Here is a 144179-nt window from a genome sequence, read left to right as displayed (position 1 = left end):
CATGAAGCATGTTGATCCATCCAATCCAATGCAGAAAAGCTCCTGAACTAGCAGCAATGGTGTCATGTTTGGCACATAGAAAAAGTTTTGGTCATTAAAGGATGCCTTGGGTGATCGTCTTCAGCTGAGTAGCCAGTTCTTGAAACACGAACATAACTTGCAAGAAAAGTTGTGCACTCCCTAAGGGGTGTGTCTACCTCTCTGTGTAGTGCATGGTGCCCGTGGTAGTGGAACTGGGAGATGGGTCAACCTTGGGCAAGTCCTTGATAATGTCCCACACTTGAGGACCCAGTTCGTGTGTCGTTGGAGGTGCGGTGCAAGTCTTAGGGTGACAGGTCTGAAAGTCCTGCCCTTGATGTGCCCTGAATGTGAAGTAGGGAAGGGGCTAGGGATAACCCTAGATGTAGTGACTGTGGTGCACAACAAGGCAAAGGGAAGTTGCAAGCGCATCATGTGAAGTCTTCTCTCTCTCTTATCTTTGCTTAGTAGTAGATTCATCCCTTGGCTTTGCTATTCTTTGCTGTTGTCTCTTCGTCCTAGTTTACCTTTTCTTTTGTTGCCTTGTGGTTTTTTTTTTTTTTTTGAAGAGGTTATACATAGATGCATGTGATACAAGGGCATGATGGGAGTTTAATCCTCGTCATCCGAATGGTGGGTAGGGGATTGTGGAGGGCGAGGGGCTTTGTTAAGGAACCTGCGGCTCAGCAAGTAGCCCTTGAGATTGAGGCGGGTTTTGAGAGTGGTGGTGGAAAGGAAAGGGTGGTTGCACTGTGTGAATTTACTATCGCTCATATCCTCAAGCAGTGCAATACAGAAGGATGGCAAAAGAGTAGCGCCATCATGAGGCGAGTCATGGTGCTACTATCTATGGCATTGGGGTCAAAGTAAAGGGGTGGAAGGTGGTGTTCTTGAGGTGCAGGCTCCTGGTGGATTAGGACCCTAATTAATCTAAGATAATTACAGGTTGTTATGAAGGCGGGGTCAGCAGGACAGGATGTGAACTCACTAAGGAATCTATCTATGGAACTGTACAAATTAGGGAGGGTAAATACAAGGGCATCTTTATAGGAGGTGCTATTGGTATTATAGATGATAGGGAAGTCAAACCTGCCATGGATGGACGGATTAAAATCCATGCCTACCCTTTGAGGATATGGCATGAAAGTGGGGTCGTTTCTCTCAGAAGGAAGGGTGTTACAAAACGCCATCCAAGCATCAAGGTTGACATAAAAAATGTGTCTTCTCCAGGTGGGTTGGAAATTATAGCCCTCCACTAATCTAGGCACCTGGAGGACTTTATCATGCCCAAATTTGCGGTCCTCAGTTCCCCAAGCAGTTGGGTTGGCATCTCGCTCCACTAGCCACTTGTCCTTGAGCCTTGCACCCATAGCGATTACATCATTTACAACTTCAATGGGCATTACTCTATTTAGTTTAGTGGGAAGCTCGGAGCTCAAGTTGAAGGGGTTGCGAGCACATTCTTGCTGTTCACAGATGATTAGCTCTGCATGGAATCCAGCGGGGAGGTCCTTAGGGTGCGGTGGGAGAGGGGCAGGTTGTCTAACATTCAGCTTCTTCCTTGCCTTCTCCACCATTTCTCTTCTTTGCTTAGCTAGGGCTGCTTTCCTCTCAGTGGATGTGTCAGTGGGTTGCACTTCATCTTGTCGTGGAGGAGAGGGTGGTGGGACATAGTCCTCCTCCTGAGGTCCCAGATCAAACTCTGGTCCACTCCCTTCTGCTTGCACGTCTTCTTGCACCTTCTCTTCTGTGAAGCCAAGTTCATCGATTTCTTGAACCGTCAAGCCTACCTGTGTAAGGTATTTTCTTTGCTCCTCCAGGCTCTGCGGCGGGCCTCCTAGTTGCAGTGGTACATGCAGGCCTGCTGTTAGGGCTCTACATGCAGTGGCTAGCTTCTTTTGCAAGCTGATCATTGGCCTCGTTTTCTTCTGTTTTTGTGGAGTGCAGCAGTGTGTTGAGGAAAGTGTGCTGCTGGGCTATCATAGAGAGCTAGGTAGCCTCTGCCTGATTTTCAGCCAACACTCTATCTCCTTCTGCTTTGGCCAATCGGCATGCCAGGTCTCGCACCCTTCTTTTGTTGTGGTCCACCCATTCCTTCGCTCTCTTCTCCATATCTTCCAGGCTCTCCCCCTGATGGAGGGTCATAGCCATGAGTCATTTCTCTTGGTCTTCAAGCTCACAGTGTAGGCGGGACTGCTCCTGGTGTTCATTGGCGATCTGCGCATTGAGTTGATCCAGCTTCACCTGCATTCTTTGCACCTGCTCTTCTCTTAGCTGGTCTAGCTCTGTAATCTCTTATTTGATCTTCTCAAGCTGGTTTTGTGCCTCTAGGTTGACTACAGTGAGCTGGTCATTCTTGCGCCGCAAGTGAGCAGTGGTCTCCCTCTCTCCGTTGAGGTGATCCATTAGGATTTTTCTTCTTCCCTCCCGGGCAGCATCATGTTCCTTTAGGGATTTTGCTTCTTCTGCATCTCTATTGCTGGCTTCCTCCTTTAGCACAGCAATCTCCCTTTGGTTTTCTGCTATCTGTTTAGTTTTCTCCAGTTGGAGAGTGGCTCTTGATTCTTGCTCTATTGCCAACTCTTCCATGGCAGCTCTCTTTTCTTCCTTGGCCTTTTCTAGCTGCGAGAGCAGCTCTTTAATGTACTCATCGTACTGTCCTGCTAGAGGTGGGGGATGGGACATGGTGGTGGCAGTGGTAGTAGCTTCTGTTTTCTGTCTTTTAAGCTCAAGTCTTGGCTCCACATCAGCCGTGGCTGCCCTCTTCACTCCTGACACTGGGGTGGCCACGCCCGCTTCTCTTGCAACTCCCTTTCCACCAGGAACTACAGCCATGTGACCATATTGCTCTCATCGACCTTTGGCAAAGTTCGTGGGGCGGGGATGGTTTCTACGGAAGCAGCAGGGCTAGTTGGCACAAAACTGGTAGGGATAGGCGTGATGGCCTCCTTGCCCTTGCCCTCTGCGAGACCGGTGGTGGGATGGGATCTGGCACGTTCAAGCTCGTGTCCGGGTTCTCATCCTCCTGGGGCGGGGTTTGCTTTCCTTGTCGTTGATGTTGTTCCACAGATAAGCGAATTACAAGTTCTACATCTTCTTGTTCCTTCTTCCTCAACGCTTCTTCCTCCTCCTCAACCCTTCTTTTCCTCTCCTCTTTGGCCTTTCTAGACTCCTCTTTCATTCTCTGTGCATCCTCTTTTTCTTTCCTTTTCCTCTCTGCTTCCTGGGCTCTTGACACTCTTTGCACTTTTTGCAGTTCTTCTTTCTCTTCTTTCTCCTTTCTTCTTCCCTTTGCTGTTGGAAGCGCTTAGTACGCTGCTCTCTTTGCTGCTGCTGGCACTGTTCTTCTTGCTTTTCTTCTTCATCACTACTCTCATCAGTTTCTATTTCCTCATCAGAGCCAGAGGATTCTTCGTAGTGTGGTGAGGGTGGCGGTCTCTCCTGTTCCTCCTTTGCTGCTCCTGCATCCTTTACTGTTTCTTCAATGAGGGCGGTTAGTACACCTCCATATCCAATGAATGATGCTTTGGAGGCGGCCTTCTTCTTGTCTTTTGCTACTGGGGATTCACCTCCAGCAGGTTGGCTCCCCAGATCCAGCACTACGACAGCCTTCTCGATTGTGTGTCTTACATACTCATTCCAGTCGATCTCTTTTGGTGCATTGGCCACGAGGCTTTTGAGCACAGGCACATTTATTTTTCCCATATAGGTAGTGTATTGATGGATGGAGAAGAGGGTGTGCATGACTTTAGCATGCATGCGGATTTCGTTATCAGGGATGTCCTGGATATTGACTCCGTCGTTGGACTGCACCTGGTTCCTGTCCATTTTTAGCATGGCAAAGACATCCCTTTTTGGTCTCTTTACGGCCCTTGATTCTAGGCCCAATGCCTTTTCTATTAGTTCCTTGCTTAAGGGTACCTGACTTGCCCGGCAGCATCCCCCCTTCCCACAGTCATCGTGGCACTCTTGGAGGTAGAGTCGAAAGTTTGTAAGAACTCAATACACCTTGCATGATACACACTTTGCTCCACCTTCTCCACATACTTGGTCATATTGCACTTTTCTATGACCTGCTTAGCTGCTTCCTCCGTTTCCACGACCCTGGATAGGTTGTGGACAGTTCGAAAATTCAGCCAAAATTCAGTCGTCCGTAAGCTTGAATTTCTAGATTCAGCATGTATTTTTGCTTTTCTTCTTCCGTGAAGGGAAGCTTATGAGCACGATCATGATGAGCCATCTTGGGTTCCTGCCCAGCAAAAATACTTTTCATTAATCACAAGTGGAAAAGGAAAACATGGCTAAATGAAGCTAAGCATGAAAAATACGCAAACAGGAATGCAAGGAACTTGAAAAATTTTGCTAACTAGTTTTTATTTTGATCACTACTAAGTTCAACCTTTCAACAATTATTTATGCCTTCTTAGCCTTATTCCTCCCCCTCGGAAAGATGAAAATCCTTCCTAGGATTTGAACGAAGTGGTGAGGGTATCAAAGGTGATTGTGATGGGGTGTTCCAGCCAACAACCACTCATAAAATGCAGGGTTGTACTCACGTTGAGCGTGACGATCGAGTTCACAGGGTTGTATAGAAAATTGGGAGATATAGGTCAAGACATCGTGAAAAATATCTCCGGTATTAAGGCGGCTTGCAACGTGCAGTTCTTCTTCCGTAAGGAATTGGTCAATGTAAGGATGGGCTAGGACCTAGTCATCTAAGTGTTGGTTCCGGGTAATGGCCAAAACTCTAAATGAAAGAGGTGCCACATAAGTAGGATCGTACTCAATGGTCTTGATTTCCCTCCTTTGTTCAGCATTTGTCATGATAGGATAGCCTTTCTTTTCCCATCGGGTCCGCAAAGTGAACCACTGCTGTAAGAACGAGGAAGTTGAGCTTGCAAGTTGCGTGAGCTCATGTAATTCTTGTTCGGGAGCAGAACGAGGAGGCTTACAGTATGAGGTGATTAATCACCTAAGAACAGCTTGCTCCTTTGAGATTTCTTCATTTGCTATTAGTTCGGCAGCAATCTTGGGGAATTTGACGATCATAAACTCGTATTCCTCCCAAGTGCATGGTAATGCATGAACATCAGAAGCAAGTGGTTCATCAAGAAGACCTAGGTCCAACCACTCATAACTCCTAGTAAATGTGGTGAAAGTGTGGTTTAACACCTTAATGCAGGTCACCAGGTCATCTCCCAAAGTTTCAGCAAGGTCTTTAGCCAAGGAAAGGAAAGATTGTACCGCATAGGAAGGCCTAAGACCTGTTGGTGGTGATGGTGCAATTGAGTTGGACATCAGTGACCCCATTGCTGGTGTTACGGGTGTAGCTTTGCACTTCGAAGCACTTTGAAGTGTTGTAGGAAGCTCTAGTGGCATGGAAGTTGTGCTGGGTTCTAAGTACACAGTCCTGAAAGTATTCAACTCTTTTGAGGAAGGTAATCTTGAGGCTTTTAGTGATTGCTTTGGTCGATAAATTAGCTGGGACTTATTGGTCATAGTCGACAATGGTTTGCTAACTACGGCCCGGGCGCTAGGTTTGCAAGCCTCTCTCATTGGAGTGAGGTTGCTTGGAGATGATCCTATAGACTTGCCATTCTTAGGAACCCAAATCCAGGGGTTGCCTTCATAGTAGCCTTGCACTCACAAGAGATCTTTGGGGATCCATCGCGGCGTGGTTGTGTGCCTACGTTGATAGCGTCCAAATTGCCTCTTAGGCCGTGATGACTGATTGCTTTGGCATTTAGAAGCATGTTTGGGTGGTCTACCCGGAGGTGGTCTTTGCCACTTTGGCACCCATATAAGCTTAGACTCCTTGGGTTTATGAGCACTCTTGGGTGGGTTTGGGTCTAGAGTCTAGAGCTTGGCATAAGACCTTAGTGTCCTTCTGCGTAGACTTGAGCGTAAGGGCGATCGTAGTGATTTCTACCGGTGGCTTCACGATGTTGAAAGGGTCAGAACAGCCCTTGTTGAAAGTCGTCACTATGCGCACATTGCTGATAGCAAGATGGATGTGATGTAGATTATAATCCACATTACAATTCGTCTGCTTCTTAAAATTACGACCTAATAGTGACATATTACCGGCCCCTTTTGTGTTAGGAAACATGTGAAAGAAAGCTGGTATATGCTCAGACTCAATGGAAATGACCACTTTGCACTTCCCTAAGAGCGTGTAAGCATTGCCCCCAAATGGGGTGAGTTTGGTGTTGGTGGGCTGCAGTTTAGGTTGACCAATGTGTGTCCAATGGTCATGCATTAGGATATTGTAATCGGCACCTTCATCAATTAAAGCATCAAAAGAATAGGTCTTTTCCACAGTGACGATGATTCGTAAGTAGGCGGGTGCCACTGCTTCTTCATCTTGATCTGTTATTTCCGTAATAGTAGCCACACAAACGTTGACAGGGGCTTCCAACATAGGTGGCTCATGCAATGGGTGGGAAGGAGGATAGTGTTTTTTTATGCGGCTGCCATTGAAAAATCCGATTCCTTCGCCTTCGAGCATCTCTAATTCAACGTTTCCCGTTTGACTGATTGCACGTGCTCGGAAAGGTCCCAGTCCACGGAATTTCATTTTCTGTTTGTGACCCTTCACAGAGTATAGCAGAACGAGATCCCCCTGATCAAAGTTGCATTGTTTGACGTGCTTGTCAAACCACATTTTCCTCCATGCTTTCTCACAAATCAGCGCATGGGTGGCCAAGAGCCGGCGGGTTTCCGTGAGATGTTCTAGCTCCACCAAGCGATTTGTCCAAGCGTCTCTTCCCTCCCAGCGCTCCTGCATTGCTATCCTTAAGCTAGGGACAAAAAACTCTAAGGGAAGAATGGCCTCCGTTCCATAAGCCAACCTAAAGGGCATCTGGCCTATAGCCGTTTTATAAGCCGTACGATAGGCCCACAAGGCTGCCATTAACTTGTTGTCCTAGTCACTCTGAGATGTAGATACCACTTTTGTGAGTACATTGACTAGGATTTTATTGGTGGATTCTGCTTGTCCGTTAGCTTGAGAGTAATAGGGCGAGGATTTTCTGTGAATGATTAGAAAAGTAGAGAGCAGATGCGATATCACCTCATTAATGAAGTGTGTGCCCTGGTCGCTGACTAATTCTATTGGACACCCAAACTGTGAAATGACCTGCTCCCACAAGAACTTTGCAGTGGTTCTAGCATCGTTCTTCCTTATAGCTCTTGCCTCTGCCCACTTCGTTAGGTAATCAGTTGCCACTATGATGTAGTGATCTTGAGAGTATTGTGCCACAGGACTGATAGGTCCAATGAAGTCGATGCCCCATTTTTCAAAGGGTTGTCGAGCTATGACAAGAGTCATCTCCATTTTATCTTTGCACACAGGCACCTTTGTTCTTTGGCATTCGTTGCAGTACTTCACAAATTTAGTAGCATCATGGAATAGGGTGGGCCACCATAGTTGGGATTGCAGCACCTTTCGGGCTATTGTATCCCCGCTAAAGTGTCCTCCAGTGATTTCGTCGTGTGCTTCTTTCAATGCATCATACATCTCATGCTCACACACGCATCTGTGTAACAAATCGTCTTGTCCTAACCTATAGAGTTGGCCGGCTATCAATTGATATGGTTGGATTTTCAAAATAAGTCTCCTCAGCCTGGCCTTCTCAATTGGTCTCTCAGATAATTCGTTCTCCAACACTTAAGCTACATCATCAGCCCAATATGGCATCAGATCAGCTTTAAAAAATTCTCTCTCATTAGAGGTTAAAGAGATGAGCATCCGGTAAATCGTCAGGTATGCCTTGTCCAGCGGCTTCTCTTGTGGGTATGCGGGACATATGGTCAGCCATGTAATGTTGCTTTCCTTTGCATACAACCACAGAGAAGTCAAATTCCAATAGGAGAAGTAACCATCTAGCTATGTGTCTTGTAGCGCAAGGCTTGTTCACAAGATAGAGCAAGGCTTGATTGGTCAACAAAGAAAACGAAGGGAGTGGCCAACAGATAATGTCTAAATTTCTTTACAGCAAATACCATGGCCAACCCCTCCCTTTCTGTGGTGGAATAATTCATCTTGGTCTCTGTGAGAGCTGCCTGCTACTGCTGGCAAAACTCACTGGATAGTCTAAGTTATGTTCACCAGGCTAGCATAACACAGCCCCAATAGCAAACTTAGAGGCGTCTATGTGCACATGAAACGTTATGTTCCAGTCTGGGGCTCATAAGATTGGTGCAATGGTAAGAGCCTTCTTCAACTCTTCATATGCGCGCTGGCATTCCTCAATCCACTCGAACACGATCAACAGCTTGTACAATGGTCTAGCAATAAGTGCGTAATTTAGTAGAAAGCGGCGATAGTATCCAGTATGTCCTAAGAAACACTGAACTCCCTTGTAGTTATTGGGTGGCGGAAGGTTGATAATGACTTTGACTTTTGAAAAGTCCGTGGCGATGCCGTTCTTTGATACCACATGCCCTAGGATACATCTGTGTTTCACCCAGAACTGGCACTTCAAGGGGTTCAACGAGAGGTTGTATAACTGACACCGTTCAAAGATAGCTCTCAATTTCTCTAAGTGTTCGACCAAACTAGAGTGTACACGTAAGTCGTCTACAAACACCTCTAGTTCGTGCCTAAGCATATCTTTGAAGATAGTGCACATTAAGCATTGGAAAGTCGCAGGCGCATTCATCAGCCCAAAGGGCATGACAATGTAGGCGAATACACCCCATTCCGTGGTGAAGGCAGTCTTGTGCCTGTCATCGGGGTGCACTTGCACTTGATTGTAACCCGAGAAGCCGTCCAAAAAACTATAGACCTCTCTACCTGCTACCCTCTCAAGCATGTGCTCGGTGTATGGTAAAGGGTAGTTATCCCTCTTCGTAGCGGCATTAACTTTCTTGTAATTAATGCACACTTGGATTTTTCCATTTTTCTTCATCACGATCACAATCGGTGATACCCAGTTCGTGTGCTCAATCTCATATATGAATCCTGCCTTCATGAGCTTATGAATCTCCTCTTTTACTACATGGGCATGTTTGGGATTCATGGGGTAAGGTCGTTGCTTTGTTGGCACTGCATCAGGAACCATTGGGATTTTATGAGTCACAACCCTAGGGTCAACCCCTTTAAGTTCTTCCAATGTCTAGGAAAATACATAAATATACTCTTGCAAAACTGCAACAAGTTTGGCCTCCTCATCCTCAATCAAATCGTCTGCAATGAATACAGGTCTTGGCTTTTTGCCCTCCGTAGCCAAGTTGACTTCCTTGACGTTGGTGGGTCCTTCGATCGGTTCACTAGTTTGGTCCTGCCTCTTCACACCTGCAGAATCACTACTCTGTCACCCTTTTTAAATTTTGTAAACCGTTTGGGTAGATCCTGCGGTTTCTTTTGCCTCTCTGCTTCTGAGTCCTTCGCTCCTTCCTGGCCTCCTTTAATCTCCTATGCCTTAGGTGAACTGGCAAGTCCCCTTTTGTACATTTGACCTTAGAGGGTTAGGGTATTTCGGGATCACTCTCAATGTTGACTTCCGACTCCGAGTTAAACTCGCATCCCTCGCTCGAGGAAGGAGTTTTCCCAAGGGGTCGTAGTTCAGTAGGTGCATCCATCTTGAGCACTGGGATTACCCATGGTTGTGCTACTCCGGCTTGCTCGTAATCCACGGCTCCTATGTATTCCAGCCAAGATCTATCGCACTCCATCCGCATGACTCCTTTTTCACTCCAATTCGTATTTTCCTTCCTGGGTCTCGAGTCTGCCTTGATTTGTTCTATCATTCTCCCTTCTGTGTCATATTCTACTGTATCCATCTCTTCCTCACTTTCATCTCCTGTAGAGCGGCAATCCTCATATTCCTCGTCGTCAGAGTCTTGCTCTTCAGAATGTTCATCATCGCCTAAGATTTCCTCTCTAGTCTCCTTGTTGTCAGTAACTAAACCCCAATTATATAACAAATTCAGATTGTGGACTTTGGTCCATTTCCATTCTGGCTTAGTCAACAGATCACGTAGAGGCTTTAGGTTGGCAGCCAAGTTGCCCTTCAGTGTGTCTGTCAAATACTCTACGATTTCTTGAAGCTCTAGCTTATTGCTGGAGATATGGAACGAGACTGGTTTCCTTGGGTTGAGTGAGTTTCATGCCATCATGCAGAGTGGCACAGTTGGCTCCTCTATTGGCATGGTTGCGGCTTTAGCAACCTACCGATATAGTCCTTCCTCATCTGAGAATGGTAGGTCAATGGTTGCCAAGACGTGCATCCAATCCCGCTCATCCTCAGGGCAGGGAATATATTTAGTGAGTGATCTATAGGGTTTGGTCGTTTGAGTATCGCCTTTTAGCATGGCTGAGATGGCATTTAGGTCAACGGGGGTCATTTTCCAAGTGTCCATCTCTACCCTTACTGCTTCAGTTCTACTCCCTAGGAAGATCAAACCATTCCCCCAATCTTCAATTACTCGAGCATTTCTCATCCAATGTCGGCCTAGCAGTATGTCGTAGTCCACTCCCTTCATGACAATGAAGTTCACAAAAAACTGCACACCTGCAATCTTTACTGGCCAATTCTTTAAGACTCCAAATGGCCTTATCTTCATTCCATTTGATAACGTGACGTTGAGCCTCGTAGTCTCTACAGGAGGGTTTCCCCATGCCTCTAAAACTGCATGGCTTAGTACACTAACACCGGCGCCTGTGTCTGCAATCCATTTCCGCGTCATATCTCCTAAGGCTAGAACAGGTAGGACTGCATGCATTTCAGTGCCTTCCCAAAAAGCATTGATGTGCAATGACTTAGGAGTTGAGTGTAGAGTTAGACTTGGGATTTGCGTAACTACATCATGATCTTGCTGATCAGCACCCGTAAGTCCTATGTGTCCCTCCACCAAATCTTTTAACTCCTGCCATAAAGAAGGATTCTGCCTAAGCAGGTCTTCTACACTTAGAGTTACTGGGGTGGACAGCAAGGTTGCAAGGAGACTGTTGGGCTCTTGTCTTCTCCTAAGGCTAGCACTCTTGGGCCATGCATTCTGTCTGCCCTGGTAAGTCCCCCTTTGGCCCTACTGAGTTGCCCCCTGTGGCAAGGATACACTTTTAGTTTGTGGTTTTGTGGGTGAGACTGGTGTGCTCACGCTGGAAAAATCGTCCATTGGATCTTCTAGTATGGGTTCAGCATCCTTGAGTGCTCCTGGGCATCCTTGACCCACTCCTTGACTTTGGTTATAGCTTCGATTTGCCGTTTGGGATGGGGATATTCCCCTACCTTGGCACTCCCTAGCTCGGCTGTCTTCGGGGCTGAGGTCTCTGCCTCTGCATCCTAGACCTTCTTTCCAGCAGAGGCAGAGTCGTTGCACTCTCAGTTTTTAGTGCGACTTTAGCTTCTGTTCTCTTCTTCTTTCGCCTGTAGCTTTTCTTCCCTATCGAGGCTGCGTCAAGATTGCTAGGTCCTGGTAGAGAGATGCCTGCCTGCCTTGTTTGAGCTCACATCATAACCTATAGAGGGATAGGTGTGTCCTCACTATCAAAGGTTTCCACTCCAAACAGCCCCAGAGGTACTGATGGTACGTTGGCAGAGCTAGCTGATGGTTTCCTCCTAGGACAATTAGGAAACAGGTGAGTGATCCCACATTCTGTGCATCAGAGATCCGCTTTGTCCTTGTTAGCATGTTCCTTCTCTGGGCAACGTGATGAAATGTGGCGCGGATGATCGTCCCAGGTCCAACATGTGATCGGATCTTGGCTTGGCCCTCCAAAGCCTCTGCCTCTTCCTCTACCTAATGCCATCACCAACACTCGCCGGTAGTCCATCAGGACTAGGTTGCCCTCCTCATCATAGGATATGTACGGGTTGACATATGTTTCCTCTTCACTAGGCTCTTTCACATAGTGAACTGGAGCATCGCTCGGTGGGTGGGTTACAAAAGGCCCTGGTGGTCTTGATATACCTGTTGGGTTCATCTCTAGCCTAGGTACGGCAGGTCTTGAGTCATTTGGTGCAGGGAGTGCCAATTGGGCTCCCCTCACAAAGAAATTGGGTGGTCTATTATCTAAGTATGGAGGATTGTACTGCTGTGTGTATGGGAATCTCCTTGGCATCCTGCAATGCAATGCATCATGCCCGAATCTACCACAATTTGAGCATGGCCTAGATCTGGGATCTTGGCATTCAGCTGGGAGGTGATTGCCGCCATAGTATATACACTGTACATGCGATCGCGTAGGCTTCCTTATTATCAGCTCCTGCAGTCATGCAATCTCCATTCTCATCTCCGCCATCTCTTGGCCTTGGTCCGTACTTTTCCCTTTTCCTGCACACTAACGGTTGCTTTTTCTCCCGAAATAGTTGACCTCTCTGGATCCCTCTGATTTACACTTTCTCAGCTGGTAGTCCTCATGCTTCCTTCCCTAAGCTGATCATCTGCACGTATTGCCTCTTCGAAAACTCTAGCTAGCACATCTCGTTGCAAGGTAGAGTTACTGGCCAAAGCCTTGTAGAGCTCCTCACTCCGAATTCCATTCATGAATATTGTAGACACTGCCCTCTCAGTAAGTCGTTCATTGGCAGGGATCCTTTTGAATAGGCTACGCACATGAGTGACGTAGTCCCTGACGTCTTTCTTCTCCCTTTGGCTAATATTCATCAACCGGACGATGAGGTTGTGAGAATACCCTGCCTCTGAGGATCTCTTGATGAAGAGGCCCTTAAGGTGAGCAAAGTTTGTACATTTTGCATCATTGAGGCTAGAATACCAGATTCTCCCCTTATCGCCTAAGCACATGCCAAAATCTTGAGAGCGTTGCGCAAGGTCAGTAAGACCGTTTGCTTCACATACTTGCTCGAACTGCTCCATGAAGTTGTATGGGTCATTGCTAGGCTCATACTTCTCTAGCTGTTTTGCTACGATAGGGATTCTAGCATGCCCTTTAGCCCCTTGTGTGACTCCCAATCCCGAGAGTAGTGCGGTGGCTAGGGCTGTAGCACTCTACTCAATGGACGTATTGTCCATGAGTCGCTTGGCTACAAGTTCGCTCAATGTCATGTCAGCCTCTGCTGCCCGTTCCCTCTCGTCATTCGGTCCAGATGTGGCTGCCCCAGCTAGGTCTAGCACCCTTCTAGCCTCATACATATCTACGTCTTGCTGTAGCTTTCTAGCCCTTTGCTCGTGAGGTTGTAGGCTATTATGCCTTCTAGCGCTCTCCTGATTGCTCTTCTCTCTTCTTCGAGGCTTGCTACCACTTCTTCTACAGGTCTGCCCTAGATCACGGTCCTAGTAAGTAAATCGTAGTCATGGACTAGTTCGTGTACTGAGACTGGGAATTCTCCTAGTCTAGTCGGTCCTCTTCTTGCAGTCGCCTCTTGATCCTAACATTGTTTCTGCCTCCAATTCCACAAGGCCGTCGATCAGTTCGAGTAGTTCTGGCAGCGTCCGATCCTCTATGTTGTCATCTTCTGGATCCTCGCGTCCACTTAACATCCTCCTGGGTCCTAACCCTGTTTGTCTGCTAAGTCTTGGGGTTCACTCCTATTGGTGGGTTCTTTGAATGATTATGTTTGAGTGTATTCCTTGTTATTACAACCAATCCTCAAATTATGTACGCTCGATGTCGTGTCTGTGCGTTCGGTGCGAAATCAGGCTTTCTGCTCTTTCAGTGCACAAGCAATGTGGCCTAATGTGTGTGTGCGGGATTACAACACTCAAGTGCGATGTCAATGCTACCTTCAGCTCTTGGCCACTGGGCATGAGGTCAGAACCCGACTGCTTGGTTAAAATTTGGGTCTCTGCTGCATCTCTTAGGTATGTGGGGGTCTGATGTCTAGTTTGTTGTTGCGTCTAGGCTGTGACAACACACTCTGCTAGGTGTCCTAGCCACACGGCCAAGTTTTCTATGAATCTCTTGCACCTACAGAGTCGCACTAGTGTCGGCAATGCGGTCTGGGAATAAATTATTAAAATAATCTCAAAAATGCATTTGGCCAAAATTGGCCCAAATGGCAGGGTCCGAATCCTAGAATCGGCGTCCGAACCGCCGAAGTCCAAATGTCTTGTTCGGCCGAGGCGAAGGCCGAATGCCCAAGTCCAAGGGACGAAGGCCGAATGGCCGAGTCCGAGGGCTGAACTCGAGTTGGGGCCGAATGGCCAGGTTCGGGCGGGCCAATTCGGCCGTCCGAACACCAAACGGCCGAATCTCGAATTCGGAGGGGCCGAACGGCCGAAGCCCGAATGCTAAGGTCCGAATGGCTAGATGGCCCGAAGGCCGAATTTCGAAGCTCGAAGGTCGAATGGCATGTGGCCGAATACCCAAAGGCCTAACGCCAAACCCTAGATTTGGGGTAGCCAACTGCCCGATTCTGGGGTTCGGATGTCCAAACGCATCGGGGTCGGCGCACTTTCGACAATGAAAATGGTGTCGAATCTAGTGTTTTGTTGACGATTAGCTATTCTAGGTTGTTAAATACACATAAGGGCATGCCGGGGAAGAGATTTGTATACCTGTACCACCCCGGAAGTGTGCTCGAAGGGCGTCTACTCCTCTCCTATCCCTGTAGCTCTCTCACTCTCTCGATGTCTCTCAACTAAGTCAGAATGCAAATGAGCTCTTCTCCCCTTACCCCAGCCTTACATAGCATTGCCCAACCACTCTCTAACCTTAGAGCCTTTTCCCGTTGCGATTTTCCCCTTAAAAACACGAATTTTGCCTTCTTTTTCTTATTGCAACCAGATTTACAGCAACAAAAACCCTACCATTTCAGTTTTGAATCTTAACCCTATCCTACCTAATGCTAACAAAAAATCACAAAACCAAACATGAGTTGTATTTACCTACTCAAGCACTTCATCAAAAAACTCAAAATACTTACTTGTTCCAATGATTAAGCCTCCTACATCTCCTATCTATCTCAAGCACCATTTCGGGCAAAGGCCCTACTCCTATGCTCAATTTGATGCACGTGGCGCTCAAGGCCCGATTTCGTCCGTCCCGGCAACAGAACCAAAATGAAGGGAAACTACGAGCTCTACCCCGAGATCTATGGACCGCTTATTGATCAAGCATTTCAAGCAGAGCGGCCATGGCTACCTCTCACATAGCCGACGCCCCAAGCCTACCTTACAAGTGTAGTGAGCTTACCTTGATGCTCGATCGAGTACCCTCCTCTCTCTTGCACACCAGTAGCTCCATGATCCTTGTGGCAAGCTCAAGCAACCTCAATCCCTCTCCCATGAGCTCCATCCTCCATAGCCGCATGCGCGAGAAAAGAGAAGAGAAGAGAAGAAGAGAAGAGGAGATGGTGAAGAGCTTCACCCTCTTGATCCCTCACTCCCACACACTCACTCCCTCACACTCTCACACTCCCTCTCTTAAGAGCACACACAAGCAAGAAGAAGAAGAGAAGAGAGACACTTTTTGCCACACACAAGAATGAGCTTCTCATTCACTCTTGAACTTTATATACATGCCCTCCCTTCTTTGGGTGGTCATCCCCTTTTTTACAAGGCCGGGCATTGGCTAGCCCATTTCTCATTTCCCACCATTCTAATTTATCCTATTCCCAACTAATGCATACAATTTGCACAGGAGCAAGCCTGGCACTCTTTTACAAGGATTCGGGAGTGCTTCCACATTTAATGGTGCTCCTTTTACTCCTTTGCTGTCTCGGGGCGACACTGAGACTTTCTGGGGGTCGTGCCCGAACATTTAAATTTTTCAGGGTCTGGTTATCGGTCAAGGCACCTTTTCCTTCTTTTATCCTGCGTCTTGTTTGCTATTTCCTTTTTTCCATTTTTCCGCTCCTTTGCTCCATTTTCCCGCTCCTCTGTGCTGCAGTAAACACGATAAACAAGGATGCATCGTAATTTGGTTGTAACCTAAAAAACCATCCAAGAAGCTCTACATCTCATGTCCTACTCATCAAGTAGAGACTCAATGAATGGAATAGAAAATGGATCAATAATGGTAGCATCATTCAACTTCTTGTAATCAATAATACCTTGATTTTACCATTCTTCTTAGGTGCAATAACTATAGGGGATAGCCAAGTGACCTCATTATTTGTCTTGATAAAACCAAACCTCAATAATTTTTCGATTGCCTCTTTAACCAACGTAGAATAATTAGGATTCATGATATACTACATTTGTATGATAGGTTTCATATCCTTCTTCAAGTTGATTGTATGTTAACATGTAGTAGGATCAAAGTCTTTCATATCAATATAATCCCTTCCAAAGATGTCCTAAAATTCCTTACACATCTCTATCAAGTTATTCTTTAATTCTACTTCCACATAGATATTAACCTTAATATGTTTATGATCTCTTGACGTTTCCTAAAATTCAAGATCCTATACTCCTAAGATGAATACTCTACAAGATGCAATTCTAACTATCCTTAGACTATTGTTTGAGTAGTTTGGTTGATCAAGAACTCCACTTTTAGCATTGCTACATTGCCCTTTGTCACCATAAATAATATTTCCATATCAAAATCTAGCAAATAGAAGTATTTTCATAAAGAAATAGCTCCTCTCTTCATCATCCTCTACCTCATCAACTAAGCTTATAGTTTGCACCACTAATGGCCTAGACTTAGTCTTCAATATAACTTTAGTTGCTAATGATGGTTAACCTAATCTCTTTCAAGCCTCATGAATACAACCAAAACTAGCATCCCAATCTTGTCTCAGCTTACCCAGCTTGAACCATGGTTTGCCAAGAAACATACGATAAGATTCCCCAAGTTTCATCATTCTCTTGGCATTGCAAAACTAACTTTGAACTCTAAAATTGTAGCCTCAATTTGGTTATTCTTTAGAATATTTGATGGTTGTAATCTTCTTTGATCAACCATCTTGACTAGGAAAGGAATAGACAATAGTTCTCCTTGCTTTTACTAGCCAAATGTGTTTCTTTAGAAAATATATTTACCTTGATCATCTTGAAGGGAGTGAGCATGGAGTGGAAGCATGTGAACAGAATCTAGAGCTATGGTGGGGAGAGAGAGAGAGAGAGAGAGAGAGAGAAAAGATGTGGGAACTCCAATAGTCACAATGTGAGTGGCCTTTCCTTTATTCAAATGTCATTGAAAGAATAAAGAATGAAGTGACAATGATGGGCACCCACCACTTGTAGTATACAGGTGTGCGAATACTATTAGTGTAGTAATACACAACCAACTAGGCACATGCACCTTTACCCCCAACAACCTCTCACACAAAGGTGAATGTGCCCCTAGTGAGGAGAGGCTAAGAAAAAAGTGACAAAATACAAATGTACATAAGTACAACAAGATGAGAAAAGACATCATCTCATATAATGCCCATCAACTTCCTAAGGAAGACAAAATGATCCACTGATAGACTTTTCATGAGCATACCTGCATGATTTTGGTCAATTGAGATCTTGGAAAGGTCAACAAGCTTGTCCTCAATGACCTCTCTAATGAAGTGTTAATGCATCTCAATGTGTTTTGTCTTTGCATAAAAGACCGAATTCTTGGCTAACTGGATAGCACTCATAGAATTAGAATGCGGTGTAGGGATCACATCAGTAATACCAAGGTCTAGATGACCTAACCAAAGAGCCTCCTTGCAAGCTTCAATGGATGTAACATACTCAACCTCATCAATAGTAGAGAGGGCCGTCCATTTCTGCATCCTGGACATCCTAAAAATAGCACCTCTAGCAAAGGTGAAGACATAGCTAGAGATGGGACTTCCTACTATCTACATGTCTTGCATAATCAGAGTTAGTGTACCCACAACTCCTATATCCTAGCCACCATAATATATGCACATAGTTCTTATGCCCCTGAGTCAGGTACCTCATGATATTCTTAATAGCATCCCAATGTCGTCTGCCACGTATAGACATATAGTGTGCCACAACTCCCACTGTAAATGCTATGTCAAGATGAGTGCATATCCTGGCATACATCAACTTGCCCATGGTAGATGCATAAGGGATCTTGGCCATCTCGACCTTTTGCTCACCATCAATGGACAATCTTCCTCACTAATACTCATATGAGAAGGTAGAGGACATCCAACACACTTACCATCCTACATATGAAACCGCTCAATGACTTTTTGGATATACTCTTTTTGTGATAGATAAAGGAGTTAAAGCTATTACAACGTGATGCGCATCCCAAGAATATGCAAGGCTTATGCCATGTCCTTCATCACAAAGCTCTTCTTGAGCTGAGTTTTCAAGGCATCTAGCTCATCATGAGCACTCCCAAGAATAAGCATATCGTCCACATAGAGTACCAAAATCATTAGGCTACCATCATGAGCCTTCTTCATGTATAAACATGGATCCATAGCACTATGCCTATATCCCTATGATTTCATAAAAGCATCAAACTTGTGGTACCATTCCCTGAGTGCCTACTTAAGGCCATAAAGGCTCTTTCTCAACTTGCATACTAGGTATTCCCTACCTTTTTCTTCAAAGCCCTTAGGCTACTGCATAAAGATCCCATCATGCAAATCCCCATGTAAAAAAACCGTCTTTACATCCATCTAATAAAGGTTGAGCAACAAATGCTAGTACCAAGCATAGGGTCATCATTTTGACCACATGAGAAAATGCTTAATCAAAATCAACACCATATTCTTGCTTGAAACCCTTAGCTACCAATCTAGACTTATAAGCAAGCTTGGGGCATCCTAGGCTACTTTTCAACTTGTATACCCACTTGCATGGTAGTGCCTTCTTGCCATTAGACAAAGGAACAAAATACCATGTGTGGTTAGTCTGTAAGGAGTCAAACTCTGACTGCATAGCCCTATCCCATGAGTGACTATCATCTCTTTGCATGGCCTCATCATAAGAAAGAGACCCACCTACATCTATCACCATAACATAATTTATGGAGGGTGTAAAGTGCTCAAGTGGAAGTCTAGCTCTAGTAGAGTGTCTCAAAGTAAGATGATCTTACACAACAGCCAAGGATTGGGCCATTGGAGCATCAACTACTACTGCTGCATGCTGTCTAGCTAGTTGTACATGAGCAAGATGCTTCTCCGGAAGGATCATCCTAGGTACCTCAACCACCTGCTCATGCTGCTTATGCATATTTTCCTCATGTAAAATGACATCATGGCTACGGATAACCTTGCAAGCATGTAGATCCCATAGGTGATAGCCCATCTCACCTACATTCTCATAATCAAGAAAGATGCATTTCACGGACTTAGGATCAAGATTATTAAGATTGTGTCCTTGGGAACATGGCTAAACGCCTCACAACCAAAGATGCATAAATGAGAATATGATGAATGTTTTCTTATCCATACCTCCTTTGCAACCTAGCAATCAATAATAGTGTAAGGGGACTTGTTAATTAAGTGTACAACAATAGTAACTACCTCAACCCAACAGTGTTGGGATAAGCCTACCTGGCTAAGCATACTGTAGACTCTCTCATAAATTGTATTGTTCATGTGTTTGAAAATACTATTCTGGGGAGGGTGTAGGAGAAAAATCAACCGACACTTAATATCCCACATATCGCAAATCTACTCAAAAGTTTTGAGACATACTCACCCCCATTATCTAACCTTAGGCATTTCAACCTATACCTAGATTGGTTCTCAACAAGATCAAGCCAATGCTCAAAGGTAGACAAGACATCCAATTTTTGCTTAATAGGGAAAGCACAAATCTTATGCAAGTAATCATCAATGAATATAATAAAGTACTTTGTACCACCCAACAAGTGATAGGGCATGGGACCACATATATCCGAATGAACAAGAGCCAAGGGATCACCCATGTGCTTCATGCCAAACTTCTTATGCATACTATATGTCTACCTACCATATAAACAATGATCACAAGACTCAAAATGCTTATAGTCTAGGGGTAGAAGATGCAACTGCAAACTGGTAAGCATTTTAGTCTAGGGGTGGATTGCAACTGCAAATTGGTAAGCATTTTCATTCCTTTCAAAGACATGTGCCCAAGTACATGATGCCAAAGAGATACATGTGGAACTACAGCCACATCCAAAACAGCCCAAATACAAGTAAAGGATAGAGGGTACTAGACTTAGCACCACATGCAATAACAAGATTCCCATGGGAAATCTTCCATACCCTACATAATCTAAGGTGCCAACAGAGATAAGACTCTTCGTGTGAGAGCTGGTACATGATGTACATCATGAAGAGTGTGCATGCTATCTGGACCAAAATGTAGCTAGGCGTCATCAATACCAACTATCTCCAATGTTGGGTCATTACCTAAATGGACAGATCTAGTCATACTCTGTGATAGGAGTGAAACCACTATCTATGAGGGTTCACTTGGAAGGAAGCCTCTAAATCTATCAACCAAAATTGAGTGTATCCTGAAAAAGCATATGTTAGCTCTATGAATCATCCAAAGAAAAAGTTACCAAGATAGGATCATCAGGTACATCAGGCTAATGCACCACATTAATCTCCTTAAACTTGACAATAGACTTGTTAGACACAATGTTGTGATCATCATTCTCGTCTTGCCCTTTATCCTTCCCCTTTTCCTTGCACGTTTCTTCACACATTTTATGGCATTGTGGCTGAATTTTATGGCACTATGTACTGGACTAAGACATATTAGAGTCTCTACCATGGCCATTTCCATCCTACTAACCTCTCACAATCAATGCATGGGAAGTACAAAACAAAAATTATCCACATTCTTTCTATTCATCTCTTTTATCAATAGGGCACTCTCAACATCTTGCAATTTCAGCCCATCCTTAGCACAAAGAGCCGTACAAAAAGTGTCCCATAACTTAAGTAGAGTACCAAGCACAAATAAAGGATGCAAAGTATCCTTGAACTCAATCTCCTACAACAAAGCTAAATGGCTAATGATGGAGTGAAACTTGAATAGTGTGTAGACATAGAAGTCCCTTCCTTCATGCGAAGGTCCATCAAAATTTTCATCCAATATATTTGAGATGCACAACTCTACTTATCATAAAGATTCGTAATCTATGTCCAAAGCTCATATGTGGTCTGATTTCTAGTTACAACATTGTAGTGAACCTACTTAGAGAGTGATAAAATGATTGTGGACTTGTATAGCTCATCCAATTCATCCCAATCCTCTACTGTAATGTTTTCGGGTTTGGCACGTGCCATATATAGATCTTTCAATAGTTGTAAGTAGTCCTATCCAGTTTCCCAATATTGAAGATAGCATTGTCACGAGAACCACTAGCCATAATGAGACCAAGCAAGTGCATAGAAGAGCAAAACAGGCTACTATAATATCTTGCAAATCAGCCCCAAAACCACTACTAAATCAAGCCGAAAATAAGAGGTGCTGACAAAATAATGAGGTATCCACAAATGATAGTTAAGAAATTGTTAAATACAAGTGACTGCCCTCAAATAGAATGCATAAAACTAAATGGACAAGTTGCTGTAATAAATTGCAACAATATGCTAACAACCAAGTATGAGCAACAAATAGGGAAGAAGACAAGAATAACCAGCACTAAAGACTGTCACAATTGCAGCATGTCAAAGACCATATATGGAATAGGCATAGATGTCGTGCACAGGGTAAATGAAGAGAATTGCCATATCCATAACCCACTATGAGCAAAGGATCAATACATAACGTAGAAGCATATAAATGCCATTGGCAACACCCTGACAGACATAAGTACCAAGTCCAAGCCAAGAGATCAAATCATCCCACAAGTAGGGTAACTGCATCCAATAAATATCAAGAGAGCATGTATATATCACAATGAGTCCCACCATCTCACTGTAATAAGCTCAAGCTCAATTGCATAAACCAAATGCTTTGTAGTGTGTCCAAGTGCCAATGTGACTCAGTACATAAAGCCGAGTAGCTCCCACTAAAGAAAAAGTCAAATGCCAAATGAGCAAGTAAAGCTCAAAACATAATGTGAATTACACTCGAGTATCCAAGATCCATAGAGCATAAATCCAGAAGCATTGAACCCAAGTAGTCTGCAAGACTCTGATTGTAGCATATAAGGACAAGAATGACAGCCAATGACAAAGCATCCAATCTCCAATCTCAACTTAGGAACATGTCATAAACATATCCATATACATGACAATCAAAGTGTCATTACATCCAATATGTGGTACCCGAATAGCTTCAAAGCATAATGAGCACAATCTTTATCAAACAACTGCTTGCTATCCACTATGAATAACAAGGATATTATAGTCAAACCTAAGTGAATGAAAGCTCAATTGAAGCCCAAAAGCATTCTAAGACATGTAGCAAGCATCCCCAAGTGTTAAGCAAACATTCATCATCAGGCATCAATACCAAGCCCAAGAAGCATCAAGTGAGAAGAGGTATATAATTTTTTCAAATAAATGGCATTCATTCTTGTTATTACAACAATGAAATCTCTAAGAGAACTGAGCCAAATGTGTGCTCAAATCAGTCCAAAAGCATAACCATACCATCCTTGCAATGAAATAGCATCCCTGAAGCATCAAACACGCATTATGGAATGTATTGTTTATTCTACAAACCAGAACATTTCTATTTTGTGTAAAATAGAGAATAGAAAACTACACAGAATCAACTCTATGAGTGCCTAGATTTCTAGATCTCGTCTTGCTCTTTGTTTTCTAGCTATAGAACACCTAAATTTGATCTTGTATGCAAAAGTTATGGCCAAAATATGATAGTGATGTCAAGCTACCATAGCTATCCATAACTTCTACAACATGATTTGTTTCCACTCAAAAATGGATAAATTGGCTACTCCTTAGCTCAATAAGAACACAACAAGGCTCAACTAAGCCTTGGGAAGCTCCTCAACAAGCGCGGAGAAAATTGAAACAAGCTGAGAGAAGGAAATACTCAATGCATACCTCAAGAGAAAGAAACAATGATTACCATGAAATTGTGAGTTTAAGCTTTGAATTTGAGCTGAAGCAAAGGATGAAGAAGCTCATTGTATGGTTGGCTCTAATACTAGTTGAAGGGAGTGAGCCGGCTCAGAAGTGGAAGCATGCGAGCTGAAGCAAGAGCTATGGTGGAAGGAGCAAGTGCAAGAAGAGAGAGACACAAGATGTGGGAACTCCAACAACTACAATGTGACTAGCCTTCCCTTTATTTAAATATCACTGAAAGAATAAAGAATGAAGTGAGAGTGATGGGAGCCTTCCACTTGTAGTGTACAAGTGTGTAGGTACTATCGATGTAGTAATACACGAGTGACTAGGCACAAGCACCTTTACCCCCAACACATCTATCTAAGAGAACATCATCACATTTCTTTCCAATATATTCTACTTGAATATTTATTGGGAACTTGATGATCCACCACTTCCTTCTAAGTATAGCAATAGATGTTTGATAATTAGGAACTTGCTTCAATAGCAGAGGCTTCCCCTTCAAGAATATTTAGCTACTTTCTTCAAGAGAAGATTCTCCTCAAATCTCGGAATCTAGTATTCAATCCAATGTTAGTTGCAAAAACCACCTTGTTGAAGCTTGAAACAACTCATTAGAGGCTCCTTCCAATGGTCTCCATGTGTGCTAAACATTTCCTTACTTTTGCTACTTTTGCTTGCAGGTCTGGCCACACAAGGACTATCCTCTCCTAAAATAGTGGTTGCACTATCAAGATGCTCCTTTGCTCGTTTTGGTCCGAAAACTTAATGAAAACTGTTATTATTAGGATGGGTGGATATTGTTGAAATGAGGTGCTCTTACACGTCTTCAATCATTGTGGTTCCTTGCTAGTGGCATTTTTCTCTTAGTCCTATGCTTTGCCCCTAATTCATTGTTTGGTCCCATAAAGTATCCTTGACCTCCACAAGAATGGCATGCTCTTGATTGTGCTTTTTGTTGTTGTCCTTGAAAAGTATTTCACTGGTCTCTTGCCAAAATCCTTCTTGATCCCTGAAGCCTCATTGAGGTACTACAAGGAATAATTTGATTCATTGTATAGCTATTTGTTATTGCCTCACCCTTGGTTGCATAATTGGTTGCCTAAACATTAGGGTTATACAAACATTCCCTAGCTTCATGACCATTCATATGGTATATCTCAGAAAACTTACCTTTCTCTGTGTACCAAACAATCCTAAATCCTTAGGTTTTTGCTTGAATCTTTTTATCAAGCTTACTGTCTTCAACCCTTTTACTTTCTCTCTCCTTCCCTTGCTTTCTACTCTTTTTGGAATCTTTGCTTGAACATCCTTTCCTCATCCTCTCATGTTTTCTTTTACTACTCCTATTCTCTAATTCACTTGGCTCGTATTTAGATTGTAATTCGGAACCATTTTCTTCACTTTCAATTTTAGTTTCCAACTCAATGTCATCTGAATCTAAAGAATCCTCATCATTTCAACTCTTCAACCATCAGTCTCAATGTGAAGTCATTAGGACCGAAAAACGTTAAAAATGGCACTTTTGTTAATCCATGGATTAAGGAAAGGGCCAAAGAGATTTTGCCACGTGGACAAAAATATGGTATTCTTGTCTCCTCTGCTTTTGAGATAGTAGAGTTCGTTTTGTGGTTCTCCCCTCCTATTTAGCCAAAATCTTTAAACCCTAACATCTTGCAGGGGTTCTCATAGAGTGAAAAAAACAAAACAAGGGGATATCAAATATCATTGGAAGGGACATATCTTTGTCTTTAAAACCATGCCTCAAGGCTGGTTTGCTTTGGTGCAACATGTTTACATGGCTAGAGATATACACTTCGCTCCACGAGAATGTTTTTCCCAACAAGTACACTATAAGTTTGAGTTGTAAAGTATACGTGAGTATATGGTTTTATTTGAAGGATATACTAAATAATGGATTATTGGTTGTAGATATCTTTCCATCAACAAGTTTCGAGTGGCAACGTGAATGGAGAGCCTCAGCGGAACATTCCATGCCATTCATAAAGAATTTTCAGACATTATTTATGCTAATCAAACCATGATTTTTTTTCATGAAAGTAGAATTTTTGTGTATTATACACAATATGTGGTTCCTTCAAGAGCAGGTGTGTATGGATACCTTGAAGATCTGCCAGTTACCAAGCCTCTCATCTTTGGATTGGGAGATGCCTGATGAAGCAACAATGGAGAGTTTTAAACTCAAATTTTCTCAAGATATTCAAATGGCTATGACTCTTGGAAGGATCTCGAGAAGAGTACGCTTATCGTGGTTTTTACCCTTGCATGTTTTTGTAGCTTGCTTTAAAACAGTATGTTTACAAGGGATGAAGGTTTCATGGCTAAACAGATATTTTTCAGAGGAAGGTTTGGACAAAATTTTAGGTCTATGTTGGAAATTCAAGGAAATTGACCACAAAGGTGACTTTATAAGGTGCAATGTGTGCCCTCAATCATTAGGTTTATCCTATAATATATATTGACAATCTCTTATCATAGGTTTTGATTATAGAAGATACAAACTTAGATTGGGTGCTTGGGTTCCTTCAGATTCAGATATTGATTGTAAGACATTGAAATTTACACTGCAAGTTACCGCATAAGAAGTAAAAGAGGTGAACATTACTTTAAAGTGGAGTCTTAAGGATGTAAGAGACACCTTGGAGTTTCTAGACAATGTTACTCCTAGATATAAGTTCAAGGTAAATAGTGTTGTAATTGGAAAAAGAGCTGAGATCTCCGTATCATGTATCTCCTATCAAGATTGTGGGAGAGAAGGAAGGAGTCTCACTTGTAGCTTTCTTGCTTGCACAATGGGGGAATACACACAAAGGTGGAGGCTGAAAACAATTTTTCTCTTCTTAGTTGTGTAAGCCAAAAAGAACTCTCGTACAAAGAAATAGAAGAACCCTATATATGGGTCTCAAACCAAACTCAACTAACTAAGGTGGCATACTAACTGAGCCACGAACTAGAGTAGATAAGGATAGCTGTCATCTAGCTATTATTCATGGGCGGTGTACCAACCGCATCTGCAATTGACAAGTCAGTGACATAAATGCACAACAGTCACCCTGGCATATCACGAGTGGAGCTCGATATCTCAACACTCCCCCTCGAGCTCAATCCCAATTCCTGCACACCAAGCAGGTCTCTGAACTTGCGCAGCTTCTCTGCGCCCAATGCTTTCGTGAATATGTCAGCTACCTGATCCTCTGTGCTGACATAAACTAGATCAATAAGACCTAGTAAAACCCTCTCCCGCACATAGTGATAATGCACCTCAATGTGCTTTGTTCTAGCATGATAGACTGGGTTATTTGCCAAGTGTATGCTACTCATGTTGTCACAATAAATGACAACTGGCCCATCTGTAGACTGATGCATATCATAAAGTAGCTTATGCAACCAAGCTACCTCACATACAGCCATTGCTGCACCCCTGTACTTAGCCTCTGTGCTCGACAAGGCAACTGTAGGCTATTTCTTGCTGCTCCAAGTGACTGCAGCACTCCCAAAAGAGAACACATATCCACTGGTAGATCGTCTATCAAAAATACTACCAGCCCAATCAGCATCAGTGTATCCATGCAACTGTATCTGAACCCCAATCTCATAAAATAGTCCATACTGCAATGTGGACTTCACATACCTGAGTATGCGTCTAGCCGCATCCAAATGCGGTTTCCTTGGAGCCTGCATAAATTGACTTACCAATCCAACAGCATAACTCAAATCTGGCCTGGTAATAGTCATATAAATCAAACTTCCTACTATGCGTCTATACATAGTAGGGTCTTCCAGAAGCTCACCTGCATCTGTGCTTAGCTTCACATTCTGCTCCAAAGGAACTGAAATAGGCTTACAGCCTGTCATCCCATATTTGGACAGCATGTCCAATCCATACTGCCGCTGCAAGAGCAGTATCCCACTTGGTGATCTAATCACCTCAATGCCCAAGAAATAACGCAGCTCTCCCAAATCCTTCATCTCAAACTTCTGCTTCAATAGCATTTTCACATGAAGGATATCTTCATCACTGTCACCTGTCATAATCAAATCATCAACATAAATGACAAGTAGCATAATACCTTTCTCTGTTTTTCTCACATAAAGTGAGAAATCTGCCTTGGAAATCTGAAAGCCAATAGTGACAAGATATTGTCCTATCTTGTCAGACAATGCTCTAGGTGCTTGCTTCAAGCCATACAAGGCTTTCTTCAACCTGCAAACAAACTCAGGATGAACAGCATGCACATAACCTGGTGGCTGCTCCATATAGACCTCTTCTTGCAAATCACCATGCAAGAAGGCATTATTTACATCCATCTGATGTAAAGACCATCCCTTTGATGCAGCCATAGCAATGACTGCTCTTACGGTTGCCATCCTTGCAACCTGACTGAATGTTTCTTCATAGTCAATGCCATATGTTTGTGCATACCCCTTGACTACTAATCTTACATTGTATCTGTTCACAGAACTATCTGCATTGTGCTTCACCTTATAAACCCACTTACAGCCAATTGCATTCTTACCTTTAGGCAAAGGTACCAATTCCCATGTAGCATTTGCTTCCAAGGCATCCATTTCTTCATCCATGGCTTTCTCCCATTTTTCTTTTCCCATGGCTTGCTCAAAAGAAGTGGGTTCTGGTTCCTGTATCACTTTGACCATATATGCATAGTGAATGGCTATAAATCCATCATATTTCAGCCTATCCACAGGATACCTAGCTCTCGTAGACCTGCGCAAAATAGGTTCACTCCCAGGTGCTCTCAAAACATCCCTGGTCTTCCTTACTCTAGGTATAACAATAGAAAGAATACCCAACTCATCATCAATGCTTTGTTCTGAGCCACTGGATTCACCATCCACATAAGAGTGACCTGCATTCACATCAAACATGGGCTGATCAACCTTCTCTTTTCCTTTTCGTGATACCTGCATACCACTATCTGCATTGCTTTGAGAAGATTCTCCTGATCTCAATCTGCCTGTCCATGGCGAAAAATGTGAACCACTGCTAGAGAACGCTCCAGGTCCACTAATATTTTGTGGCTGCTGCTGTGAATTCTGTGCAGCATTACCATTTTGTGCATCTACATCATCAATCACATTTACTGGTTTATACCAGCTACTCATCTCATCAAAAACAACTTCTCTGCTCACTGTAAACTTACGAGTAGAAGGGTTATAGCATCTATACCCTTTTTGCTGCAGAGAGTAACCAATAAAGATGCACTTCTTAGCTTTTAGATCCAACTTGGATCTCAACTCATCTGGCACATGTACATAGGCAATGCAACCAAAAATTTTCAAATGAGAAATATCTGGTTTCCTACCAGTATACCTCTCCTCTGGAGTCATCCCATGTATTGCTGCAGTGGGATTCCTATTCATTATATAGACAGCTGTAGCAACTGCTTCAGCCCAGTAAAAATCTGGCAAGTCTTTTTCGTTGAGCATGGCACGAGATACCTCTCCAATATGCCTGTTTTTCCTTTCTGCAATTCCATTTTATTGTGGGGTATGACTGCATGAATATTGCTGCTTTATGCCATGCTCCTGCAAGAACCTTGCAAACTCATTTGAGAGGTACTCTCCCCCTCCATCTGACCTTAGGCATTTTATTTGCAGGCCTGTTTCTTTTTCAACCATAGCTTTAAGAGTTTTGAAATGCCCAAAAACTTCACTTTTCTTTTTCATAAAGTATACCCAAACTTTTCTGCTATAGTCATCAATAAAAGTGACAAAATAATGACAGCCTCCAAGAGATGCAGCTTTAGTAGTCCACACATCAGAGTGGATTAATTCCAATGGCTTCTCACTCTCTTGAACATGTCTAGGAAATGGTTTCCTTGCCTGTTTTCCAAATTGACAGGCTTCACATACCTTATGCATTTCTGCAACCTTAAATTTAGGCAATCCTGCAACAATATTTTGGGCCTGCATTGATTTAAGTCGCTGTACATTAACATGACCAATGCGTTTATGCCAGATATCAATATCTGCAACTACACCGGTCCCATGTGCAAACATTGCTGCACTCAATTTAGACATGTCTGCATCCAACGTAAACATTCTGCCCTTCTTCTTTCCTTTTGCTATCAAGCGACCTTTATTTTTCATATCCTCAACAAAGCATCCATGAGGATTAAATCTGACCTGCAAGCCCTGCTCAACCATTTGACCAACAGAAACCAGATTCTTGGTGATATTCGGGACATGAAATACATCGGACAGGTATTTCTTTTTCCCATCCTACATAGACAAATGAATTTTTCCAATCTGCACAATAGGATGTGCAGTATCATCACCAGTCTCCACAAATCCTGGTTTTTCTATTTTCCTTGCATCCTCCATCCATTCTGCATGACCTGTCATGTGGTTTGATGCACCTGAGTCAACATACCATACATCGTTGCTTTCTTCTGCACTTGTCACAGAATTGTTCATGTGCTGCACCATAAACAAATGCTCATTTCTGTCATCACCCTGTCTACTAGAAGATGCATAATTTCCTTGTTGCAATTTTCCATTCATGATGTCATTCTGCTTTTTATAGCAGTCTTTAGCCATATGACCCATTTTACCACAGTAGTAACATTCAACATTGCTGTTTGCATTTTGCCCTCTTTGCCATCCACCACGACCTCTTTGGCTCCCCCTGCCTCTAGAGTTACCACGTCCTCCTCCATAGGACTGGTTTTCTTGAGTTTGCTGCATATTTTGATTTCTACCACGGCCTCCAGATCGGCCTCCTCTACCTCTGCCTCTATCTCTTCCAGTATTTGAGTAGAAGACAGCTTCTTTTGAAGTTCCTCCTGAAGAAGATGCACCACCATTTCTCTGCTCCTCAGAAATTAGAAGAGCAATCAACTCCTCAAAATCAGGAAATCTTTCACGAACTTAAATGGATGTCCGAAACTGTGCATAATCCTTTCCTAGACCATTCAAGGTCACAGAAACTAAATCATCATCTTCCACTGGCGACCCAATGGAAGCAAGTGCATCTGCAATCTTCTTCACCTTCATGTGGTAGTCATTGATGCTCATACTTTCTCTTTGCACATTATGCAACTCTTGCTTGAGTTGCATTTTCCTGGCTTGCGTATTTGTGCTATACATTTTTGACAAAGTATCCCATGCCTCCTTTGGCGTACTTGCATCCTGAATATGCACAATCATAGAGTCTGAAATACTGATAGACAGCCAGTACATAGCTTTCCTGGCTCTCTCATGCCATGCTTTGAATGCTTGCATTTGCTGTTGACTGGGAACATCAGGAAGAACTGGTTCTTCTTCATTTCCTGCAACAAATTCCCAATATCCTTTTCCCATAAGGAAATTCGTCATTCTAAACTTCCATGCTTGGAAGTTGTTATTGTCAAGCTTTTCAGTTACAATCTGTGAAAGAGAATCAGATGCCATTACAGAATACTGCAAAAAAATTATGTCACTGCAGAGAACACAGCTTCAGTCTCACAAGGGCAAATCTGCAAAACTGACGAAAGTGGTATTTGACCACAGAGTCACTTCCTAGTGACGATTTTGCATCAACAGGCAACAAGGATGATTCTGTAACTCCCAATGTCTCTATACACAAGCATACGATGCAATTTCTACTATAACTTTTCACCGACCTGTAGAACAGTGGTCGCACAGCATAAAACTGGGCCTTTTCCTGAGTGCGTGCAGAAAACTTCCGCCTCCAAAACAGGCCCCGAAATGGCCTCAAATAAAAAAAAACAGGGTCACCGAGGGCTAAAGCCCTTGCCCGCAGCATATACTGCCCTCTTGCTTCACCGCAAAGGGCGTCTCAACCTAAGACAATGCACTCTTGCAATTTCTGGTTGTGCTACCTGCAGAGATCTGCTCCCAAAACAGAAAATGAAAGCAACACTACTCCTCTTACTAGAACATCGCGAGCTTGGCTTGCTTTCTTGAGCTCCTTACCACGAACAAGGCTCTGATACCATGTCAAGATTGTGGGAGAGAAGGAAGGGGTCTCACTTGTAGCTTTCTTTCTTGCACAATGGGGGAATACACACAAAGGTGGAGGCTAAAAACAGTTTTCCTCTTCTTAGTTGTGTAAGCCAAAAAGAAATCTCGTACAAAGAAATAGAAGAACCCTATATATGGGTCTCAAACCAAGCTCAACTAACTAAGGTGGCATACTAACTGAGCCACGAACTAGAGTAGATAAGGATAGCTGTCATCTAGCTATTATTCATGGGCGGTGTACCAACTGCATCTGCAAATGACAAGTCGGTGACATAAATGCACAACAGTCACCTTGGCATATCACGAGTGGAGCTCGATATCTCAACATCTCCTAGTGTTGTGAGTTTCAAACCATAAATATGCATGTACAAATAATTTTGAATCTTTCTTTTGCTCACAAATATTGCTACCAGAAACATGGAATTATACACATTGAAAAGTACTATTTAAAAAATCTTAGTATAAGCTTTGCAATGATTTTGTGAATAACAAATCGTCATTTGTGGACCAAATGATTTCATTATATCATGAGTTACAAAATTGCAATACAATTTTATAGAAACAACTTGGTACAAGCTTTATAATTCTCTATGATTCTATGAACAAAAAATCGTCTTTCAGGGGTAAGATCAATATGACATATCATGACATTTTGGGTCAGAATATTGCACTACAGATGCATATACAAGGGTAATGTTACTTCAGTACAAATAGACAAATTGATAATTATAAGGCTAATCTTTAGCTTCTCTTTGATCTTTAACTTATCCTTGATCTATAGCTTCTCCATCCTTAAGATTTCTCTCCTTCTTTGGAAAAGTTGCTTCACCTTCCATACTTTCATTCGTCATCACTAGTTTCCTCTTAGGTGTTTTCTTTCGTTGCTCAAAGAACTTAATTACCTCATGCACTCTTTTCTACTTAGGCTTTAGAGGAGATGGATTGAATTTCAATGGGAAAAGCTTAGGCATGCCCTTCATTTTGTGCCCCTTTTTTTTTGGACCTTGGAGACTTCTTTTTCTTGGTGGTTGCCATTTTCTGCATTTGCCCTTTGTTGTTGCCTGTCCTTTGGAATTTTTAGCTAGGAGAGGGGAATTTGGGTCCACCAGTGTAAATGCCCTATCTAAAACTAGTTCAATACACCTCTCCCGTATCCACCACATGTATGCCTCAGGGTAGTCTCTGCACTGTAACAAAGCACACAAGTTATTTGAAGTAGCAAGAGACTTTCACTATAAAAAGGATAAAGCACAGGAGACTTACATTCACCCCCTCTACATTCAGTAACTTTGAATCTATTATCCTTGAATAATTTGAAACCACTCTCCAGCCACAACTATGTACGTCATTTTGCAATGGGACCTCTTGAAGCAAAAACTTGAAAGGTCTCTGAGGATTAGCAATGCTTTCAAAGATAGTGTCCAAGTGGGTAGTAACAAGTCTAGCAGCACTTCACATATTAACTTATTAGCGAATGTTATAAACTTTATCCAATAAAGATAAAATAAAGAGTGTTTATTGACAATACATCTTTGATTGGCCATGGATTCTTGAAAGAGAATTCATAAAAATGACCTCTCTTGCAAGAATGTCGATATAGGTTAGGCTCCAGGGACCTCTGCAAACCAAAACACAAGTGAGCAATAATAACCCTAAAGACAAATCATCAAGATATAAAATGTTGAAGAAATTACATTTCAATATATGGAAAAAAAATATGATGGTTTGTGACGCTATTGAAGTCCTTAAAAAACCTTGCAATATTTGAATCAGATTTTGAAAACAAATTCACTGAGAGAAGTGGATCAATAACAGATATACTCTTAGTAATATTAATGCTAAGAGAAGCAACATATGCCCTACATACAAAGTAAAGAATGAATAAGAAAAGGAGTACAATATAAGGACCCTTGGAAAAATTCATTATAAATAAAGAAAAGCGAAAGACCTTACCTCAAACAACAATAAACTACTGAATGTGTAAGTTGAGTATCCTTTTTCTCAAATAGGATCTTATCCTCTGGAGAAATGTTGAGGTAGTCTTCTTTCTCAGGACTAACAGAAACATTCATGACCATTTGGTCGTACACTTTTCCCATCCTCTCATAATTCACTTGGCCAAGAGTCAAAATCTTTCTCTGCCAGATCAAATCCTCATTTTCTATTACCTCTTTCCTTTTCTCCTCCATGACAAATTCCTGCTCACTTGCAACCCTTATAGGATACAAATGGGTAACCTCTTCAATCTTAGGTGTTGGTAGCTCTTTCTACTTTCTCCTGGGTGGAACATTGAGGATTTCAAATGCCTTTTGATCAGCCGATGGAAGAGGTTTCAAAACTTTGTCAAACCTATATCTAAGTCATCTAACCATACTAAAGTCTTTATTCATTAATGTAATTTGATGTGCATGGGTAGCTGCAATATAAGCATCATTCATAAAATCTATCAAAAAATCCTCTACTGCCTCTTGCAAGCATAGGAGGGCAGACAACTATCATCTCTTGTTGAGGCCATCCACAGAAGCAACAAGGGACAACCTATCAGATATCTCCTTGACCAGTCTAAAAAATACAGCCTTAGGAATGAGGTGCCTGGTTGACTTTTGAGCTTTCTTGATCTCTACAAAACACCTCTGCATGTAAAACCATCTTGAATTTCTATTTTTCCTCATAGGAGCTTCCTTGGCAGGCTGAGAATGAGGAGAAGCTGAGGACTCAACCTCATCAGATGTCTTGTTCTCCGAGGGAAATTCACCTGAACATACTTTACCAGTTGGTATAACAGGGACAACAATTTCTTCAACTGTCTCCTCAACAATTAGCTCAGCTCCTTCTTTAGAAGATTTCTTCACCAATACCTTCCTTGAAACCAACACGGCGTGATCAAGAAGCTGAATACAAAGGCAACTTACTCTTCTCGCGCGATATGAAAGGCGAAATAATGCTTGGCCCAATACAATGTGATAGCGCAGATTTGAGGTCACTCCTTTGACCTTATCGCTTCGTATGGAAGCCGAAAGGATGCTATTCCTTGAACCCCTTCTCCCTGCTTTGGATTTCCAATATAACGTGATTAAGTAGATTTGACATCCTGCTTTTACGTTATCGCTTCATATTGAAGCTGAGTTGTAGACCTTGGATATGTCTTCCTTCCTTCGCACAAAATTGCCCAATACAAAGCAATTTGGCTAATTTGATTTCCTTCTTTCTTCTAATCACTTCGTATTGGGGGCTTCCAACAAAACGTGAGTGAATGAGCAATGCATACATATGGCACCTCTGTCTATCGAATACATTAATATTGTTAAGATTTTGTTGGATGAACGACAGTTGTGACGTAAGTTTTGAATTTGCGCTCCTACCAAATGAGAAGTTCTTATATACTTGGGTTGCTAATGTCCACGTGGCACATTCTCATTCGCTGTGATATTAGGGTTTTTGGAACATTCCTTCTTCCCCCCCTTGCGCCTATTTAAGTCCACTAAAAAAATTTCGAGCCTTTTTCCTCCCGATTTCCTCCTGCGCCAAACGTCTTCCTCTCCGTCCAGTTCGACGCAATGTCTTCCTCTCTCCTCAGCTCCTTTCAAGTCTGAATTCTCCATCCCCTTCTTAATCATAGACTCCCGTCTGTCCATAATCTCATTCCCCTGATGTCACCCACTCCGTCGCCTCCACATTCAGTACTCCGTCCATAATCTATGTCACCCCCTCTATTCATAATATCGTTCCCAACCCGCATGTCATTTTGTACACACTCTGTCATAGAACTTACCACATCCACCCCTGTCAAAGTCATCTTCCATGCATGCCTGAGCACATTTCCAAAGTCCATCCCCAAGGCAATGTACACAAAAACAGTGCGAGTAGGTGAATAACAAGGTTTTGATTTTCCCTTTATCACGTCATATTCGCTTCTCGTCCTCCACTGCACTTTCGAAAGACAAAGTTCTTCCGCAATTTCCAAAACAGCGCAAGAAGGTGAATAACAAGGTTTTAATTTTGCTCTACTTGCATCATATTAGCCAGACCTTGTGCAAGGTTTTCTCACATGTGTCTTTCTTTTGCATTGTGTGTGTAGAATCCCAATCGACTTCCGAACCGGAACGGTGCGATGGTGGAGTTTTGAGATTCATAAATGCTTCTATTCGTGTCGTATAAATTGAACTTCCAACATGGAGCACGGGTTGCACTTCAAGAGATTTATACTTTTTTATTCGTGTTGTATAGGCAAGTAGTCTACAAAGCTATTGATTCAAGATGTCAGGAATAGAAATGTCACACATATCTGCCTCCACATCTATAAAGGGGAAAAGATTCCTTGAGCCCACAATGACAAAGGAGTCAATTCCTTTAGATGTTTCAATAGCATCTCATATGTTAGTGAACAAATGAAGGTTCAAGGAAGGCTTCAAAGAAGGAAAAGGCTTCAAAGTCTCCTGTGAGGGTCCCAATGCTTTCTCAAATTATAGATGTTACATCCTCTGAGAAGCTCTTGGATTTTCTCATAGAAAATAATATTGACATTACTTTCTATCCAACAGCTAGGGAGATTTTCAATCTAGAGTGGGACCTTGATCAAGTTCTTAATTTCTCAAAGGACTTTTGCAATGAAGATTTTGCAGAGTTAGTTGACATATCCTATTGTTCAGTTGGATTCCAAGGAGTATGTTCACAGGCACTGAGAAGTCCTTGTTTACCAAGAAATATGGTTATCATTCTCTTGATAGATTTTATGCAGCTGAGTTATGCTCTTTACACCCCAAATAATGTAGGCTTATGCTTAAGTCTACTGCATTCATTGTATTTGCCCTTGTGAAATACTCTCTAAAATCTAACGAAAAGCATAAAGAAACCTCAAAATTATCTAGTTGTTGCCTTCTTAAAGAGATAGTAGATGAAGTTGATGTCGAGGAGCAACTAGACACCCATATGGAAGCACTAGTTGCAAAGGACCTAGATGTTGTTGAATTTAAAGCAAAGACTGTAATTGAAGAAACCACTATAGAGGTTGATGAACCATCTGACAATCCTTCAAGCCTTATCGTTCCATCTTTGCCTACTTTCCCAATTAAAGACAAGGAATACATATTATTGTTTGATCTCCAAACTCTTTTCAATTTGAGAGAAGATTATTGTTTGGTAGTTATGCAGAGGCATCTGTAGATGCAAAAGGCATTGTGGATGTTAAAAATGAGTCCAAGGAGGACTTACTTAAATTAGATACTCAAATGTCCGATGATATTTTTATAGATGCATCAAATGCTTTTTCCTATGTTTAAGCAAGGTTAAAGATGCTGAGAGAGAGTTACTGGCTGCTCATAAAGAGTTTGACCAATTTCAAGAGAAGCTTGGAATCTCCAATTTTGGAAGGGAGGAGTCAGAATATGTAAAGGAGCTCAAGGATATCAAGGAGACATCAAATAGCTTATGGAATCCAAGAAAACTTGAGAGTGATGAAAATCAAATGGTAATGAATTCTTTTGTTTTTATGGAATCATATACATATTTTCATTTTTCTCATTCTGACTGTTGCTTTTACAGTTGGAGATTGTAGATGAGGATAATTTCTTGGGAAGAGCCAAAGTATCGAGAGTTAGTGGTAGATATTTGATTTATTAGATTTTTCCACTAAATTCTTTGTTTATGATTGAGATTTGATTTGCTAGATTTACCACGCATTCCACTTCGTAGCATTGGTATCAGAGCTTGGCTATGCTCTGAGTTTTCAATTGTATGATATCAGTATATAAAGACGAACACCGTGGAACAATCGCAATCTACAAGACAAATCACTACGAATGAACTTTGCAGCTGTATTTCTCGTGTTTTGGATAGCCTTATATCCACATTTGATTGACTCGAATTGATCAAATTTGTTCTTCTCTGAATTTGGATTATAGCATGGACTTGGCTATGCAAACATGATGTTATAGCCAAAAAGCTTTTGAAGTTTATTTCATAGCTTTTTTTAATTCTATAAAAGTTTCAAGTTTAAGCATACTAAGTCTTTATTTATGTTACAGGCTATATAAAAGAGGCACTTGAAAGTAGTCTAGATGTTGCATATACTTCACCATAAAAATCATATCAAACAACTATTTTTCAAGTAATGCAACTTCTTACTAGTTCATATTTTGAGGATGGTGTAAAAACAAAAGTTTTAGTCCTTAGAAAGATCTACAATTGTTATTAGACACATGATTTACAAATTTTGAATATTTAGCGAGTTACTTGAGTCCTAAAGTGACCCTAAATGCAAATTTTACAGCAGTATGCAGAAAACTGTGTAGTAGTCAACTTTGAGCCCTATTTTTTATGACCTTACCTTCAGATTTGGTAATCCATCATAGCGACATGAATTTTAGAACTTTTTTATTTTCTACAACTCTCTAGTTATCATCATGGCCTGATTCTATCTACAAAGAAAGTTATTTATCTTGAAAGTAGGTCTCGCAGTTAACCTAGACTCCGTAAAATTTAACCTATACAAACATCTAATTTCCTAGTAGGATAGATTTTAATCCACGAAATTTGAGTACACTCCCAAAAGAAAAATTTTAGCTTATACAAAGATCTAAAACTTATATTAGACATGGTTTTTTCTAAATATGCATATATTAAAAAATAATGACATCTAAATATGCCATAGAACTTGAATATTACTATTTTTTACCAAGAGACTAGTATTTTATCCAACTTTAGCCTTATCTTTAATATGTTTCTTTTTAAATTTTAGTCTTAGTCATAAGTAAATGTTTTGTAAAATTCCTTATAAGCTCTAACTCTCTAGTTATAGACTAACTTGATTCACAAGAAGATATAAATTGTTTTTTATTCAAAGTAGACCTTCAATATGATTCTCACTCTAATTTTTGACTATTATAGTATGCCTTTAATGTTGTTATCTTTTGATTTGATAGACAATGAGACTAACAATTTTTTCTTAAAAGTACTTTGGAAAATTCTTTAACTTTCTCATTATGTTGCGAATTCACGCTTTCTAATAAAGATAGAGATCTCCAATCAAGGTAAGATAGGTAAGTCTTTTATTTTTATTTGTTTTCTAAAATTCTTAATTAAATTTTTACTTACTACTAAACTAGAATAACAATTTTATTTGTTATTGTCGATGCTTTGAGTATGAGACCTAGCATTCATAATATTTATGTCTTATCTTTTGACTCTCTTACTCCCATGAAAGACATCTATAGAACTAACACTAGTTTTTAATCTTACTAGAATCAATTATTTGTTAATAATTAAACTCCAATTGATTCATTGTCCTATACTAGATACTTTGTTCAGTTAAAGACGAGCAACGGATGACCACCCGTGCCCTTAGTGCTTACCCTACATTGCTAGCTCCACATTGAGCAGCTAATAGCAATTGAGGACAATTGCTATCCCACACCGAGGGTATGATGCCAGGAGATATATTCCACGGTGGATTCCGTGAGACCATAGTGGATTCTGTGAGTTTTTAATTCCACGGTCGATTCCGTGAGGTTTTACAATGGAATCCGTAAAACTATATTTATTTGTCAGGGCTCGTACGCAAGGTGGATTCCTTGTGCGAGAAGTTGACGGGGACGCCTATCCTTTTTGGGTATCATGTTAATTTAATGTGCAGGTGGGTGACTCCACAGCGGGTGATTCCACAAAATACATATTTAAATCAGTGGACATTTATAAGTTTAAAGTGCACTCATATTAAATTAAGGTTAGGACAGAGTTCTAACCTATTTATTTATTTTGTAGCTGAAGACTACTAGGTATTCACTATTGTTTGTTTGTTTTATTTATAAACAATTGTGAATACTTCAATTGATATGTAGAGTAGGCAGCAATGGCTTTGGAGAGCACTGGGCGTTAGCATAAGTCCAAGCGTAAATTTCATTATTAGAATTATTGCTCTATTTGTAAGTTATAAGTTTAAACTTCTTTAGTAATAATTAGATCATTGTCCTTAGTACTATTTATTTATTTATTTTTAAATATAGATTATTTTAGAATATTATATTTAAGATATACTTTTATTGAAATAAGCTTTCTTTATGGAATACTTGTTATTTTCTTAATGTGGTTAAGTTTAGAAGGCTTTTCTAGCTTTCTTGATAAAAGCAACAGGATCACGTGCAAAACAGGAGAACATGATGAAAACTTAGTTTTTTCGTTTCTTTCTCATCCGGAATCAGAATTCAGAGCTTCAAGAGTCATTTTGGGAGTTTTGGCACGCTCCGGATGCGATGGTGATGTCAAAATGTCAAGATTTAGAGCACAAAATTTTTTGCAGCAACTGCAGCATGTTACAGGATACCTCTTGACTCTTAAAACTTTGTATTTTAATTGATATTTGTATTTTCTTTGTAATTATATGTATGTAAATATCCATGTAAAACTATAATATATAATTAAAGATAGCAAACCATGGCTTTTGCCATGGGGGAGGTTGGGCCCAATCGTGTGTTTTTTTCTCATCTTTCTCAATCTATTGAGTTATTAAAATCCTCTTATGTATTATAATGTTGTTTGTATTCAATAGTTAAGATGTTTGATTTATTAGATTTTTTCACTAAATTATTTGTTTATGATTGAGATTTGATTTGCTAGATTTACCACGTGTTCCGCTTTGCAGCATTGGTATCGGAGCTTGGCTATGCTCTGAGTTTTCAATTGTATGATATCAGTATATAAAGACGAACACCGTGGAACAATCACAATCTACAAGACAAATCACTACGGATGAACATTGCAGTTGCTTTTCTCGTGTTCCCTAAAGGATGTTGCACTTGGGTATTCCATATCGAGGATTGATCCCAACATTTTGTTGGTTTTGCATAGCACTTTCTCCGAGGAGGCCTCATGGCCAATTGTCTATGTTAAAGTACTTACAAGCCTTCTTGGATACTCAGGTTTGTAATACAATGTGCACAAAGTTATGTTTTTGGAAAAGACAACAATCATCTGAATATTTGGTTATGATCCCGGCTTCTCTGCCTCCAGGGCTGGATACTTCCTTGCATACTCATCTTATGTTTTAGCAGCAAACAAAATAGATATCAAATCCATAGTTGGATACAAGAGAAGAAAGTTTTTACGTTATAGAGGAAAAATGCTCGAGGAGGAAGAGGATGTAAAGGCTCTTAAAAGCTAGCCATGTATATAACATTTTGAAAATAGTATCAATATTTTAGATTCCACTGCATTTATTGTGTTCTTTGAAGTTGTCTTCAAAAAAACCAATTGAGTAACTCCTAAAGGGCATTGGTTTTTGTTGCTCCTCCTCCATGTCCAGTGCTCTGAAAGAAACACATACATGCTTGGTAGTGAGATTTCTCCATACCTTGGCTACTGTAAGTTGCTAGGGGCCCTTGCTCTTCCACAAAATAAGGCCCATGAATAAGAAGAATATGCTATGACAACCCAACAAGCAATAATCGGTTTAAATCATCGAACCTTGTTTTCAAAATAGAAAGGTTCAAATTTATGTCCATCTTACCAAGTAGAAAGTAATATCCTTTTCTCCCCAAGCTTCCTTGATTGCTTGAACAAGATTCACAATTGAACATTTGTACTCTTCCGAATAGTTAGATGTTATCTTTTGTTCACTGAGCATTTTTAAAAATATGTCAAGGTGTCTCCAAACCTCCATTCATATGAATGCGATTCATGGTGTGCTAGCCACATTTGTTGTGATTGCACATAACTCTCTCCAACACACCCACAATGCATTTATTTGTTTACCAATATGATTTCGTAGAAATCGTCTACCTTTTGCACCCCCATAGAGACATCTATCAAGACCTCTCTTGTTTTCCCTGAGGCTTTTGGATCCTTTCTCAGGTGAACTTGACTTCCATGAAAACCCATTTTTGACAGTAAAGCCTCACATTTATCAATATAGTCATCTGACAAAGATACTGGTTTTATTGAATATGCCAATAGTCAAGATGCAATCTAAGAAACTTATTAATTATTCTAATCTCTGCATGTAATGTACAAATATGAATGTTCCTTAGAGAGATTGAGAGAATACGATTCCATAAGCCATCCACGTTTTTGGACTTACTCAAATCTATAGAGTTTCAAGTCCATGCTCTTCTTGCTGGCCGCAAAGTACTCCATTCTTTGGATCCCAAACTCTCCATGCAATAAATACAAGGATATTTTGCATTGGCCCTATTACTTACTCCAAGCATACATTTGATAGTGTTAACCCTCAAATGAACGAAGGTGGAAAATCCGAAAAAGCTAAAGCAGAAGACAAAGACAAAGGCCAAGGCAAAGAGAAACAGAAGACAAAGACGCACAAGGAGAAGAGTCCTAAATAAGGGAGAAAGGCGCACAAGGAAAAGCGCAAGTCAAAACTTTTATAAAAGAGTGCAAGCACATCATGGTTTAATTCAAGGAGCGCCGGGCTGTCACCCGGTGCAATTTGTAAATGTAGACAGGCGGTGGAAAGGAAGCTAGGAAGATAGAAGGACAATGGGAAAAAGGGCCTAGGCTATGGCCGGCCATGTAAAAAATGGAATGACCGCCCAAAAGGGATTTAGGGTTTTGTATATAAAGTTGAAAAGTGAATGAGAAGCTCATTCTTGTGTGTGGCCAAAAGTAGCTCTCCTCTTCTTCTTCTTCTTCTTGTTCTTGCTTGCTTGAGCTTGTGCTTGAGAGAGGGAGTGTGAGAGTGTGAGGGAGTGAGTGTGTGAGGGTGAGGGACCGAGGAGGAGAAGCTCTCCATCTTCTCCTCTCTTCTTCTCTTCTCTTCTCTTGCTCGTGGCAATGGAGCTTGGAGTGTGGAGCTTGAGGATGGAGCTTGCTTGAAGCTTGCACTTGGATCGTGGAGCTACTGGAGTGTGCAGGAGAGGAGGTAACTCGAATGGCATCGAGGTAAGCTCACTACACCCGTAGATATGGATGGCGCGTCGGTTATGTGAGAGGTAGCCATTAGTGCTCGGCTTGGAACGCTTGAAACAATAAGCGGTCCGTGGGTCTTGGCGGTTGAGTGAAAGCTCCCTTCATTTTTTAAGTCAACACTCATATGCAATTCCACATTAAAACTACCAACACCATCAACTATCAACATTTCACCTTCACTTTAAAACTTTATAATATCAAGAATACCTGTATGAGAGAATAACCATTTCAAGATTTCATGACTTTCAATTGGTACTTGGGCGGCATCAATCCACCAAAGCTCCATCTCGGATTGTATCTTAAATTGTTGTTCTGGCTCCTTACCGGTATTGTAATCCAATGCCTTGTTCATGATACAGATGTTGACTCTTTCCATCTTTTGTCCCTTTTGAATCTATGCTTCATCCAATTTTAGTGCAAACTTCAAAATACCACAACATTCTTGGACAGTAAATTTATACATATGGACCATTGCAATCTGGACTCTTTTAAGATCAATCCAAATATTATTAAATGTGTTGTATCCAAAAAAGGCCTTTGTTTTATATTTTTCATAGGGCATGGATCCTTCTATATGAATATACTCCCCAAAAACTTCTGGAATCCTACAATTCATAGCTTTCCTAGCAATTGAAATTGTAAGAGGCCGAGGCAAACTAAATGCACTTATTCTATGACATTTAAGATTTGTAAACCACAATTTAGAGAGAGCACAATAACCTCTACGACTGATATCCATACTATCACATGTCTCCACTATTTCATTCGGTTAAAATGTTCCTTTTAAATCTTTCACTAACTCTTTCAAAGTTTGGCTTCTCAAGTACACATTTTTAGGTGATTTAAGAATCCTTATAATGTCCTTCTTTGTCATGGTTTCTTTAATAAACCTAATCCTCTCATCGTTCTCTCGAATATTAATACCTGAAATATTAGAGATACATCTCTTTGCAATATTTAGTCTCATTTTCTTCACCCGACTACACAAGTCCATTATATTTTTAAATGGTATTTTTCTTTGTCTAAACCCTATTAGAGTTTCTTTCAAGTGCAGTGATTTTTCTTGCAATGACTGATTAGAGTTTTCTAGATCATCAACCTTGTCCGTTAGCTCAGAAAATAGTTTTTTGTACTAATGTTAATGCTTTATTTCATGCATTTGTTCTGTAAATGTAAAAGATGCAGAATATAACCTCATGCAATAGCCAAGCATCCCATCACAGCCATCTCTAATATACCTTATGAAGTTGTGAATATTGTAAAAAGGAGGATACTTACTTGTAGAAGGGTCCGGAGGATAAATATTTCTATCCATCCATAAGTCTACATGCTTCTTTCCTTGTAATCGCAACTTGTTAGCTTCATCCTTGTCCAACAATGCTCGATGGTGTATACTCCTCCAAGATGAATAGACAGGATCTAATTGAATAGTAAGTTTATACTTGCGTGGTGGGGCTGTGCTTGCATTGCTAGAAGAGGTACTGGTAAACATTTTGGTAGGGAACCCTAAACGGGACAACAGTATCACAGAGAAGGAAATAAAAACCACAGGAAAGAGAGGTGCAAAAAATGAACGTCGAGGAACACAAACGAGCGGCATCTTTTGGTGCGAAAATCAAAAAATACAAGACTTTGCAAATTTCAAGAGAATAAGAATGAAATGGTGACACTTAACATCCATTAAAGATTGAGGATATTTAATACCCGACCTTTTAAACGAATCATATATTCTGTCATTAATCACGTCTAGGCAGCCAAATTTGGAGGGTTTTTTTTTTCTAAACCTCTTCTAATTAGCAACTTAATCATTTTCTTACAAGTGCCATTTTGAAACGTTTTTGGCCCTAATGTCTTCTTTCCACTCTTAGAATAGTCCTAACCAAAGTATCCAATGTTTCATTAGGTTGCATTTCCACATTTGCTATAGACCCCTCTATCTTGTTCTTCAAGCCCTTGATGAAGTAAGAAATCCATTGTTCTTGATATGGTCTATCTACTATATTAAACCGTCCGTAAGATAGTCTATCTGCTATAGCAAGGGGGTTGACTAGGTTTGTAGATTTCTTAGCATAGTCCTCCACCAACATGTTCTTATGATCCATATTATTGATCTTCCTCAAGATATCCCCTAGAGTTTAATATTTCATGAACTTTTCTAAGAAATCAATCTTAAGTGCATCATATATATTACAATTGGCCATGCCATAACTTGAACAATGATCCATAGCCTTATCCTGTAGTGTTGTTGCAAGTTATTATTTCTTGGCCTGATCACTATATAGTTGACCAAATCCATTGGCTATCTATCTTGTTTCAAGTTGAGCCACATGACAATTAAAAGTGGCCATGAAATAACTACTAAACTAATCCATGGCCTTATCGTATAGCGTTCCAAATTATTATTTCTTGACTTGATCACCGTACATTTGACCAAATCCATTGGCTGGCTATCTTATTTTAAACTAAGCCACATGACAATTACCATCCTCCTCCTTACCTCTTGAAAACTTAGATGCCCAAACTTTGAGGTTTTGCATTAGTGGCTTAGACAATTTCCTTGTTTTAATTTCAATATACAAAGGATTGAAAAAAAAGTGTCTTTGAGAAGAAGGGTCAAACAGAACAATCCCTACCACAACAATATCTTGACTTCTTTTCCTAAATTTATATGGAGGGGTTTGAGCATCAAGTGTGAGTTTAGGACCAACATTTACTCCTGATGCACTTGTGGATGGCACATCCTCTTTTGATATGTCTCCTTCCAGTGCCCGCCCTTCAACCTGATCATCAATATTTCCACCTTGCAAGGAGACATCAAGTCTTCCTCCTTAAATACTCTCTCCGTTCTCATGCTTGAGCCTTGAGCTCTTTTGACAATACACTCCCCTTGATGAGGGTATTGTTCAAACATAAATGCTACCCAACACAAGTGCTTTGAGCTTCATAAACTACCATCACCATCTGGCTCTTCACAGACTACTTGTGCAAGCTTCTTTCTCCCATGCCTGATGCCTAAATCATGGGCATATTACACCATGAACTAGGTAGGATGGCCCAAGTGTATTGGCCTATTCTAGCATAAAGCACAAAATCCAAGAAAAATGGTACAAAATTTCAAGTCACATCAAATACAACAAAGAGAAGGCATTGTCTGATTATCATTCATTTAATATAATCCAAAAACCATACATCACAATTAGTTGCATAAGGACAACCACCCTCGTACTAAAATATATGGACTACTTTTCACCTAGCATGCATACACATAGAAGTTATATAGTGGTAATTTGAGCTCTGACTCCATGAAAGCAAACACGGCAAAGATGTTATCTTGTCTACGAAAGTTGCTTAAGTTATCATTTTGTTCAGTCCTTGGTAAAAAGTATGGATTTGACTTTATTAATCAACTCATGCTTATTTGCATTAAATAATATTTAGGTGTAGATGGGGAATATGTATGATGTTAAAAGACATGAACATGATGAACAAAGCTCATAAAAGGTGGGTGAACAATGCATCTGATCCAAAACCAAACCTAGAAGATACCATAGCTTCTACTTTCATTTTCTTATACTGGAAACCCGTGCTAGGAGTTTAAAAACCCAATTTTGCAGTAACTTAAATTTGTGAATTAGCCTCGTCACTTATCGCGATGTACTCACAGAACCTTCCAAGCAGCAGCTTGCCAAAACATAGGACTCCATATAGTGGCAATGCCCTCACGATGTGCGTGGCTACGGACAAGGACCATCAATCCTGAGGTGGCTTGTTCCCATCATATTGAACGGCATTATCTCAACACAGGCATCACCCTTGCTTCCAACAAAGCAACGCAAGATGCCCATGATTTATATCCATTTTAACAAACCAACCCAAGCTGTAGAAGCATATACATCCATCAGCAATGCCCATGCCAACTCTTCAAGCCTTGCTTTCTTCATGCCATTTTCAAAATTGTTGCTGGGGAAGAAGCAGTGCCAACAGAGTAGCTCCTGACAGCATGCTGTAATAGATCTTGCAATTCCCATTACTTTGCTACAATGCATGCAATGATTATAAGACTAAGGTAAGACTTTTGACTGTACCTGCAACATGAAACTCTAAGATGGGAGCCTGAGAAAATTTTACAAACAGGATGAAAAACCACTGATTCAATAAATAAATGAGAAGAACTTGTGGTTGGACAAGCCTATTTTCTGGTGTGAGGGGATAGACACAGACTAAGATATCAAAGTGAATATCTTCTGACTTGGATTCTCATTGCCAATCCTGCCCAACTAGCAACTTTCAGAAATTGTGCTTACTCTAGAGCCCTAGCCCATTCAAGATTATCCGACATTTCTCCCTTTGATCGCCCTGGATCCCCGCCCCATTCAAGATTAGACACCTGCTACATTTGCCCAGAGTGCAAATATAGAGAAGTTCCAAGTTTTATTTATGTTTGGATTGCATGTGAATTGTCCTTTCTGTTAGTTATCTTTCTACCCTGTATTTCAAATTAAGTTGTCTTTAGCTCTGCATCAAACCTAGAGGTATCATGATACCTGTCCCAAGTTTGCTTGTACAAGACTCTTATACTGAATTTTGACTCTCAACTGATAAAAATCAGAGAGAGACTACTACCACAAGATTTACAGTAACCTTGTTTACATCAGTATCAAGCACATACCAATTGTGTCAAATTGTAACATATCCAGGTAAAAGCCAAACATACATGCATCAGGCTGTAAAGTACCCTGCCATACTAAGTGAGGTTGAGACAAGAAGACTTGTGATTGTGAATGATGGGTTATTGGCATGGCATTGGCCTTGTGTGTAGACATATGTTTGAGACAAAGAGGGCACCAAATGTAAGTGATCTGATTCAGGACAGATGGGATGACTGTAGGAACCCTAAATATTATGGCTGCAACAGCTTGCCACCAGTACTATACTCAAATACAGAGATGAATTTGCAGGAGTAAATAGCTCAGGGAATGCCATTCCGAAAGTGAAGCTGGCACCAGCCACGTTTACCTACTGGGGCTGGCAGCCAGCTTGACTGAATGGCCAACCCTCAGGGCTCACTCCTGGAATGAAAAAATCGCTCTGGATTTTGATTACGCAACATCTCCAAGTCCAAGGGATTTAGGCTTGCCAACTACCTGAGGTGCTGCCACATTGATCTCCATGTAGGTCACAGAATTTTTCTGAATGCATTCATGGTCAACTTCCCCCTCAGGAGCAACAGCGTTCCTGCATGCCACGACCTCTCTCTAACCATATACAGGCGCATTCAGAATAATGAGTTGTCATCTATCTGGAATAGCAAATCTGCATGTATGTGCCTATTTTTCAACACGCGCACAGGTCTTGGGAAGGCCTCTGTCAAACCACATGCTGTGACACTCGCAATTATGGGGCAGCTCATCTAAGGAAACTCAACAGAATCAGGAGACCTGCTGCATTTCATATCAACTCTACCTCTTACCAGCTCTCCCAACCACACCTCCTTTGCCAAAGAATGAAGGATAACTTCCGTCAACCGAGTGACGAGAATGGGGTGTGTGAGGGGTGTGAGGGCCTGGATCGGTGAATGAATTCTGTTGCTGTCCACTCCTGGTTGGACTGAAGTAGAAACTAAATGCGCTGTAATCTTTGTTTAGGAATGAATAGTGTTGTGGAGGCCTCTTATGGCCCATTGCTGGTTCAGGAGAGAGGACCGGGCTTTTCTGCACAAAAAAATCAGCATCATGATGGAGAGGACTAGTAGGTTCTTGACCATGTTGCTGCTGAGGATAGTGATGGTGGTGGTGGTGTACACGATAATGATAATCAGAATGTGTATATTCCATTTCTTGCTTTCTACTACTTTGCTTCTTTTTGTGTTTGAACCCCAACATCGGGGATAGAGTTTTAGTCCAAGCCTTGCTCCAACTACGGGAACGAGAGTACAGGTGCCTTTCTTCATCTTCGCTAGATCCCGGCTGATTCCTAGTTGCAACATAGTTTGAGGGGCTCTTAAGGAGGCTCTTTCTCTTGGGTTTTTCACCATAGATGCTCACATCTACATCCATATCAGAATTGTAAAAGTGATGATGGTATCGTTGCTGCTGCTGCTGGTCTCTTTGTTTTAGGGTGAAAATAGGTGCAGGAGACACCCTCATATCTCTTGAACAGTCTATGCTTACACTGCTTCTCCTTTTCGACAGCAAACCTGCAAGCTTCATCTTAGGGCTTCTCAACCCTACCGAATCCGAAAAGTAGCTAGGAGCGCTACTGTCTGCATTCACATCTCTGATGTGGCTTCTATGATGATCATGTGGACGGCTCGAGCTCATTGGACTTCTACTGGCTATGTGTTTAGGACTCTTGCACATCTGCTCATCCACAAAAGAGACTGATTTTCTTCTAGGAACCATGTCTGGGGGTACATCTGTAGACAACTGCTGTGTTGGCTGAGAAACCCCTGAAACAGCAGTACCAGATACAGACTTTGCCCAGGTGCTGCGCCGTGGAAAAATGGATGCCATCCATGAGGTGCTATTGTTGTTGTCCCTCACATCATCACAGAAATTTATGCCTGGGTCTTCAACCACTGATGCCTCCTTTCGCAACGGGCTGTTTGGAATTGTGCGCTTTGCAGTTGGTGAAGGGAAATGTAAGAGTTGCTTGCTAGATTTAGGAGAAGCTTGGTGTGGAGAGGATAGAAGTGAAGAGGCATCCCCCTTACTTAAGCTGTCATGGACCTCTCTCATGGATGTGGTGTATGAGACCTTGTTATCACGCTGGTTGGCTTCCTGCACTCTGCAGCTGCTGCCAAGGCTTCTTCGATGCTCAGTTCTGTGCACACTTATGCCATCGCCGTCAACATCGTTCTTACACGGCCTTGTGCTAAAGACCAAGTTTCTCCTGATTTCTGATTTAGGCTCGTGCTTAAAGTCATTGCCTTGCCTCTTGGTGTCTTTGTCCTCAACATGCCTTTGAAGCAGAGACCACAAGGAGGTTCTCTTCTTCTTAGGAGTGGTGCTGGAACACTGGCCACTCTTTTTCTCAGATTGAATCAAGGGGGGAGGAGAGGCTTGTCTACTCTTCACTGATGTGGGATGGCATTGAGGGGAAGAGGTAAGGGACAGATGTTTATGCAAATAGAGAGCTGCCACTTGTTTGACATCCTCTCTATTGTATTCCATGGGATCTCTTCTAGCCACCACCAGATGGGGAGGGGTCATGGGAGGCATGTCCAAACCAAAAGAGTCTCTTGCCTCGCTCAATTCTTCCTCATCCACAAGAGCCAGAAGGCGCTCCCTCAAACAAGAGGCACACACTCCCACCACTAACTGTCTTGGGTGCCTTCTGCACCTGCCCATCGAATTCATTTTTGGGTATGCAATCAGCTCAGCTACAATTAGCTGTGAGCTGTCAATTTGGAGGAGTCCAAGCCTAAAATGAGCTATGCTGCACGCAGTTTCAGGGCCTCCTGCAAGAGATACAACCAAACAGGTCAATGAAGGCCATGGAAGCTTTCATAATCAACAGCCTACAGTGGAGAACAACAACTTGAAATTATGGAGAAGTTTCCACAGGCATTGTGAATTGAGCTCCATACAATTAAGGAAGCAGCATATAAAACCTTACCAGGATCACTGTTAATCACACCTGCAGCAAAAGATAGGGTCGTATGAAGCAGGGGAGCAATTCAAAGAGAGGAATCAAGAACAGGGTATAGATAATTCGACTGTAAACGTGGACGATTCTCACACTCACAGTAGTGCCTGGTGTCTCAAGCTTATAGATTACTGTGACTGGTGTTTCAAGCTCACAGACGAGCAAAAGCACCCGGCCGGCAGAGGAGAAATGGATTAACAAGGCAGAAGAATCCATGAAGATAAACCTCTGATAAGAATTGAAACAGGAACAAATTTTAATAACATCGTGGCTAATTTTTCAAATCTTTACACTTACATTTTGCCTCAAATGACAGAAAATACCTTACTGGGATGCGATTTACCCCCCAAGAAATGAAGGTTTCATAACGTTAGGCTGTTAGCCCTGTGCTCTGCTACCGTTAGAACAGGGCTTGTAGCAAACCCAATCAAAATTTACAGGCTGCCAGCCGTGGATGACATAATACCTTATCACCCACAAATCCAACATCGCCTTCTGTGACTAAATTTGGCATGCCGCCACCATGAATTGAATCAATACTGCCAAACCCAGCTGCCGAACAATCAAGAATGAAACATTTTGACCGCCGGCTGCCTCCCTCTCTAAATATAGCTGCCTTCCAGCTAAAGAAAGCATTGGACAATTTGCAATCAAGCCACCCCCAATTTATTTTTTGGGGCAGACAAAAAGCCCTGATAAAAAAGTTTTATATTTGTCATGACAGCATGTTTTACTCACTAAAACCTTTGTTTCGTTCCATTAAAATTAAATAAACAACTCATTTGAAATTTCCTTTTCACAAAAAAAACTCCAAAAATTAGCCAAAAAGGTTTTAATGAAAACTTCAATATAAATTCAAAAAAAAGGTGTCATGGCAGTGCTCCTTCACTAATTCTTTATTTCGTTCCGTGAAAATTAAATAGATAAATACTTTTGAAATTTATTTGTAACAAAACCTTGGTAATGAAAATTCCAAAAATTGTCCAAAAAGGTTTAATGAAAATTTCAAAAAAATTACACCAGCATTTTCTTCTTCTTCTTTTTTGGGGGGGGGCATCACATCAGCGATTTCTTCGTTCATGAAAAGGGCAAATTTCCACGATTCCCTCAAAAAATCTAAAAAACAGATTATTTGTGAGGATTCAATTTGAAATTTGGGATGCATTGAATAATTCTGAGGAAGGCCAATCATTTTTTGCGTGCCTCCACGGTCAAAAATTTTCCATCGCTCATAAATTATGGGTCAGAATTAGGAAAGGAAAATCGGACCCACAATTTTAAATAAGGAAAATCGGACCCACAACCTTTAAAAGGGGCTTTAAACACCCTCCCTGGATTCTACTTTGCAAGAGGCCCCACAACTTTGGCATTTAATCTGGGTGCTATTTATAGCGGGTGGAAAGGAAATTTTAAGGGAGGAAAAAGGTGTGCGTTTTATTCTACAAACGTTTGTCAAAAGCTCCTTCCTAGGATAACGACATTCTTTCATTCCTTTCTCCGCAACACTTTGAAAGGTTAAGTTTTCGAAAGTGATGGACTATAGAGCCCCTTCCCACCCGGTGTTTGACACGGCTCCATAAGACGACTAAGTGGTAAGTGTGGCACTACCCTTAGTATATGTAAGTCCATATAGCTCCATCATATAGCTCCATCCCCATAGGGGCAACATGATGTTGAAAGAACACCACAATATTGTCTCACCAAGGTGCTAGTGGGGATTCATTTTCCTCATATTGCCTACAATGGGAGCCCACCACCATCAAAAACATTGGTGCCTCCCATAGTTTTATACTGCAAAAGGAGTTTTGGCCAAGCTCAAAGCACCGTGTGCCCAATTTTATGCTCTTTCTAGCAAGAGGATGGCATCTTTACAACTTGACCATTGCTGCAACCATTAATGCAAGATTAAGTGGAGTTGTCACACATTGGAACTAAGAGTGTCTTCTCGCTAAGCATTCTAGAACGTCACCCAAAACATATCAAATTGCATGAAAAGGAATTTGCATTGCAATGCCGCACCTTCCCACACTGTTGTTTCATTGATGATGACCTGCAACCAATGATAATAAATAATCATAATCAACAAAGGGTATGCTCCTCTTTAGAATGATTTGGCTAGCAGAAAATGTTACTTCAATTGGACAAAGGTAGTGAAAGCTAAGGGTGTCTTCACGGAGCATTTGGAAATGTCATTCCAAACAAATGGAACTACAAAAATAGGACATGGACTATATTCCTTCACCTTTCCACAACCTCTGTAACGTATCCCCTAGTATCATCCAGGACACATCTTAGCAGTCCGTCGGAAAGGATGTCTAGAAAACTCCGCCCGGCACTCCCATGGAATGTTACGGGTTTTGCAATCTAGGTCTTCCTGCGTCTGCCAATTAGCGGAAGTATCATGGCCGTTTCCCACTTAGGATTGACCGGAATTATGGTTTTCCTATTTGGTCATTAGCTAACAGCATCTAGCGTCAGACCCGAGCGAACTACTTTACGCAGAAACGCCAGGTCCGAAGCGGATTCACGCTGCACTTGGTTCAAGGAGAATGGGAAACGAGAGGGATGCAAAGCTCAACCTCTCTGCCATAAGGCATAGTCCCATTCCATTCCCCTAAAACAGCGTAAATCGGGTAAGACGTAACTCTAGGTCATCGTTCTCGTTATTCGTTTTGATGATGATGATCATTCCGCTGTTCCTCGAGATTTTTGAGAAAAGTTCCCGGCTAACCGGGACCACCCAACCGTAGGACGGACCCATGGCCCATCCTCCGCACTTTCCTCGGTTTGTTTTAGTTATGTAATTATCTAACACATTAATTTGACATATAACAATCAGCTTCTTTAATTAATCCCTTTAAGCACTGGTTCCTTCACATAATCTTATCACGTGACATAGAAAAACAATATCAAGCAAGTTCTTTTTTTACATTTCATCATTTTATCATTGAAATACAAGGAGTTCCGCCCGTAGGCTTGTCCATAATCCGCCCGAAGGCTATCCAGTAATCCCCAAGGATCACTATTCCAAGCTTCCGCCGTCAACTAGTATGTGGGCCTCGAGATCCAATCCCGAGTCACGTTAGCCTCTTGTGCAGGACCTGGAAGGCAAGGGATTTACAGCCAGAGCCCCCCTACCACCCAAGCGTCCTCCTACTCCAAGTAGAGAATCTCGATCACTAATGATTCTTCTAGGTAACCCATGTAGCTTGAATATCTCCTTGATAAACAATCTCGCAATGTCGGAGGGTTTATAATTTGTCTTTACTGGAATCAGGTGTGCAACCTTGGTAAGCATGTCAACCACAACCATAATGGAATTGTATCCTCCTTGGACTTGGGGTAAGCCCACAACAAAATCCATACTGATGAATTCCCATTTCATTTGGGGAATGTCAAGCGGTTGTAGTTTCCCTGGCATCATGACATGTTCGGCTTTGATACGTTGGCAAGACAAACACTCAGTGACATACTTGAGAACGTCACCTTTAAGCCTCTCCCAATGGTAGCTCTTCCTAACTGCATTAAGAGTTTTAGCATAGCTAGGATGTCCTACGAAAGGAGAATCATGAGCTTCCCATAATATCTTCTGCTTAAGTGACTGGCTTGCTGGTATACACAGCCTTGTTCTGTAGTAGACAAGTCCATTATCAATGGAAAATTCCTGATACTTAGCTTGCAACTTTTGATTCTGCTCCTTGGTAGATATTTCCTTTATCATTGTTTGGTAGGCCAAATCATGGCATGCTTCCTCTCTAGCTAGTTCAAGTATAGGGTTGTTTGGCATAGATACTTTTGTAGCCAGAGATCTAGCCATTGATGGATTTTGCAAGATTAGGGAATTTAGGAATGCCTTGCGACTGAGTGCATCGACAACTACATTCTCCTTCCCTGGTCGGTACTTGATTTCAAAATCATATTCCTCCAATACTTCAATCCACCGACGTTGCCTCATGTTGAGCTCGTTCTGGGTAAAAATCCATTTGAGACTCTTATGATCGATTACTAGAGTAAACTTGTTACCCAACAGGTAGTGTCTCCAAAGCTTTAGAGCATGGATGACAGCTAGTAATTCCAGATCATGCGTGGCATAATTCTTTTCATGACTCTTCAATTTCCTTGAAGAGTATGCTACTGGATGACCTTCCTGCATAAGTACACACCCCAAGGCAAGAATGCTAGCATCAGTTACTACCTCGAACTCCTTATTGAGGTCAGGAAGTTTTAGAATAGGTGCTGATACCAAACTTTGTTTCAATTTGTCGAAGCTATTTTGTTCGGAAGTTGACCATGTAATGGAAGTCTGCTTCTTTAGTAAGTCTGTAAGAGGTGCTACAATCAAAGCATAGTTTTTGATGAAGACCCTATACCATCCTGTCAATCCAAGAAAGCTACGTATCTCTTTGACGAATACTGGTATTGGCCATTCAAGCACATCTCTGACTTTGGCTGGGTCTACTGATATTCCTTCTGATGATACTATGAATCCTAGATATTCAATCTGACGCTTGAAGAATGCACACTTCTTCATTTTTGCATATAGCTTATGAGACCTCATTGTCTCAAGGAGAATCCGAAGTTGAGGTTCATGATCTTCTTCCTGTTTGGAATAGACTAAAGTGTCATCGAAGAAGACAAGCACGAAATCATCAAGATATGGTCTAAAAATATACTGCATTGATCTATTGAAGGTGGCAGGTGCATTTGTAAGCCCGAATGACATAACCAGGAACTCAAAGTGCCCATATCTTGTATTGAAGGCCGTCTTTGGAATATCTTCTTCCTTGATCCTTATCTGATAGTAACCTGACCTGAGATCAATCTTGGAGAAGATCTTTGCACCTTGAAGACGATCAAGAAGCTCATCTATTCTAGGAATAGGATACTTGTTCTTGACTGTTGATTGATTCAACCCTCGGTAATCAATACATAGTCGAAGTGTCCCATCTTTCTTTTTCTGGAATAGTACTGGAGCTCCCCACGGTGAGTTGCTAGGCCGGATGTAACCCTGATCTAACAGTTGCTTGAGCTGTTCCTTCAACTCAATTGCTTCTGGTATGGACATTCTATAAGGTCTCTTTGCAATTGGTGCAGCTCCAGGCACTAACCTAATCTCATGATCTACTTCTCTTGGAGGCGGAAGTTCAATCAATTCCTCAGGGAATACGTCAGCGTATTCCTTTAGCCAAGAAGGTCCTTCATGAGACTCTTGCTTTTGATCTAACTTGTTGAGTTTGATCAGGTAAACGGGTAATCCTTTTCTGACTCCTTTTATGATCCGAGATACTTTGGCCAATTGGATTCTTGGCACTCCTACCTCACCTTGAGTTGTGACAAATTCCCTTTCAGAGTTTCGAAAGGAAACTTGACCCTTTCCACAGTGAATGTGGGTGTCGTTGGGCTTAAGCCAATCCATTCCGAGTAGACACTCGTGGATACCTAAATTCATGACTCTGAATTTGACTGAGGTCTTCTTTCCTCCCAGAAAGAATTCCACCTTAGCAGTTTGCCTAGTACAAGTTACCTCACGACCATTTGCCAATTCCACAAGCAGGGTAGGTGCTTCTACTGTAGCTATTCCTAATCTTTTTGCACATGCTGGTGAGATAAAGGAATGTGTACTGCCACAATCAATCAAGGTTTTGAAACCTTTACCTTGATAGTACGACGATGTCTGAATCACCGAGAACTGGCGATTCGGCCCTTTCTTGTGTAAAGCGGCATGGACTGTTGCTCTTTCGAATTCTGCTTCCATAGTCGGATCTTCCTCTTCTTCTTCTTCGCATCTTTGCCTATTGGCAATGCAGGCAATTCTTCCTCTTCCACGGGTGGCGGCTCCTTGACCGCGGCCTGCACCTTGGAAAGGCATTTGACGATGTCCTCCGCTGAGCTTGGGACATTGCCTCTTAAAGTGACCCGGTTCGTTGCAGTGGAAACAACGGAGGTTTCGGTCGTTACTTTGAGTAGGAACAAAGTTGTTGACGTTATTTGTCCTTGCTTTCTTCCTTTGTCCCTGATTGTGACCTTGAACTCTCTTCATTTGAGGTCTGAATGCTCCTCTGTTCGGGTCACTATAGGACCAAGTTTTGTTACCCCTTGGTCTAGCTTGCACCTCCTGAATTATAGGCGCCGCTTGAATGAGTGCATCCTGAAGATCTGATGGACGCATAGATTCGAGACGGGTATTTACGGGTGGATTTAAGTCCGCACAAAATTTGGACACCTGCTGCATCATGTCCATCTGTGGCGCATACTTTAAAAGTGAGACGAATTTAGAGTAGTATGCGTCAAGAGTGAATCCTAGCTGTTTTAGCTCGTAGAACTCATTCATTTTCTGCGTACGATATGCAGGTGGTAAATATCTTCCCTGCACGGCTTTCTTCAACTTCTCCCAGGTAACGGACCCCTCTGAAGTCCCTTGATCCCTGCACCATTGCTTCCACCAAAGTCTAGCTCCGCCGGTGAGTTTTAACTTGGCGAGCATGGCCTGATTGGTAGGTGCAGTACCAGCTGCTTCAAAGTAATCCTCCATGGATTCAATCCAAATTTCAGCATCAGCTTGGACGAATCTGCCTCTCCCATCAAACTCGGGTGGCTTTATCTGGTTGAGGAGGAACTTCTTCTCCTGGGTCACAGTAGTACTTGATGTAGGAGGTGAATTTGGAGCCTGTACCTGGGGTTGTGCCTGGTTAAAAGTTTTCTTAACGTTATTATATGATAATCGATGTTAGTTATCTTTCATTTTTAGTTCAACTATCTCGTAAACAATGTAGCTACTTAACTTTTTAACAACTCTTATGCACAGCCAGATATTGATAAAAAGAAGTCTTTATTTGTATTTACATGGCATAGCCTTATACAACGTTCCGTGTGATGATAATCCAATCATTACATTCAGTTTGGGGAGAACAACGTTGTATTGCATTTATCTACAGGAACTGTGTAATAGTAGGGTTTTGGGTCATGGAACTTTAGGAATCGATAGTTCATTGGAAGTTCAGGATACCCTTTCCGTTGGAATCCATACTTCTCATGGCGGCCCAACACTTTAATCCTCTCGGCTGGGATTACACGGGTTACTTCCTCATATACATATGAGTTCATTTCAACCCTCCGACCTTGAATATGTAAAGTCGAATTTACGTGAGCTTCCACAAAAATGAACAGCTTCACGACTTTCAAGTCTTCCAACCACTTGATCCTCTTTAGGTTGGTCTGTAGATAAGCAAACCGGTGGGCGGCTATATAGTAGATTCCTGAAGACCCCATCCATCTTCGTTCTATGTATAAAGGTGATGGATTATAAATCTGCTCTAGGATGTTCATCATCCCAATTCTTTGTCTATAAAGGGGAGAATGCATTGCAGTCATAAACATGACCCAAAATACCAAAAACTTGTTCCACGCTTCATAATTCTGCAAGACAGCATTGAAGATGAGAAAATGTTTGGACAACAACAATTTCTTTACTTCATTTTATTGAGATCTCATAAAAACAATTCCGTTATTGGTCGGCTCTGATACCAACTTGTAACGTATCCCCTAGTATCATCCAGGACACGTCTTAGCAGTCCATCGGAAAGGATGTCTAGAAAACTCCGCCCGGCACTCCCATGGAATGTTACGGGTTTTGCCATCTAGGTCTTCCTGCGTCTGCCACGTAGCGGAAGTATCCTGGCCGTTTCCCACTTAGGATTGACCGGAATTAGGGTTTTCCTGTTTGGTCATTAGCTAATAGCATCTAGCGCCAGACCCGAGCGAACTACTTTACGCAGAAACGCCAGGTCCGAAGCGGATTCACGCTGCACTTGGTTCAAGGAGAATGGGAAACGAGAGGGATGCAAAGCTCAACCTCTCTGCCATAAGGCATAGTCCCATTCCGTTCCCCTAAAACAGCGTAAATCGGGTAAGACGTAACTCTAGGTCATCGTTCTCATTATTCGTTTTGATGATGATGATCATTCCGCTGTTCCTCGAGATTTTTGAGAAAAGTTCCCGGCTAACCGGGACCACCCAACCGTAGGACGGACCCATGGCCCATCCTCCGCACTTTCCTCGGTTTGTTTTAGTTATGTAATTATCTAACACATTAATTTGACATATAACAATCAGCTTCTTTAATTAATCCCTTTAAGCACTGGTTCCTTCACATAATCTTATCACGTGACATAGAAAAACAATATCAAGCAAGTTCTTTTTTTACATTTCATCATTTTATCATTGAAATACAAGGAGTTCCGCCCGTAGGCTTGTCCATAATCCGCCCGAAGGCTATCCAGTAATCCCCAGGGATTACTATTCCAAGCTTTCGCCGTCAACTAGTATGCGGGCCTCGAGATCCAATCCCGAGTCACATTAGCCTCTTGTGCAGGACTCGGAAGGTGAGGGATTTACAGCCAGAGCCCCCCCTAGCACCCAAGCGTCCTCCTACTCCAAGTAGGGCTCAACGGAGAGACCTCTCGCGGCGGGTTCAGTCCACATTCCCGGCGCAGTCAACAACCCCCTTGGTTAGGGTTAGGCAGGTAGTCGGGGGTAACTGAAACTGCCTCTTCCTTCAGGCCTTTAACCTGAAGTATAGGTACTCATTTAGTTTGTAATTCATAATTCAAATAGAGCCCTAAAATCTCTAGCAAGCACAAACATTTCCATTAATCAACCCATTTGTATGGCAAACTGCTAAGGAAGTGTTCTTTCCTTTTTGAGTGTATCAGCACTCGTTCCCAAGGTGTCTTGTAAATTGGCAAGATCTTTTACATTCTGGTGTAGGGCATACCCAATTTGGTTAACCCTAAAGTTCCTTAGATATGCTAGTTTCCGGTTTACAACTTTCCTTATTTAGAAGGATATCCAAAAATACGTCTTTTTGCAAGATAACTTGCGTAGGGATCTGCCATCCTTGATGAGGGTTTTTACCCTTCCTCCTTGTGAATCAATCACAAGACTAAATGATTTTGTACTTGCTGCACAAGTCCTGTGATGGAGTAATCCGTTATAGATCCTTTAAGCTGATGTATGTCGGCCTAGGGTTTCTTTTTAAGGATCTCAGGGATAGCCCTAATTCCTTATCTTTACGAATTTGTTTGACCCTACAATAAGGAAAATAATCAAGTGCTTAGGGTATGAATATTTCTATGTCTAGATTGGTTTGGATAATTTTTGGAAGGTAATATTAATCGTCTTGTCACAATTTTGCTATTCTAGTGACCATTTACTTTTTCAATCAATATAGTTCAATTTAAACTTCCGTTTCCTTACATACGAACTCATACCAAATGACAGTATTTGCCTTGTTAAGATGTGCAATTAGCAAAGATAACTTTCTAGTAAATTGGGCAACGAAACAAACCTTTCATGAATTTAACCATTTACAATGACTCGTTGCGAAAGAAATAAGGCTAATGGTGCAAGATATTATTTCTACACCTTTAGGACTAAAATATACTACTATAGTAAATGGATAATCTTGCTCGTAATTTATAATGCTTGACGCAACTCGAAGGAAACTAAGTTCTATTCGTTATCATTCATTCAAATAAGCTAAACTCCTTCATTACAAATAACTCGGACAAATATATCCTATCCCTAACAATTTCTCTTTGCAAGATCGACTTAAAAACCGAATTAAAGACAAGAAGAAAAACCTGGTTTTGGGGTGAGATATCCACATGGATACCGGGGGATGACCCTCCCGCAGCTACACCTTGGACTTTCTTCGGCGGCATCATAGTTCGAATGTGAGATAGCCTTTTTTCCTCTTTCTTCTGGAATTCCACCGTCTCTTTGGATCAAAAAAAGTTTATGGGTGAGTGGTTTTGCAACCACGGAACCCTTGGAGGATTTTGACTTGGGGTAGAAGGAATAGAAAGCACTTATTCTCCTTCCTTCCCTTTCTTTTATCTTTTTCCCACTCTTCCTCCTTCACTCCTTCTTTTCACTCCCTCTACTTTCCCTCCCTATCTTTTATCTCACGGCTACTTTTCCCTTATGGGATATCATCCGAGGCCATGATGACGATTTGGATTTTTAGGTTCAGGGGGGGAAAAATAATAAGGGGGATACGGGGGATTAAGAGGAAAGCTTAGGGAGTTGTGGGAAAAAAAAGAAAAGAGTTATGAGGGGGGTTGAAAAAGGGTTATAAGGGGGTGAAAAGGCTTAGGGGAATAAAACACGGGGAGGGGGGGGGGGGGTTTAAAAGGCCTTTATGAAAATCCACGGGAAGGCTTTACAACCGGGTAAAATGGATTTCTGGGGGGATGCAAGGGAAAAGGGGTGTGTAAAGACTGCTTGTGTAGGATCCAATGGGAAGGCTAAGGGGATTTTTTTAAAACCCAGGGGTGTGTTGGTTCCCAAGGCCAAGGAAGGGCTTAAGGGGGGGAAAGGGGGCTTAAGAAGCCCCTTAGAAGCTTCCCCCCCAGGAAGCTTCTAAGGCTTCACGCCACAAGGGGGGGGGGGGGGGGGTTTCAGGGCCGCCCGTCGACGGCGATGCCCAAGTGGCAAGAAACCGTGGTGGCTCCTTACCAACATGCGCGCCTATGTCCCTCGGCTTCTCCCTCCCTCAGGCCCTCTCTCTCTCTCACGTTGACAGCGCGACGTTATGGCGGCACTCCTTTCCTCCTTTCGTCATGGCAGCAGCACAGGGTATTTGGCAGCCCTCCCTTACTTCCCTCGGCCGTTTCCTGGCTCTCCCCTCTTCATGACCACCCTCACGCAATCATGGTAGCTTTCCTCTTGATCTTCCGGCGGGGCCTTCAGTGTGTCGACCCTGATTTAAATAGGGGAGGGGAGGGGGATCCTCCCTCCCCTGCGTGTCATCACGCATGCTTCCCCCCCCCTCGCTCCAAGCTCCACCAAGGAGCTTATTCAATCCTTCTATTCCCCTCCCCCTCCAGCTCGTCAGTCGGCTGGGGGGATAAGGGGGGAATAATAATTAAAAAATTTTCATTTATCCAATTCGTTTTTCATTTGAGGCAGTTCACGCGTGAGTTAAGCAAATCGGAATATTACAACCTCACTAATAAGTTGGAGCCCATCATTTGCAACTGGAACCATAAGAAAAAGTAAATAATAGGGGCTTCACATAGAGAGATTGGGAGGGGTGTGTTTGCCCTTCACATTGAGGGTTATAGGAAAGTTTCCTCAAATTTAGGATAGTTGTTTCCTTTTCAAAACATGTGGCTTGGTTAAGTGACTATGGTTGAATATGTTGCAACAATCTTGCAAACAACCAATTCAACCTAATCATGTGAGAAGCCAACAACAAATATGCATTGTTCTTTTTGGATGTTTCACAATAATTTTGGAACACATTATGGAATCCCTTTGCTAGAGTTGTTCGATGTGTGTAGATAAACTTTGCTTGTGTATCGAGACTATGTTGATAATGGCAATGTAGCGAAGTAATGCATGGATAGGTAGAGTTGGCATTGACCACATGTAGTGCAGAGAAAATCCTAGTTCATTGATAATATGTCCATGCCCTAGTAGTGCTAGAGAGGATACATTCAGTAATTGCCTAGTTGTTTGTCCTAAGTGGCACCACCCAAATCTTATGGAGTTCATGGGCTTAGTCAATTAGGTTGCTTGTGGATCTACCTTGTAGATGAAGCACCTAGCTTGACCCACAAGGTTCAACTTGAGGTACCTAGTGCTTGAACTAAGTCATCTAACAACAATCTAGTGTTGAGCTAAGAGAGATCACTTGTGTGGTCATCAAAGCTCAAAAAACAAGCATGCAGTGCACTTGGTTCAAGGAGAGTGACAGATGAGAGGAAGCAAAATGACAACCCCTCAACACATAAGATAAAATTTGCCTTGACCCCCTAAAAAAATCATGAGCTTATTCTAAACATAGATCCTATGATCATCAATGTATCAACTCTCTCTATTTGATTTCTAGTTAGGGATCGCCCCGCTTATGGAGTCCACCTTCTATAGGACACTTCTTTCATGGAAGTGCTTTCTACTCACACACTCGAGGCATTCTTTAGTTCTCTAATTAACTTAACACAATTAGTTTGGATACTTACAACAACTAGAATCCTTAAGTAGCCTTTTATGAACTAGCTTTGTTCACATAACTGATTGCACAAACACAAAAACAAGGAATACATCATTTGGTAGATGAGTCTTTTAATTGTCTAGCCATTAGCTATCACTACCAATAATTTAGGCCTAGAACTACCCGCATCGGTGTCCACCATCCATCTATGAGGATCTTACAAACGATAGCCATTCTTGGTGGAGGAACTTGGCAAAATGCTTGGGGATAGCCATTTCCACCCCTTGTACCATCATATGCAACCATTATCTAGTCCATATTTGTGTTGGAAAATCAAGTGTATGGCAACCAATATGAACTGGATATCCTTCTTTCTAAGGAAAAGAATTCTTTTGGAGAAAAAAATCCTTTCAATGAGCAAGTATTCCCTTAGGATACATTGATTTGTCAAAAAACAACCAAGACTCTAAGTACTAATCTTAAATTAACTAATTACTTTAAAAAGGGTTACTACATTACTTTGGTTGACCTTAGGTGTTCTAGGGGTTGTCCATATGGTTTTCTTTTGCACATTTATATTTTCTTATTTTGGGTATGGAAGTGAGAGTTTCTCCTAAGGCATGAGTTAAAGTTATTCTCATGGGAACAAGTTTTCAATCTAATTAGCTTAGCACACAACCCTCTTATTTAAGGGAGATAATTTGATAAGAATATTACTAAAATTAGTGTAGACACTTATTTCTAGGGTGTCCCTTTTCCAACTTAAAGGGTTCAGTCCCATTTCACAATGAGAGTTAACCATCTCTACTGCGTATTTTATGGTAGTTAATTCTTCAACTAAATAAGCATTTATGATTTTTCTTCTAGTTGAGCCATTATTCTAAAAGGTATTACAATATAATTTTATTTGGTAATTAAACTAGGGGTTAGGGATTGTATATTTTTCCAATTATCAAGAATTCAATTGCGAGGAGGCAAAGAGCTAGAATTTGAGATCGTTAGAGGATGCAAATATGAGTCGAGACTCAAGGAGAGGGAGGAGATAACCAACCCAACAAGCATTAGGGAAAATTTGAGGTAAAAATTGGCATTGTGAGGGAGTTTGACCACAGTATTCCCTCAAAAATAGGGGACACAGTAAATTTTTTGTAAATGAATTCCAAACTTGATAGAGATTGCATTTTCAAAACCTACTCTTATTTCCATTATTGATATATGGGTTGTTATGGTTTGAAAGTGGGATAATGAAGTTATACCAAACATTCCATTTTGGCTAGGGAATATTACCATACATTGAGATTTGGTGCAAAAGTAGAGATAGACTTTTTGTCTCTATTAGGTATGATTATACCAGTTGCTCTATGCTAGATATAGCCATGTTAAGATGGATTGCTTGTTTGAAGTGAACGAGCCCGAATTTTAGATATATTGCAGGCAAAGATAATATAATAGTGGACATGCTATCTAGATTGTTAACCCTAGTGCAAAGAAAGAAAAAAGAAAATTAAAAAGATGCAGGGTGCACAGAGTGAAAAAAGGCATCCTGTGAGACGGAGAAGCTCTCCACTTTCTCCTCTCTTCTTCTTCTCTTCTCTTGTCTTGTCTCGTGCACGCAACAATGGAGCATGGAGCTTGGAGTGTGAGGATCGTGGAACTTGCTTGAGCTTACAACTTGGATCGTGGAGCTACCGGAGTGCTTGAAGGAGAAGGCAACTCGATTGAGCATGAAGGTAATCTCACTACACTTGTAGGTGTGAGAGTGTGCACGGCTATGTGAGAGCTAGCCATTGCACTTGCCTTGAAATGCTTGAAACAATAAGCGGTCCGTGGGTCTTGCCAGTCGACCATGAGCTCTCACATTTTGGTTCCATTGTCGAGACCAATAGATTCAAGCTTTGAATGCTTGCGCGCTCCAAATTGATCATTCAAGTAGAGTTTGCCCTAAACCAGTGCTTGAGATAGGCAGGAAGTGAGGGAGTTGAAGAGGCATTCGATCTCCTTTTCATGTAAGTTTTCTTGGTTTTTTTGATTTAGGTAAGTAGGTTGGATTAGTGTAAGTGGTTGCTTATGATTTGGATACATTTAGGTAAGGAAAAAACAAGGAACAAAGAAACACACATTAGGGTTTTTGTTGTAATAGCAGGCCCAAAATAGGAAAAAAAGAGGGAAAATAGAGCTTCAAGGCATTAAGACGACAAAGAGAGAGAAGGGGGAGGTAAAAGACTAAGCAAAGAGGGGTTTAAGAAGCCAGGACGGTAGGGGAAGAGCTCATTTGTCATTTCTAAGTTGAGGGAGAGAGCTTGAGGAAGAGAAAGAGACCTACAATGCTAGAAACCATTTCGTGCTTGGAAATATTCACCACTACACCTTTGAGCCCTATAGGTAAGCTCTAAGTGCGCCTTTGTGTTGGATAATTGCTTCTAGGATTATAGTTGATAGATTGATCAAGGCATGTGTGATATTTGAGTGTGACATGCAAACCAAAATGGAGTATCACAGTAGACCAGTTGAGGACATCATAGCCAATCTCAAGGAAGAGCGAAAGTTGGCAAGGAAAGCATTGAAAGGCATATTTGCTTACAACCAAGAGTAGCAAGCTCAAAAGTTGAGGCAAGACATAGAAATGTGTGAAGTCCACTCGTCTTAGCGAGACCAATCATTTTGGAAGGGAAGCTCAACTAGCTCTCCTAGCACCCAATGATTCAAAGTCACTTGTCCCTAGGATGGATATCAACCCCACATGGATACATAGACCACTTGGACCCATCGTGACCCATCCACCAAGCAACACTTTGATACATTACGTAGAGGAGCCGAATGAGGACGAAGCATACATAAACCCTTACATTTCTTATGATGAAGAGGGTAATCCTATCTTGATGGATTTGAGACCAGTGCTGGGGATGGCATTGAGGGTAGGGGAAGAGGTAGAGGTCTAGGAGGACAAAACCAAGAACCCATCACATATGCCGAACTTGCGGTCACCCGAGGCACATCTCATCTCGATGCCCTAAAAGGGAGCAAGCCAATCGAGATAAGGCCAACTTGAGATGCCCTGAGTGTGGGATCACACACTTGTACACCAAACAAGTGCCTTAGGGGAAACCTTCCACTAGTTTGGCTATTGTGCCATCTATACCATTGGGGCTGTTTGGAGTTGAGACACTTGATGGTGTCAAAGCCACACCAATTTTGTTGAATGTCATGACCCAATCATAGACAAAGTGGGCCGACATTTCATTACCTAGACCCAACAATCTTGACATAGCTTCAATGGGGAAGAAAAGCCATAGAAGAAGGAGAAAAATGACTGAGATAAAGATTATGCTTAAGAAAGATAGTGCCACCACATTATCAAAGGGGAAGCAAGTCACGAATATAGAAGTAGAGACATATACTCCTAAGACAACAAAAAAGGGAAGTGCTAAGATTGGAGAATATTTTGATCTGAGAGGCACCAATTAGAAGTGGTTGATAAGGTTAAGGAGTGGGTGAGAGAAGCCCAAGCATAGCTAGGATGTAGAACCCATTATTGGAGACGAGATCTATTAACTCTCTAGTGTGAGAACACTAGTCTTGCCTACTCGGTTAATATCAAGAGACACGTCCACACCCCATATAGCAATGGATAGAGAGAGCCTAGAAACCACAAGTAGAAAAACTGCGGAAGATTGTTGGCAAAAGAGCATAGAGCCTAATGAAAAGTAGGTGGTTGGCAACTTTCTTATGATGTGAATATCGGCCCCTATGACTCTGCCTTTGGGAGAATTGCTTAGGCAGAATCCAACCTTATGGCAAGTGCTAAAGTAGTGGATAGAAAGACCAAATGAGCTTGGAGGGACCAACTTGCTTGACCACCATATAACCACGTAGATATCTAGCTGACCCTAAACTCAGTACCTAAGTCCTTACACGTAAATGCTTTTGGGAAGGCATGGAAATGCACGTAGTCCTACTTGTCATAGCATTAGGGGATGCCACAAGAAAGGGGATCGTGGACACATGAGTAGGAGTCATTATACTCAGGCATGCAGCCTTGTAGGCTTGGGGTAACCCACCTATGGAGACTACAAGGTTTAATGTCATGTTGGCCAATGGAGTGAAACTTAGGCCATTTGGGATACTGAAAGACATGCCCTTGGACATAGAGGGAGTTCAGTTCTTAGTGAACTTCATAGTTATGATGGGAGTGGACTATGACATCCTACTAGGCCGACCTTGGATGCGAAACGCACGAGTGATAGAACATTGTGGCTATGGTCTCATATTCTTCGGCAATAGGTTGGAGGCTATAATAGTCGAGATGGATACTTGGAAGACCATGCCGGTTGACCTAGATGCCATCTCGGCTATCTTGAAAGGAGACTCATAGATTAGGAATTAATATGGGCCACTAATGAAGTATATCCCTTGCTCCGAGGACGAGCAGGATTGGATGCATGTGCTAGCCACCATCGACCTACCATTCTCAGATGACGAATAGGATTATAAGCAGGCTGCAAGGACAACCAATGAGTCCCATAAAGCCACAACATCTTAGCTGTTGAAGGGTAAGACCCTGCCATTAGTACCACTTTGCATGATGGCCAGGAGCTCTAGTAGGCAGCCAACACATGTCCCTTTCCACATTCCATATCTAACAAATTGAGCTCCAAGGAATCATTGAATACTTGACAAGAGAGCTAGCAGGTAACCCAGCTACCAATCTCAAACCCCTCAAGGATCTCATGGACGGAGCCGAAATGGTGGTGGACCAAACCACACGACTTAAACCTAATGTACAATTGGGCACTAATCACAGATGTGGGAATGGGGCTGAGAACAGAAACCTAGGAGTTGATGAGCAATTAGAAGGTGATGTTTTGGACGATGAGTATGAAGACTACCTCAGAACAGAATGTGATTGTACTTGGTTGGATCACCTAGGAGTGATAGACTATGAGCAGACTATGAGCAATTTAGATTAGTTCAACCGAGTACTGCACCACTCCTTAGAATAGAATCGGCCTCAGAGTTGCAACCACTAGGGGAAACTCCTTCTTTTAATGAAGACTGTGAGTTTAACTCCGAGTCAGAAGTGAGTTGTGAGAGTGACAACCCTAGAAATACCCTGACCACCTAAGACCAAATGCACCAAAGGGTGTAAAAAATTACACGACACAACGAATAGAATCTAAGAAAGAGATAGAGATTACACAACAAGATAAGAGGAGAATTAAAAAAATTATTTAGCTCCAAACAACTGATACAAAGATGGCTTTGTCCACTCATGTGCTTCCATTGTGAAGCTTAGATGGCAATCTAGATAGAAGATAGGTGAAGAGCTTAAGGCTAGTTGGAACAACTCTGACTGGGTGAAAGATAGATGATGGATGGCTATGAAGGGATTTAGCTTTTATATCCCGCGAAGGCTGTTAGGTTGGCCTAATCGACCTACCATATAGCCTCCACTAGTCGGCTAGGGAATATTCCCTTTACCATCGGGCTAGGGGCACTACCCTTGGACCTCGACCAAGGGGGCCACTGGTCCCCCCTAGGACCCCCCAGCCAAGGGTTGCTTCTACGGCCCTCGGACCCCAAAATAGGGGCCCCTGATAACTCCCTTACGCTGCAACTCAATGCAATGTACCTCGAGTTGCTACTAGCTTAACTACTCCATCTAACCCAAAGATTAGACCCACAATGGTCGCCTTTTTGCCAATCGGTCACATAGACCTCATTTGACATACAAGTTAGGACTCAACCAATATCTGGGCTCACATATGGCTTCTCCTCATAATGGGGGCCTTACAACTTTGAGCACCATGGATCATTGATGGCACCTTATGAGGGTGGGGCATTGAGCATATCTAACACCCCCCCACAATGTCCACCTATAGGTGAACTATCTCCTCAGCCCAATGCTGAGTCTCTGAAGATGAACTTGAAGCAAATTCTTTGTAAGTGCTTTGGTGAAGATATCCACTCCATTCTCCTCTATTGGATAGTAGACCAATTCCACTATCCCATCCTCGATCAAATCACACACACATAGTGATACTGGATATCTATATGTTTGGTGCACACATGAGACCTTGGATTTTTGGCAATGGAGAATGCAACTCTGATTGTCACATCTCAGCACAGTTGGTTCTCATCCTACACTCCCATATGCCATAGGATCCTTCTCAACCATACTGCTTCACATGCAGCAAAACAAGCTACCTTGTACTTTGCTGTAGTAGAAGACAATGCCAGTGTTGGCTGCTTCTTACTAATCCAAGAGAAAGTTTCTAAACCCAAAGAGAAACAATAACCAGAAACTGACTTATTGGAATCACAGACTCCTTCCCAATTTGAGTCATAGTTCCCCACGAGAGAAGTTCTAGAACCGTATGTGATACCATAGTCAAGTGTTTCCTTCAAGTATCTAAGCACCCGCATCCCAACTTTCCAATGACTCTCATGAGGTTTGTTTGAGAACCTACTGAAAACACTAACAACAAAACTGATATTTGGTCTAGTGTTACACAAGTAGATCAGTAGATTGCCGACCAACCTCTTGTACCTCCCAATGTTTGCTACTGCTATTGTATCCTCAACAGATAGCTTTGCATTCACCTCCATAGGTGTAGATATCTCCTTGCACTCGGTCATGCCAAATGCCTTCAAGATCTCCCATGCATACTTCTTTTGAGAGATGAAGATCTTTTCTGGCTCTTGCCAGACTTCAATCCCCAAACAATAGTGCAGCAAGCCCAAGTTTGTCATTTCAAACTTAGAACTCAAAGCCTTTCGAGTTTGGTTGATCATATCTTCATAGTCACATGTAATAAGAAGGTCGTCCACATATAGGACAATCACTACAAACTTTTCACCATCCTTGTAAACATACAAGTTAGCATCTGAGGCATATCTTTTGAAGTTTAAGCTTAAAAATAACTTATCTATCCATTGGTACCATGCTTTGGGGGGCTTGTTTTAGCCCATACAATGCATTCTTCACCTTGCACACTTTGTTCTCAGAATGGGGGCCCTCAAACCCTGGTGGTGGCTGAGCAACGTATACCTCCTCCTTGAGGTCACCATTTAAGAATGTTGACTTAACATCCATTTGGTAAACTGGCCATTGCTTATGGGCAACCATTACAAGTACTATGCGAATAGTGGTCATTTTGGCAGTTGGGAAAATTGACTCTTGAAAATCAAACCCTTCAACCTATGAAAATCCATGGGCAACTAGTTTGGCTTTGTACTTTTCTAAGATACCATCAGCCTTGTACTTTACCTTCTAGATCCACTTGGTGCCAATAACCTTCCGCTTTGTTGCCCGATCCACTAGCTCTCCCAAGTGTCATTCTTCATTATGCTATCATACTCGGCTTGCATAGCTACCCTCTATGCTAGATTTGCAAGTGCTTCTTCTAAGTCAATTGGCTCCTTTACTTCTCTCATAATCTCAGTCATCAAGGCCATATTGACTATGTGAGCATAACCCCTCCTTTGCTCCTCCATTTGCTAAGACCTCCTTGGTCTGTCCAATAGATGTAGGCATAGGATTATTATGGTCATAGAGCTACTTTACCCAACATGGCAATGGATTTTTCGGTGGGGTGAAGTCAGGTTGGTGAACTTTTTTCTCATCATCTAAAGATGATGCTCCTCCTCCTTAAGAATAGGGATAGCTCTTGGGACAGGTTCATAGTGGACTACTTCTTCGCTTGATGATAAAGTGGAAGAACTTGCCTTCTCCTCCTCCATGTATGTAGCTGCTCCTTGAACACCACATCACTGCTCGTGATAATCTTCTTTGCCTCTTGGTCATATAATTTGTATGCCTTCTGCTCATCATTATAGTCCAAGAAGATACATTTTTTGCTTTTTGGTTTTAACTTTCTTCTCTTCTCATATGGAACATGTGCATAACATTCACATCCAAAAATTCTAAAATGTGAGACAGATGGTTCCTTACCAGTGTAAGCCTCATGAGGTGTTTTTCCTTGAGAGCCTTTGTGTAGCTTCGATTTAGAATGTAGACTATAGTATTAATAGCTTTGGCCCAAAAATGGCTAGACAATTCCTTGTCCTTTAGCATGCATCTTGCCATCTCCACAATGGTGCAATTCCCGTGTTCCACAACACTGTTCTAGTGAGGTGTGTGAGGCGTTGTCAATTGATGCCTGATCCCTTTGCTCTTGCAAAAGTATTCAAACTCTTTTGAGTTGAACTCACCACCACCATCTGTTCTAAATTTCTTCACACTTGTCCCTATTTCATTCTCAAAAGCTTTTAGCCATTCTTTAAAGTTACCTTCAATTCAATCTTGCAAGTAGGTGAGAAACCATACCTTGCTTGTGCATCTTCTTCAACAATGCAAATTTGATGTGTCCAAACCTTTCTTGCCAAAGCTTACTTGTGCCCACTTCAACGGTGGTTATAAGAGCACTTAGCTCATATAGGTTGTTTCTTCTTTCTCCTTTGCCAACAACTTTGTCAGCACTGTCGAGAATTTTTGCACCTGTCTTCTTGAACCTCACTTCATGACCAAGATTAATTATGGCAACAATTGATTAACAGATTTCTCATAATTTCAGGAACATACAACACATTTGAAAGCTTTTTGACTTCACCATTTGCAGCAACAAAAGAAATAGTACTTGTGCCCGCAGTAGGGCATTTTGCATCATTTCCAACCGTCACAGTGATGGATTCTTGTTGAGGCTGCATAGAATTGTATAGACCTTTCTTGTTGGTCATGTGACGGGAGGCCCTACTATCCAACACCCATGAGTTAGTGGTAGATTCTTCTTGCGCCACGAGGAGCACACTTCCTCAATGGTCGCCATGAATAACTCCAACTCTGCTTCAGCCATATTGGCTGTCTCTTTCTTTTTACTTTTAAGGGTATCATTCTATTCATCTACCTTCTTGATACAACAATCTGCGATTTCATGTCCTTCTTCTGGCAGTAGAAGCACTCTCCTTGAGACTTCTTCTTACCACCCTTCTTCTTTTTGTCACCATCATTTTTGGTGGAGGAATTACCTTTGCCTTTTGCATTGGCAGAGAGAATGCAATATCTCCATTGTTGCTTCCTTCTCGGGCTTTCAACCTCAACTCCTCGTCCATTAATAATGCACAAAACTTCTAGTCCATCAAAATTTTGTGGACAAATCCGAAGGCACCTCCAAGCTAGCTCCTCACTAGTCTTTTGTATCCCAGCATCAGCCATATGGTCACACAAATTCTTAATCTGAGTGATGAATGCTTCAGCTGTCTCTCCTTCAGCAAACTTCTCCGCTGCTAGTTGATTCTCCAAGTTTTGAATCCTTATTTGGTTTCATGTTTCATATTGACACCTCAGTACATTCCAAGCCTCTCATGCTTTGGTTGTATGCTGAATCAAAGTCAGAACACTGTCTGAACAGCTTGTAACTAAGGCACACAATGCATCTGCATTTCTTTGTTTCCAAGCTTGTAGAAGATCTACATTTAGAGGAATAATCACACTAGAATTTGATGGGTTGGGGGTAGGCTATGGTTCTACATCAATCCCTAGCATAGCCTCCAAAAGCTCATAAGAATTAAGGATAGTTGTAAATTTGAACTTCCATAAGATGTAGTATGTACCATCTAACTTTCCTTCGCTAAAGGTTGGTGGACGAATCCTCAGTGTTTGAATAGTCAGTACAACAACACCACCTCCTACACTGTTTCTTGATGCACCATAATCACTTTCAGAAGATGACATCATTCCTCTTTGTTGTTAAACCCTTTGCCTCTTGCACACTCTTCGATCCCTAGAGCCCTTGGGCTCTGATACCATGTAAAAAATTACACGACGCAGTGAATAGAATCTGAGAAAGAGATAGAGTACACAATAGATAAGAGAAGAAGTTAAAAATTTCTTTAGCTCCAAACAATTGATACAAAGATGGCTTTGTCCACTCGTGCACTTCCACTATGAATCTTAGAAGGCAATTTGACAGAAGATAGGTGAAGAGCTTAAGGCTAGCTGGAACAACTATGACTGGGTGAAAGATAGATGATGGATGGCTATGAAGGGTTTTAGCTTTTATATCCCGCGAAGACGGCAAGGTCAGCTTGACCGACCTACCATATGAGCCTCCACTAGTCAGCCATGGAATATTCCCTTTACCATTGTGCCGGGGGTGCTACCCCCGCGCCTTGCCAGGGAGACCGCAGGCCCCCTTAGGACCCCCCATCTTGGGGCCACTTCTGTGGTTCCCCAAACCTCAAAATAGGGGCCCCTGATAACTCCCTTACCCTGCAACTCGATGCAATGTGCCTCAAGTTGCTACAAACTTAACTACTCCATCTAACCCAAATATTAGACCCACAACAATCACCTTTTTGCCATCCGGTTACATAGATATCATCTGACATACAAGTCAAGACTCAACCAATATCCGGGCTCACATGGCTTCTCCTCATAATGGGGACCTTACAACTTTGAGCACCATGCATCATTGGTGGCACCTTATGAGGTGTGGGGCATTGAGCATATCTAACAAAGGGGACCTGCCAGTCCACACCTAAGGTGCAAGAAGTTGAAGGAGGAAAAGAGAAAGCATCCAAAGGGATCGAAATCCGAAGAACAATGGAAACCCTTAGACCTTCCTAAGCACTTTATAAAGTTTAAAAAGGGTGATAGGGTAGTGATCTTGTTAGGAGCTAAGAGGCAAGGACAAGTAAATGAACCAAGAGAGGGGCTTGCTAAGGTCAAGGAAGTCAACCTGGTAGGGGGAGGGAAAAATCCTCGACCCATATTCATAGTTAATGACATGATTGAGCAAGAGGAGGCTGATCTTGTTGCTCTGTTGTGAGAGTACATATATGTATTCACTTGGTCCTTAGATGAACTCAAAGGAGTTGATTTGAGGGTCATGACCCATAACATCTCGATGACTAATGATGCAACACCAGTCAAACAATGGCCATATTTGATAAATCCAAATCATACACATGTCATCAAGGAGAAGATAGATAAGATGTTGAAGGATAGATTCATCTACAAAATTGAGCACACGGATTGGCTATTGTCAAGAGTGATTGTCCTGAAGCTAAAGAGGAAGCTGGAGATCTCCAGGAGAGCCATAAAATATGGGCTCTAGGAGCACACCTCAAGAACCAGCCTGGCAATGGAGGAAACTTTTGATGCAAGTGGGAATCTCAATGGAGGAGTTAGAGAAGCTCAAAATTGAATAGCAAGAGCACTGAGTAGCCAACCATAGCAGCCTGGGTAGAACCACCAAGGGACGAAGAGATTGAGTAACATGTCGACACCGAGGTACATCTTAATGAACAGAGCCCTCCCCCACCTCCATCAATAAAAATAGAAGGCCAAGAAGAAGAAGATATTTCCATTGCAGAAAGAATCATTGAGGCCAAAAGAAAACACAGGGAGCTAGCTAAACGCATGAGGAGAAAGTTTAATGCTAGACCATAGAAAAATGTTGAATGTCCAGACATTGCAAATAAAAAAACAACTACTTATCAATGGGCACTAGAACTGAACCATTGGGAGTAGTGAGGGATAATCCATTTGAATTTGATTTTTTCTACCCTCCTTCCTTGAATCAAGTGCCACCACCTCAAGTGGTTGAAGGAGCCATCTAGGTCATGAAGAGGTTAGGGAAGAGGTGGTTAGACAAGAGGGCTAGAAATTCCATGTTATGGAGAGAGCTTAGGGAAGTTACGATATGTATATCCTCTACATTACATGCGTTCAAGGCCTATTTATAAATATCCTTATCTGTGAATTTTTCATGAAAAAAACATAACCCTTTTCTATTCAATCTGTAAGTAACCCCTTTATATTACACCCTTCTATATGTAAAAAATATATAAATATGGTATTTTAAAAATACCTTATTTTGAACCCACGTGATGCACACATATATTCATGAGTAACTTACTCGAGGGAGAGAGCTTGTGAAGTATTGGGAAGATAAGGTCATGGAAGAGCCAAGAAATGTCAAAGGCTATGAAGCCCAACCCAAATGGTGCCAGAAGATTTGGGACACCAATTTTGAGGCATGGATGGCTTTTTGCAACACACTACCATATGAAAGGGATAACCCCACCTACATGGCTTACCCAAGGCACCACAGTGTGGATTCTGACCAGAGGAAGCATGGCAAGTATGGCTTCCCTTTGATCTACAACATCAATGCCACCACTCCTGAAGAATACTTGAACTTTGAAGCACAAGACCTCCAACTCTCCATTACCCACTTTTTGGATGAGCTCATGGCATGCCCTAGCCCCGCTTTCCTTACCACTTGTAATTGCATCCGCCTCTTGTGACTTCTACTAAAACAAAAACTAGTAGCCCAAGAAGAGCATCTCCACCCCTCTATTTTGATATCATCCTTTTGGAAGATATGAGTGACAACAGGTTCTTAAAATGTAAACATCCTTTCCTCTCTACTACTCCTCTTAATGTAAGGATTAACCAAAAGGGCTATATGCAAAGCCATGCATTCCTTAGCAAATCTCCTAGGTCCCCCTGAAATGTAAAAGGGGATGCACAAAGATATTAATAGAAATGGAGAGCTACTTGGTTGTCTCAAGAGATAGAGTGGAGATGCATAGAGAGGCCTCGAAAGGTCTCGAGGGAAAGGAGATAGATTAGTATAGTAAGGGAGGATAGATAGATAGACAAGATAGATTGCATATAGTGGTTATGGATGAGTTATTGTAAACAGGGGAGGTGTAAGTAATTCTCTGTGTTGATTAGGGTTGCATGATCATAGAGAAGAAGACATAGTAGAGCCATGAAAGAGTAAAAAAAGGGAGAAAATGTCTCAGAGAGTAGGGTTGTGGGAGCTTTCACTCAACCGCCAAGACCCACGGACCGCTTATTGCTTCAAGCGTTTCAAGCAAGCTCTAATGGCTATCTCTCACCTGCCCGACGCGCCGTCGATCCTATGAGTGTAGTAATCTTACCTTGATGCCGATACGAGTTGCCTCCTCTCTCATACACCCCAGTAGCTCCACGATCCTAGATGCGAGCTCAAGCATCCTCAAGCCTCCTCCATCTCCAAGTTCCATCCTCCATAGCCGTGTGTGCGAGAAAAGAGAAGAGAAGAGAAGAAGAGAAGAGGAGATGGTGAAGAGCTTCACCCTCTTGATCCCTCACTCTCACACACTTACTCCCTCACACTCTCACACTCCCTCTCTCAAGAGCACACACAAGCAAGAAGATGAAGAGAAGAGAAGAATAAGAGAGCTCTTGTTAGCCACACACCAAAGAATGAGCTCTCATTCACTTTTTGAACTTTATATATACAAACCCTAAAATCCCATGGGCACCCATCCCTTTTTTACATGATTGGCCCTTGTGGCAAGGTCTTTTTTCCATTTTCCTCTTCTAGCCTTATGCCTCGAGCCTACACCCGTCTAGTATTTTACAATTGGCACAGGAGGGAGCCTGGCGCTCTTTTACAAGAGTTTTCCAAGTTTTTTGAGGCACCCTTTATTTAAAATTGCGCTTTTTGCCCCGGCTTAGCTTTGGAGGTTGCCTGCGTGTCTTTGCTCTTTTTCCATGTTTTTTCTGCTTTTTCCTTCCTTATTTCGCTATCTCAACTTGGGGTTAACATTAACCCCCCTCCTAGATGGGTGCCAGTCCCATGGCACTTCTGTGTTGTTGTAGGTTGGCAGGCAATTGGCCAAGTGGTGCAATGGTGAGGGCCACTTGGAGACTTAGGTGCTTGTGAAAGTTGTGAAAATTTTTATTGTCGAAGGAGCCAAATGGGTATTGCATGGTTGACGGGGCCTCCGAAGTCGGTGGTTTGCTGCTTTTTGTGATGTTTGAAAGGAGAAGGTGTGGTGCTGTTCCTAAGGGGAGGGCTTACCTCATTGTGTTAGTGCATTGTGTTTGTGCTAGTGGAATGGGGAGGTGGGTCTAACCGCAGGCGAGCCTGAGTGATGTCCCACACTTGAGGACCCCATTTGTGCTAAGGGAGGTGCAGTGCAAGTGGCTTAGGGTGACAGGTCTAACCATAGGCGAGTGTTATCTCCCTAGGTATGTCCTGCCCTTGATGTGCCCTAAGCGTGAAGTGGGGGAGCAAAAGGGCTAGGGGGTTGGGGAGGGGAGCCGGCCGACCGACGCCACCGGACACGCCTAGCTTAAGAACCCCTAGGTGCAGTGATCGTGCTTCTGCAAAGTGAGCGATGTTGTCTAGTCCAGTGGAGAGCGTTTTTCGTGCTGTTCTTTTTTTTTTTTGGTTACAGTAGTGGAATGATAGCCAGGGCCCAATTCTCTTCATCTGACTGAGGAGGGGAAGGGGGTCGAATGGATTTGCTCAAAAATTGGTGGCTTTGCATGTATCCTTTCAGATTCATGCGGACGTGGAGAGAGGTGGTGGAGAGGAAAGGGTGATTGCACCTAGTAAACTGGCTGTCATTCATGTCCTCTAGGAGGGCTAGGCAAAAGGAGTGGAGTAGGCTAGCTATCATCATTAGGCGTGCTATAGCACAGCTATCAATAGCATTGGGATCAAAAAAGAGGGGAGGCAAGCCATTCTCTTGTGATATCGGATCTTTCTTGAGTAATAGCTTAAGAAGCCTAAGGTAATTACATGTAGTTATAAAGGCGGGATCTGGATAGGAGGAGAAGTCTGCGAGAAAGTGCGTCATGGAGTCACTTAGGCTTCCTAAATAAAAAAGGAGGGCATGCTCGAAGGAGGTGGCGTTGGAGTTGTAGATGATGGGGAAGTCATGCCGCCCGTGGAGGGTGGCAACAAAATCCACGCCTACCCTACGAGGATGTGCCATGAATGTGGGGTCGTTCCTCTCGTAGGGTAGGGTGTTGCAAAACACCATCCAGGCAAGCATGTTAATATCGCATATTCGCCTTCTCCAGAGAGGTTGGTAGTTGTAGCCCCTTACAGTGTGTGGTACCTCGAACACCTTGTCTTGCCAAAACTCTGATTCCTACGTGCCCCATAGAGTGGGGGTCTTTGCCCTGTCTTCCAGCCATTTTTGGCCCAGTCGGCTGCCAGCCGCGATCACCTCCTCCATTACCTCAATTGGCAGGAGCCTTCTCAAGTTGTTAGGCATGAGGAAACTAAAGGTAAAAGGTTCCTTTTCGATTTCTTGCTGTTCCCAAATTACCAGCTCCACATGGAATTACGTTGGGAGGTCATCGGGCATGGTGGGAGGGATGCGAATGGCTACACGACTGGTTTGGCTTGCAACTGCCTTCTGGTTTCTTCCACTAATTTTCTCTGTCGCTCCTTGAGCGTGGTTTGTCTGTTCGGGGGCGGGTCGAGTTGTTGTTCTTGATCGTGCGGCGAGGGGGGTTGTGGGATTATTTCTTCGCTGGTTCTTCTTATGACAAATTCAATGTCAGCGTCCTCCCCCTCCCGATGGTCTAGCTGCGCTCCTTCCTCAAAGCCGAGTGCATCCGCCTCCTGGGGGGTTAGGCCGGCCAATAGCAGGTACTTTCGTTGTTCTTCTAAGCCCAGCCTAACCTCCGCAAGTTGGGGTGGCATCTGTAGCCCCGCATGCAGGGCTCTGCATGTGATGCTCAGTTTCTTCTGCACCACCTCCAACGACTCCTTTCCCTCTGGCCAGGTTGTGTCCAGTACTGTGTTGTTGAGGAAGGCCTCTTGCTGGGCAGTGAAGGCTATCTGGACAGCGTCTGCTTTGCTTTCTGCCAAGATTTTTTCTTTTTCCACCAAGGCGAGGCACCGCGCCAGTGCCTTCACCCGTTTCTCATTCTGCGTGGCCCATTTCTCGGCCCTTTTGTTCATTCCTTCCATGCTCTCCCCCTGCTTTTGAGCTAGGGTTACGAGCTTTTGCTCCTAGACTCTGAGTTCTTTGCTCATATTCTCGTGCTCTTTCCTTCTGAGGTGTAGTTGATCGGTCATGGACTCAATCTCTTTTAGCGGTTGCTCCCTCTCTTGTCTTCTCTCCTCTTCTTTGGCGTTTAGTTCCTCCATCTTTTGCTCAATGGTGGCGGTTTTTGCCTCCAATTCTCCATGTTGCATCAGGAGGAGCTTATATTCCCGCTGCATTTGCACAAGTTCTTGATTTTCATCCTCAAGCCATTGTTTGTAGCTTTCTTCCATGTCTTCTTTTGCTTTCAATTCTTGCTTGAGGTCAAATATTTGACGTTGTTGCATGGCTATGATGTGGGTTTTCTCCAGTTGGAAGGCGGCCACTAACTCTTTCTCTGCCACCAACTCAGCACTGGCATTCTCTTTTCCTCCTTCACCCTCTCCAATTGGGAGAGCAGCTTGGCAACGTATTCGTCATAACTCGCTGGTGGCATCATTGTTGCGTGGGTGGGGGTGGTTGAGGCCTCCACACGCGAACGCTTTTGGTCCTGCCTCGATTCTGCGTCCATGACTGGCCTTTTTGACCCTGTGGTCATGGTTTCTGTGCTCTTTCCTTGGGCCATTCCTTTACTGATGAAGTATTGCATCCAGGCCATAAGGTTGGAAACTTCCATGCTGGTGGGGATGCTAGGGGTGAGCATAGTGGGTTCAGTGGAGGGTGCCATGAGGGTGGGGATAGGATGGAGGGGTGCTTTGCCTTTGCCTTCCAGGATTGCGGGCAGTGCGGCTTCTGGTGCCTGTGCGCTAGAGCTAGGCCCTTCTTCCCTCAGTTGGTTCCAGACTCCTGGATCATCTGCCCTGCATTGTTGCTCAATGGACCGGCGTGTGGCCTCGATCAAGTCCTCCTCTTCCTTTCTTCTTAATTCCTCTTCTTCCTCCACAACTTTTCTTTGCCTTTCTTTTTCGGCCTTTTTGTATTCTTCCTCTAGTTTCTCTTTTTCTTCCTGCTCGTCTCTTCTTCTCCTTTCAGCCTCTTGCTTTGATGCCTTTTTAGCCCGCTTGACTTGCTTTGTTGTTTCTTCTTCTTCCTACTTCCTCTTCCTCTCTTTCTCCTCGGCCTCCTTGAGGGATTGTTTTTTTGCTTTTTCCAAATCTTCATTCTTCTTCCTGCGGCCTTCATCCGGTTTCTTTTTCTTCTGCGTTGCCTTCTTCTTGGTTTCCTTAACCTGCTTTTTGCTTGATTGCTCTTCTTGCCCCTGTCCTTCCTTATCGGTCTCAGTCCTGTTGCTGGACCTCTCCTGGTACTTATGAGGGGGTGACCTATCAGGCGTTTCCCCTTCCCCCTCTTCTACATCCTGCGTCTCTTTCACGACCTCCTGGATGAGTGCTGTTAAGATGCTTCCATAGGCGATGAATGAGGCTTTGGAGAAGGCCTTCTTTCTTTCTGTGGCCTTAGACACTAGGGATTCTCCTCCTGCGGCGGGCATGCTTCCTAAAGCCAGTGCTTTAGCTGCTTGGTCGATGGTTTTGCGCACATAGCCGTTCCAATCGACTTCATGCAGGGTATGAGCCGCCACATTCTCCAGTACTACCGGCACACTGATTCGGTGCATCAATGCGTTGTAGCGCTAGTTGGAAAGGAGTGCGAGTATCAGTTTTGCCTGCAATCTGGTTTTTGCATTGGGGATATCTTGGATGTTGATGCCGTCGTTTGTCAGCATGTCCTCCTTTCTCATTCCCAGTATGGCGTACACATCTCTCTTCTGCTTCTTTTCCATTTTTGGTTCTAGTCCCAGCGCCTTTTCCACCAAGGCGGGGGTTAAGCGAACCAACACTTGCTTGGCATTCTGTCCCCTTCCTATTGTGACGGTGCCGCATTCGTTGTCGGGGTGGTAAGACCTGAGAAATTCCACGCAGCTTGTGTGGTCAAGTTCTTGTGCGAATCTTTCCAGGTACTTGGTGAAGTTGCAGTTTTCAATGACTCTCCTGGCCACCTCTTCCTTGGTTGGCCACTAATCCTTCTATATTATGAATAGCTCGGAATTTTAGTTGGTTGTAGGCACGGCTCTCTAGGGTGATGTTGTACTGCGCTCTCTCCTCTTCCGTGAATGGAAGCCGGTGGGCACGGTCTTGTTGCGACATTTTTCGTTCCTGTCATAAACCGAAATTCTCATTAGTGCTTTCCACATAGTAATTTGCTGATTGTTGAAACAGAGAAACTCTATGCTTTTTGAATGAATTCATTAAGAACCACTGTAGATTTTCCTTTTCAGCCTTTGACTTTTTGCCCTTTACTTTAAAGTTTCCATGCCCTTTTTCCTACCCCATCCATTTTTCATAATATATATTTATGTGTTTCACTAATTTTGATTTGATTGGCCTGATTTGATTCACCTGACTGGCCTGATTTGATTCACCTCACTGGCCTGATTTGATTCACCTCACCCCCTCCCCTTCCAGCTTGAGAAGAATCCTTCCTAGGATTTAGGGTTAGAAGGGCAAGGGCATTTGGCATGGTGGCGTAGGAGTTACTTGTGAAGGAGCCAATCATAGAACTAAGGGTTGTATTCTAAGTGAGCTTCGTGGTCCAGATCAGAGGGTTGAATCCCCACTTGCGTGATGTATGTGAGAACATCTGTTAGGAAGTCACCAGAGTTGACAAGGCTAGCAATGTGTAACTCTTCCTCAGTCAACAAGCGGTCGAGGTAGGGGTGTCCTTTGATGTGTTCTTCCATGGGTCAGCCCTGAAGAGTGGTTAACACTCGATACGAGGTTGGTGCGACATATGTGGGGTCATATTCCGCTGTTTTGATAGCGCAGCGCTGCTCAGTGTTGGTCATTATGTGGCACCCTTCGACTTCCCATTGCAGCCTAATAGTGTACCAATGCCTCAAGAATGGGGAGTCAGTGTCAACGAGCTTTGATAACACTGTGATTTCTTGATCAGTGATTGTAGAAGTGGTTCACTGATCGTATGACGTGATGAGGCGCTGTTTGATGGCTTGGTCCTTGGAGATCTCGCTGTTGAGCAATTTAGCCCAGCGGAATGAGAAGCGTTTGCGAATGCAAATTCAAAGGTCTCCCAGGAGCATGGCATGGTTTGAACTTCAGTTGCAAAGGGTTCCTCCAATAGTCCTAAGTCCAAGCGGTCGTAGCTTAGAGCTAGTGACATGAAGGTGGTGTCTAGTCATTTAATGCATTCCACCACGTCATCCCCGATGTCCTTAGCGAGGTTGGTGGCCAGCGCTAAAAAGGATTTGCATTCATAGGAGGGCGTAAGGCCGATGGTGGGTGGTCGAGGTTTGCTAGAACTAGAGTCGGTGACAACAAAGAGTTGCGGTTGGGAGTGTGCTTGAGTCTGCAGTTGGGCTGCTTGGATTATGGGTGGATTAAGAGCAGCCACGACGGATGGACTGCTGCATTCAGGGATGATTGGGGGAGTCAGGTTGACTTGGTCGAGTGATGACTCATGTGACAGAGTCTGTTGTTTGGGCCGATAGGCTTGTGCGACGTTCTTGGGTTTAGGCGTGGGTGAGTCGGATGGCTGTGGTTTTGGAGAGCACTGCGGCGAATGGTTTGGAGGGTTTATGGGACTTGGGTTGATCAAGCTTGAGGGCGGCGTATGAGTAGTGCCTTTGGCCGGGTAGGCCTTAGGGATCCACAGCAAGGTGTTGCCCATGTAGTAGCCTTACGCATGCAAGAGGGTTTTAGGGACCCATCTTTGCTTGAGAATGTGGTGCTTGCTGTGACTGCATCCTGGCCTCCTAGATTTAGGGATTTTGGTTTTATGAGGATAGGAGCGTTGATTCCTAGGCGGCAGGCGGCTGCTTAGGTTGCTATTGAAATCTAGGCTGTTGGGCCTTAGTTTTTGCTGTTGTGGGCTATGATTCATGAAATCTGGGAGGTGGCAGTCGTGCACTACCCCCTCCTTGGAGTTGTTTGTGGATATTTCTACCGGTGGCGTTGCAGATAGTGATGAGGTCGCGCAGCCCTTGCTGAAGGCTGTGACAATGCAAACATTGCCTATTGCGAGGTGGATGCGCTGTGACTCATAATCAACATTGTAGTGAGTCTTCTTTTTGAAAGTTCACCCCAGCAGCGACTCCGTGCCTGTGTTTTTAGCATTTGGCAACACGTAAAAAACCATTGGGACAGTCTCAGACTCGATAGAAATGACAGCTCTGCACTTGCCGAGAAGTGTGTAGGAATGGGTCCCATAGGGGCTTAATTTCGTATTAGTGGGTTGAAGTGGCGGTCTGCCAAGTTGAGTCCAATGATCGTGAGTTAAGACATTGAAGTCTGCTCCCTCGTCGATCAAAGCATTGAAAGCGCATGTTTGTTTTGCAATGACCATGATATGAAGGTACGCGGGCTCTACGGCTTCCTCATCCTCATCATCACTCTCAGTGATTGTGGCCACTCGTATCTTGACAGGCGGTTCTAACATCGGGGGCTCGTGCAAAGGATGGGTGGGAGGGTAGTACTTCTTGACACGACTGCCATTGAAGAAGCCTATGCCCTCACCGTCTAAGGTCTCGAGCTTGACATTGCCTGTACGGCTGATCGCACAAACTTTGAAAGGCCCAAGACCTCTAAATTTCATTTTTTGCTTATGCCCCTTAACTGAGTAGAGGAGCACCAAGTCGCCCTATTCAAAGTCGTGCCGCTTGACATGCTTGTCAAACCAACTCTTACGTCGGGCCTTCTCACATATAAGCGCATGGATGGCTAGAAGGTGAGTCTCTGAGAGGCACTCGAGTTCGACCAGGCGTTGCGTCCATGCCTCCGTCCCTTCCCATCGTTCTTGAAGTGCTATTCTCAGGCTAGGAACGAAGAATTCTAATGGTAGAACCGCTTCAGTTCCATAGGTCAGCTTGAAGGGGGTTTGACCGACAGCCGTTTTATAAGCTACATGGTAAGCCCATAGAGCTGCCATCAACTTGTTGTTCCAGTCGCGGCGTGAGGCTGAGACCACCTTGGTCAGGACATTGATAATGGAGTCAGAACTGACTTGTGCTTAAAACTCCTAGAAGGGCTGTTCCTGCGCAGAAACTCCGAACTGCAAAGTTATTCATTGGAAGGTACTCTACCCATACGCAGGTTTGTTGAAGCATTTTTAGCATATGAAGAAGGATAAAACACAGATTTTTCGAAGATTGTGAAAGCTATACCCAAAAACACATAAGCCTTGTATTCTCGAATTTGAGCTACGCTCATCCCGCTAACTTGATTTTGAGTTAGAAAGGTCTAAGAATCTTATTCGTGGATTCTGCCTGACCGTTTGCCTGAGGGTAGTATGGCGAGGATTTGCGATGGATGATGAGAAAGGTGGACAGGAGATGCTGTCAAGATTGTGGGAGAGAAGGAAGGAGTCTCACTTGTAGCTTTCTTGCTTGCACAATGGGGGAATACACACAAGGGTGGAGGCTGAAAACAGTTTTTTTCTCTTCTTAGTTGTGTAAGCCAAAAGAACTCTCATACAAAGAAATAGAAGAACCCTCTATATGGGTCTCAAACCAAACTCAACTAACTAAGGTGGCATACTAACTGAGCCACAAACTAGAGTAGATAAGGATAGCTATCATGTAGCTATTATTCATGGGCGGTGTACCAACCGCGTCTGCAACTGACAAGTCGGTGACATAAATACACAACGGTCACCCTGGCGTATCACGGGTGGAGCTCGATATCTCAACACTCCCCCTCGAGCTCAATCCCAATTCCTGCACACCAAGCAGGTCTCTGAACTTGCGCAGCTTCTCTGCGCCCAATGCCTTCGTGAATATGTCAGCTACCTGATCCTCTGTGCTGACATAAACTAGATCAATAAGACCTAGTAAAACCCTCTCTCGCACATAGTGATAATGCACCTCAATGTGCTTTGTTCTAGCATGATAGACTGGGTTATTTGCCAAGTGTATACTACTCATGTTGTCACAATAAATGACAACTGGCCCATCTGTAGACTGATGCATATCATAAAGTAGCTTATGCAACCAAGCTACCTCACATGCAGCCATTGCTGCACCCCTGTACTCAGCCTCTGTGCTCGACAAGGCAACTGTAGGCTGTTTCTTGCTGTTCCAAGTGACTGCAGCACTCCCAAAAGAGAATACATATCCACTGGTAGATCGTCTATCAGAAATACTACCAGCCCAATCAGCATCAGTGTATCCATGCAACTGTATCTGAACCCCAGTCTCATAAAATAGTCCATACTGCAATGTGGACTTCACATACCTAAGTATGCGTCTAGCCGCATCCAAATGTGGTTTCCTTGGAGCCTGCATAAACTGACTTACCAATCCAACAGCATAGCTCAAATCTGGCCTGGTAATAGTCATATAAATCAAACTTCCTACTATGCGTCTGTACATAGTAGGGTCTTCTAGAAGCTCACCTGCATCTGTGCTCAGCTTCACATTTTGCTCCAAAGGAACTGAAATAGGCTTACAGCCTGTCATCCCATATTTGGATAGCATGTCCAATCCATACTGCCTCTGCAAGAGCTGTATCCCACTTGGTGATCTAATCACCTCAATGCCCAAGAAATAACGCAGCTCTCCCAAATCCTTCATCTCAAACTTCTGCTTCAATAGCATTTTCACATGAAGGATATCTTCATCACTGTCACCTGTCATAATCAAATCATCAACATAAATGACAAGCAGCATAATACCTTTCTCTGTTTTTCTCACATAAAGTGAGAAATCTGCCTTGGAAATCTGAAAGCCAATAGTGACAAGATACTGTCCTATCTTGTCAGACCATGCTCTAGGTGCTTGCTTCAAGCCATACAAGGCTTTCTTCAACCTGCAAACAAACTCAGGATGAACAGCATGCACATAACCTGGTGGCTGCTCCATATAGACCTCTTCTTGCAAATCACCATGCAAGAAGGCATTCTTTACATCCATCTGATGTAAAGACCATCCCTTTGATGCAGCCATAGCAATGACTGCTCTTACGGTTGCCATCCTTGCAACCGGACTAAATGTTTCTTCATAGTCAATGCCATATGTTTGTGCATACCCCTTGACTACTAATCTTGCCTTGTATCTGTTCACAGAACCATCAGCATTGTGCTTCACCTTATAAACCCACTTACAGCCAATTGCATTCTTACCTTTAGGCAAAGGTACTAACTCCCATGTAGCATTTGCTTCCAAGGCATCCATTTCTTCATCCATGGCTTTCTCCCATTTTTCTTTTCCCATGGCTTGCTCAAAAGATGTGGGTTCTGGTTCCTGTATCACTTTGACCATATATGCATAGTGAATGGCTGTAAATCCATCATATTTCAGCCTATCCACAGGATACCTAGCTCTTGTAGACCTGCGCAAAGTAGGTTCACTCCCAGGTGCTCTCAAAACATCCCTGGTCTTCCTTACTCCAGGTGTAACAATAGAAGGAATACCCAACTCATCATCAATGCTCTGTTCTGAGCCACTGGATTCACCATCCACATAAGAGTGACCTGCATTCACATCAAACATGGGCTGATCAACCTTCTCTTTTCCTTTTCGTGATACCTGCATACCACTATCTGCATTGCTTTGAGAAGATTCTCCTGATCTCAATCTGCCTATCCATGGCGAAGAATGTGAACCACTGCTAGAGGACGCTCCAGGTCCACTAATATTTTGTGACTGCTGCTGTGAATTCTGTGTAGCATTACCATTTTGTGCATCTTCATCATCAATCACATTTACTGGTTTATACCAGCTACTCATCTCATCAAAAACAACATCTCTGCTCACTGTAAACTTACGAGTAGAAGGGTTATAGCATCTATACCCTTTTTGCTGCAGAGAGTAACCAATAAAGATGCACTTCTCAGCTTTTGGATCCAACTTGGATCTCAGCTCATCTGGCACATGTACATAGGCAATGCAACCAAAAATTTTCAAATGAGAAATATCTGGTTTCCTACCAGTATACCTCTCCTCTGGAGTCATTCCATGTATTGCTGCAGTGGGAGTCCTGTTCATTATGTAGACTGCTGTAGCAACTGCTTCAGCCCAATAAAAATCTGGCAAGTCTTTTTCATTGAGCATGGCACGAGATACCTCTCCAATATGCCTGTTTTTCCTTTCTGCAATTCCATTTTGTTGTGGGGTATAACTGCATGAATATTGCTGCTTTATGCCATGCTCCTGCAAGAACTTTGCAAACTCATTTGAGAGGTACTCTCCCCCTCCATCTGACCTTAGGCATTTTATTTGCAGACCTGTTTCTTTTTCAGCCATAGCTTTAAGAGTTTTGAAATGCCCAAAAACTTCACTTTTCTTTTTCATAAAATACACCCAAACTTTTCTGCTATAGTCATCAATAAAAGTGACAAAATAATGACAGCCTCCAAGAGATGCAGCTTTAGTAGTCCACACATCAGAGTGGATTAATTCCAATGGCTTCTCACTCTCTTGAACATGTCTAGGAAATGGTTTCCTTGCCTGTTTTCCAAACTGACAGGCTTCACATACCTTATGCATTTCTGCAACCTTGAATTTCGGCAAACCTGCAACAATATTTTGGGCCTGCATTGATTTAAGTCGCTGTACATTAACATGACCAATGCGTTTATGCCAGATATCAATATCTGCAACTACACCGGTCCCATGTGCAAACATTGCTGCACTCAATTCAGACATGTCTGCATCCAACGTAAACATTCTGCCCTTCTTCTTTCCTTTTGCTATCAAGCGACCTTTATTTTTCATATCCTCAACAAAGCATCCATGAGGATTAAATCTGACCTGCAAGCCCTGTTCAACCATTTGACCAACAGAAACCAGATTCTTGGTGATATTCGGGACATGAAATACATCGGACAGGTATTTCTTTTTCCCATCCTGCATAGACAAGGGAATTTTTCCAATCTGCACAATAGGATGTGCAGTATCATCACCAGTCTCCACAAATCCTGGTTTTTTCATTTTCCTTGCATCCTCCATCCATTCTCCATGACCTGTCATGTGGTTTGATGCACCTGAGTCAACATACCATACATCATTGCTTTCTTCTGCACTTGTCATAGAATTGTTCATGTGCTGCACCATGAACAAATGCTCATTTCTGTCATCACCCTGTCTACTAGAAGATGCATAATTCCCTTGTTGCAGTTTTCCATTCATGATGTCATTCTGCTTTTTATAGCAGTCTTTAGCCATATGACCCATTTTACCACAGTAGTAGCATTCAACATTACTGTTTGCATTTTGGCCTCTTTGCCATCCACCACGACCTCTTTGGCTCCCCCTGCCTCTAGAGTTACCACGTCCTCCTCCATAGGACTGGTTTTCTTGAGTTTGCTGCATATTCTGATTTCTGCCACGGCCTCCAAATCGGCCTCCTCTACCTCTGCCTCTACCTCTTCCAGCATTTGAGTAGAAGACAGCTTCTTTTGAAGTTCCTCCTGAAGAAGATGCACCACCATTTCTCTGTTCCTCAGAAATTAGAAGAGCAATCAACTCCTCAAAATCAGGAAATCTTTCACGAACTGAAATGGATGTCCGAAACTGTGCATAATCCTTTCCTAGACCATTAAAGGTCACGGAAACTAAATCATCATCTTCCACTGGCGACCCAATGGAAGCAAGTGCATCTGCAATCTTCTTCACCTTCATGTGGTAGTCGTTGATGCTCATATTTTCTCTTTGCACATTGTGCAACTCTTGCTTGAGCTGCATTTTCCTGGCTTGCGTATTTGTGCTATACATTTTTGACAACGTATCCCATGCCTCCTTTGGCGTACTTGCATCCTGAATATGCACAATCATAGAGTCTGAAATGCTGATAGACAGCCAATACATAACTTTCCTGGCTCTCTCATGCCATGTTTTAAATGCCTGCATTTGTTGTTGATTGGGAACATCAGGAAGAATTGGTTCTTCTTCATTTCCTGCAACAAATTCCCAATATCCTTTTCCCATAAGGAAATTCGTCATTCTAAACTTCCATGCCTGGAAGTTGTTCTTGTCAAGCTTTTCAGTGACAATCTGTGAAAGAGAATCAGACGCCATTACAGAATACTGCAAGAAATTCTGTCACTGCAAAAAACACAGCTTCACCCTCACAAGGGCAAATCTGCAAAACTGGCGAAAGTGGTATTTGACCACACAGTCACTTCCTAGTGACGATTTTGCATAAACAGGAACCAAGGATGATTCTGAAACTCCCAATGTCTCTGCGCACAAGCATACGATGCAATTTCTACAGTAACTTTTCACCGACCTGTAGAACAGTGGTCGCACAGCATAAAACTGAGCCTTTTCTTGAGTGCGTGCAGAAAACTTCCGTCTGCAAAACAGGCCCCGAAATGGCCTCAAATCAAAAAAACAAGGTCGCCAAGGGCTAAAGCCCTTTCCCGCAGCATATACTGCCCTCTTGCTTCACCGCGAAGGGCGTCTCAACCTGAGACAATGCACTCCTGCAAGTTCCGGCTGTGCTACCTGTAGAGATCTGCTCCCAAAACAGGAAATGAAAGCAACACTGCTCCTCTTACCAGACCACCGCGAGCTTGGCTTGCTTTCTTGAGCTCCTTACCACGAACAAGGCTCTGATACCATGTCAAGATTGTGGGAGAGAAGGAAGGAGTCTCACTTGTAGCTTTCTTGCTTGCACAATGGGGGAATACACACAAGGGTGGAGGCTGAAAACAGTTTTTTTCTCTTCTTAGTTGTGTAAGCCAAAAGAACTCTCATACAAAGAAATAGAAGAACCCTCTATATGGGTCTCAAACCAAACTCAACTAACTAAGGTGGCATACTAACTGAGCCACAAACTAGAGTAGATAAGGATAGCTATCATGTAGCTATTATTCATGGGCGGTGTACCAACCGCGTCTGCAACTGACAAGTCGGTGACATAAATACACAATGGTCACCCTGGCGTATCACGGGTGGAGCTCGATATCTCAACAGATGCGCTATCACTTCGTTGATGAAGTGCATGCCTTGGTCACTGACCAGTTCGATGGGGCAGCCGAATCGCGAGATCACTTGCTCCCATAAGAACTTGGCAGTCGTCCTAGCGTCATTTTTTCGTGTCGCTCTTGCCTCTGCCCATTTCGTGAGGTAGTCCGTGGCCACAATGATGTACTTGGCCTGTGAATACTGGGCCGCAGGACTGATGGCTCCTATGAAGTCGATTCCCCATTTTTCGAAGGGTTGTCGTGCAATAACTATGGTCAACTCCATGTGATCCTTGCGAATCGGGACTTTTGTCCATTGGCACTCGTCACAATGCTTGACGAATTGCGCTGCATTACGAAAAAGCATGGGCCACCACAGTTGAGATTGCAACACTTTTCGTGCTGTCGTGTCTCCACTAAAGTGCTCTCCAGCAATGCCGCTATGCGCCTCTGAGAGCACATCGTGCATCTCATGTTCGCATATGCATTTGCGCAACAATCTGTCTTGCCCCAGCCTATAGAGTTGGCCTGCGATCAGCTGATAGGGCTAGATCTTAAGGATTAATCGCCTAAGTCGGGATTTTTCTATCAGTCGATCAAGCAGTCCGTATTCAAGCACTTGGACTGTGTCATCCACCCAATATGGCGTTAGATCAGCCTTGAATAAATCTCTCTCGCTGGATAGGTTAAAGAGATGGGCGTCGGGTAATTCGTCAACAATGCCTTGTCCAGCGGCTTCTCCCGTGGGAATGTGTGACATATGGTCAGCCATGTAGTGCTGTTTTCCTTTTCGTACAACCACAGAGAAGTCGAATTCCAAGAGCAGAAGGAGCCATCGAGCTATGCATCCTGTAGTGCAAGGTTTGTTTACTAGATAGAGCAGGGCTTGATGGTCCACAAAAAAGGTAAAAGGTGTGGCCAATAGATAGTGCCGAAATTTCTTCATAGCAAACACCATGGCTAATCCTTCTCTTTCGATCGTCGAGTAGTTCATTTCTATCTCAGTGAGTTGTCTGCTGGCAAAGCTCACTGGGTAGTCTAAGTTGTGTTCGCCAGGTTGGCACAACACTGCCCCCATGGCAAACTTAGAAGCATCGATATGCACGTGGAAAGTAATGATCCAATCTAGGGCTCGTAGAATTGGTGTTGTGGTTAGAGCCTTTTTCAACTCTTCATATGCTCATTGGCATGCCTCGGTCCATTCAAAGACGATCAGTAGCTTGTACAAAGGTCTGGCGATCAATGCATAGTTCAATACAAACCGCCGATAGTACCCCATATGGCCTAGGAAGCATTGAACTCCCTTGTAGTTGATTGGGGGTGGAAGGTCAACAATAACCCTGACTTTCGAAAAGTCAATGGCAATGCCGTTCTACGACACCACGTGCCCTAAGATACATCCATGCTTTACCCAAAACTGGCACTTTAAGGGGTTTAAGGAGAGATGATATAAGCGACATCGCTCAAAGACCGCATGGAGCTTGTCTAAGTGTTCGATCCAGGTCGAGTGGACACAGAGGTTGTCGACAAAGACTTCCAATTCCTTGTGAAGCATGTTTTTAAAGATGGTGCACATGAGGTGTTGGAAGGTGGCAGGGGCATTAGTCAACCCGAAGGGCATGACTATGTAAGCAAAGACGCCCCACTCAGTGGGGCGAAGGCAGTCTTGTCCGCAGGATGCACTTGCACCTGGTTGTACCTTGAGAAGCCGTCCAAAAAATTGTAGGCTTCCTTGTCTGCCACTCTCTCAAGCATATGCTCGGTGTACGGCAATGGATAGTTGTCCCTCTTAGTAGCAGCGTTCACCTTCTTGTAATTGACGCACACTGGGATTTTTCCATTATTCTTCATCACGATGACTATGGGTGATACCCAGTCTGTGTGTTCAATTTCGTAAATGAATCCCACTCTCATCAGCTTATCAATCTCCTCTTTGATAGCGTGAGCATGTTTTGGATTCATAGGGTATGGTCGCTGCTTGACCGATGTTGCGTCTAGCGTTATGGGTATGTTGTGAGGCATGACACTCGGATCTACCCCCTTAAGCTCTTCTAAGGACCAGGCAAGCACATCTATGTACTCTTGCAAGAGAGTGACAAGACTCGTTTCTTCTTCCTCATTCAAGTCATTGGCAATGAAGACTGGTCGGCGGGCTGTTTCCCCATCCTGGGCTAGGTTCATCTCCTTGACCTTGGATGGTCCCTCAATCGGTTCACTCGTTTGCCCTTGACGCTTGGCACCTAACAAAACTACTACCCTATCCCCTTTTTTGAATTTCCTAAATCATTTACGGAGGTCCTGTGGTTGTTGTTTGTCCGTTTGTGTATCCCTGGGTTGTTTTTCCTTTTTTTGCCTTAATCGTCTGTGTCTCAGGTGGATGGGTAGGTCCCCTTGGGTGGCCTAGGGATTTCTGGATCACTATCCGAACTAATCTCGGACTCAGAGTTGAACTTCCCATTGTCGCTAGAAGAGGCGGTCTCCCCTGGTGGGTGCAATTCAGACGGCGACTCTGTCCTAAGTACTAATGTCGTTCCTGGCTGGGCTAGGCCTGCTTGCTCAAGATCTATGGCCCCTACGTGTTTCAACTAGGCACGATCACATTCCATGCACATGACTCCTCGCTCTATCCTGAAGATACTCTTTTTCTGCGGCTTGGAGTCTGCTCGTATTTGCTCTATTTCTTACCCCTCAGTGTTGTACTCCATGGTGTCTACCTCACCCTCACTTTCGTCATTGAAGGATTGACAGTCTTCGTATTCGTCATTAGAGTCCTCTTTGTCAAATAGCTCGCGTCTCCTAGGGCTTGGTATATCTCTTGTCGTTGGTCAGGAACTAGGGCCTAGTTATACATGAGGTTTAAGTCATGCACTCTGGTCCATTGCCACTTGGATTCATCTAGGAGATCCTGGAGTGGTTTGAAGTTTGCAGCTGGATTGCCAACTAGCTTGTCCGTTAAGTATTCCAGTATCTCCTGGAGTTCCCTTTTGTTGGTTGGAACTTGGAAGTTGACAGGTTTAGGTTTCCCATGAAGGGTTCCTACCATCATGCAGACTGGTGTGCAGAGGGTGTGTCGTTAGACTTGCCGATTGTTTTGATGGCTTGCTCATATGCCTCGTGATGAGAGAACGACAGGTCGATTGTAGCGAGAACGTGCATCCAATCTCACTCATCCTCTGGGCATGGGATATACTTGGTCAAGGGCCTACAGGACTTCTTGATCTGGGCGTTACCCTTGAGCATAGCAGAGATGGCATCTAAGTCGACTAGTAAGGTCTTCCAAGTGTCCATCTCTATTCTCATGGCATCCGTTCTATTGCCAAGGAAGATCAAGCCGTTACCCCAATCTTCGATGACTCTAGCGTTGTGCATCAAGGGTCGGCCTAATAGGATATCGTAGTCCACTCCCTTCATGACTATAAAGTCCACAGAGAATTAGACACCTGCGATCTTCACTGGCCAATTCTTAAGCACCCCGAATGGCTTGACTCTCATACCATTTGCTAATGTGACATTAAACCTAGCAGTTTCGACAGGCGGGTTTTTCCAAGTCTGAAGCACCGCGTTGCTAAGCACACTAACCCCAGCTCCTGTGTCCACGATCCCCTTTCTCGTTGTATCATCTAGGGCTAGAACCGGTAAGACCGCATGCATCTTGAAACCTTCCCAGAAGGCATTGACATGTAAGGATTTAGGCATAGAGTGTAGTGTCAAACTCGGTATTTGCATCTCTGCATCATGGTCATGAGGGTCTGCTGTGACCTGCTCTCGTGACCCTTCAACCCATTGCTTAAGGTCTTGCAGGCTAAGTGTTACAGGGGTAGTCACCAATGTGGTTAGGAGGTCGTTGGGTGCTCATCTTTCTCCTAACCTGGATCGTCTTGACCAATGGCCGTGACTGATCTGCGGCCCTGTAGCATCAAGGCTTGGCCCTAGCGGCACTGCTTGTGGTGTAGTTGCTTCCCCCGACCGTGGTTGAGGAGGTGAGGTTGGCATGCTTATGCTAGAGAGGTCATCGATTTCATCCTCTATGATGGGCTTAGCATCTTTTAGATGCTCTTGAGCCTCCTTCACCCATTCCTTCACTTTTTCTATGGCCTCTAACTGTCGCTTTGGATGCGGGTATTCCCCTACCTTAGCACTTCCCTTTTTGGCCGTCTTAGGGGCTGAAGTCTTTGCCTCTGCGTCAGAGACCTTCTTTCCAACAGGCAGAGTTGTAGCACTCTTTGTTTTTAGTGCGATTTTAACTTCCGACCTCTTCTTCTTCTGCTTGCGACTTTTCTTCCCTATCAAAGCTGCATCAAGGTTGCTAGGTCCTGGCAGTGATATGCTAGCCTGCTTTGTTTGGGCACGGGTCATGACCTGTAATGGAATAGGTGTCGCCTCCCCATCGAGGTTCTCGACTCCAAACAGCCCCAATGGGACAGATGGTACGTTGGCTGAGCGAGAAGACGACTTTCGCTTTGGGCAATCAACGAAGAGATGAGTGATTCCGCACTCAGCACACCTTTGATCAGCCTTGTCTCTGTTTTGCTGCTCTCTTTCAGGGCAGCATGATGAGACATGACCTGGGTGACCACAAGTCCAATAGGTGATTGGATCCTGCGTCTGCCATCCTAGGCCTCTACCTCATCCTCTTCCTAATGCCATCACTGGCATAGGGAAATAATCCATGAGGACAGCGTTGCCCTCATCGTCATATGCAAGACGTAAGGGCATATGTAAGTTTCTTCCTCATTTGGTTCTTCCATGTAGTGGACTGGAGTATCGCTCGGTGGATGGGTCACGTAAGGACTAGGTGATTTGGGTATGCCAGTAGGATTTATGTCCATCCTAGGAGCAGCTGGCTTAATGTCGTTAGGTGTAGGGAGGGCCAATGCGGTTCCCCTTCCGAAGAATGGTTGCGGCCTGTTCGCTAGGTAAGGCTGGCCGTAGGGTTGCAAGTACGGAAGTCTTCTTGGTAATCTACATTGCGCGACATCATGACCGAACCTACCGTAGTTAGCACAAGGTCTTGACCTAGGGTCTTGGAACTCGGCTGGTAAGTGGTTTCCACCACAGTACATGCATTGGACGTGTGGACGCGTTGGTCGTCTCAACATGTCTTGCAACCTAGCTAACTCCATCTTTACATCAACCAAGTCTTGGTTTTGTCTTGGTGGCCTTCCCCTTATCTTGGGATGATGGGACCGATCGCTCACTAGAGGTTGATGTTCTCTCTGAGCTTCGCGAGTTGGGGTCTCTTCTAGGTTCGAGCTCCTGGAGCTCCACTCCTTCAACTGATCATCGACTCTGATGGCTTCCTCAAACACTCTAGCTAGCGCATCTCGCTGCAAGCTCGAATTGCCTACCAAAGCCTTATATAACTCCTCGTCTCGAATTTCGTTGATGAATACATTCAAAACTGCTCTTTTAGTTGATCACTCACTCATAGGGATTCTCTTGAAGAGACTCCTCACGTGGGTTACATAGTCACGAATGTCCTCCTTCTCTTTCTGCTTGACGTTCATCAAGCGTACTAGCAAATTGTCGTAGTATCCAGGCTCGACAAATCTCTTAATGAAGAGATCCTTGAGGCCACTGAAGTTGGCTCATTCTGCGGCATCTAGGCTTGTATACCAAGTCCTTCCCTTGTCACCTAGGTAGAGCCCGAATGCTTGAGAGCATTGAGTCAGGTTGTTGAGGCCGTTGGCTTTGCAGACTTGCTCAAACTGCTCTACAAAGCTGTATGGATCATTGTGGGGTTGGTATTTGTCGAGTTGCTTGGCAACGATAGGGATTTTAGATTGGCTCTTTGAGCCTTGGTTCACTCCTAATCCTACGAGCAGTGATGTCGCTATTGCCGCAGCACTTTTCTCTACTGCCGTGTTATCTAGCAGTCGCTTCATGAGAAGCTCGCTCAACGTCAAGTCTCCTTCTAGGGCTCTCTCATGATCTGTTGGGTTCCTTCCTACTAAGTTCAGCACTCGCTGTACCTCATGCAACTCCGTGCTTTGCCTTTGGCTCCTAGCTTGCTGGTCCTTATTGTATCCGACTATGCTTTGCAAAGCCTTGCGGGCTAGTTTCCTCTCTTCTTCTAGGTCTGCGATGATAGCGTCTGCCATCCTGCTGCGGTGCTCGTACCGGGTGTGTGCATCGTAGTTGCTGACCAGCTGCTGAATAGCCTCCGAGAAGACGTTTAAGTTGAGTTCCTCATTAGACCTATGGTCTGAGCCTTCTTCTGCCATAGTTGTATTGTCGTGCTCCGCCAAGCTGTCGATCAGGTTGAGTAGATTTGTCAAATCCAGGTCGTTGACGCCACCTTCTTGGTCCTACTTCGCGCATTGATGGTTTGTCTACATCTTGGGTCCTCTCCTACTAGTGGGTTCCTTGAGTGGTTTATCTGAGTGAGCTCCTTCAGTTATTGAATACAATCCTCAATTTATGGTTACTCAGTGTGCGTGTCGCTCCTCATGTACTTGTGCTCAATCACGCTTTCAATTTCTTTAAGTGCATTCAAGTGCGGAAATTCAAGGTGAGTGCAGCAAACAATCTTGAAGCGTCTCATGCGCTCTCTCTTTGTTTCGGGCCTGATAGGCTTGTTGGTCAATTTTCTGGCTGCCTTGATAGGTTTCAGGGTCTTTCTAGTATGTTGCCTCATTTGTTCTTGCCCAATCAGGTTTTAACTGCTTAGCGCTATGCGTCTAGGTCTCTGGGTCTCGCTGCTGCCTACTTCAAGCTGCCAAGCGGCTGCTCCCTATGATTCCTTCTATTCCATGTGCCAGAATCAAGTTCTGGGTGTCAGAAGGACTTTCAACAGTTTGCACTACTGAGCTCTAGCCAGGTTAGGTCAAAATTTTGAGGATTTGATAAAAATTTTCACTCGGCCCAACTGGTCCGAGTGGGTCACTCGGACAGGCCGAGGTATACGGGCCGAGGGCCGAATTCGAGACTCGGACAGGGTAGACTCGAACGGGCCGAGATGCAAACTCGGACGAAGTCGCTCGGACCAGGTCACTCACTCGGACGCGGGCCGAGGGCCGAATATGACACATGGCCGAGGGTCGAATCCTATGGCTCGGACGGTTTGGTTTGGACGGCCGAGGGCCGAATGGTCGACTCGCACGAGCCGAGTAGGTATGGACTGAGTGGGCCGAATACAAAAGGGTCGAGGGCCAATTCTGGGACTCGGCCCAGAAGCGACTGCTCGGACGGGCCAAACGCGGCGCAATGTCGACAGCGAGAGTTCGATTTCACTCGATTCTTGCAGTTAATCAATCGTGGGAAGCATAAACCTCCAGATCCTATCTAGGGGGATAGGGGAAGGGATTCATATACCTGAATAGAGCTGTAGGCTCATCGATGGTGCGATTGAATCGAATCGTGCGATGGCTCTCTCTCTCTCTCTCTCTCTCTCACTGAAATGGTCACAAATGAGCTCTACCTTGGCCTCTTGGCTCTTATGCCCCTTTCCGGGTATAGTATTGATGCCCCCAATCACTCACTTGCCGATCTTAGGCATCTCAAGTGAGTTTTTTGCCATTTTTTGCACGATTTTTGCCTTGTTTTGCCCTGCTTAGCAACAATAAACCCTACCCTTCTCTGGTGCGATTTCCTAGTTCTAACCTACTCTAAATGCAACAAGAATCGAAAGCAAAAAACTGAAATAATTTCTCCATGTTTCCCAATCATCAAACAAAAAAAATATCCCAAAATACTTACTTGTTTTGAAGATCAAAAACACCCAAACTTCCTACCTATCTCAAGCTCCGTTTCGGGGATGAATCCCTTTCTTTGATGCTCGATATGAGGTGCGCAAGTGCTCAAGCTTGAATCCGTTGGTCCCGGCAACGGAACCAAAATGTGGGAGCTTTCGCTCAACCGCCAAGACCCACGGATTGCTTATTGCTTCAAGTGTTTCAAGCAAGCTCTAATGGCCATCTCTCACCTAGCTGACGTGCCATTGATCCTATGAGTGTAGCGAGCTTACCTTGATGCTGATACGAGTTGCCTCCTCTCTCATACACCCCGGTAGCTCCACGATCCTAGATGCGAGCTCAAGCATCCTCAAGCCTCCTCCATCTCCAAGCTCCATCCTCCATAGCCGCGCGCGCGAGAAAAGAGAAGAGAAGAGAAGAAGAGAAGAGGAGATGGTGAAGAGCTTCACCCTCTTGATCCCTCACTCTCACACACTTACTCCCTCACACTCTCACACTCCCTCTCTCAAGAGCACACACAAGAAAGAAGATGAATAGAAGAGAAGAAGAAGAGAGCTCTTGTTAGCCACACACCAAAGAATGAGCTCTCATTCACTTTTTGAACTTTATATATACAAACCCTAAAATCCCATGGGCACCCATCCCTTTTTTACATGACTGGCCCTTGTGGCAAGGTCTTTTTTCCATTTCCCTCTTCTAGCCTTATGCCTCTAGCCTACACCCGTCTAGTATTTTACAATTGGCGCAGGAGGGAGCCTAGCACTCTTTTACAAGAGTTTTCCAAGTTTTTTGAGGCGCCCTTCATTTAAAATTGCGCTTTTTGCCCCAGCTTAGCTTTGGAGGTCGCTTGCATGTCTTTGCTCTTTTTCCATGTTTTTTCTGTTTTTTCCTTCCTTTTTCCACCATCTCGACTTGGGATTAACAAGGGGGATCAAAGAGTTTTTATATTTTAGAAATTTTAATTTTACTTTCAAAATATCTTCAAAAATGAAAAAAATGACCAACATGTTTGTTTTTTGACCAAAAACTAGTATATAAAAAATCCCCAAAATATCTTTGAAAAAAGTTTAAATTTTTTATTTTCCTCATTTTAGATTAAAATATCATTTATTTTATTATCTACTAATCATTTTGTATTAAAAACCAAGCACCATACTCCCATAACTAACTCCATTTTGAATATTAAATTTGGCTGAAAAAGGATTCTTAAATGAGAAGAGCGAAGGAGTTTGAGCAAATCCTTTATGGATAATATTAAAAAATGAAAAATGAGATTGCAAAAGTAGATGGAGAAGAGTAATATTTTACTATTATTATCTTCTCTTTTCCTTGTTTTAATGAGAAGGGAGGAGGGGCTAAAGGCCTATTTTTTAGTTCATTTTTTTCCTAATGGCCATCATGGATAAGGGCAATAGAGCAAATCAGCCCATTCTTTTTATTGTGTGAGTAACAAAAAGCTTCTGAAGACCTCTTATTATTCTCTAGAATAGGGTATACCATTTTGATAGACCTAACTATGCTTTTCTGGGCTTCAAATTTAGGTCCACCTCTCCTTTCTTATGCTCCATAGGATTTTAGAGAGGTTATGATATTTAGGGGCTGTAGCCACTTCATTGCAATATTTTTAGCCATTCATATTACCAACCATACTATGTGTAAGGGAATCAATCTTTTGAATCTACTTTCTTCATTAGTTTCAAAATCAAACACTACTGTAGTGCTAGATTCCTACTTCCCTTTGTATGCTTGTATAATTTCCTTTGAATTCTCTTCTTTCTATAGTAGGAGATCATGGGGGATAGGATGCTCTATTATCTTCTATAGTGACTGAGCTCTGAAAGTTTGCACCACAGTTGTATATGTCACCTTATACTCTATTGAGATGGCAAGCTCAACATGTGTGTACACTGATGATGGAGTGCCTGGCTAAATAGATCTACACATCTACAGTTAGCATATTAGTGGCCATTATGATCCTCATATGGCCATTGACTTATCACTTATTATATTTAGTTTGTTGCACCTACCTATAGCTGGCATAGTTATAGTACTACTCAATTAGTATAGTCAGTTAAGCATTGTCTAGCTTAATAGGCCACTTTTCTTTATGTTGTGTCTTATCTATACTTTGTGTACATTGTATTGTGTGTGGAAAGAAGAAGAAAGAAACTAGTAAGAAAATGTTTTGGCCTCCACCTCTCTTCTTGTGTTCATGAGTGAGCTTCCTCTTGTGTGTATAGTGTGTGTTTGGTGCAACAGCTCAGGCAAGTCCTCCCACCACACGATTCTTGAAATGGTATCATACTGGTGCCATTGAGAGAGGTTGGTTTTGAAGGCTGAAGTGAAGGATAAAAAGCAAGGATTTGAGCAAGCAAGAAACAGATAACTCCCATTCTTCCACTCTCTCTCTTGGATAGTGCCTGTAGAGGCATTAGAAAGTAGGATATAGAGTCAAAATCTTAGATTGTTGTGAGATTTGGTGTGTGAGCAAAGCACTATATATTCTGTAAATAGGCCTTTTAGGGCTATCCCGTTGCTTCTTTGGGCATCTGAGGTCGTTTTGGGCCTTGTTTTGGAGCCGCAAGGTTGCAGACAACAAATATAAGATATACTGTGATTTTGGATGTATCAATAAAAAGTGGGTGCACAGATTGCAAATTTCAAATTTGTAAAATTTTAGGTGTGTTTGTAATAAGCGGGATACATACAAACTAGGGGTTAGATACCCAATCACATTGATTGGGGTATATAAGGTGTAAGAGTCCTAGATTAGGGCAACCAATTATGATTGAGAATATACTCTTCACCTTCATCTTCAACTTCCATGGCTTCCTCCTTTCTTCTCTCCTCTTTTCTGTCTTTCTCTCTCCTCTTCTAGTCTTCTCTTCTCTTCTTCTTGCATTCTTTCTCTCTCTTTAGCTCTTTTCCTCTCTCCTCTTAGCTTCATTCATTACAAGTGGTATCAGAGCTTCATGCTTTGGTCCTTTTCTTGTTTTCCCTTTCTCCCTTTTCAAATTCCAAAAACCCTAGTTACTCAATTTATAGGTACATATACAACAAGAAAGGACTACAGTTAGAGTCTCAGTTTTTTAAAGCAAGCAAGAGCTATGGTTGGAGATTCAAACATAACTGGAGCTAAAATGGCTAAACTAGCAAGTCATCACTTCTTTTCATGCAAATTTTAATGGCTCTAGGCCAAGTTTAGAGTTCTAGGAGTTAGAAGAGGGAAAAACCCCAACTACCTTTTACCTCAGTCCCCCTTCTCTCTCTTCTCTTGCAAGCTACCATGGTTGCCAGCCCCCTTAACCTCTCTAAGCTTGCTCCAACCACCTCCATGACATCAACCACCAGGGACTTATCCCCCTCATCTCTAGCTCCATTATGAATACCTTGGAGGCTAGGGAAACCCTGCTCCAAGTAGCAGGTAGCAGCCCACAATTCGGATAGCATGGGATAAATACACCACATGGTATGTATGGACAACAAGGTATGTATGGCCACCATGGGATGCATGGACAACAAGGGTTTCATGGGCAGCATGGCCCTCATGATCTACGTGATAAGATCATCTACACTAAGTACAATGGGCAATATCCCTCATCATCCAAATTGGAGGAATGGATGTCCAAGTTGGAGTCCTACTTCAATATCTACCCCATCATTGATTACCAGAAAATAAACCTTGCTTCTCTCCACTTGGAAGGATTTGCCCACACATGGTGGCACTATATCAATCGAGAGAATCATCAGTTCATTGATTGGGAAGATTTTAAAATGCATATGCTTCAAGTATTTGTGTCTTCTGTGGAAAAAGAGCCATTGGCAAGACGGAGGTACACTCTTGACCAACATAACCTCATTGTACATGAGTATACAAATTAGTTCATGAACTTGACTATGTATGTGGAGAGCATTAGTGATGATGCTAAATTGCACAAGTATATCTATGGGTTGGAATCAGGCCTATCGGTAGATGTCATGGCCCAAAAGCCTACCACACTATTTGAAGCAATTGAACTAGTTGAGAGATATGCAAGGAAGTATCATAAGAATGAACATTTTCAGCAAGGGTCTAGACAACCTTGTGTCCCTTGAAGATCAATCCCATATGGAGGTGGTTTCTGAGGCACCTCTGTGCCTAACAATAGCCCTAAAATACCCACTTACCCCACCCTCCATGCTCAAAGAAAATAGGGCACTTTTGGGATAGCATTTGGCTCTAATGCTAAGTATGCTAAAAATAAACAATCCACTGCATCACCTTCCCATGGCTCTAGTGGCGAATGCTTCATTTCTCCAGATGTCATGAAGGAATGGAAGTAAAAAGGCCTATGCTTTAAATGTGGTGATAAGTACACTATTGATCATGCCTCTAAGCGCCCTTATAAGACAACGAAGGTCAAGGTCCATAGCATGTATGTCATGGAAGATTGGCACAATGATAAGGATGACCTACCCACTAACCATGTTGAGCTTGTTGAGGATGTTGATCATGAGAAATTCTATGACCTAGAGGATGGGTTTCATTTTAACTCAGGTGGCTCTCCATCACATATACTTGATCTGACATCCCATCCACCTACCACTTCCCTTTGCTATAACTTCTTGGACCCTTGGACCCGGGTTCTCGAAGCCCTAACACCCTGCACATTCAAGGAACTATACTAGGAAAAACCCCAATAATTGCACGACAACCCTTCGAAAAATGGGGATTGAATTCATAGGACCCATTAGTCCTGCGGCACAATACTCGCAAGCCAAGTACATCATTGTAGCCACTGACTATCTAACAACACTAGAACGACTGCCAAGTTCCTATGGGAGCAGGTAATCTCACGATTCGGCTACCCCATCAAACTAGTTAGCGACCAGGGCACAAACTTCATTGATTGCACATCTTCTATCTACCTTTCTAATTATCCATAGGAAATCCTTGCCATACTACCCTCAAGCAAACGGCTAGGCGGAATCCACAAATAAAATTCTAGTAAACATCCTAACCAAGGTAGTCTATGCTTCGTACAGTGACATAACAAGCTAATGGCAGCCTTGTGGGCTTACTACACAGCCTATAAAATAGTTGTAGGCCAGATGCCTTTTAGGTTGACCTATGGAATTGAAGCAATTCTACTTGTAGAGTTCTTTGTTCGTAGCCTGAGGATCGCACTTCATGAACGATGGGAAGGGAAGGAGGCATAGATGGAATGTCTACTTGAACTTAAACACCTCTCGAAAACTCAACCTCTAGCTACCCATGCACTCATATGCAAGAAAGCACGACACAAAAGCTGGCTTGACAAGCATGTCAAGTAGCATGAATTTGAACAAGGAGACTTAATGCTCTTGTACTTCATTAAGGGGGCATAAATAGAAAATGAAGTTTAAAGGTCTAGGACCTTTCAAGGTTCATGCCATCAGCCAAACTGGTAATGTTGAACTTGAGACTCTGGAAGGTGAGGGTACAGGCTTCTTCAATGGCAGTTGAATCAAGAAGTACTACCCTCCCACGCATCCTCTACATGAACCACCAATGTTAGAATCCCTTGTCAAGGTATGAGTAGCCACAATCACGGAGATTGACAATGAAAATGAGCAAGCCATAGAATCTACTTACCTCTGCATCATGGTCACTGCCAAGCAGACATGCACTTTCAATTCCTTGATCAATGAGGGAGAAAACTTCAATGTCTTAACCCATGATCATTGGACCCACATTGGCAAACCACAATTACAGCCCACTACCGCCAAACTAAGCCCATATGGGGGCCGATCATACACACTCCTAGGGAAGTGCAGGGCCGCAGTTTCTATTGAGTTTGAGAGCATACCAATGATCTTTTATGTGTTGCCAAACACTAAAGATGCAGGCATGGAGTCACTGCTAGGTCAAACCTTTAAAAAGCAAGCTCACTGCAATGTTGATTATGAGTCACAATGTATCCACCTAGCCATTGACAATGTCTGCATAGTAGTAGCCTTCAGCAAGGGCTGTGCGACTTCTACGAGATCTACAAAGCCACCGGTAGAAACACCTGCAGTCAAGTCTGAGGAGGAGGGTTGTGACTTGTTACAATCTGCTAAGCCTCTACACCAGCAACTCGATAAGGCCAAAGCCAATGCCCATGAACCCCAGTTCAGATGGATACCTAAACATCAGAGCCTGCCACCAAGGAGGAGCAATCGGCCATGCCTTCACAAGGCTAAGAACGCAACCTCAAAACCTAGGAGGCCAAGACAAAGCTACAGACAGTGATGTACGGTCAAGCCGTGATGGGTTCCTAAGACCTTATTGCAAGCACAAGGCTATTATGAGAGTAATTCTTGGATATGGATCCCTAAGGTTAAAACAACCAAAGGCATTGATCAAACATCACCCTCATGCTTAACCATACCCAGCCATATAACGTGTCAAGGCCTAAAGCCACATAAGCCTTGAGACACCAAGCACATAGACTCACACTGATTATGCCCCTGAAGACCGACCAAATCTATCGGCCCAAATATTAGTTTGCCACTCCCAAACCAGTACCATGTAATTCTACCAAGACTCAAAAATCCGCATCCACAAGTAGCAGTTTCTCATTAGTAGTCTAGTCCCCAGCCCGTTGTGCAAGGGACCCAACTGCAATCTCAAGAACAATCAAAACCACAACCATCTGTTGCCAAACTCTCTAGTTCTGTCAAACCCCAACCACCCACAAGCCTTAGACCCTCCTATGAGCGGAAATCATTCTTGACAATGGCTACAGATCTAGCCAAAGACACAAGAGATGACGTGATTGCTTGCCTTAGATGCTTAGATGCCACATTCATGTCGCTGGCTCTTAGTTATGACCACTTGGCTATTGCAAGAGCCCTTAGCAACTGAAGTTTGTACGATGCCTTGTTCATGGGACACATTCAAATTCACATTCGTCAAAGCACCCCACTCCTGAAAATTTGGTCAGCGCTGAGATATCTAGAGAGCAAGCCATCAAATAGCGTCTCATTACATCATACGATAAGTGAGCTACTTCTACTATCACTAACCAAGAAATCAAGGAGTTGAAACAACTTGCTGAAATCGAGTCCTCGTTCTTATATGGAACTGGTATGCTCTTTGATTTCAATGGGAACTCGAAGGATGCCAAATAATAGCCAACATTGAGCAGTGATGCGTAATCAAGACATCGGAGTTTGACCCAACTTATGTCGCTCCAACCTCACATAGGGTGTTAACAACTATTTGTGGCTGACCCATGGAAGAGTACATCAAAGGAAACCCTTACCTTGATTGCTTCTTGATCAAGGAAGAGTTACATATTGCTAGCCGTGTCGATTCCAGTGACTTCCTATCGGATGTCCTTACTTACATCACACAAGTAGGTAGCCGATCCTTTGATCTGGACAACAAAGCTTAGTTGGAGTACAATCCATATTTCTATGCTTGGCTCATGCAAAGGTAAACACTCGACCCGTATGTTGAATGTCCTTCAATGGCCCGCTAACCTGCAATCCTAGAAAGGATTCTTCTCAAATTCGGAAGGGGAGGGGGTAAGGTGAGTCAAATCAGAACCAATCAAAATTAAGCAAACACATAAACATATAAGAAAAAACACGCTGCCGTGAAAACCTCAGTCTACACTTAAATGTAGAAAGGAAAGAAACATGTTAACTTGTGATTGAGGAAAAATATCACAAAAATTTTGAAATAAAGAGTGAAAAGTTTGAGAGAATTTTATTTTGGAGCTTCAATGTTTTCATTCAACAAACATGAAGTCTTTCTTTTCAGTAAATAATTGTTTTGAAAGCACTAATGGGAATCATGGTTCATGCCAGGAACGAAAGATGTCATAGCAAGATCATGCTCACCAACTCCCCTTCACGGAGGAGGAGAGGACGCAATACAACCTCAGTTTAGAAAACCGTGCTTATAATCAGCTGAAATTCTACAATATCCACAACCTTGAGGAGGTGGTAGCCAAGGAGGAGACATGCGAGAAGAGTGGTGGAACATTGTAACCTCTTGAAGTACCTAGAGAAGTTTGCCAAGATCCTGACCACACAAAGTGTGTGGAATTTTTGTGAACATACAACCTCGATCAAGAATGTGGAATGGTGACTATGGGAGGAGGGGAGAATGCTAAACAGGTGCAGGTGCCATTGAACTAGGTCTTGGTGGAGAAGGCACTGGGGTTGGAACCTAATGTGGAGAAGAAACATAAGAGAGAAGTGTATGTTATGCTAAAGATGAAGAGGGAGGATGTTTTGACAAATGATGGCATGATAGTACACGATATCCGCGATGCCGAGGCCTGCGTGCAGGCAAAATTGTGCACTCACTCTTCTCTAGCTAGCACTATAACTCCCTAATGCACCAAATCAGTGTGCCTGTGCTAGAGAATGTGGCAGCCCACACCTTGGATGAGGTAGACTAGAACGACTATGTGCACAAGACTATAGACTAAGCAACCAAAGCACTAGCCCTGGGCAACAGACCGGCAGGTGGAGAGTTCCTAGCCTCTAAAAGTACCGAGAGAAAGAAACCTTCCACGAAAGCCTCTTTCATCACATATGGAAGTGTGCTGAAAGCCATCATCTAGGAGGCTATAAAAGAAGCTTAGTAAGGAGAAGAAGGAGAGGATGAGACTCTAGATAGGTCACCGATCCACTAGGAGAAAGAGCCATCGAGTAATAGGACAGAAACTGAGACGGTAGAGAAGGAGGATCGGGATTCTCAATCTAGAAGAAAAAAATCAAATAAGCCCACTAAAAAGATAGCTCAGAAGAAGAAACAGGATGAGGACAGGAAGAAGGAAAAAGAAGATCTAGAGAGAGCCAAAAGGGAATCCCTAAGAGAGGCTCAAGAGAGAAAGAAGAAAGAGAAGGACGAAGCTGAAAATCTGGCAGAAGAATCAAGGAAAATAGAGAAAGAGAGAGAGAGAGAAGAGCTACAAAAAAGGAGGCAGAGTTGAGGAGAAAGGAGGAGGAAGACATGGCTGAAGCAACTCTTCGGAGAAAAGCCGATTGGATGACCTAGGGGCCTTAAGTCCACCCAGGGATGAGGGACATGGCTCAAGTGCTCATGTATCTGAAGTCATACCGCCTGTGGTCATTGAAGGCAAGGGCGAGGCTCCCATCCATCCCATCCCGCCCCTCTTGGTGCCCACCAGTGAAGCAACCACTCTCACTCCAAGCATCCCAATCAGCACTGATGTAACCTGTTTTGTGGCCTAGATGAAGTACTTCATTAATAAGGAACTGGCCCAAGGAAAGAGTGTGGAGACTACGGCCACTAGGGTAGAAAATACTAGCCATAGATGTCGAGTCTAGGCAGGATCCGAAGTGCCAAAAGGTGGAAGCTTCGACCTCTCCAATCCCTGTGAGAAATGCGGGATCTAGAGCATGGCAAAAAACGGAAGCTATGGAGGATGAAGAAATAAGTGTAGACTCATGATGGAAAGGACACTGTTTGTTACACAAGTGAATTAGGTTCCAAGATTGAGACTTGGACTCATAAACACAATCTTGTGTATGTGGACAATGACATTGACACTTTACTGAAATGAAAAGAGTACTATCATTGCATTAAGAAAGGAAGCAAGTACAATGCTTTATAGGAAAGTAGGAAACTGCAGTAGGCACCATTGTGCATATGGGATAAGTTAGCCTTCATGTCCTTGACCCTGAGATTCCATACAAAGAGGTTGTTTGAGTGTGATTGCTGATTCTCAACACCCCTCCTCAATCACAACTAGGAAAGGCACAACGTGTGTAGAGGCTGTAATGAGAACCACCTGCAAAGTGTGGGCATACCACAGACATGGCAAAACACCAGAGGCTGTTGCAGAAAAAGCTAAGTGTGGGTACCATAAACATGGTGGACATCCAGAGGCTGTAACAGGGGCCTCACAAAGTGTACAGGGACTGTAATGCCAAGTTACATAAGGAGTTTACAAAGCTTATGGCAGGAAGCATTAGGGCAAGGAAAATACAAGGCTATTAAAACAGTCTATCAGAATTATGAGAGTACAAGGACTGATGAGTCTTGTCCTTCCGATCCTGGTGGTCTTCATCTTCATCTTCTTCTTCCTTTGCTCCATTTTCTTCTTCTTCTTTGACTGCGACTAGATAGGCCTTTTGGGATCTCTTTCTTGCATGGCAGAACTTCTCGGTGTGTCCGGTCCTTTTGCAGAAGTCACAGAAGAGCTGATCCTTCTTGCCTTTGTACCTGTTGCCAACATATAATGCATGCTCATCTCTAGAGGTACATGGTTCTTCTTTGGTTTTTAGCTTCTTTTCTTCTTCTAACAGTGATGCCTGGATATCAACAAGTTCAGGATTTGGCATGTTGATTAAAGTTGTTGATACATTATTATATTCAGGAGGCAAGCTCTTAAGTAGAACACCGATGCAAACATCTTCATCCATTTTAATGTTGATTCCTGCAAGTTGGGTTAGGAGTCCTTCCATGTAATTAAGATGTGTGGCAAGTGATGTGCTGGACTTCATTTCAAGCCTGAAGAACTCAATTAGGAGACCATACTTTGATGATTTAGATTGTGCACCGAATAGGGTGTCAAGTCTTTTCCATGTATCCTGTGAGGTCTCACAGTTATCCACATGATGGATATAACTATCGTCTAGCTCCAATTTGATAATGGCCTGGGCTCTGTCATCATTCTTTTGCCAAGTAGTTGCAAGGTCCGCGTCCCAAGGTTTCTTCTCTTTGCCATTTGTGATGGCCCAGAGACCCTTCTTCATCAGGATGAGCTTGATGCGGGTTTGCCAAGTGTGGAACCCGACTCCTTTGAATCGAGCATTTGGAGAGTCTTTGCCCATGTTAGATTTACGGGAACAGCAGCAAATCAACTTCAGACTTATTTGATTTGGGTAACAGAAGAATTGATTGAGAGACACAAGTGCTAAAAAGCACTAACTGAGTGTCAATGAATACCAGATATGCAAAAAAGTATTTTACTCTTTTAAAATCCAAGTAATCTTCCCCTTCTTGATTTGATGCTGATGCCTTCGGATCTGAGTGACAATACTTTAATGAACTTCAGAGAGTATTGCTCAGTGATTAAAATCACTGTTGATAACTTCAGTGAGAGAAACAATGAAAAATGTCAAGATTTTGAAGCTTTTGGCTATGGTGGAATTAGGGTTTCTGAGACAGGGGCCTGGTTTTTTGCTGATTGCAGGAGCTACAGTGGATCATTTTCAAAACTTTTTATATGCCTAGGAAGCTGATTTCATGGGCTACAAAAGCCCTATCATAATCGTCAAAATCGTGGGCAGTATGCAGCACGCAGGAGCCGCAAACAGAATCGGCGCAGTCTGGGGCAGCGAGGTCGAATTTGTGCAATGCCAGAGCTGTAGCTTGCCAATGTGGTTGTTTGTTGTGCCAGGATGAAGTGCCTTGAGCAGAGGAACAACTCTCTAGAAGAAATCGTGGGCTGAAATGGCCTGATTGAAGAGTTATGGAAGCTCCAAGCAAGGTAGGTCCTGTCTGGCTATGGCAGACACAAAGCAGAGATTGGGGATTTTCACAATGCTGAGCTCCAGATGATCCAATGTCCTGGATTGATGTGATACATGGAAGCTTTATGAGTTGGGGAATACTTTTCCAGAAGGAAGCTCTGAGAGATTTGACCTGTGGAGTGAGATATAAGCAGTTCAATCTGACAGGGTGCTGCTGGCTATGGCTGCCATGGAAGCTTCAGTGAGAGTAGAGTTGGGAGATGAAGTCATGAGCTGACATTGAGCTAGACTGAGGTTGAAAGGAATCAAGAGAGGCTAGACAAGCAATGCCATGCCCAACTGGGCTCTGATACCATGTGAGAAATGCGGGATCTAGAGCATGGCAAAAAACGGAAGCTATGGAGGATGAAGAAATAAGTGTAGACTCATGATGGAAAGGACACTGTTTGTTACACAAGTGAATTAGGTTCCAAGATTGAGACTTGGACTCATAAACACAATCTTGTGTATGTGGACAATGACATTGACACTTTACTGAAATGAAAAGAGTACTATCATTGCATTAAGAAAGGAAGCAAGTACAATGCTTTATAGGAAAGTAGGAAACTGCAGTAGGCACCATTGTGCATATGGGATAAGTTAGCCTTCATGTCCTTGACCCTGAGATTCCATACAAAGAGGCTGTTTGAGTGTGATTGCTGATTCTCAACAATCCCTACTACTATGACACCACCAGCAAACTATGATGAATATGTTGTTGAACTACTCTCTCAGCTAGAGAAGGCAAAGGAGGAAAGAAAGATAGTGATGGCCGAGTTGGAAGTGGAAAAGGAAATGGTGGTGACATTCCAGCTTGAAAAGACAAGGCAAATAGCTATGCAATAAAAGGAGATCTTTGATCTGAAACAGGAACTAAAGTCCAAAGATGACAAGGAGGAAAGCTGGCAGCAATAGCTCGAAGATGAAAATCAAGAGCTAGTGGAAATGCAGAGAGATTATAAACTTTTAATCATGCAACATGAGGATTTGGCAGCAAAAACAGATAAGATTGTATGAGGCATGGAAGAGTTTGCCGCAAGGGAAGAAGAAAGGAAGTAGAAAGAGGAGCAACACCACAGAGAGATGGAAACCATGACCAAAAAGTTGAGCCTTGAAAGAAAAGAGCATGAGAGAATGAGCAAGGAATTGGAAGACCATGAGACAAGAAGAAAGCAAGGAGGAGATGAAAAAGAGAACCGAAGAGTGAGCATGCCAAAATGAACGAAGAGTGAAGACCTTGGCGCATCGCCTGGCTCTCATGGAAAAAGAGAAAGTCCTAGTAGAAAGCAGAGCAGAGGCAGCCCAAGTGGGCTTCAATACTCAACAATGAGCTCTCTTGAATACTCTGATGAATGCCACTCACATGGAGGAAGGGGATTCCCTTGAGGTGGTAAAGAAGAAGCTGAGCATAGCACACTGAGCTCTACAATCAAGGCTACACATGCCACCACAATCCGTTGTAGTTGGGTTGAGCCTTGATGAACAATAAGATCACCAAAGAGAAACAACCTTTTAAATTCAGCTTCCTCCTCCCCAATGGCCTACGTAGAGTCCTTTCCCTTAAAGTAGTGGAAGAGGTGATTGACGTTGGAAGTCGACTAGGCCAACAATGGTTGGAAGAAAGAGAGAAGAATCCCACCCTCTGGGACGCCGACGATGCGAAGTATTGGAAAAATAAGGTTTTTGAAGTGCCTTGGTCTATGCTTGCCCGGATATGAGTGCTAGCCCCCACTATGGCGGAGATGCATTTGCGACGACAATGTGTTCTCCTAGATGGATTTTTGTAATACCCTCCCCTTTGAGAGAAACAACCCCACCTTCATGGCATATCCTCGTAGGGTAGGAGTAGATTTTGATACAAACACCCATGGTTGCTATGACTTCCCCATCATATATAACCCCCATACTACTACCTTTGCACAAGCCCTCACTTTCACCTCGGATAGCCTAGATGCTACCATGACCTACTTCATTGCTGACTTCTCCTCGTGTCCCGATCCCACCTTCATTACCACATGCAACTACCTTAGGCTATTAAAAATCTTACTTAAGCAGGATCCCACCCTGGCAAAACGTGGTCTCCCCACACTCTTTTTTAATCCTAACGCCATAAATAGGTGCACAATGACCCGCCTAATGATGCGAGCCAGGCTTATATCTTCCTTTTGCCTAGCTATTCTCGAGGATATGAGTGACAGGCAATTCACCCACTGTAACCACCCATTCCTCTCCACCACCTCTCTCCATGTCCGCTTAAACCTTAAGGATTACATGCAGAGCTAAAAAATTTTGAGTCACTCTATTAAATCCTCTTTCCCACCACATTTTGATGATGATAACTAGCAATTAGCTACTGCCCGAAGAATCATGTAACTCAGAAAAAAGAAAAGAAAAGAAAAGAAAAGAAAAGAGAAGGCCAAACACAAAGACATCAAACAAATTACAATGAAAGGAGCACACAACATGTCCAAACACAATTTGCAGCACATAGCTCATAGTCACTACACCTAGGGGTCCTCAAGTTAGGCATTTCTGGTGGCCTCGATCAATCCGCTCCGTTCCTAATCCCCTAGCCCTTTTTGACTCCCCACTTCACGCTTAGGACACCTAAGGGCAGGACATACCTAGGGAGGTAACACTCCCCTATGGTTAGACATGTCACCCTAAGCTACACACACCGCACCTCCCTGTGCACGAATGGGATCCTCAAGTGTGGGACATCACCCAGGCTTGCCTATGGTTAGACCTAGCTCATCGTTCCACCACCATGAGCATAGAGCACTGCATGGTGAGGTAGACACTCCCCTTAGGTAAAGCACTTTCTCCTTTCAAGTACAATAAGATGCTGCAAACCACCAACTCCGGAGGCCCCCATCATCCACTCAACATACCTTGGGTTCTGCATCCAAATCATTACCAAATCTTTCCAATCAATTGAGTCCACATGTGGCCCTATTGTCACCCCACTAGCCACTTGCCCAAAGCCCACCCTTCCACAACAGCGAGCTTGAAGTGCCATGGGAATGGCACCCATCTCGAAGGGGGGTAATGTTAACCTCAATTCGAGATGGCAAAAATATGAAGCAAAGAGTGCAAAAAGGACAGAAAAAGAGCAAAGACACAGAGGCGGCCCCTAAAGCTAAGCTGAGGAAAAAAGTATAATTTTAAATGGAAGGTGTCTCAAAAAACTCTAAAAACTCTTGTAAAAGAGCGCCAGGCTCCCTCTTATGCCATTTGTAAAGGAATAGATGGGTGTAGGCTTAAGGCATAAGGCAAGAAGAGAAAAATAGGAAACAAGACCTTGCCACAATGACCAGTCATGTAAAAAGGGATAGGTGCCCATGGGATTTTAGGGCTTGTATATAAATTTCAAAAAGTTAATGGAAGCTCATTCTATGGTGTGTGGCTAACAAGAGTGTTATCTTCTTCTCTTCACCTTGCTTGTGTGTGTGCTCTTGAGAGAGGGAGTGTGAGATAGTGTGAGGGAGTGAGTGTGTGGGAGTGAGGGATCAAGAGGGTGAAGCTCTTCACCATCTCCTCTTCCTCTTCTTCTATTCTCTTCTCTTCTCTTTTCTTGCGTGTGTGCAACTATGGTGGATGGAGCTTGATGGGGGCATCTAGGATTGTGGAGCTAATGATGTGTGCGAGGGAGGAGGCAACTCATTTCGGCATCAAGGTAAGCTCACTACACTCGTAGGTTCAAAGGCACGTCAGCTAGGTGAGATATATACATTAGAGCTCGCTTGAAATGCTTGAAACAATAAGCGGTTCATGGGTCTTGGAGGTTGAGCATGAGTGCTCTCCACAAAGCTAGTCGGAGCTTCTCACGTGTAGCCAACTGCACCAATGAAGCCTTCGTAGCCCATTTCCAAGTATGCCAAGGCTAAGATGCCAAGGTCTATGCCTTGGTCATCGCCTTAGTTGTAAGCCTTGGAGAGTGAAGGCCGCTCGACAACGTGCCATGCGTTGCTCACCCATAGATTCGTAAATTTTTATCTTCACGCTACAAAAATGGAGCTCCCTCTCTCTGACATCATCAATGATGTCATCAGAAGTGCTAAAAGAAAGCGTTCTTTCTTTGTCATTAATGATGTCATAAAAAAAAGCTAAAAAGAAAGTATCCTTTCTTTTGTACCTCCCACAAAACTATAAATTGAAGGCTTGGGGATTACCAGGAAGGGGGAATAAGAGCAATATTGATGAGGACGAGATGCTAATTGAGAAGGAGGAGACTCTATTCTCTGTGACACGAAGAGATATCATTCCATTCAACCCAAGGAAGGGGATATGCAGAAGGTCTCTCATCCTCTTCTACTTTAATCCAAGAAGATAAGACACTGAAGAACTTTATCCTATTCTATCAATCCAGTTAGAAGTCATACCTCTACTCTCTTCGCTATTTCGTCTACTAGAGAGAGAGAAGTATTGCTCTCCATGAGGCAAGAAGAACCATTCGTGAGGCCTACATCATTGAATCCCACAATAACCATCATCATCATTGAGTGTCTTACACTCTTGCCAATAACCAATATCACTGTCGTGTTCTTCTTCTTCTATGAATCATATTTCCATCATGGCCCCGAAGAAAAAGAATTCAAAAGTACAAATCGTGAATGACCCTACTAGTGTGGAAGCAACAATTGGAGTTGTGAGCACTAGAGTCACTAACGGAGTCACAAGCGTAGATAACAACCCTTTACCAATTTCGATACCATAGTTTTCTTTTAAAAAAATTCTATCCGAATTTAATAGAAATAAGATAAGTCTCTTAAGAAATATTGTGATATTAGAGTATTCACTTGGTAAATTATTAGAACATCTTATAAGCTAGAAACTGTTAGGAAAACTACGAAATTCTAGAACTTAAGAGAAATCATGAGGAATTTTTCAAGATATATTTATTAAGAACGAACCTCGAAGAAATTAGTCAAGGATATAGTTTAATTTAGAAGCTTTGATAGAAGATTTTAAGACCGAAAATATCTCTAAGATAAAGAAACTGACTTAAGGCCAAGAAACTTGGTTACAAGAATAAACCTTAAACTCGGAAGTTAGAGACCCCAAAGTCTAGATACCCTTATTTAAATTCCAAGGGGAAGGGTTCATTATGTGAAATTCAAGTATCGATTACTACTAGATTAATTATCACTTGAAAGTTTCATGAGTGTTTGAAGACATAATTGCTTCAAGACATCAATGTTGTTTGTGATTTTCTAGATTAGATCCTGATTGAATTAAGTATTGGAACATATAGAAATTGAGGAGCCCTATACCTCCCCCAAGGATAGGTACTGAATCCCCATACCAAGAGGGGATGTTTTTACTGCTACAAAAGCATGGGCTGACTCCGATGGTGAGGGGTCTCCTAGCAGGGATCGTATTAAGTAGAAGGTGGTTAAGGTGCCATGGGGGGCTTTGGCTAGTGATTCCTTTATGCACCTAGGAACTACTTGATCCCTTGTATGGCCCAAATTCTACTTAGGACACCTAAAAATGCTAGCCATAGGTGGATTTGATCTTCGTGACGTGCAGATGCACCGGAAGAGGAAGCACGAAAAATCATAAATTTTATCTTGTATGGATGGGAGAACACACATTATGGAACATAATCAATGGATTTGTTTTATTATGATTATATGTCCGTGAGTAAATTATGCAAACAAACAACTATGCACAAAATGATTCTTTCTAATTAAAGAAGCTATTTTTATATGTTTCACATAATGTGGTAGCTAATTAGACAACTAAGAACTTCCATAGACAAAAGTGGGTGGATGGATTCACGATGGATCGAGTCCTATGGCAGGGTGGTCTCGGTTAGCCAAGAGGTTTCCCGAAAAACAAATCTTAGGAAGAAACTCTAGGAAGGGTTGATTCACTGACTTAGCTAGGGTTTGGTCTCAGAACCCAAACTATAAATTATCTTAGGGGAAAGGTATGGTGGTTATGCTAGAGCACTGCGAGGGATTTCATAAATCCTTAGTCTACTACTAGAAAAAAGTGTTGTACTCTATGAACCAAGGGTAGTGGCGGTCGCTCTTTCCGGACATGAAGCCTCTCGAAGGACACCTCTAGTTGTGAACTAGTTGTTGATAGGTAACTGTTAGGTCAATTAGGAACCTTTAGGTCTCGATCCTCCGTGGGTAATGGCATGACGCTTCCCCTGTAGGGTAGACCTAGAGTTATAGAGTTGGAAAAAATCTTATCATTCTAGTTAGAGTACGGATGGTGATGGCTAGAAGGTAAACTCTGGGCGACTACTAAAACGTTACTCATCACGTAATAAAGGTGGGTACGTTACATGGGTTGACTAACTACCCCACCACATTTTAGAGTCTCATGAACAAAATCCTTCAACTCTTTCTATTCAAGTTTGTGCTTGTTTTCTTTAACGACATCCTCATTTACAGCAAGTTACCAAAGGAGCACTTGGCACATGTTAGAAGGGTGTTTGACATATTGAGAGAGGATTGAATCTTTGCTAAGGAGAGCAAATGCACCTTCATGCAGACATTTTTGGAGTATTTGGGAAACAATGTGAGCAAAAATGGCTTACAGGAGGCTGACCCAAAGAAGGTGCAATGTGTTAGGGACTGGCTCACTCCATTCACCACCACTTCATTGTGTGGTTTCCTTGGTCTCTCTTCATTCTATAGATGCTTCATTAAGCACTATGCCACCATTGCAGCACCTTTGACTGATCGATTAAAAAATGAGTCCTCCTTTTGGGATGCCATTGTTGATCATAGCTTCAAGCAGTTAAAGGACATACTTACTTCCACCCCCATCCTTGTCTACCCTGACTTCTCTAAGCTATTTACCATTCATTGTGATGCTAGTGGCAGGGGTATTGGTGCAGTATTGTTGCAAGAGTATGGTGTGATTACATTTGAGAGCCGAAAGCTTGATGAGAAGGAGATGCAAATGAATGTATAGGCCATCCTCCATGCCATCAAGAAATGACACCACTATTTCTATGGCATCCGCTTCCAAGTAAAAAGTGACCATTGAGTCCTCTATAACTTCTTGACTTAGTCTATTTTGACTCCTAAGCATAGGCGATTGGTGGCAACATTACAAAACTATGACTTTGACATTTCTCACACTCAAGGCAAAGATAATATCATGGTTGATTTACTCTCTCAGATGATGTGGGCATGCAAAGTATCCTCTATTTCAGAGTTGCATAGTGATTGGATTAAAGAGCTTCAAGAAGCTTACTTGTTAAATGATCACTTTAGCCACATCTTCCAAAAATTACAGCATAGGGTATGGCTGAAAACTCCCAATATCATCTCAAGCATGGTGTTATTTGGTCCCATGGCAAGATTGTCATCCCACACACTTCCCCCTTCACATAGAAGATCATGGAATAGATGCACTCTTGCCCCACTGTTGCTGGTCACTTGGGTGCTTTTAAAACATATGACAGGATTGCCAAGAGCTTTCATTGGAAAGGCTTATGGAGGGATGTCAAGGACTTTGTGACCAAATGTGTTCCATGCCAACAAAATAGGGACAATACACTCCGACCTACTTGCCTCTTGTAGCCCTTCCCTATTCCTGAAGGGAAATGGACTAATATCACAATGGACTTCATCACTAGCCTCCCCATGACCAAGAAAGGGTGGAATAGTATCTATGTGGTAGTTGATCGCCTCACCAAAGATGGCTACTTTATCCCCACTAAGACCCAAATACATTGCCTCTCAGGTGGCCACTCAATTTATGAAATATGTCTTCAAGTTGCATGGCTTACCACAAGTCATAGTACATGATGGGGATACTAAGTTTATTAGCAACTTTTGGTAGACAATTTTCACATCCATGGGTACCAAGCTCGCTCCATCCACTACATACCACCCTCAAGCTGATGGCTAGATTGAAAGAGTGAACAAATGGATGAGACATATTTGAGGCATTTTTGCCATGATGTACAACACAGTTGGGATACATGGCTCCACTTGACTGAGTTTTCCTATAATAACTCCACCCACTCTAGCATTGGAGTTTCCACTTTTGAGGCCTTATAGGGGTATAAGGTTTCCCTCCCTACAAATTGGTCTTCTTGAAAGTGCCTAAGTCCTGCTACTCCACTCTCAAAGAGGGTAGCAGTAGCAAGTTGGCCCACCACTTCTATGGCCCTACTAGATCCTAAAGAGAGTTGGTGCCTTGGCCTATCGATCAGAGCTTCCCCCTACCACCAAAATCCACAATGTGTTTCATGTTAGCAAGCTGAAACCCTTCATGGGCATCTCAATGGACTATGTGGAAGAACTTCCTCCCATAGATGAAGAAGGCATCACTCAGTATATCCTTGAGGTAATCATTGGGCAACGAGATAAGGACTTAAGGTCTTGATCCATCAAGGAATACCTCATCAAATGGCAAGGTCTATCCTTGGAAAAAGTCTCTTAGATCCCAGCCACCATTGTCCATGAATTTTTCCACCTCTAAAAGGCCGATTATGCCCTTGTTTGACTACCCTCTACTTGCAGATTGCACACTATTTTAGAATAGATTTGTATTTACCCAAATCTTAGGCATGTGTATCCCACATAGGATGAAATTACTCCTTATAAGATCTGTTTCTACATGTAGCACGCCCCATTTGGAGCAGCCTACCAAAAGTTATGACAATTTTACCTTAGTAGGCCAGTCATGGATAGCATGTTGTCCCTAGACTTTACCCACCTATTTTCATTGTAATATGGCTTAGAGTAGTACTGTACATCCCTCCCTAAACCCACACATCACTCCCCTCTAGTTCTCTTTGTTTTTTAGGGTAAAAACCTTCACACTGGGGATGGATTATAACAAGTGGGATACATACAAATTAGGCGTTAGACACTCAGTCACACTGATCGGGGTATATAAGGTGCAAGAGTCCTAGATTAGGGCAACTAGTTATTATCAAGAACATACTCTTCATCTTCATCTTCAGCTTCCATGGCTTCCTCCTTCCTTCTCTCCTCTTTTCTATCTTTCTCTCTCCTCTTCTATTCTTCTCTTTTCTTCTTCCTACTCTCTTTCTATTTCTTTAGCTCTTCTCATCTCTCTCCTCTCAACTTCATTCATTACAGTTTGGCAGGAAGAAAACATAAGTTTTATTTGCAAACTGGTTGCAACTTACATAATTGTTGAGCAATCAACAAAAAAGGTTGCTTAATGTGTTATTGTGCACTTTGTTGTTGAAGGTTGTAGAAGACTTGCTTGTTGTTTTGTATTATTTTTATAATAATGTAGAGAACAGTGTAAATCCCATAATTGAGAAGCTAGACAAGAACAACTACCCTTCATGGTGTTGAGAATAGCAATTGATGCTTGCTCATAGAGGCTAGATGTATGCCCTGAAGAGGCTAGAAGATAGACAAATGATGTATGCTCTAGGAAGAGATGTTCAGAATCCCATATGCACAGTGAGGAGAGTAGTACTATCCAAAAAGCTATAAAGGCATGTACTTGGTTGACACCTCAGGGAAGTTACTATAAGTATATCCTCTACATCACGTGCATTCAAGGCCTATTTGTAAATATTCTTATCTGTGAATTTTTCCTGAATAAAACATAACCCTTATCTATTCAATATGTAAATAACTTCTTTATATTACACCCTTCTGTATGTAAAAAAAGTATAAAATTGGTATTTTAAAAATACCTTATTTTGAACCCACGTGATGCATACATATATTCATGAGTAACTTACCTAAGGTTGACACTCATAACAAGGTAATGGTACTATCAATTTGAGTCATTGTTGTCAGTGTCATTGTCCATCCTACATAAGAATGTGTGTATGAGTCCAAGCTAATCTATCTTGGAACCTAATTCACTTGTGTAGCAGTTAGTCTATCTAAGTCTATGTCATCATGAGTTGTATATTCATCTTCCATCCTCCATAGCTCTTGCCATGCTCTAGATCCGTGTTTTTGACATGGTATCAGAGCTTAGCTGAGCATGGCATAGCTTCATACATTGCTTCTCCAGTCTCTCTTCACCTCTGGTCATCTCTGTCCAGCTCACATCCAGCGTATGACCCCTATTCTTCACTTGAATCTCACAATCACCTTGTGGCAATCATAACCAAACTGCAGCTACCTCCATTAACGCTCTCAAATCTCCCTCTACAAGTCATATCTCCACAAGATTCCTTCTAGGCATATCTTCTTGGACATCATGCACTCCTCTCTAGCACCTCAATCGATGAGATTGCTACTCCTTGACTTTGACATTGATGCAATTCATTGCACTCCCTTGAAATGCACCTGTTGGTCGTCCGTATGCTTGTACTCCCTGCACGCAATGGGGTGATCTCTACAACATTAGGGCTTATAAATACCACCATTCAAGCCTTCTCCAACTCAAATATCTTACCGAATTACGTCCTTTACGAGCTGCTATAAACACAAAACCAGTCGAACAACTGAATGTCAACAACCCTAACTCCATAGCTTCCTCACCTCAAGCTCGTTCACATCATTTCCTCACTATTCTCAACACAGTGAAGCTTTTGACAATTAGATTTGATCAGTTTCAGCAAGTCAAACCTTAGGAAGAAGATTTGGAGTAACCCACCTGAATTCAAGCATTCCACCTGAAGATCAGGAAGACCACCTGACATCAAGCATCATCTAGCTTTACATCACGTACTTCAAGATCATCTTTTACCCTTACTTCCTTCAGGTCAAGCTTGTCAATGCCACTCAGTATCCAACAAGGAAACCATAACAAATCAGTAAGCAAGTGCTTCAAATATCAAGATTCAGCTTGAAAGATTAAAGAACAAGCTAGTAGCTCTTGATACTAAATAGTGTTGTTTAACACCAAAGTCTAGTGCATCCTTTGACACAATCTTTTTTGACTCATCTATTGATTCATCTCAACTGATTCTCAACCATGGAAATACTAAACATAAAGAACTATAAAATGATACTTCTCTTGAAGAGTAACATAGTTCATGTTGCTCACTTACACTACATGCAAGACTTGGTTGATCCACTTGCAAGAAGAAATGGAATTGTCTACATAAAAGAGCAATCAATGATTTCATTTGAAGTTTTTGAAGACATTCCAGCTGTTTTGGACATCATGATACCTTTGCTTGAGGGAGACATGAACAAGAAGAGCAAAGTCAAAGTCAAAGTCAAAAAAGGTACAAGAAAAGTAAAGAGTGACAAAGCAAGGAAAATGAAGGGCAAGATGTTGTATGATCTTTGAAGAAAATCAAATGTAATGTCAAAGCATATGAAATCCCAAAATCTATGTATTCCAAGATTTATGTAATGGTTCAACAAGTCATGTCAAGTCACAACAAACTCTCTTTGAAAGAAGACCAAAAGGACCTCACAAAGAAGACTAGAGCACAAGATAATGAAGAACAAGTCAAAGATGAAAAGCATGAAGACCAAGGAGTCCAAGAAGATAAAAGACACCCAGAAGATTGAGAAAAGCAAAGGATGCCAAAGAAGCATGAAGAAGATAAATAAAATTTTTCCACTGACAACAAAGAATTTTTCCCATAGTGGATCTTGTTTTCCCATAGTGGATTCTTTATTTCATGTAGTGGATCTTGTTTCCCATAGTGGATGTAAAATCCCATACCAAAGATGTAAAGTTTCAAGCCTTAACTTGACTAGGCTACCAAAGAGCTAGTCTCCCAGGCCATGTCATCATGTAGGGGGGGCAAAAGCCAGCAAGGCTAGAGACTCATAATTTGAGGGGAGGGGGGTGTTGAGAATAGCAAATGATGCTTGCCAATAGAGGTTAGATGTATGCCTTGAAGAGGCTAGAAGATAGACAAATGATGTATGCTCTAGGAAGAGATGTTCAGAATCCCATATGCACAGTGAGGAGAGTGGTACTATCCCAAAAGCTATAAAGGCATGTACTTGGTTGACACTCATAACAAGGTAATTGTACTATTAGTTTGAGTCATTGTTGTCAGTGTAATTGTCCATCCTACACAAGAATGTGTTTATGAGTCCAAGCTAATCTATCTTAGAATCTAATTCACTTGTGTAATAGTTAGTCTATCTAAGTCTATGTCATCATGAGTTGTATATTCATCTTCCATCCTCCATAGCTCCTGCCATGCTCTAGATCCGTGTTTCTGACACATAGAAGTTCTTATGATGAACTTCCTCATTGGAAAGGGCCTCTATGAGTCATTTTAGTGAAGAAAAGGAGCCAGAGCTCAGTATCCCTATGACTCCAGATGAATTCAAGGCATGGAAAGACAAAAATGTGATGTATTAGCTATCTGCAATCATTGATAATACTATGCTGGGACATATCAAGAATGTAAAAACTTCACATGAAGCTTAGATAATTTTTGAGAATATTTTTTTAGTAAATACAAAGGCACGAAAGATTCAACTCAAGCAAGAATTGAATCTCGGGTAACTTACCCATGAATATATGTGTGCATCATGTGGGTTCAAAATAAGGTATTTTTAAAATGCCATTTTTATATATTTTTTGCATATAAAAGGGTGTAATATAAAGGGGTTATTTATAGATTGAATAGAAAAGAGTTATGTTTTATTAAGGAAAAATTTAATGATAAGGATATTTATAAATAGGCCTTGAACGCACATGATGTACATGATATACATATAGTAACTTCCCTGAGAGTTGAATACCTTGAAGAAAGGGAAAATGTATGTTAATCAACATTAGAGAATTTTAATGGTCACAAATGGTCACAAAAGGAGGGAAAATAAGAGGAGAGAGAAGAAGTAGCGCGCCCAATAGGATGGAGGCCAACATTACATTGGATTTTCTCATAAATTACTCACAAAATAGCAAAAATTACCAAAAAACCCTTTTTTTAAAGGAGAATACCCTCTAAATGCCACTATCTACAGACAGGGAGAAGATTTGGAAAGATTCTCGATGTAGGTTTGGGGAGGTTTTGGGAGGGAGGTTTTGCAAAAACTCCTTGTCTTCTCCTAGCTACCGAGACCTTCTTCTCCTAAAGCTCTCTGCATTCTTTCTTTATTGTCAATCTAATGGCTTCCCACTCTCATCATCTAAGTTCTCGATGTTCTACAACGATCCCAAACAATGCTACTCCCTTGCCTTGCAGACCTTCAACTTTTGTCTTCTCTATCTTGGTTCCCATTACCCTTGATGGGAATACATGGACAAAAGTTCTCATCTCTAAGGGATCTTGGGTGCTCATGCAGCCACGATGAGGAAAGCACAAGTATGAGAGAAGTGTCTATAAATGGGCATGGAAGGGACGTGTGGTGGACTTGAAAATTCCACAGGGAAAAACAATAGTGAAGGAGGTACTCGTGCAACACATCTACATGCACCATCAGATTGTAATGGCACCTGGATATGAGACAAGGCTTCCACCTCATAGACCAAACTGTAGGTTTGGCTTACCTTCTTGGTTTTTATGTATTGTTATTGTCAGTGCTTCAAACATTTATTGTATTCTATGTGAGAACATCATGTGTCACTGCTTCAAACATTTATCCTTCATCCTATGAGGAGTGGTAGCCCATTGAGTGCATTGTAGGAGTCATCCATGTGCTTCATGGATATGTTGGGAAGTTATAGTATGAGGGAAGGACTGGGGAGAGTCTTGCAGATGAAGGCCTCTTCTTTTATGATCATTTTTACCAACTTCAAGACCGGTCTCACATGAAAGGTTACCTCCAAGCACTCCCTTTAGATCTAGATAAGAATAGATTGGCATGGCCAATGCCTGATAGCTTTGAAGTAGAGTCCACACGAAGCAAGATATATAGAGATGTGCAACGATCATTATGGGCTACCATTCCAACGAAATTAGTGAAGATCATGATATCTATGCCTATCAACATTTTTCTGGAATTGTTCCGGGAGCTTGATGTTAATGTTACCAAGACAATCCTAGTTTGCACGTGAATGGACAATGAATTACTAGTAAAGATACTGTGGATCCAATGGTTAATGAAATAGGTGGGACATGTACACTGTTGCATTGTCCTTGTAACATGCTTGCTTCTCAAATTGCGGGACATGTCTTAGCAGTCCATCGAGAGATATATCTAGAAGATGCCACTCGGCACTCCCAAGGAATGACACGGGGTTTGCCAACTAGGGTCTCTCGAGTCTGCCTCGCAACGGAACTTATCCGGTCGTTCCCACTAGGATCGACTTGTAGTCTGGGTTCCTAGCAGTCAGGTCTCCCTAACAGCCTTCTAGCATCGGTCGACAGCTGCTCCACTTTGCGTAGATACAACTGGACCAAGGCAGACTCATACCGCACTTGGTTCAAAGAGAATGGGAAACGAGAGGGATGCATCGCTCAACCTCTCTGTCCGTAAGGCATAGTCACATTCCGGTCCCCTAAAACGGCATGAATCAGGTTTTAAACTTATAAGTTCTTAGGTCCTTGTCTATCTAACATTCGCATCAAATAAATTCCATTGAGGAAAGCTCTCAGCTAACTGAGACCACCTTGCCATAGGATGGATCCAACGGTCACATCCACCATGCTTCCCTTGGGGGTTGTTTTAGTTATCTAATTACCTACCACATTATGTTTGACACATAAAAGCAGGTTCCTTAATTAACCTGTTAATCATAGGTTCCTTTACGTAATTTAGGGCATAGATATGAAGACAAGATAAAACAAGAGCAAACACTTCCTTAACTTATATTCAAATTAATGTTTGTCTCCCGCCCATACAGGAGAATTAAGTGTCCCTTTGTACCTCCGCAGAAATAACCTTCTGTCTCCTGGAAAAAAAACCCGAAGGTTTTGTTGAGATATCGAGCTCCACTCGTGATACGCCAGGGTGACCGTTGTGTATTTATGTCACCGACTTGTCAGTTGCAGACGCGGTTGGTACACCGCCCATGAATAATAGCTACATGATAGCTATCCTTATCTACTCTAGTTCGTGGCTCAGTTAGTATGCCACCTTAGTTAGTTGAGTTTGGTTTGAGACCCATATATAGGGTTCTTCTATTTCTTTGTATGAGAGTTCTTTTGGCTTACACAACTAAGAAGAGGAAAACTGTTTTCAGCCTCCACCCTTGTGTGTCTTCCCCCATTGTGCAAGCAAGAAAGCTACAAGTGAGACTCCTTCCTTCTCTCCCACAATCTTGACATGGTATCAGAGCCTTGTTCGTGGTAAGGAGCTCAAGAAAGCAAGCCAAGCTCGCGGTGTTCTGGTAAGAGGAGCAGTGTTGCTTTCATTTTCTGTTTTGGGAGCAGATCTCTGCAGGTAGCACAGCCGGAAATTGCAGGAGTGCATTGTCTCAGGTTGAGACGCCCTTCGCGGTGAAGCAAGAGGGCAGTATATGCTGCGGGATAGAGCTTTAGCTCTTGGCGACCCTGTTTTTTTGATTTGAGGCCATTTCGGGGCCTGTTTTGGAGGCGGAAGTTCTCTGCACGCACTCAGGAAAAGGCCCAGTTTTATGCTGTGGGACCACTGTTCTACAGGTCGGTGAAAAGTTACCACAGATATTGCATCGTATGCTCGTGTGCAGAGACATTGGGAGTTACAGAATCATCCCTGTTGCCTGTTGATGCAAAATCGTCACTAGGAAGTGACTGTGTGGTCAAATACCACTTTCGCCAGTTTTGCAGATTTGCCCTTGTGAGGGTGAAGCTAAGTTTTTGCAGTGACAGAATTTTTCGCAGTGTTCTGTAATGGCGTCTGATTCTCTTTCACAGATTGTAACTGAAAAGCTTGACAAGAACAACTTCCAGGCATGGAAGTTTAGAATGACGAATTTCCTTATGGGAAAAGGATATTGGGAATTTGTTGCAGGAAATGAAGAAGAACCAATTCTTCCTGATGTTCCCAATCAACACCAAATGCAGGCATTCAAAGCATGGCATGAGAGAGCCAGGAAAGTTATGTATTGGCTGTCTATCAGTATTTCAGACTCTATGATTGTGCATATTCAGGATGCAAGTATGCCAAAGGAGGCATGGGATACTTTGTCAAAAATGTATAGCACAAATACGCAAGCCAGGAAAATGCAGCTCAAGCAAGAGTTGCATAATGTGCAAAGAGAAAGTATGAGCATCAATGACTACCACATGAAGGTGAAGAAGATTGCAGATGCACTGGCTTCCATTGGGTCGCCAGTGGAAGATGATGATTTAGTTTCTGTGACCTTGAATGGTCTAGGAAAGGATTATGCGCAGTTTCGGACATCCATTTCCGTCCGTGAAAGATTTCCTGATTTTGAGGAGTTGATTGCTCTTCTAATTTCTGAGGAGCAGAGAAATGGTGGTGCATCTTCTTCAGGAGGACCTTCAAAAGAAGCTGTCTTCTACTCAAATGCTGGAAGAGGTAGAGGCAGAGGTAGAGGAGGCCGATTTGGAGGCCGTGGTAGAAATCAGAATATGCAGCAAACTCAAGAAAACCAGTCCTATGGAGGAGGACGTGGTAACTCTAGAGGCAGGGGGAGCCAAAGAGGTCGTGGTGGATGGCAAAGAGGCCAAAATGCAAACAGTAATGTTGAATGCTACTATTGTGGTAAAATGGGACATATGGCTAAAGACTGCTACAAAAAGCAGAATGACATCATGAATGGAAAACTGCAACAAGGAAATTATGCATCTTCTAGTAGACAGGGTGATGACAGAAATGAGCATTTGTTTATGGTGCAGCACATGAACAATTCTGTGACAAGTGCAGAAGAAAGCAACGATGTGTGGTATGTTGACTCAGGTGCATCAAACCACATGATAGGTCATGCAGAATGGATGGAGGATGCAAGGAAAATGGAAAAACCAGGATTTGTGGAGACTGGTGATGATACTGCACATCCGATTGTGCAGATTGGAAAAATTCCTTTGTCTATGCAGGATGGGAAAAAGAAATACCTGTCCGATGTATTTCATGTCCCGAATATCACCAAGAATCTGGTCTCTGTTGGTCAAATGGTTGAGCAGGGCTTGCAGGTCAGATTTAATCCTCATGGATGCTTTGTTGAGGATATGAAAAATAAAGGTCGCTTGATAGCAAAAGGAAAGAAGAAGGGCAGAATGTTTACATTGGATGCAGACATGTCTGAATTGAGTGCAGCAATGTTTGCACATGGGACCGGTGTAGTTGCAGATATTGATATCTGGCATAAACGCATTGGTCATGTTAATGTACAGCGACTTAAATCAATGCAGGCCCAAAATATTGTTGCAGCATTGCCAAAATTCAAGGTTGCAGAAATGCATAAGGTATGTGAAGCCTGTCAGTTTGGAAAACAGGCAAGGAAACCATTTCCTAGACATGTTCAAGAGAGTGAGAAGCCATTGGAATTAATCCACTCTGATGTGTGGACTACTAAAGCTGCATCTCTTGGAGGCTGTCATTATTTTGTCACTTTTATTGATGACTATAGCAGAAAAGTTTGGGTGTATTTTATGAAAAAGAAAAGTGAAGTTTTTGGGCATTTCAAAACCCTTAAAGCTATGGCTGAAAAAGAAACAGGTCTGCAAATAAAATGCCTGAGGTCAGATGGAGGGGGAGAGTACCTCTCAAATGAGTTTGCAAAGTTCTTGCAGGAGCATGGCATAAAGCAGCAATATTCATGCAGTTATACCCCACAACAAAATGGAATTGCAGAAAGGAAAAACAGGCATATTGGAGAGGTATCTCGTGCCATGCTCAATGAAAAAGACTTGCCAGATTTTTATTGGGCTGAAGCAGTTGCTACAGCAGTCTACATAATGAACAAGACTCCCACTGCAGCAATACATGGAATGACTCCAGAGGAGAGGTATACTGGTAGGAAACCAGATATTTCTCATTTGAAAATTTTTGGTTGCATTGCCTATGTACATGTGCCAGATGAGCTGAGATCCAAGTTGGATCCAAAAGCTGAGAAGTGCATCTTTATTGGTTACTCTCTGCAGCAAAAAGGGTATAGATGCTATAACCCTTCTACTCGTAAGTTTACAGTGAGCAGAGATGTTGTTTTTGATGAGATGAGTAGCTGGTATAAACCAGTAAATGTGATTGATGATGTAGATGCACAAAATGGTAATGCTGCACAGAATTCACAGCAGCAGTCACAAAATATTAGTGGACCTGGAGCGTCCTCTAGCAGTGGTTCACAATCTTCGCCATGGACAGGCAGATTGAGATCATGAGAATCTTCTCAAAGTAATGCAGATAGTGGTATGCAGGTATCACGAAAAGGAAAAGAGAAGGTTGATCAGCCCATGTTTGATGTGAATGCAGGTCACTCTTATGTGGATGGTGAATCCAGTGGCTCAGAACAGAGCATTGATGATGAGTTGGGTATTCCTTCTATTGTTACACCTGGAGTAAGGAAGACCAGGGATGTTTTGAGAGCACCTGGAAGTGAGCCTACTTTGCGTAGGTCTACTAGAGCTAGGTATCCTGTGGATAGGCTGAAATATGATGGATTTACAGCCATTCACTATGCATATATGGTCAAAGTGATACAGGAACCAGAACCCACTTCTTTTGAGCAAGCCATGGGAAAAGAAAAATGGGAGAAAGCCATGGATGAAGAAATGGATGCCTTGGAAGCAAATGCTACATGGGAATTGGTACCTTTGCCTAAAGGTAAGAATGCAATTGGCTGTAAGTGGGTTTATAAGGTAAAGCACAATGCAGATGGTTCTGTGAACAGATACAAGGCAAGATTAGTAGTCAAGGGATATGCACAAACATATGGCATCGACTATGAAGAAACATTCAGTCTGGTTGCAAGGATGGCAACCGTAAGAGCAATCATTGCTATGGCTGCATCAAAGGGATGGTCTTTACATCAGATGGATGTAAAGAATGCCTTCTTGCATGGTGATTTGCAAGAAGAGGTCTATATGGAGCAGCCACCAGGTTATGTGCATGATGTTCATCCTGAGTTTGTTTGCAGGTTGAAGAAAGCCTTGTATGGCTTGAAGCAAGCACCTAGAGCATGGTCTGACAAGATAGGGCAGTATCTTGTCACTATTGGCTTTCAGATTTCCAAGGCAGATTTCTCACTTTATGTGAGAAAAACAGAGAAAGGTATTATGCTACTTGTCATTTATGTTGATGATTTGATTATGACAGGTGACAGTGATGAAGATATCCTTCATGTGAAAATGCTATTGAAGCAGAAGTTTGAGATGAAGGATTTGGGAGAGCTGCGTTATTTCTTGGGCATTGAGGTGATTAGATCACCAAGTGGGATACAGCTCTTACAGAGGCAGTATGGATTGGACATGCTGTCCAAATATGGGATGATAGGCTGTAAGCCTATTTCAGTTCCTTTGGAGCAGAATGTGAAGCTGAGCACAGATGCAGGTGAGCTTCTAGAAGACCCTACTATGTACAGACGCATAGTAGGAAGTTTGATTTATATGACTATTACCAGGCCAGATTTGAGCTATGCTGTTGGATTGGTAAGTCAGTTTATGCAGGCTCCAAGGAAACCACATTTGGATGCGGCTAGACGCATACTCAGGTATGTGAAGTCCACATTGCAGTATGGACTATTTTATGAGACTGGGGTTCAGATACAGCTGCATGGATACACTGATGCTGATTGGGCTGGTAGTATTTCTGATAGACGATCTACCAGTGGATATGTGTTCTCTTTTGGGAGTGCTGCAATCACTTGGAGCAGCAAGAAACAGCCTACAGTTGCCTTGTCGAGCACAGAGGCTGAGTACAGGGGTGCAGCAATGGCTGCATGTGAGGTAGCTTGGTTGCATAAGCTACTTTATGATATGCATCAGTCTACAGATGGGCCAGTTGTCATTTATTGTGACAACATGAGTAGTATACACTTGGCAAATAACCCAGTCTATCATGCTAGAACAAAGCACATTGAGGTGCATTATCACTATGTGCGAGAGAGGGTTTTACTAGGTCTTATTGATCTAGTTTATGTCAGCACAGAGGATCAGGTAGCTGACATATTCACGAAGGCATTGGGCGCAGAGAAGCTGCGCAAGTTCAGAGACCTGCTTGGTGTGCAGGAATTGGGATTGAGCTCGAGGGGGAGTGTTGAGATATCGAGGTCCACTCGTGATACGCCAAGGTGACCGTTGTGTATTTATGTCACCGACTTGTCAGTTGCAGACGCGGTTGGTACACCGCCCATGAATAATAGCTACATGATAGCTATCCTTATCTACTCTAGTTCGTGGCTCAGTTAGTATGCCACCTTAGTTAGTTGAGTTTGGTTTGAGACCCATATATAGGGTTCTTCTATTTCTTTGTATGAGAGTTCTTTTGGCTTACACAACTAAGAAGAGGAAAACTATTTTCAGCCTCCACCCTTGTGTGTCTTCCCCCATTGTGCAAGCAAGAAAGCTACAAGTGAGACTCCTTCCTTCTCTCCCACAATCTTGACAGGTTTATCCTACCAAGATTATGCCTTGTAACTAGTATCAAGGCCTTGAGATCCTATCTCGAGTCACGTAGAACACTTGTGTAGGGTTCGGAGGCATTGGGATTTATGGCCAGAGCACCCCCTGGCACCCAAGCGTCCTCTTACGCCAAGTAATTTCCACGGAGAGACCTCTCGCGGCGGGTTCAGTCCACATTCCCGGTGCAGATTCATAACCCCCTTGGTTAGGGTTTGGCGGTTTGCGGGCGTAGTTAGCACCATCCTTCCTTAATTATCCCTTTAGAAAATCATCCACAGCTGAAGCAACCAGCCTGATAACATTTACTAGGAAAAACATCCCTTTTGTTCCCATGGCAATTTATCCTTACAGTTCTCGCCATGAAAATATAATCACTTGGATATTCATCCAAAACCACAACCAATCCTTAAGTATCCTTTCGGAAACAATCAAGCTGAAACAACCAGCCTAACATCCTTTAACTAGGAAAACATCCTTTCCTAATCCAACAAGTAACCACTCTACCTAGCAATCACTGTTTCCATCTTTAACAAGATCAACCTTTGTTAAAACCATTTCAACAGTTCCAAGCAACATGCTTAGCATAAATCAACTACCATAAAGTTCGCTCTCCCCCTTGGGTTAGGGCTTCGCAAGGTTAATTTAACAAATTCCTTCTAGATCCTTTAAATGATCTAAGTGGTCTTCCCCTTGATCCTAATTTGATCAAGGCTAACATTGTCCTATTGTTTCAAACATAGACAAGTTTGGTGGTTTGTACAACATTCCTGTTAAGGTGAAGTTCCTTTCTCGAATACCCTCAGCATTCTTCCTTAGGTCGATTGCAACCCGCAAGATTCGATACCTTGGGAATAAGGGTTTCCCTAAGTTTGCCTTTGCTTGTAAGGAATAAGAATCTACATAGTCGAATGCCAATCCAACTCGTGCTTTTCGAGTTATGGATTGGTGATCCGCCCTTTCCAACGACCTTAGCATCGACTAAGTCTTCATAATAATTTTTCCCTACATAGTTTACCTATCTAACTCCTAAATGTTGTTGCGCATTGAGTCCACTAGGATGTCCTAACCCTAGTGTGTAAGTCTCCCCTTCCTGGAAGAACAAGAGAAGTTTTCTGTCCCAAGTTGTGTTGCACAACTTTGGAACCAGAATTGTAAATTGGCAATTGACGATCCACTTAAATTAGGAATTGGTTGAAACCTTAATTCCCTTATTTCGGCATATTGTTCCCTAATTGGTAGGACAACATAATTGAGAAGAACTTCTATTGGTCCAACCTAAGTTGCCCCAAAAAAAATTTAAGAGGAATATTTAATCTCCTTGTGCGAGACGTATGGTGTTGGAACCCCTAGGGTCTAACCCTATTGTGAATTCAAAACCCTAACCTTAATTTTGTAGGCACTTATGCATCGAACAAGTATGAACTGCCATGCACTACAATATGTCAAATGATGTGTCATATGAAGAGGGTTCCATCAGGAGCCATAAGGATGACTCACATATGTTTTTTTTAAATAATTTTTTTTAAAAAAATGGAGCAAAGTAAAGCTACTCCTTGTGCGAATCCCTAAATCTGATCTGATGATACATGCGATTTAAATAACATAAACCTATGGTGTGCATTTTAATTGATTTAACCAATTTGTATTACCATAGTTGGAGAATCTATTTCTTAGCAAACAAAATAGATTTCTTAAACTGCAATATCTATTAAATTTTTCATGCCACAGGATGGCAACCCAAATACCTCGAAACTACATTCAATGCAAAAAGAGGTAGCACCGCATTGTCTGGAGAGAAATCCTTGTGAAATATTATGATTTATCAAGAAACAAGAAAAGAAAAGATGCTTGTAAGAAAACATTGCCAAATAATATGTATATAGATATTTGTCTCTTAGTTGTGTATATGTACATGTGTACATATGACTTGTTACTTTCTTCTGATTGAAACGTTCCACATTGTGGGCCAACTCGAAATCATTTTTGGTCTCTTTTAAATTGGAGGAAGATGAGGATGCACTGCCTACCGACCTGCATCCTCCGGCTCTTTTAATGAACTCATCTTCGCAAATGAGAAGTTGGAAATCAAACATATCAAAATTGAAAAATGCCATAGCAATAGCAACCACTTAACACTAAGAACAAAAGGAACACACACTACCAGATGATTCTCATCATTTTCTAGCATTCTTCTTGACCATAGCGAGATTATCCCCCCAATGTCTAGAATTGCTTCTCTCTCTTGGATCATGCCCATGTCCAATGCTCCTAAATGCTCTACAGCTTGAGTAGTCTCTATCTCGAGGGGAAACTGGCTCTCTTGTGACTTAGCCTCCTAGAAAAAATGTGAGAGCATTGCTTTCCTGTCTTGTAATCCCCCTCCTTGACTTTTGAGTCGACCAAGAAATATTTATCTTCTTCATCTGCAATGAAACCAATATCAGCATCGCTAAATTCAGCTAATGCCACAAGACAGTAGTCCTCATGCATATTTAGTTGCTGCATAATGTCCACTAAAAGAATAAACTCTTCATTTTTCGAGCCCATCTTGAAGCCTGGTAGGCATGATAAATGAAAGGCCTTGAGGCTTTTCCTCCATCTCTTTACCCTTCCTTGGGGCATCCACATCAAATCCCGACACCACAAGGTCACTACCTGCCAAGGCTCACTCTTCCTCCCAGTTGATGGGTATCTCTTCATCATAATCCTCATCCTTTGCCAACTGAGCACCCTTAGAGGTGGACGGAGCCTGTGCTTTTGTGTCACCTCGAAGCTGAAGGTGCAAAAAACACAAAAACCCATACTTGTACTGAACAAGTTGACATTTCTTCGAATGCAGGGGACAACTGCCCAAGCACACTATGCCGCACGAGGGGATCTTCTCCAAATCCATTCTAAGCTTTCTTGCACTTGCTCTATTTGATTACCAAAGCCTTGGATGAACATAAATCACTCCATCCAGCACAACAACACTCGTCGCGGTCAGAATTTTGAACTCACGTTCATAGTTCTCAAAGGCATCAAATGCTAGCACCTACTCTAATAGACAATTTGTCGTAAACATAAAAGAGAGCTCATGTGCTCTAAGCACAACACCTGCTCTATAAAAAACTTAAAAAAGATTGTCCTGTGGAAGCTCCCAGGCAATCTCATCATCCGGAAGAAGAACGACGTTGAACAGGGAACTTTGGGCCATCACTTGATCAAAGCTCCTAAAAAAGGGGCTCAAGAAAATAGGAACCAAAGATTAGTAAAAGAATCAGGAAAATAGGAACCAAAGAAAAAGAAATCAAGAAAATTAAAAAAAGGAACTTCGGGCTAATGGACTAGAACAGCACGAGTGAGGTTGAAGGACCTTCCTAGGGGGGCCTCTATCGCACCATTATGACCCATTCTAGTCACGCTAGGCGTGTTGAAGGCAAATGGGCTAGAACGGTGCGAGTGAGGCCCAAGGACTTGTTGAGATATCGAGCTCCACTCGTGATACGCCAGGGTGACCGTTGTGTATTTATGTCACCGACTTGTCAGTTGCAGACGTGGTTGGTACACCGCCCATGAATAATAGCTACATGATAGCTATCCTTATCTACTCTAGTTCGTGGCTCAGTTAGTATGCCACCTTAGTTAGTTGAGTTTGGTTTGAGACCCATATATAGGGTTCTTCTATTTCTTTGTATGAGAGTTCTTTTGGCTTACACAACTAAGAAGAGGAAAACTGTTTTCAGCCTCCACCCTTGTGTGTATTCCCCCATTGTGCAAGCAAGAAAGCTTCAAGCGAGTCTCCTTCCTTCTCTCCCACAATCTTAACATGGTATCAGAGCCTTGTTTGTGGTAAGGATCTCAAGAAAGCAAGCCAAGCTCGCGGTGTTCTGGTAAGAGGAGCAGTGTTGCTTTCATTTTCTATTTTGGGAGCAGATCTCTGCAGGTAGCACAACCGGAAATTGCAGGAGTGCATTGTCTCAGGTTGAGATGCCCTTCGCGGTGAAGCAAGAGGGCAGTATATGCTGCGGGATAGGGCTTTAGCCCTTGGCGACCCTATTTTTTTGATTTGAGGCCATTTCGGGGCCTGTTTTGGAGGTGGAAGTTTTCTGCACGCACTCAGGAAAAGGCCCAGTTTTATGCTGTGCAGCCACTATTCTACAGGTCGGTGAAAAGTTTCTGTAGAAATTGTATCGTATGCTTGTGCGCAGAGACATTGGGAGTTACAGAATCATCCCTGTTGCCTGTTGATGCAAAATCGTCACTAGAAAGTGACTGTGTGGTCAAATACCACTTTCGCCAGTTTTGCAGATTTGCCCTTGTGAGGGTGAAGCTGTGTTTTTTGTAGTGACAGAACTTTTTGCAGTGTTCTGTAATGGCGTCTGATTCTCTCTCACAGATTGTCACTGAAAAGCTTGACAAGAACAACTTCCAAGCATGGAATTTTGAATGACGAATTTCCTTATGGGAAAAGGATATTGGGAATTTGTTGTAGGAAATGAAGAAGAACCAGTTCTTCCTGATATTCCCAATCAACAGCAAATGCAGGCATTCAAAGCATGGCATGAGAGAGCCAGGAAAGTTATGTACTGGCTGTCTATCAGCATTTCAGACTCTATGATTGTGCATATTCAGGATGCAAGTACGCCAAAGGAGGCATGGGATACTTTGTCAAAGATGTATAGCACAAATACGCAAGCCAGGAAAATGCAGCTCAAGCAAGAGTTGCACAATGTGCAAAGAGAAAATATGAGCATCAATGACTACCACATGAAGGTGAAGAAGATTGCAGATGCACTTGCTTCCATTGGGTCGCCAGTGGAAGATGATGATTTAGTTTCTGTGACCTTGAATGGTCTAGGAAAGGATTATGCACAGTTTCGGACATCCATTTAAGTTCGTGAAAGATTTCCTGATTTTGAGGGGTTGATTGCTCTTCTAATTTCTGAGGAGTAGAGAAATGGTGGTGCATCTTCTTCAGGAGGAACTTCAAAAGAAACTGTCTTCTACTCAAATGCTGGAAGAGGTAGAGGCAGAGGTAGAGGAGGCCGATTTGGAGGCCGTGGTAGAAATCAGAATATGCAGCAAACTCAAGAAAACCAGTCCTATGGAGGAGGACGTGGTAACTCTAGAGGCAGGGGGAGCCAAAGAGGTCGTGGTGGATGGCAAAGAGGCCAAAATGCAAAGAGTAACGTTGAATGCTACTATTGTGGTAAAATGGGTCATATGGCTAAAGACTGCTATAAAAAGCAGAATGACATCATGAATGGAAAACTGCAACAAGGAAATTATGCATCTTCTAGTAGACAGGGTGATGACAGAAATGAGCATTTGTTTATGGTGCAGCACATGAACAATTCTGTGACAAGTGCAGAAGAAAGCAACGATGTGTGGTATGTTGACTCAGGTGCATCAAACCACATGACAGGTCATGCAGAATGGATGGAGGATGCAAGGAAAATGGAAAAACCAGGATTTGTGGAGACTGGTGATGATACTGCACATCCGATTGTGCAGATTGGAAAAATTCCTTTGTCTATGCAGGATGGGAAAAAGAAATACCTGTCCGATGTATTTCATGTCCCGAATATCACCAAGAATCTGGTTTCTGTTGGTCAAATGGTTGAGTAGGGCTTGCAGGTCAGATTTAATCCTCATGGATGCTTTTTTGAGGATATGAAAAATAAAGGTCGCTTGATAGCAAAAGGAAAGAAGAAGGGCAGAATGTTTACATTGGATGCAGACATGTCTGAATTGAGTGCAGCAATGTTTGCACATGGGACCGGTGTAGTTGCAGATATTGATATCTGGCATAAACGCATTGGTCATGTTAATGTACAGCGACTTAAATCAATGCAGGCCCAAAATATTATTGCAGCATTGCCTAAATTCAAGGTTGCAGAAATGCATAAGGTATGTGAAGCCTGTGAGTTTGGAAAACAGGCAAGGAAACCATTTCCTAGACATGTTCAAGAGAGTAAGAAGCCATTGGAATTAATCCACTCTGATGTGTGGACTACTAAAGCTGCATCTCTTGGAGGCTGTCATTATTTTGTCAGTTTTATTGATGACTATAGCAGAAAAGTTTGGGTGTATTTTATGAAAAAGAAAAGTGAAGTTTTTGGGCATTTCAAAACTCTTAAAGCTATGGTTGAAAAGGAAACAGGCCTGCAAGTAAAATGCCTAAGGTCAGATGGAGGGGGAGAGTACCTCTCAAATGAGTTTGCAAGGTTCCTGCAGGAGCATGGCATAAAGCAGCAATATTCATGCAGTCATACCCCACAGCAAAATGGAATTGCAGAAAGAAAAAACAGGCATATTGGAGAGGTATCTCGTGCCATGCTTAATGAAAAAGACCTGCCAGATTTTTATTGGGCTGAAGCAGTTGCTACAGCAGTCTACATAATGAACAGGACTCCCACTACAGCAATACATGGAATGACTCCAGAGGAGAGGTATACTGGTAGGAAACCAGATATTTCTCATTTGAAAATTTTTTGTTGCATTGCCTATGTACATGTGCCAGATGAGTTGAGATCCAAGTTGGATCCAAAAGCTGAGAAGTGCATCTTTATTGGTTACTCTTTGCAGCAAAAAGGGTATAGATACTACAACCTTCTACTCGTAAGTTTACAGTGAGCAGAGATGTTGTTTTTTATGAGATGAGTAGCTGGTATAAACCAGTAAATGTGATTGATGATGTAGATGCACAAAATGGTAATGCTGCACAGAATTCACAGCAGCAGACACAAAATATTAGTGGACCTGGAGCGTCCTCTAGCAGTGGTTCACATTCTTCGCCATGGACAAGCAGATTGAGATCAGGAGAATCTTCTCAAAGAAATGCAGATAGTGGTATGCAGGTATCACGAAAAGGAAAAGAGAAGGTTGATCAGCCCATGTTTGATGTGAATGCAGGTCATTCTTATGTGGATGGTGAATCTAGCGGCTCAGAACAGAGCATTGATGATGAGTTGGGTATTCCTTCTATTGTTACACCTGGAGTAAGGAAGACCAGGGATGTTTTGAGAGAACCTGGGAGTGAACCCACTTTGCGCAGGTCTACCAGAGTTAGGTATCCTGTGGATAGGCTGAAATATGATGGATTTACAGCCATTCACTATGCATATATGGTCAAGGTGATACAGGAACCAGAACCCACTTCTTTTGAGCAAGCCATGGGAAAAGAAAAATGGGAGAAAGCCATGGATGAAGAAATGGATGCCTTGGAAGCAAATGCTACATGGGAATTGGTACCTTTGCCTAAAGGTAAGAATGCAATTGGCTGTAAGTGGGTTTATAAGGTGAAGCACAATGCAGATGGTTCTGTGAACATATACAAGGCAAGATTAGTAGTCAAGGGGTATGCACAAACATATGGCATTGACTATGAAGAAACATTCAGTCCGGTTGCAAGGATGGCAACCGTAAGAGCAGTCATTGCTATGGCTGCATCAAAGGGATGGTCTTTACATCAGATGGATGTAAAGAATGCCTTCTTGCATGGTGATTTGCAAGAAGAGGTCTATATGGAGCAGCCACCAGGTTATGTGCATGCTGTTCATTCTGAGTTTGTTTGCAGGTTGAAGAAAGCCTTGTATGGCTTGAAGCAAGCACCTAGAGCATGGTTTGACAAGATAGGACAGTATCTTGTCACTATTGGCTTTCAGATTTCCAAGGCAGATTTCTCACTTTGTGTGAGAAAAACAGAGAAAGGTATTATGCTACTTGTCATTTATGTTGATGATTTGATTATGACAGGTGACAGTGATGAAGATATCCTTCATGTGAAAATGCTATTGAAGCAGAAGTTTGAGATGAAGGATTTGAGAGAGCTGCGTTATTTCTTGGGCATTGAGGTGATTAGATCACCAAGTGGGATACAGCTCTTGCAGAGGCAGTATGGATTGGACATGCTGTCCAAATATGGGATGACAGGCTGTAAGACTATTTCAGTTCCTTTGGAGCAGAATGTGAAGCGATGCGCAGATGCAGGTGAGCTTCTGGAAGACCCTACTATGTACAGACGCATAGTAGGAAGCTTGATTTATATGACTATTACCAGGCCAGATTTGAGCTATGCTGTTGGATTGGTAAGTCAGTTTATGCAGGCTCCAAGGAAATCACATTTGGATGCGGCTAGACGCATACTCAGGTATGTGAAGTCCACATTGCAGTATGGACTATTTTATGAGACTGGGGTTCAGATACAGCTGCATGGATACACTGATGCTGATTGGGCTGGTAGTATTTCTGATAGACGATCTACCAGTGGATATGTGTTCTCTTTTGGGAGTGCTGCAGTCACTTGGAGCAGCAAGAAACAGCCTACAGTTGCCTTGTCGAGCACAGAGGCTAAGTACAGGGGTGTAGCAATGGCTGCATGTGAGGTAGCTTGGTTGCATAAGCTACTTTATGATATGCATCAGTCTACAGATGGGCCAGTTGTCATTTATTGTGACAACATGAGTAGTATACACTTGGCAAATAACCCAGTCTATCATGCTAGAACAAAGCACATTGAGGTGCATTATCACTATGTGCGGGAGAGGGTTTTACTAGGTCTTATTGATCTAGTTTATGTCAGCACGGAGGATCAGGCAGCTGACATATTTACGAAGGCATTGGGCGCAGAGAAGCTGCGCAAGTTCAGAGACCTGCTTGGTGTGCAGGAATTGGGATTGAGCTCGAGGGGGAGTGTTGAGATATCGAGCTCCACTCGTGATACGCCAGGGTGACCGTTGTGTATTTATGTCACCGACTTGTCAGTTGCAGACGCGGTTGGTACACCGCCCATGAATAATAGCTACATGATAGCTATCCTTATCTACTCTAGTTCGTGGCTCAGTTAGTATGCCACCTTAGTTAGTTGAGTTTGGTTTGAGACCCATATATAGGGTTCTTCTATTTCTTTGTATGAGAGTTCTTTTGGCTTACACAACTAAGAAGAGGAAAACTGTTTTCAGCCTCCACCCTTGTGTGTATTCCCCCATTGTGCAAGCAAAAAAGCTTCAAGCGAGTCTCCTTCCTTCTCTCCCACAATCTTGACAGGACTACCAATCGGTCCCCCTATTGCACGGGAGAGTTCTCTTAGTTCGGCGGTGTAAATGTTTTGACCTAAAGGTGAAGATCCCCCAAATGACCTAAAAACAGACAGAGGAAAGCAGGGAGAAGACAAGAGATGCAAGAAGGATTGCTTTTGGTTTGTGATAGGAGAAGATGAGAGGCAGCGAGAGGGGCCATTGTCATACACTATTGTGACCAGTAAGGGAAGGTTAATCATACCTTGTACAAGATGGAAAGGAAAGCATGCAGAAGACAAGAGGTGCAAGAGGAAAGAAACCAGGGAGAAGATGCGAGGTTCGTAAAAGCCAACTGCAAGAAGAAGATGCAAGGTGTTAGAGCCAAGCACAAACCAATGCTCATGAAAAACTTTGTTCCAATCTAATGGAAAAAATGAGAAGGCTTAACCCTAGTCGATTGTTGGAGGGAAGTAGCTAGTTTTATAACTAAAATGCTAAAAGATAGCCAGCTTTCGTCAAGATGAGATTCAATTTCAACCCGTCTTTTAAGAATCTTGCTTGGCGGTCTTACGGGAGCGGTGCTCAAGAGCAAGTCTCACTCACAACCCGATAATGAGATGTTAAGAAGTGCCGGTTGGGGAAATTAACTGTCAGATGCACAAAAAAAAAAAGACAGAACATCACAAGCCACACACAAAAACAAGATAACACATAATGCCTCTCGTAGCTCAAAACAACTTAAAACCCAAATGCGGGTAGAGCATTACACAAGCCCAACACAATGTTCAAAAAACAATCCTTGAAGATAAATCCAACAACATGAAAAATCTCGTACCTTCATAACCTTTGGCTGACACTCAGCGCTTCAACTTCCAAGTTCTCCAACTTCACAAGTTAGCATGTCAAGAGTTCACTCTTGAATGCGACCCTCCTCTCACCTCTCTCACAAGGTACAATTCAAATTGAGGGGGAAGGCCCCTTGCTCTTCTCTTCCTCATCCTTATATAGTTTTCACAAGTTCTCTCACATACATTAGGCTTTTTGCTTTTAGCTTTTGGCTTTTTCTTTTCTACTGCTTTTCACTATTTTTGTTTTTTTTGCCCTATGTCTGTTTGCAACTTGTTTGGATCATAACTTCATCATATAAACTCCAAATATAGTTGTCTAGATACTCAAAACGATCAGAGCACACCTAGTCAACAAGTCACTGCAGACAGAATTGCAAAATTCCATAAAAAATGGGTAAAAACATTGATTTTTGTATCGTATCATTTTTCTCCATCTTTTATCTTGGACAACTTATTCCCTTCCTTGGCCTTTTGTTCTTGTAATTGCATGCACTTTCACAACACATGTCCTCTTTTTCTTTAAGAAATACTCGTTGACAATGTAAAACTTATGACCTTTTCCTTTGATCCTTGAGTCTTCAAAATAAACTTTCTCTGGATATGAACATGTGCTTTATGTAGTGTGTCCTAGCTCATCAAAAAATTATTTAAATCCTTATCCTCACCTCTCAAAGGTCATAAAAAAATTATGTCATACTACTCTGCCCCATCCAAATTCTCACAATCTCTCTAGAAATGATGGTCCTCAAGATGTTGACCAAATAAGAACAACCCATCTCACAATTGGCGATGTCCTTCATGACCCTCTAACTCACCCAACCTCCTTACACACTCATCCCTAGGTTCTTAACTTTGTGATGAACATCCCAAATATCATGTGTGTAAGAATGTGGGTGCTCAATAATAGGTGCTCTCTCATGTGCATGTGCAACTAAGATTTATTGCATATAGCTGCAGTAGGCCTCATGCCGTGCTAGTGCTCAACGATGGTGCAAAATGTGCTTCATCCCAACCCATGGCATGGAAGTATTTGATAAGAATAGGAGATGGCCCCCAATTTCAATGCATCAATAAGTTCAACGTGAAGTACTCATGAACCCATCATCTGAGTGATGGCCCCTTAATCCGTCAACCACGGCCCTCTCTACTCGTGATGACCTCCCTTCTTGGGCCATCACAATGTGTGAGAGAGGTCCCTTCATCCATCGACCACAACCCCTTGCCATGTGATGACCTCCCCTCCTGGGTCATCATAGTGCAAGAGAGGCCCCTCAATCCGTCGACCACGCCCCCTCGCCCCGTGATGACCTCCCTTCTCTTGGGCCATCACCGTGTGAGAGAGGCCTCGACCACGCCCCCTCGCCCCGTGATGACCTTTCCTTCCTAGGCCATCACGATCTGATGCAAGGCCCAAAGGACTTAATGTTCTATGCTTGCAGATGCCATGACAAAAAGGTCAACCACAAAAAGGCCTCGCGTTAGACCAAGGTAATCCTACGTTACAGGTTCAGTCCAGGAGATGAAGATACAATGCATACAGGGGAGTTCTTGACAAGCTTAGGCGCATTTTGTGCCCACATGCAGCTTACAATCCCAAGGCTCCCTTTCTAGAGGGTTGTGAGAGAGATCTACGAGCATCATAGAATAGGGATGCGGTGGACTCTGACCTCTGCCCTCCTTTCCCTCCAAGACTTGATTGAATTCATGGAGGATTTCTACACGCTTGCTGCACATGCACACAGGGTTACTGTGATGGAAAGAGACTTTGAGACTAACAGTCAGGAGCCTCTGCTATAGATATGATGAGCGGTGATTTTTGACTCCGAGAAGTGCTTAAAAATAGCCAAAAAATCTGAATTTCAAGGAAAAATAGACTTCGTCAAAGGCGGCAACTGCAATCGGTACGATTTTAAGTGGCAAGCCCCTAAAGTGCTTTAAAGACCCATTGAGCGTCGGTTGGGAAATTTTTATAATTTATTGACATGTCAGATGAGACTCCAGGAGATGCCCGTTAGTGGAAGACTTCGAGACAAGTGTGCATGAATTTTCAGCTTGCGAAACGGACATCGGACGTGAGAACAAGAGTGCCCGGAGGCCAATGCCAAAACAAAATCAAGTGGAAAAGGACTTAAGGGATAAGGGGGGGTGTGACTCTTGGGGTCTCCATCTCCCAAATCAATTTTGTTGGGGGGGGGACTTTTTTTTCTGCATGCGGCAGAAAAACAGCGCCATACTCTCCTCAATGGGAAAAAATGAGATGGGGGACTGAAGAACACCCCCCCACCGATTACAACAATGATCTTGTGCTTCTTTATGCTCTCCATCTCCATCTCTCCTGCATCTAATGGCTTCTTGGATGACGAGAACCAGATCTAGTATTTCTCTCTCCTCCCTCTCTCTCCCCTCTCTGGGTTGTTCATGCATATCATCTTGAGGGAGGAATCGGGAAGAAGATTGAAGAAAATGATCATGGAGATTAATGGAGATGCTGAAGATTGATGTGCAGCATGGAATTGAGAGTAATGGAGGCTCCGTCCACTAGTCATGTAGTCATTTAATGTGTCTTGGGTTTCATAGAAACACGGTATGACTATTTTTAATGAAGGAAATGAAGCTTTTTTGACATTTTATGATGGAAATGATGTTCTTATGCAATGAAAATTTGTGTGAGTGTTGTTTGCATTATTTTTAATTGCTGTACATCATAAAATTCTGCTTTTATAATGATTTACATGCATTATTTAAATCCCACAAACCCCAAAATGTAGTTTTTAAGGATAAAATGATGGTTTTGTCGTTTTGAGTCGGTGAAATGTGTTCCTATGGGAAAAAATAGAAAATGAAATTGAATTGTAGTATGCTAAAATGATTGGCATAAAAAATAAAAAAATAATAGTGATTATTGTCAAATAAATGCATAAAAATAAGGAAAAAAAATACGCTTCATAAAAATAAGGAAAAATATAATGAGTGTTTGTGAATGTATCATAGTGACAAAGCATGAGGTTGTTTGCTCTATATTTTTGTTAAAGTTCACGATTTATCACTTTTCCTACATCAAAACATGACAAAATGAACCCCTACACCTATGCAACGGAAGCACTACCTAAATCTAGGGAGTGGGATGTTTGAATGATGTAATTTGGGTGCTATTTATTACTGATTTTGCTGATGCATATTATTATATAGAGTTTGTTGTATTTTAATTAAGAGGATAGTAGCATGAGCGTTGTCTCGGTGCTATCCTTACATTGCCCCAATGAGTTAGTGAATGAGCATTGGGAAGCCTGGTTGTGCACGACAAGTTTCTGATTGAAAATTATGTTTGAGCACATTAGGATCATCCACTTTTGCATGTGCATATCAACCATGGTATTGGAATATGAAGAACTGGATGCATAGCACATGTTTTCCGTTATGATGACCTACGCTTGAGAGTGTGAGAGATGACCTAATCCGTAGGCTAGTTGATCAAATTTCTTTTTGTAATTATTTGGTAAGGACACATGGTATCTCCTGGAATATGTTCAAAATGAAAGATGGAGCTTGTATCATGTGTACTTTATGTTGGAGTGATGCATCTTGGGGCCAATCCCTAAGGTGTAGGAGAGTTGCAGGTGGAGCCGCAGCAATCAGCCGAGAGGAGATTCCTTATATTTTTGTTACGAGGCACTATGCCTATATGTTATGGGGTCTCCCTCTGAGGAGAAGAGACGATGAACGTTGGACTATGACTCAATACAAATGCAGAATCAATTAGTGTAGAGTGAGGCTTAGATGCTCTTGGCCGCAAGGCTGTGTGGTAGGGTTGTTTGTTGTGTACATGAGGTCCAGTTAGTGCCATAGCTAGTGCCAGCCCATTTTAGGTCCCATCAGTGGTGCATTTTCCAAGAGGTACCAATAAGTGGTGGTTCCAAATCTAGGGTTTTTAGAGACTAAATAGTTGGTTTATGTCCTTTTACAAGAACAGTAAAGCCAAAATACAAAAAGCGGAACGTGCTGAGAGGGCTAGATGGAAATTGGAGACTTTAAGATATTATTATCCTCAAAGGAGCAGCCCATTACACATAAGTGGTAGTGGTTCTAATAAACCAAGTGACATAAGTAGCCCTTTGAGTGCAAGTGGAAGTCTTAGTACTTCCCCACTTCCAGTCAATCAACCCACTTCAAGTGGTGGTGTAGTTTTACCTACACAAACTCCTGTTGTCAATCCAGTTCTAGCCATGGCACAACCCATCATAATTCCAGTAGGGACATCGGATTTACCGGCATTAGGAGCACCTTTGCCCATCTTCCATGGGTTAGCAGAAGAAGTTGGAGAACTCCATATTAGAGAGTTTCAAATGCTCATGTTCAACTATCAAATCCAAGACAAAGGACGCCTAATGATGTTCTTCAATATGACGTTAAAAGGAAGGGCAGTAGTATGGTATCACGGTTTAGAGGCCGGAACCATAACTAACAATGACCAATTCCTCATGGTCTTCTGTAGAGAGTTTGCTCCTAAGAGGGGTGGACAGTATTGGTTGCGTGTCTTGAATGTAACACGCCAAGAGCCAAATGAGAATGTTCAGGCCTACGCCAAGAAGCTAAAGCAAGTTCTTTGCAAACTTAATACTTATATTCCCATTCCACCGAATGCACAGTTGCAATATTTCCTACATGGATTAGATTTCAATATCCAGTGCAGCTTAGTAATGTTGCTTTGGCGTTGCTTTGGCCGACATTGACATTGCTATCACCCAAGCAGAAGGAGTAGAATTGCATTTGCAAGCGGCTTATGCAGCAATGGTAAATTGGAATGGTAATAATTTGGCACTGACCAATGGGAGTCAAGGGGGCCCCATGTCAAATGCGAATGGCAGAGAGAGTATCATGCAAAATTTGCCTATGTTACCAGCTCCTCCCAGTAGTATGACTATGCCTATGGCTAGTTAGATGTCCCCAATAAATGGTGGAGGCCAAATAACAAATCCTAATGTTGTCCTAGTAGGTCAGCAGCCAATTCCTAATCAAGTGGTTAGGCCAATGGGATGATAGACAGATGATCGTGGCTATGAGTTGATTGTCTTTAATGTCCTTGGTGAAGTTAAGGGCATATGAAGCACTACACCGATATGATTTCTGAAAAATATAGACAAATAGCTGTGGGTGTCAATTTCCTTAAGAAGTAGCAAAATTTGATAGGGAGTCGATGCCTTGAAGAGGGTGCCCCCTCAAGATTCAGCTGTAAGTGTGTGGTGGCCAACATTTCCCTAGGAATTGTTCGAATGTCAAATGCGATATTTGCAAAAAGTTTGGCCACTTAGCTACTACCTGTTGGAGTAAGATTAGTTCTCTCCAACATGGGAGTAAACTGCTTGGTCCATTTAACCATCACACACAAGGGAATAATATCCAACAAGATGAGGGACCAAGACAAATACTGCAACGAGGAAAGGCTAATTTAGAGGAGTTGCCTCATGGCAGTGGAGTTAGTCTTATTGAGGCTATATGTGTCAATGACACTGAAACTTCTAATCTACGAGCCATAACAAGAGGTCAAAAGATTAAAGAGAGTGAGTGATAAAGGAACTATAAAACCTGTCGAGGGGAACCCTAAGCAAGATGCTAGGGGAAAGGAAGTTCTGAATCCTATTATGGAAGGTGGACCTCTAAGGCCTATTGATAGTAAAGTTGATCCCGAGAAGGATAAAGGATTGCCAAGAAAGAAGGATAAAGTTAAAAAAGAGGCACCAAAGTCGGCCCAAAGACCAAAGGAGAGAATGGTTTGTGTGAGAAGAGAACTTTGGCTAACTACCAAGACTTTGATCTATCATGTTCTCTTTGTGAAGTTAAACGAGACGTGAATCTCTTACAATTGATTAAACTTTCTCTAGGAGTATGCAAGGAATTCAAGAAAATCCTACGTATTGAGTATATTGTAGAACCTTTGGGCATAGCACGAGTGGAAGAAGATTGGTTCGATCATGCTCAAAAGCATTGCCCTAGGGTTCTAGCGTATGTGGATGGAATATTAGTGGAGCATGCTATCGTGGACACTGGATTCTCCGTCAATATCATGAGTTTAGACTTGATGGAGAGGCTAGGTCTAGAAACTCAAAAAGACAGCTCCACACTTCTTAGGATGGCGGATGATAGTCTAAGACAACCAAAGGGTTGCATTACTAAAGTCCACGTTGCAGTTGCAAACGTGGAATGCTATTTGGACTTTAGGGTGATAAGGTTTGCAGGACATCCTAGCTATCGAGTTTTGCTAGGCAGGCCATTGATTTTATGAACATATTGTCTGTTGAAAGAGGGGAGAGAGAGATAGGGATAGAGCTAACAGAGAACCATCGGGTTCTTCTTCTTTCTCATTTTTCAACACTAGTGTCTTACACACACTACAAAGAGTAACCTAGTGTAAGTGTAACTAGACTGACTAACTCATTGACTAACTCTAGTCAGGTCACCGACTAGCTAAACCGACTTATTCAATGTAGTCACATGCAGACAGCTACACACTAGCTGTCACAGATGTCGGTCATACATAAAGACGGACAGACGGGAGGGCTTGACTTCTAACACTCCCCCTCAAGCTCAAGACAGCATCTGCACACCAAGTAGCTGTCTAAAACCACAAAACTTATATTTACCT

General features: G+C 42.6%; 1 protein-coding gene across 3 annotated transcripts; it reads right to left on the bottom strand.

The window, feature by feature from the left end:
* Positions 1 to 46423: 46423 nt before the first annotated feature.
* Positions 46424 to 50018, bottom strand: LOC148038783 (uncharacterized). Of its 3 annotated transcripts, XM_087674625.1 has the most exons (4): positions 49772 to 50018; positions 49548 to 49676; positions 49419 to 49439; positions 46424 to 49260 (listed from the first exon to the last, which is right to left on the bottom strand). In XM_087674625.1, the coding sequence occupies exon 4, from the start codon at positions 49157 to 49159 to the stop codon at positions 47261 to 47263; it is 1899 nt and encodes a 632-aa protein (XP_087530751.1). In that variant the 5' UTR covers positions 49160 to 49260; positions 49419 to 49439; positions 49548 to 49676; positions 49772 to 50018; the 3' UTR covers positions 46424 to 47260. The 3 variants fall into 3 exon arrangements, with proteins under 3 accessions (XP_087530751.1, XP_087530748.1, XP_087530750.1); XM_087674622.1 differs by having other exon boundaries at positions 49419 to 49676; XM_087674624.1 differs by lacking the exon at positions 49419 to 49439 and having other exon boundaries at positions 49440 to 49676.
* Between the last annotated feature and the right edge of the window lie 94161 nt (positions 50019 to 144179).

Source organism: Lygodium microphyllum, chromosome 3 (assembly GCF_053477565.2).
Source record: "Lygodium microphyllum isolate KBCC chromosome 3, Lygodium_microphyllum_v1.1.10, whole genome shotgun sequence".
Taxonomy (NCBI): Eukaryota; Viridiplantae; Streptophyta; class Polypodiopsida; order Schizaeales; family Lygodiaceae; genus Lygodium; species Lygodium microphyllum.
This window is presented reverse-complemented; position numbering and strand designations above follow the sequence as displayed.

Bases quoted from the DNA above. Each gene is read 5' to 3' on its own strand.
- LOC148038783 (XM_087674622.1), bottom strand. From the start codon at position 49,159: ATGAATTCGATGGGCAGGTGCAGAAGGCACCCAAGACAGTTAGTGGTG.